The sequence below is a fragment of the Sebastes fasciatus genome, chromosome 18 (genome assembly GCF_043250625.1).
Source record: "Sebastes fasciatus isolate fSebFas1 chromosome 18, fSebFas1.pri, whole genome shotgun sequence".
NCBI classification, from domain to species: domain Eukaryota; kingdom Metazoa; phylum Chordata; class Actinopteri; order Perciformes; family Sebastidae; genus Sebastes; species Sebastes fasciatus.
The window spans coordinates 15,330,865-15,475,043 of NC_133812.1; the positions used below are offsets into that span (position 1 = coordinate 15,330,865).

The window sequence follows — 144,179 nt, forward strand, 5'->3', positions numbered from 1 at the left end:
CTATAGAGATGGACGACAGTGTTTGACCCTGACTAAAGCCATGCCATCAGCTTGTTTTGTAACTAAGCACAGTAATGTGAGAGGAGCAAGACAGCATTGTCCTGAACTGAGCCCTTGACCCAGAACAGCACACACAGACAGAAGCGGTGTTGACCATACTGTTTAGGAAATGTGTTGTATAACTGTCATCAATGGACAAGGGTATTAAGGAGGAATGTAGTTCATAAGTGCAAAAGGCTAACGCAGGAGGAGGGGACGGGAGTCCTTGGCTAGGACGAGAAATACATTTGTAAAAAAAGCTTCTTTTGAAACAGATTTCTTTGTGCAGATTGACAGCTACAAAGAAATATATCTCGGCAGTGAGAATGAAATCCTTCAAGGTTCAAGAGCGTTCACCCTCTGAATCAAACCTCTTTGTGCATTTTGATTAGACTAGTGCAGTGCCCGTTCAGAATGTGCCTGTTCAGATACCGATTGCTTGGCCTCTGGTATTGCTGCTTGCAGCTTTCTCAAGAACCGCTCATCCAAACAACCTCTCACTAAACACTGCACTTCCTTGGGTCTTCAGCAATACATCCGCCAAGAGTGAAGTCGAACGGATGAACGGTTGTCGAGAAAATCAAAGGACAGGCAGAAAGAGGCTCCTTCCATTTTAGTTAGACTAGTGCAGTGCCCGTTCATGGCGTGGCCGTTCAGAGAGCATGCCCAGCCCATTCAGAGCGGCCCCAGCTGCTGCACAGAGTGCTATCGCTTGTTTATTCAAAGTTTATTAATATTGAACGTGTTGCCTGTCCAAATTGTAACAACTTCGACAAAGCACTCCATGGGGTCCCCAGCGATACACCCGCCAAGTGTGAAGTAGATCGGATAAGCGGTTCTCGAGATATGCAGGAAGGACACACATACATACAGTACATGCCCAGAGACAGACAGACAGAAAGATTCCTTGCTTTATAGTTAGATATTCAATAGACCAACCATGACAAGGCTGACCTTTAAAGTTTCTGCCATTTTTGTTCACTTCTCGTAGCAGACCACCTGGCTTTGCAAGGATACAATATATCATCAGCTTCGGTGCTTCAACTTAATAATCACTTAAAACGTGTCCAATCTCTGAGGAAGGTTTTACAGCAGGACAAAGGGAGTTAACCTTGAGAGGAAGACTGACAGCAATTCAACAAGACTGTGTCATACTGTAGCAAACACTGCTTTTGTGTGTTGTTGAGCCACATATAAGAACAAAACAAATGTAAGAACTATATATAAGAACAAAACATGAATAAATTAATATCATAAACAATCATTTGTACTTCAAGTAGATGTAATGAATAGCTTCTTATACATGACAACAGTGAACCTTGCAATGGGTTCTCACTGCTGGCCTTGATAGTTGCAGCTTCCGATGCTAACTGCTTGCTTCACTGAAGCATTGACAGACAAATACACACTTGACGTGTTTGACGGATGAACAAGCTACACTGCTGCTACTCAAAGCATGACACAGGAACAAGATTGCATGTCTAAAGCCATGCTGGCAGCACATAGAAGCACAACAGCCAATACAATAGTCTTGGAGGGAACAATAAAACTGTCATTTTGAGCTTAAAGGTTTATTCTTGACCTTGACTACTACTCAACAAAAAGGCCCAACTTATTAGTGAAAAGATGCTTTTGTCAAACAACACTCATGATTTTGCTACTGTTGGAGCATCAACAGCGTTGCGGATACAATTTTTCCTGAGGGTGGCGCTACAGGTACTATAAGGCCATACAGTCACAGCTAAAATTCCCTGGGGAGCATGAATGTCTTATTTACAATCCTCTTACACTATGATACATCTTGTATGTACATGGGAATTTTGACCTGACAGCGGTGTTAAAGGTCAGGTGATGATTAGAGCTGCAACGATATACCGATTAGTCGTCAACTATTAAATTAATCAGAAACTATTTTGATAATCCATTAATCAGTTCAAGTCTAAATTCTCTGATTCCAGCTTCTTAACTGTGAATATTTTCTGGTTTCTTTACTCCTCTATGACAGTAAACTGAATATCTTCGAGTTGTGGACAAAACAAGACATTCGAGGACGTCTTCTTGGGCTTTGGGAAACACTGATTGGCGTTTTTCACCATTTTCTGATATTTTATAGACCAAACAACTAATCGAGAAAATAATCGACAGATTAATCAACACTGAATATAACCATTAGTTGCAGCCCTAGTGATGATTAGTAGAATCATCCTTCGGGGACTATGACTATCCCTACAAAAGGACTTTATGGCGATATAAAAATAAATTGAATTGAATTGAAAATGTCATGCCAACTTTCATGGCCAGTGTTGTTTCATTAGTTTACATTGTTGGTTGCAACAAAAACAAACAATAAATTCATAATGTTTAATACTTCCTAATATAACAGAACTATAACACTGCCATTCAAGGCAATTTTCCAAAATGAGAATGACACTAATATTTGTTGAAAAAACGCTTACTGACTACATTTGCATCAACATATTTTGTGTCCACCATGAGTTGTGATTGACTGTCCCGCTACAAACGTGATAAAATAACATTTCATTGTTGTGCTAATGGTGGAGTGCCTATTTACAATATGACTAAATAAAATGTACTGATGCGGAAAGGCGTGTACGGTTACTTTTAGCAGAGTCAAAACTATTACTGGCAGTGACGGTGTCTCATCATCCAGTAATGGGCTGTAGAGTGATAACTCAGCAGTTCAGGCAGTATAAACACACACAACACACACACACACACACACACACACAAAGAATTACTTGCATCATCAATAAAGTCTCTCTCGGTGTAGCTTATAAAACATATTTTAGTTGACAAACTAGGTGCCTGTCTGTCCTCTGTTTGCTCCTCTTGCCTCCTTTGCCTTTTGGGTTTGGAAGGCAACCACCTGATAAACAACTAAATCATCTCAGTGGGGTTTTCTCCCCAAACAAAGAGCAGGTGGAGGTGTCTGGAAACATCACCACCAGCCCATCTGCTCATGCATACAGCAACATTTAGGATTCTAGCCGTAAAGCTGCACTGGAATCCACAAGTAAGACATGAAAGATGCATGAGTGACACCGTCCATAATCATAAAACAATACGATACACATAAAAGGCTGCGTCGAGAAATTGCTCACGGATATTTGTTTAGACAATGCTTTATCAGCAGCAATATCTATGCTGATCCATTCCTGGGGATAGTTCCTTCCACCTTGAGAGATCAAGCATTTCATTAAAATGCAACAGTATGCAATCCATTTGTGTGATGCTTGCTTTAGACGGAGCTTTGTAGACAGGTAATGTCCATGTGTTAATGCGATCACTGAGCATATTCAGCTGTTGTCAAATTTCATGAAATATTGAGCCACTAATGACTGTGCGAGTGTGTGTATTTGCGCAAAGGTGAGAGAGCAGGAAACACAAAAGGAAATGAGGACCAAGAAGCCAAAACACCAGAAATTCCATACCCAGCATGCTTCTGGATAGCAGCACTAAAATTGTTCAACTACAACGTATTTACAGTAAGCTTAAAATCAGTGTTAATGTTTGAACCGTACTGAGAGTGTCCCAGTGTGTGGCAGCACCACCGTTTAATCCTCTGCTCGGTGCTTGGCTGCCCAGTGGAGCACACTATTATGTCCTGGGCATTACGTGTGCCACAGCCCTCTTTTTAAAGTCAATGTCACGTTGTAAATTAAATTTGGGACTCGAGCGCACCTTTTCAAGGTAATATTATTCAACCACATTAGCGCCCAGTGAGTTTGTATGTAATGTGTGGAAATCCCATTATTAAGGCAAACCTCAACTTGATTCCCTTGGAGCTATCTTGAGTGCATTTGGCACCGGTGTGATCTGAATGCCAATGGCAGGTATGCGGAGCAGTGTGCCCGTTTGAAAACCAACATCAAGAAAGGATATGTGAAGGGTTGAATTGAATGCTCTTTCCAATCAAATGTCACTTTTGAAGAGAAAAAAAACAATCCTGTGGTAGAGAATAAAGGTAAAAACTTCTTCCATAACTTCTTTCTGATGAAACTTGAAGTCGAATTTTTATTGAGCTATAGGGGGAAAAATAAAATAGATTCTTTCTATTCTTTGTCTTCATTCAGATGGATCAGCACCCAAAGACCCTCGGCACCCCTGGAATCCCAGTGTTCAATTTGGCACACTAGACTGCCCTGATATTTGTGACCCTGACCCTCACTATTTCTCAATGTGCCTCTTTTGGCTGCCTGGTATTGATTAGGAGTCCCTGCTTGGATGAGGACACAGCTGGGGTCTTGATTCTCACTTTTCTCTTCCTGACCTCCCTCCATTACCAACCAGAGAGGCATAGAGCGATAGAGGATGCAGTGGATACAAGTGAGACTCACCTCAGCTGAATTGCTAACACTATTTCCTGCTTTCCTTCTTGTTGTGGTTTTAGAAATGCCCACCTCACGTAGATTACAAACTACTATTTTCTTCCAACGTAAATCAATTGGTTTAAAATATGAAATAAACTTGAATTTTTCTTCAACACAGCAGCAAACAATCTTATTCATTCTCATTTCAAGACACTAATATATAGAAAATTCTTGAAACCAGTCTGTTGGAAACTGCTTGAAAGTCTCACTGTTTTAAAGAGGATCTATTATGCTTATTTTCAGGTGCATATTTGTATTTTGGGTCTCTACTAGAACATGTTGACATGCTTTAATGTTCAAAGAATGCTTTATTTTTCTCATAACGGCTGCAAAACTAGCCGCTAGGCAGGTATTATGCAAATGTGTAACTTGGTGACATCACCACGTTACGGAAGAAAAGGAGGGACTTCAAGCAAGGCGTTTCAGGTAGTTCAGGAGCAGTGTTTCTGGGGAGAGTAACTCCCTTTGGTGTTGACTTTGGGCATTGTAACTTTGCAGACCTTTTACATGCACACAAAACTCTATAACACACTAAAGGGAAAAAGCAAAAAAGCATAATAGGTTCCCTTTAAGGAAATTAAGTTTTTACAATTGAATTAGAGACAGAAATTACTTGATAAAATGGAGTTGTTTTTTTATAGAAATGATGAAAGAAAACACAAAATTATGTAAATCTATCTTTTTCTTGTGAAATACTAAATACTCTCACCTCTTCAGGCCTCTAAAATACTTAAAATAAAACAATCTGAGAGGGAAAACTGCTCAAAACATTTCATGATGCATACCTGCACATTTGTAATAAAAAGTTGAGTTTTCCTAGATGCAGTCAAACACGTCCATGCCCCAATCTCTGATACAGTACGGGTTCTCAAATTCTATTCACGTACAGTAGATGTATGGAAAAGATCAAACGTATCATAATCGTAAAAAAAGATCAACCTTAATCAAGCAACCTCAGCAAGCGAATCTCCAACTGTGACTTACATGGTATAACAGACTTAGTTCTTTACTTGCTATATTGAGTAAATTGTTGCCTAAAGGTCCCTTATCGCTTTTCTAACAATATTCTTAACTTCATGGGTATTTGCAGGGAAAGGGGGGAGACAGGGGGGAAAAAAGATGATAAAAAAGGACCAAAAATAGGGATTAGCGTGCAGGAGATTGCAGGAGACTTAAAAAAGCAAGAAAGAAGAAAAAAAAAAGCACTGGAGAAGCAAAAAAAAAAACTTTAAGGCATGTTCCCTGCTGAAGAGTTTTACTTTGCTATTTGAGAATCGTTCGGCTTGACCGTGGCGAATGAACACCAAGTGTTTTCTTTAGAGTTATTTCCTATCCTGCTGTGATTTCTCCTATTTACTTCAAGGACTACAGCAAGCTAAGTGACCAGAGGCCTGTATTATTGACATTATCACATCAAACAAACAACGTGAATGGGTCAGACTGCAGGACTGTGCAGTAAACCTCTGCCAGTGGGTGGGATGGAGGGCGTGCACTATAAAGAGAAACATGCTTTTCAGTAAAAAAGCTCATCTTTCACTGTTAAACTGGTGGAAGCCAGTAAAACCAGACCAAAACATCTAACAGTAGCAGAGCACAATTAATTGAGTTCAGCTGAGATGTAGCATGCATAGGGTTGGGTACTGAAACCTGGTGCAAATATGGCAGCGGTTTCTATACGGCACGTACATACCAGACCGAATGGTAATGCAGATTTCGGTGTGGTGCCACTAAATGCCTGAGCCCGCTCTGGTGCTCGATTTTGTTGCTTTTGCTGTCATTTTGGCATCTTATTGTCTTATGTTTTGTATTTCTTAACCTGTCACTTCATTGGTTTTTGAGCATTTTGCCAAAAGACTGCAGTTAAAAATTAGCAGGCTGGCCAACACTGGCACAGTTACAGAAATGTAGATTAATGTGCATTGTCCTTATAAATAAAGACATTTAATATTGTAAGTGGCATTACTTCACAATGAGAAGATGATATGGATGACCTCTATACAAATTAAGTTATAGGTATGTGAATGAATCACATATACTACTGGGTACCAACACCATCAGGTGCCAGCTTTCAATACTTTCATTTCCAGACAAATAAATATTCCATCAGAGAAAGCTCTTTTATCACCACTCCTCTAATCATTGCTGTCACAGCTACTTTAAATTGGCAAAACATGCAAGGTATGCATTTCATGAACAGTTACTGGCTAAATCAACGACAGGAAGTCCAACTAAAAACACCAGCAAAGGCCACATAAAGTCAGCACACACTGTAGATGAGGTGGACACAGCATGAACATCTGTATAATCAGAGGAAATCCAATACAATGGGTCCTTTGTGATGATTCAGTTTTGCTGGAATTGTGTTGGAGTGCTGTTCAAACAACTACTGTATATGGTAAATGTCCAGGCCATATGCCCACACTGCATTATGCTATTTTCCATCTTGCTTCAAGCAACAGTGCTTGTAATACTGAACATCAAAAAATGTATATTATTAGCTAACTGGACCTCCCTCACCTGCATTTCTTCCCGGCAGTACAGTATGATGATGGACATAATCAAAATTCAAGCTGAAAAAAAAATCCTTCTAACCTTCTCCACTTTCTCTTGGGTGATTCAATCTTGAAAGGGTAACTAATAGTCAATGTTCTTTGTGTAAACAAAACACGTCACAGCTATACACCATAGACTGCATATAAGAAGTGGACGTAGTCACCGTGACATCACCCATTGGTTTGTGGACTGCCGTTTTGAAGCCTCAAATTCGCTTTTTGGCCATAACCATCTTCTTTTTGGCCTTCACCATCTTGATTGAATGGTTGGTTGAATAAGATATTTTTATGCGACCAAAAAGGTTATAATTAACTTTCATGAACTGAAAACCCACTGTGAAAGGGTTGAAGTTAAAGTTGTAAAATGAAAATGCAGACAACTCCCAGACCGGACAAAGCCGTGGTAGCGACCTGTTAATCACAAGGTAGCCACGCCCTAAGCATACCATATATGGTCTATCTGACTCTAAATGGGACCATAATTCACTAAATGAACATCATGCTGTATTGAAGACGTTTTGAAACTAGCGATTAAGACCATAAACTCATGTTTACAATGTTTACTGAGGTAATAAATCAAGTGAGAGGTAGGGTCATTTTCTCATAGACTTCTATACAATCAGACTTCTTTTTGCAACCAGAGGAGTCGCCCCCTGCTGGCTATTAGAAACAATGCAAGTTTAAGGCACTTCCGCATTGGTTTCACTTGTCTAACCCGGAGGTTGCCGACTGATTTGGTCAAAAAAATGGCAGAAAAAAGTTAGAAAAAAATGCTTATCACAATTCCTTCAGCTCAAGTTGACGTCTCCGAATTGCTTGTTTTGTACGACCAACTATCCAAAACTAAAAGGTCTTCAATTTATGGTCAGAAAAACAGCACATCTTCACAATTTAGAAGCTGTTTGGCATATTTGCCTGTAAAATGAATTAAGCGAGTGAGAAGTAGGGTCATTTTCTCATAGACTTCTATACAATCAGACTACTTTTTGCAACCAGAGGAGTCGTCCCCTGCTGGCTATTAGAAATAATGCAAGTTTAAGGCCTTGTGCATTTGCTTCAATTTTCAGACCCCAAGGTATCCCACTGCTATACATGCATATCTTACTTACAGGAAATGTATATTTGTTTAGAATGTGAATACAATATTTCTGTGTTTAACAAATTACGCAGATAATAATTAATGAAGGAACCTAAGATGGAATATACCGTTCTGCAGGTCTGTTTCTATTTAAAATACTTTAATAAGGCAGAAATCTGATGAACTAATCTCTAATTTATGGTCATTTTAAAAATAGGTGTCCAACCATTTCTATGTCACTAGATTCTTTCTGGTCCAAGACTGTGCCACCTTAGTCTGAGAACAAGTGAGTAAAACTGCAAGCAAGACCGAGACTGAGATCCCAATAATGTGGACTAGACACTAAACCACACTATATACTCAGTAATAGACACACTTAAGATTTACCAGCATGAAAAACTACTGCTTTTGAAATTAGTAATCTGTAACATCCGACACCCCATTTACTTTACACCTCTCGGTCTCGCGGAGGCGATCAAAGCTTCTTCTGGCTTCTCTCCAGCAGTGTATTCCCCTCCTGCTGGAACAACATGTCTCTCCGAAGCCACATAAATCAATGAAAGAACCACAGCAAAATAGTGAGCAAGGAGTCAACAGTGCGTTATTTCACCTTGAATTCAATGATCAGTGAACGCCAGTGGGGAAGAGGTCCAAGCTTTTAATGATATTGCAGTTAAATAGTCAACAGAACTTCAAAAATGTGCAAAGTTGTCTGGATTAAGAGTATAATTTCACAGTTTGAAGTGTTAGTTCCAGATATAAGTCTATGTTATAGTATATGGAAACAGACACATCAGGCATTTAATAATGAAGAAATTCCTTCTATATGCTAACATCTTACAAGCTTAATATCCTCCAGTGACATTGTGCTTCATAATACAATATTCATATTGAATTTTCATGTAATATTGTTTTGTAGCCTTTAGGATAAGTGGTGACATAACGGTAAGATGACGCAGTCAAGCAATGACTTCCATTATGTAGTCATCTATCCTGTCCTCATGGTCTCCAGGAAGCATACAAACTGGCTAATTATGTTTGCCTGATTAAATTTGGACCTGCCTTCTAGCCATTTATCTTGTATTTATCCAGGAATATTTAATTACATTAAGAGAACAGGGATGAAAAAGAACACTGCCTTTGATATGTGCGGACACTTTGTATTTCCATTGGTCCAAATCAGTGTCAGTCTGATTGATCAGTGTTCACAATATCCTCAGGCTGTCTCATTTCCTGCTGCTTGACGTATATAATGAGTCTGGATGGAGGTCTGCGTTTTTCTTTTTTCGAGGGTGGCATCTGTTGTGAAACACTTAACAAAGCCCAGACAGCTTGTGCAGAACAAAGTGCCCTTTGGCTGCACAAGGGATGCAACTTATAGCTTTGCAGTTTCCACTTTGACGCCATTGAGGGTTTAGGCTCCTATTTTTGCCGAACAAGATGTGCAGCATTAAGTGCGGTCAAGTGTGCAGTTTGCAGAGGGCGGGATGGCCCCTTTTGGTATCTTTGTGACCTGTGGCCCTCTTGGTAATGGGGTGGGATTAGAAGGGGACCAATATCACACAGTAGCAGTGGGTGTGCTAGAGGCTTACATCAATCATAGCCAATCACAGCTCATCTTGTGCCTTTGAAAGCACTGCTCTTGCTACCATAACATACTGACAATTTGCTAATGCAGCATCAGCAGAGTCCTGGCCAACTTTTCTCAAGAGCAGACTCGTATTTTTGGTCAGGATGTGCAATGTAATCATACAGCAGTTCAAATAAATCAATATAAATATATATTTAAAAAACACACCACATGTCAAATTCTCTTTTTCTAAGCTCAGTCACACGTGCGTAATATGCATAATGATGCACGATTTTATTTTAGATCACAACAAGCCATGATATAGCCAATCTTGAGTATATCACCATCTCCAACGGTTGCACTGCAGAAACTGAGAAGCTGTGTGAAATACAATAGCACAAATGTTTGTTTGGTTGTTCTACAACATCCTGATGCTGGCTGCACAAGATTTAATCAAGAGTCAATCTACTGAAGGTCTTCATAGAGCCTACAAGCTGCTGTAGACAGATGCCAGTAAGAATTACAAAACAATCTACAGTGTAATCTCATTTACTGGCGTAATTCAGAGTAAAATTGTATTTTGCTAGCTGGCTATCTTGTAATGTCCCACTGGTTGAATAATGTATGATTTTTTAAAAGGAACTAGAATTGGTAGTTAAATACAATTTCAATTTTTTCCTTTTTTTTGGTCTACTCTACAGTACTTTACTGACCTGAAGCATGGTCCAAACCACACTGAGCACTGAAACCATTTTCATGTTAAAAAATCGTCAGCCGTTTAGCTGACTGTAAATGCCCTTGATTTGATTTTCTTGCGATTAATTTGCACGTCAATATATTTTTTCAAACTGTTGTTTTTGTCTTGAATACTTTCACACAGAATGCAAATACTATGCCATCCATTGTTACTTTTCACAATAAAAGCCCTAGACTAGGGCTGTCAATCGATAATCGTGATTAATCGCATCATTGTCCGTAGTTAATTGTGATTTATCGCAAATTAATCACACATTTTTATCTATTCAAAATGTACCTTAAAGGGAGATTTGTCAAGTATTTAATACTCTTATCAGCATGGGAGTGGGCAAATATGCTTGCTTTATGCAAATGTTTGTATATATTTATTATTGGAAATCAATTAACACAAAACAATGACAAAGATTGTCCAGAAACCTTCACTGGTACTGCACTTAGTTTGGAGTGTGACAAGATAGTATGACATGGTTGGTACCAATGGAATACTCCGAAAGATCGAAAAGCGGCCGGGCAAAATTGCGTTAATGCATTAAAGAAATTAGTGGCGTTAAAATTAATTTGCGTTAGCGGGCTATTATCGTGTTAACTTTGACAGCCCTACCCTAGACATATAATATTCGCAGGCCAGTATTTCCAATTTTCGTTCCATTTATTTGTCACGCTCCTGGTGTTTAAAGCCCTTAACACTACCAGCTGCAACTTTTCATCAGATATATTCTCAGTTCATATTGTGAACATACAAAAATACCCTGTATTGTTGTAGGACAGATTGTTTTGTTTCCTTTTGATTTTCAGATTAAACTTTTGCTTTTAGTTGCATACTGTATTTCCTCTCATGCAGAGTGTGCATGGCATGGCAGAATGTGTATGTATGTTAGCTGGCCGTCGGCTGCTTTGTTGTGCGTTCGACTTTATTAGTGGGTCTTTGTTGGTGCTTGTTATTGAGGTCAGTCTGGTGTGTCAGGGCCCTAAGAAAGATAATTTGTCACTGTTACAGAATATCCACTGGCAACAGCCCTTCATTTCACAGAACATTTCCAGTGACAGATTTATTAATTGCTGCACACAATGTGACATGTTATAGATTTAACTCGCAGTTGTATGCCTCTGCCAACAAGTCAAGTTGCAGTTTACATCCATGTCTGTCCAAAATGTCATCACTACATCATTTTATCCTGTTTGACATGTTTGTGAAATTGTCATAATTAGCATATGAATTCTTGAGTTAAGGCCAAAAACGTGTTTTGTGAGGTCACAGTGACCTTGACCTATAACCACTAAAATGTAATCAGTTCATCCTTGAGTCCAGGTGGACGTTTGTGCCAAATTTGAAGAATTCCCCTCAAGGTGTTCATGAGATTTCGCGTTCACGAGAACGGGACGGACGTACGGATGGCTGTCGCCGGCGTGGAGGCATAAAAAGTGAACGTTATCACAAATCCCTGCCTGTTACTCCCAACGCTCCCCAATCTGAGCTGTAAAAGGGAACATGGAGTTCACTGGTTCTGAGCACTAAGAGAAGTCTGAGCTGTGTTTGGCTCCCAGAGTGGATTAGCAGAGTTTATCAACACCAGCACACTGTGGCACTCATTGCTTGTGCACTGCCGTGGATAAGTGGCTGCAGAGAGCACTGAGTCCTTGGCCTTGGTCAGTAACAGCCCTCGGGGTACACAAGGTGCTCGTCAATTAGAAAATGCTGAAACAGTTTCTTGGTCAATATATTCATGGTCACAGTCTAATCTACTATGTATTTTGTCAACACTCCAGTAGAACGCCGTGTGAATTCATATTTTGCTGTCATTTGAAATTAAAGACAGTATAGTAAACAGTGTTTTTACAAATATAAGTAATATTTTGAAAAGTTAATTTATTATGTCTTGCATACTGAAATGTTTTAAAAGGTTTCATTATTAAGCTTTAATCATCAGGACGTGTCACATGAGATAAATCCTCTATGTCTCCAAACAGCAAAGCACTCTAAAACATTTTTTCCTACAGACGCAATGGAAGCTGCTACATTTCATGTGACATTCATTGCAGAAGACAAGGATTTTGCAGTGAGTTATGTGACACTGTTTACATTGAGAATGAAAAACAGCTCCCATATGGTGCCTTCCTTCCTGGGTAAAATGGAGCATCTTGCACATGCTACATGCATGTCTAAACACAGCTGAGGGCTTTGAACACTGATGTTTGACAAGACCATCTGGTCTGCTGCAATATGAGGGGAACATGTGTGACTTAAAAGTGCTGTTGTCGAGTCTTTTTCCAGATTCTTTGAAATGTTAGAGTAAGAAATATGCAAATAATATAATACAAATAGGAAATTAGCTGTAAATGTTGTGGAGGCTGGATTGCTTTTCAATGAAAAATATACAAAATATTCTGTTTATGTTATGAGAGGGCTTATAAAAACACTAGTTGTGGTTTAGTAAACTAAACGTGAACCACTACAATAGAATGTATGAATCATTATGTTGATTTAGATGACTAAGGAGGCTTTCTCACCTAACGTGTTTGTTTTGTTTCAACCAAATTATGGTGCATTTGCCTGATTAGTGCGTTAGTTCATCTAGTCTGGTGTGAAAACTCTGGTGCGGACCAAAAAAAAGAAACAGACTAAGACCACCTAGAAAAATTGAGGCACACTTTGCTCTCAGTTGGACCCCGGTGCAGTTTGTTTATGGTGTGAAAGCAAAATAAATAAGTGATTTCAGCATGAATTTACAACATAAACTATTGAATACATTTTCTGGCTGTGAACTGGCAACGAAAAAATCTATAAGTGATCTCTACAAGGGGCAAATATATTTATGCAAATAATTTGGCAACCATGGTAACACGTGTGTGTCAGCATGGGTGCAGGGATTTTCCCAAATCAATCGTATATATATATATATATATATATATATAGATCTCTAAATAGATAGATCTCTAGATAGATAGATAGCAGTCAAGTGCTGCCGTCAGTCATCTGAGTTTCTAACTGTTTGCTAGAACTTAAAAGCAACAATGCCACATTTTTATCAGGACCAAATGAACCGAACTACAGATGTGAAAGTGAAATAAAATACAACGTGAGGTGAGGATAAAATGATCATGTTTAATATTCTAATTCAAAGTTGCATTAAAGGGTGATTAATGTGGTTATTAAAGCATCCTAAAAGGGCAAACTAAATATGTCCTTTCAACACAACAGCCAGACACTGTGACGACACATGCTTACTGTATAACAGCTTATCCATGATTTGAAATGTGTTTAATCCTCTTCTTAGATAAGTTAAATATGCCAGAGACCTGTCAGTGTTGTTATGTCTTGGTTGTCGATTAGAGCTCGATAAAAATCAGAGATCTCTTCCATGCCCTTTTAAAATTCAGCCTCTGGTGAAACATTGTTCTGCAGTAGGTATCATGAATCATTGAACTCATTGCTGATCTGGATTTCTGGTTGCCATCAGCAGCTGTCATTGATTTGTACCTTTAAGATTAAGAACTGAATTTCTTTTTTTCTTGTCAGTGAACCCACCTGCCTGTGGCACTACTCCAGAAACATGTGCATTATCTTTTCTAGCATTTTTTTTTTTTTGCTGCCTATTATTCTGCATTGAGGAGACAAAAAACATCTGTGCAGGGAGGGAGAGAGGAAATGAAAAAAGATCCCATTTATACCTGGTGTTAAAAAGCACTCTGTGGATGTGGCATTGTCAACAAAACAAACAAGGCTCGGTCATTAGATGAGAAGCTGTTCCGTCTCGGTTTTATTCTAAATGGTAAGCCTCGAAGCATCGTCTTTTATGGCTCTTCTGAAATCATGTTCATTTTATCCAATTGTGTGGTGCAGCTGCTGTGAACTGTGACTTATTCACTGGAAGCAGACCTCATTGATTAAGCTAGTAAAAGACAGACTTGATCCACAGACTTGATTTACAAACAAAAGATCAGCAACCAGAAGAAGGTTGTGGCTGGCGATTTTGCAGTATTTGTTTTTATGTCCAATACCAAAGTTATTTACTTCTTGCAAATTATAACAATGGTTACAGACAGGGAGAGATCACAGTTATGGTAACTAAACTATGGTAAGATTAACGTTAGGCAACTACTGTGAAACCCTTGGTTAAGGTTAATAAAAGAAACTGAATTGCAGGTCTGTTATCAAGACACAAACTCCGGTCTCTTGCATGAAAGTCAGACATGTTACAACCTTACTTTTCACCTCACTACATAAAGGGCTCGCTACTTCTTACTTCAGATGTAAATCGTGCGCTACAGAATCGTCCTATGGGGGCATAATTCATGAGAATACTGGGCTTAGACAAGATAAGTTGCTTTTTAAGGAAATAATTTCATTAATTCCAACTCTATTCTTGCTTTCCTAGTTTTTGTACACTGATTAATATTGTTTAAAATTAAAAAATTTACAGTTTTTCACTGTAAAGCTCTATATGTAATTTGTAATTTGTAAATTGTAATTTGTAAATTGTACATTTTTATTATTTTATTCTAACGTTTTTATCTATTCTTTTATCTATTCTTTTGTTTTTATCCATTCTTTTGTTATTATATTATACTGTTTGTCTCGCACCAAAAATGCCAAAGAAAATTCCTAGTGTATACCTCTTACACCTGGCAATAAACACCATTCTGATTCTGATTCTGATTCTTCTGATTCTGATTCTGATTCTGATATACCTCCAAGTCAGCAGGAAGCACTGCATTCCAATACAGTCTAATAGGGTAAAAGATTATCCCGAAAGCACCCAAAGTATACCTTCAACAAAATAACACTCACACTATACGGAGACCTGCTGTATTCAATTTTGCAGTTACCCTGAAGCCTGAAGCTTTAGTGTTTTGCAGTTTTGGAAGAATCATTCTTGAAGCTCATCAGCTATCGGTCTGACAACAATTTAGCCTCCGGGGGCACCAGCCAATATTTCGGCGGTTTTGGTGTAGTACAGCGGATATCCGGATAATGGATATCTGGGCCAAGACTTCCTCTTCCCTGCACTGGTCATCGTTTAGAGTCCGATTAGCAACTTGAAACGCAAAAACAGAATTGGAGTTGAGCGAGACGGCTAATCTCTATAAACAGATATCTGCATATGAATGCAGATTAATAAATTAGAAAAAGGTAAATCATCGTCAGTGGATAGCCGGTGGGTTCCGAGATTGTGTTTCGGCTGATGCATTCCGCCTCTTTCGCTCTCCACCGGGACTGTTTACCTGCATGCAACCAAAGCCTGCTCGAACGTGATTGGTTAATACTTGGACTACAAACGGAAACCACATACCGATACCAAAATCATTCATAAGTAGATATCTGTTTACAGGGATTATAGAAGAATAAACTTAACTGTAAAGTAAACTACAGATAGAAAGGCAAACATTTCCAGACAAAATTGCCCTTTAATACCAGGTGTAAATGTGATAAAAGCTCCTTGGCCGTACTTCAACCCTGAAACACTGATGACATGTGGTGTAACTTCAAATAAGCCATCTGGATACCTTGGCATATGGTCATTCATAATACACAGATTGGTTTAGGAATTCACATGCAAAACTAAGAAGTTTAAAGAATCAGTTTTTAGCATCAGTTTTTAGTATTTTGCTGCAAATAGAAAAGATATGTTCTAAATTAAGTTTCACTAGTCAGAGCTGGATATGAGGTGAGAAGTACACCCCCTTTCTAGTACTCAGTGTTTTTAAGGATACATTTCATAAAAGCAAATGCAATTAAACCACATTATCGGAGCTTTATAAACCCTGCCAACCTTACTTTACAATGTATTATTAATCTGTCACTACTGTACACTGTCTTGGTTTGGAATAATATCTGCTGGGAAAAAGAGCTTGGTGTTTTCTTTTCACATTTCACATTACCTAAGTGCACACTTCAGACACATTTTAAGGGGACCATTCCTAAAATAAATAGGAAATGTATATGTATTTCCCCTATACTAAAGGAACCCTCCTGCTTCCTCTGTCCCCCACCAGAGCCCACAGATGTGAAGTAGATTACTCCCCCTCTTTAACCCTCTTTTTGCCAGCCTCTCTTTCCACTGCAAAGAAAGAAATCATTGAGTTTCAGCCTTTTTCTACACGCACCCCCCTCCCCTACCTTCCCCTCCCAACAGCAGACAGGGGCACACAGACGACCACACTCTCCAGCCAAACCCTAATTGTGTGTGCGTGTGTCTGCATTTTTTTCCCTGACATGAAGAAGGAAACCAAGTGAGTATTTTGTTCACTGTGCCTGTGAATGCTAGTCCTGAGCCTTTTCAGTCGTTTTGCTTGACTGAAGCAGTGGAGGTGGCAGAATTTAGCTGTGAGAAATTACTGGAGTTTGGTAAGTTTGGTTTTTGGATTTATGAAATTTTAGTTAGTTTAGAGTTTAATGGGATGCTGGGGTTTTCTCACCTGGCACTCAACTCAAACAGCCTACTGTTACCTTTTTATGGCATTTATACGTATTATATACCGATAATTAAATTAGTGTGTGGTTGTAGAATACTGTTACTGATGGTTGCTTTAGAGAAGAATAGACATGTATGTACAGTACATGTTAATATGTAATTCAATGTAATTGTCTTTAGACTGTTCTAATGTAATGTGTCTGTTTTTACTGGCTTTTACTGTTTTTGTTGTTATCATGTTAAGTGCCTTTTAGTACTTTTTAAAGTGCGTTATAAAGTAAATGTATTATTATTACTATTATAATTATTATTATTATGGATATGTGTGTGTATATGTTTAGGTGTGCGTGTGTGCAAACATGTACTTATCTCTGAGATTATTATGCTGCCAAGAATGTCTCCAATTTACATGATTACCTATCATTGAACTGTATATCAACACTGTGAGGCCTCTCTGTGCTGTACTGGCTTATTGGCAAAGACCTTGTTGCCATAACAACACTGAATTGAGTTGAGTGTTGCGACACCTGTGAAACACACCTGTTCAGGCTTTGACAAGAGGGGCCAGAGGGGCCAGAGGGTCGAGCTGCAGCTACAACACAAACACTCAGATTAGCTCTGACCCACGGCTAAAGATGTTGCCAGGGACGAGTATCAAATTCAAGATGCACTTTGACAACTAAAAGACTGGACAAACAAAGATTTCATTGGTAAATATGTCACGACCAAGTGACATAATTTATCAATTCATCCTATTCATTTTTAGGATGAAACAATTAGTGAGTGACAAGTATAATTTGGTAACTATTTCGATAATCGATGAATCACATTAGTCACTTTTCAGGTAAATATGCCAAACATCTCCTTGTTCCAGCTTCTAAATTGTGAAGATTTGCTGCTTTTCTGATCATAAATTGAAGACCTTTTAGTTTTGGATAGACGGTCGTACAAAACAAGCAATTTGGAGACTTCAACTTGATCTTATGGAAATTGTGAAAAGCATTTTTTGTACTTTTTTCTGACATTTTATGGACCAAACCAGTGGGCAACCTCTTGGTCTGAAAAGTGAAGCCAATGCGGAAGTGGCTTATACTTGCATTCTTTCTAACAGCCAGCAGGGGGCGACTCCTCTGGTTGCAAAAAGAAGTCTGATCGTATAGAAGTCTATGAGAAAATGAGCCTACTTCTCACTTGATTTATTACCTCAGTAAACATTGTAAACATGAGTTTATGGTCTCAATCGCTAGTTTCAAGTCTTCTTCAATACAGCATGATGTTCATTTAGTAAATTATGGTCCCATTTAGAGTCAAATAGACCATCAAATGATTAATCGATCATTTGAGAAAGTAATCATTAGCTGTAGTACTGATTGATTTATTCAATCAAGGTGGGAAAATTGATCCGGATTTCTTCAATATTACAATTCTTGCATATTTTAATGTCTTTGTGCAGCCTATACTACTGCATCAGTGTGCATACTGGCTATAGTCAAAGTAGTTGTAAGAAGTTGTTCTGGATAATTAACAGCAAAAGTGGAAGAATTTATTTGAATTACTATAGTAAATCAATCAATCAATCAATAATCACTGCACTGCTGTGACAAGAACCACTAAACAAGGTGTTTCTTTTAAGATTAAACACAAGAACTGAAATATCCTAATGGTGTTCGGAGCTCTTGGCGGTGGACTTCTTTCTCTCTGCAGGCGAGCTCCTGCTATTTTAAGCCAAAAGAAAAGTCAGCCTATAAAAACCACTTCACAATGACAGATCCTTCACAGCGAAGCCAAAAAAATGTCACTACAGGCCACGGAGAGTCTAACACAAACACTGTTTCATCTAAACCATAAGACGCCAGCGTGGAAATTGTGCAGACATTTTCCAAAGACAAAGGCCAGTGCTCCTGCCAATCTGTGACACAGACAGGAGCATGTGTGCTTCTAGTTAGCAGGGAGACTGAATTAATGTCACTAAATGTCCTTTGACTTGCGCCTTTTACTGCTGCGATGGTAAATGAACTCAGACACAATAAAGTTATATTTTTGGATGAATTATATTTCCACTGGCTGCATTGTGTCATTAGGCTGAGAGCGTTGTCACTCTATGCCATAAGGTTTTGGTTTACATCCAAACAAGTCCAGTAAACGTTCAGAGTAATAAAAAGTTTTGGACATGTTGTTCTGCAGCTCTCCAGTTAGACGCCACTCAGCATTCAGTGTTTTCTGCTCTCAAGTTTCACAGTAAACTCACCAACAAGTGTGCTTTCTGAATCTGTCTAACCCATGTCAAATGTTTTTTAAGATTTGCACACTTGAGGGTACACACTATACGAGTGGTGGGTTTAAGGACAAAGAATGACTAGTCACAGTGAAGCAGCAGATATATATTATAGTCCAATAATGTTTGTAAATGCTCATGGCGTAAATAATATCTGAAATATTCAAACTGTCCAAATAACAAATCTCAATCATCTTGACATGCGTCACCGCTGGAAATAACTCATTAAATCTGTTTTATCCCAGCCTGTCACTTACAATGCACATGTCAATCAAAAGAAATGAGCAAATGTATTACTCTCTCTTCCTGCAGTCTTGATAGGTCTGAACTGGTTTCTGTTTACAACTCTTCTTATAGCTGCTGTAACATATGTGTGAGGTCACCACTTACTGTAAAGTAATCAGAAACAGAGAGAGTGAGAGAGAAAGCCGCCAACAGTTGGTTGTTTTATTAAAACTTAAAATAAATACACAATTTTACGGTGTCCGTTGAAGCAAGCGTGACAGGCCATTCATTCTGCGTTTCTCGACAAAACATGGCAAGAGGTGCAAGTGAACAAACTCCAATTTTCACTCCAGCAATGAGAAGTTTGAAATAGTTTCAAGACTGCTGTGAAAGTAAACTGCTGCTGAAACCAAATGTGCGCCAACAGCATAAAGAGCTCTGCTTTGCCTCTACCTCACAGGCCTGGTTCGGGTTTTTCAAATATATTTCCAGAGAGAAATGAGTCTGCAAAATGATAAAGTGACACTGTTGCTGTTTGACTGTACCACATGTAGAGAGCAAGGGCAAACACTTTGAGAAAATAAATCTGATGTTAGACATTTTTGCAAAAACAGCTCCCGCACTGCTCTCTGATGAGTTGTAAGGATTTACGAGGTGAAAAGATGTTGTGAAAGATTCCCAGACAGCTGCCAGTTACCAAAAACAACACAAACACTGCTGCAATGGGCTATGTCGGCTCTTACAGCCCTAGCGTAACACAACTCATGCATCTGCTAAGCCATGGCCCGACGACAGAGAGTGAGGCCTTCTCCAGTATATAAACACAACACAAACAGCACAACTTAACGTAACATTTTTACAGCATCGATGTTAGAAATAGTGGAAAAAGCATGAATTTCTCCAGGAAAGCCTTGTATGAAAATATAACAAAGCTATACTATCATTCGGTGGGTCTTGCTTTTTTGACTAAATATAATATATTGGATTTTATACTATTATATAAAGGTGTCAGTGACATATTAAAAAAGGAAATGTTAGCTGATAAACTATACATTGGTATGAAATGATCACTGCTAAAATATGCAGTGTGACATTCAGAGTGTCACATTTTTGAGCCTCTACAATATTAAAGATTAAATAGAAGACATTTCTATGTTACTGAAAGGTACAGTGTGACAGAAGGAATGACAACTGGGAAATGCGTAAGATAAATGTCTAAAGGTCATGAGAGGTCAGAGTTAAGTCCCCTTAATGCGGTTTAGCCTTTGAAACCACCAGAGCACATTTCCCTTGGCAGAATATCTATCATCAAATCATGATTTCAATAAAGCTGTCTAAAACATGGAGATGCAGAAAACACAACGGGAAACCTTTAGATTAGACTTTTAGCTGTGCTAATGTAATGAACAGCATGTGGTCTTTTTGGATTCACACTTCAATCCTGTATAAATTGTTTATCCCTGATGACTGAAGGAGCAGAGAGGAGAAACTTTGATTTAAAAAGGTGATGGTGGACAAATGAGGGTTCACACTTAATATTCCCTCAGTGCTTCAAAGTTCTGCAGAGGTATTGACTTCTTTAAAAGATGAATTTAAACATGAATTTACATTTATTTATCTTAGCGTCGTGACTTATTTGGTAAGTACCACTGGAGACACGGATAAAAACAAAAATAAAAAAAGTTTAAGGACTGCCGTTTGAACAGAAATCACACTAAACGTGTAACTTGTATCGTCTGGGCTAAACCAGCACCTTAAAATGTGCATTTCACTTAAATAATTGTAGATTTTGGAGAACACGCTCAATTGCTTTGAGTGTTAAATGAGAAGATTGATATCACCCTCATATCTGTTAAATATGAAGCTACAGCAAGCAGCCAGTTAAACTTAGCTTGGTATAAAGACGGGAAACAGCTAGTCTGGACCTGTCCGAAGATAACAGAATCTGCCAACCAGCACCTCTCAAGCTCACTATTTAACACATTATATGATGTTTGTTTAATCTGTAGAAAAACCAAAGTGTCAGACAACTCCCTTAAGGTGCCTCTTCACCTGTTGGTCAAGTTATTCACAGTCACTCACCTCCTCTTCTTCTTTTCAGGTCACCATGTGGCGTTGTTGGATGCCCTTCATCTTGGCCTGGGTATCCATGGCAACCCCAACGCTCTGCCAAAGTGGAGACTGGGGTTCAGGCTTTGATATCGACTCTGCGATAATGGCCACCAATGACACATCTCAGGCAGTCGGTGATGAGCCTGTGAGGATAAGAAACGATCAAGACTGGATCACATCAGCAGCTTTCTCACCATCATCACCATCATCAGCCTCACCTACGCTGCAGTACGAGCCTCAACTGGACAAGTGCTCAGTCCACTTCAGCACTAACCCCGCTGTGGCTCGACGTCTGAAGGCCCAGAAAGAGGAGCTGGCATATCTGCAGGCCATCCAGCATGGAAACAAGGCAGTGATGGAGAACTTGGTGCAGTTTGTGGGGGCAGAGCTGGGAGATCAGAGCTACGAGGACGTGATTAAGGAAAATGTCATTGGCACCCAAGAGGACCACAAGAGTTGCCACGAGGTGGTAGAGAAAGCTGAAGAAGATATGGAAAAGCAGCTGGAAGGGGAAGTGTTGAGCGCTGGGATGCAGAAGTAAGTAATCCATTTTTTCAAGAAGTTCAGAGGAATGTGTTTGAGCTGAGCTTCATAATGGTAAAGGCTGAAATGTAAAAAGTGCAGCAAACAAAAGATCTTTCTTGTTTCAGTTCTTGTTTGTTGGTGTACTGACGAAGTAAACAAATGAAAGCTGGTAACAGAAATTGTGAGCGAAAATCTGCGTTTAAATGACGGCAGAGACAAGCAATCTTTTGCCTTTTTATATCAGAGCATAGGCGACTGCGTTGTCTTTCATAATGCACATGTCAATCAAAAGAAATGAGCAAAATTATTAATATCATGATGCGGGGCTCCTGCATTGTGTCTCTGCTTGCAGTCTAGATTGCTATCAAGGTTTCTGTTTACTACATGAATACTAAAGAGCATTCATGTCTACACTTACAGATATTATTATACGTGGTTTGGAGCACCTCTAAACAACCCTCGGTCATGCTTTGCATTATATATATGTTCCCCTTTACACAATCTTTCCCATTACATAACCAGCTTTAACCGCAACCATATGTATTACTCCTAATTATACTGTATTTAACGTGCTCTCCGCTCCTCTCACACTTACTCTGTCTGTCTCCACATCTGTCGTTGTTTCTTCCATCCCGTCACTCCACCTGGTGACCTGGATTGTTCGTCTTTCCGGAGCAGAATCAGAGAGGAGTCCTTGGCCTTTGAAGACATGCTCCGTGCCGCAGCGGACATCGCCAACAGGCTGGAGATCTCATCGCAGGCCCTGCACGCTTCATTCACCAAGCAGCTGAAAGACATTGCCAAGATTCATCGCTAAGGAAGTGTTGAAAAGAGTCGCTGCTCTCATGTCATCCTACAACTTGGTGAGGATGTTTGGTATCCTGTGTGAGACCCAAAAGAAGGGAAATAAACCTTCCTGCAATTCAATATTTTTAATTAATTTAACTTTGTTTGTCAAGGTCAGCGATCACATCAACATGGATAAAAGATGACAGGAATGCTGAGAGAACACAGCAAAAAAGAATTGTTGGATAAAAAAAAACGTGTTACCCTTTCAGCTGAAGTTATAACCCACATCACCCATAAAATATTATTTTCCATCCAGGCATTATTCATGGAATTGGTTGAGGTCAAATGTGGTAACAGTATGCGGTGCAGTTGTAAGCCAAGTTGAGTGTGTATGGTTCAAACTTGATTGGCCGTCAGAGACCAAACATAATGGCTCTGTAAGTCTTGGATCGGCCATCTGGTTCCAGGGTGAGGATGGAGGCCAGGATATGCTTAGGATGATTAGTGTGTTCCAGTTGGACAATTTGTTTTTGCAACAAAAAAAGGAGAAGACTGCAACTGGTTATCAAGCATTGTTATCTGTTGTTTTGGAGAAAACTCTGCAATAAACCTGTTGATGAGGATTAAGATATTGTATAAAGAATTAGACGATTCCTGTGATCGGGAAGAAATAAGCAGGAAACACACCATAAGAAAACTTGATAAAGCTGATAAAACACAACACCTCTGAATCTGCACAACATTAAAAGCAGTGGTTCTCAACCAGCGGTCCGGGGACCCCCAGAGGACCTTGAGGGAATTCCAGGGGGTCCCCAGAAAAATAGGGAATAGTTTATTTTCACTATTTAATTCACTATAGAAGTGAGCGGTGAGCCCGATGTGAATAAGAGTCATAAGAGTTCCGATTCTGATATAATTATAGTCTTATCTAACCACGAAAATGTTTTCAGATGGAGGTCACTGAAGCGAAAACTTATCAAATGGAGGTCTGTGACTTCATGTGTATGAATTTAGGGGTCCTAGACACGAAAAAGATTGAAAACCACTGTTTTAAAATGAACGCTTGTGAGATTTCACACCGAATGTGAACCTTAGGATCAGAAAAGAAAAACAATTTGTGCGTCTCAGCTGGATTTACCCGTTCAAATATGTGAAGCGCTTTCGTCGTGCATCCAGCTCCATTGTGCTATTCTCTCTTTAACCCCGTCAGGACTTGTGTGAGAGATTGCTTTCATGTTTGAAATCATGAAGTGTAATAATGTACAATGTATGACCAATAAGAGATAATGAAGGAGCTTGTATCATTAAATATTTTCAAAAATCTCAAATGAAGGCTTTAGAAGCAGACTCTATGGCATGCCAATGTTTTTAGCCCCCTTGTTGTACAGCTGACTCCAAGAAAAGTTCCTTTTAGTCCCCCCATCTGTCTTTAGATAGTTCTCTTTTAATGCAAATTTTAGTGCTTTTAGTGTTTGTGAATTGTATTTTATCTCTATTTGTGTCTGCAACTTTGTGTTCTTGCTGCTGACCGTCTTGGCCAGGTCTCCCTTGGAAAAGAGGTTCTTAATCTCAATGGGACTAACCTGGTTAAAGGGACTGTTTGTAACTTTTTAAGCGTATAAATGTAAGGGGTCGGGACACATGCGCGCTCGCATATGTGCGCTCGCGTGTGGCTGGAGTCTCTGCTCCTCTGCCTGCTCGCCTTCACACACACCGCGCTCACTCCACACTGCAGAAGAGTTAGTTTAGCTCTGAGAATATCTAGTGAATGTACAGTGGACGTTTGTGAAGAAATAAATGCTGCAGCTCCTCCAGATCAACAGAGGTTTTCCGTGTCTTCTGAAGTGACGGGGCTCCGCAGAGAGAAACGTTATCAGCGGGGCTGAAGCAGGAAGAGTAACGTTACCGTCTCCGACCGGGTGCCGGGTGCTAAGCAGGTGAAATATAGAATGATATTGTGGTTTTAGCTGACGTGTGACACCTCACTGCTTTAACAAGCATTTCTGAAAGTTACAAATAGTCCCTTTAAATAAAGGTTGAAAAAAAAAATTATATTAAATATGCTTTATCCAGTAAACAGCAATAAACAATGAATCAACTTTTTGTTTATTTTTTTTGTTTTTTTCTGCATTGTGTTGCCAATGCTTTCACATCTTCTATACTCATATCAATATGTTACTCAAACTTCACAAGGCATATTCACTCCCCTAGTGTGCCCTCTAGCTGTCTCCCACAGAAATATCCCATTTCACATGCATGTGTCACTCACTCATTTACACATCCTTTTAATGTTTTACAAATCAAATAAACGACCAGTATTTACTCTTTTGGAGCAAACGGGTAGTAATTGGAGTTGTTGGTCCATCATTTCCTATATGGGCTTTTCAAGTTACCACTTTTACTGTGAATCCTGTGTGTGTGTGTGTGTGTGTGTGTGTGTGTGTGTGTGTGTGAAAGAGCAAGAGAGAGAAAAGGAGGAGGGACTGTTATAGGTATACCAGATGAGAAGACGCAGAAGAAGTACTCAGATGTGTCCTGTCTTTTCACAGTGGATGATGTGGGTTTTTGCGGACCTAATAGACCAGGGTGACCACTAATAATGGCTTTTTAATCATGGAAAAGCTGCTAATTTCTTAGATTTAGGTCACCAAGGACGCGTAAATTCTTGGCACCGTGCGTAAAAAAAGGTGGAATTGTTTTGGATAAAATGTCCACAGCAAGAAACCGGACTATTTTTCCGTAGATTTCATTTCTCGAGACCGGATTTAAAGCATGAACTTGTGCTTTTAAATCTGTAAACACACCAAAGGTAAGCTGTTACGGTGTCGCTTCCTGATTCAGCACCGGATGGCTCGGTTGCTCGGAGACAAGAATAGGTACATCACCCTGGTTACGCACGGCTAAAAGTGTAAAGAGTGACACATATGCAGAGCTTTTACGGTGAAGAAAGTAAAGATATTCAGTAAATATACCGTCATACTCACTCCCAACCCACAGATACTAACAGTAGTGGTAAAGTTGTCCTGATATGCCTCCCAGCTGGCTGCGAAGATGACACATTTTGCGCACAAATCCCGGTTTCAAGGTAACAGTTTGACAGCGGACGGAAACAGCTCCAGTGAAGTTGGACTTCTTCTTCTCAGCAGAGTACAAAATGGGACACAACCACCTGTTCTCTGTGGTGAGGACGGCTGTTTTATGCTCGCTGCTCTTGTATCAGTCAGGTAAGTTAAAAACAGTTTATACATATGTTTTATTGTGGACTTACCACGTGTAAACTGGAGCAGTTGGCTAAACACGCCACCCAAAAAATTTGATGTTTTGACATTTTAAGACAACACTATGATAACTCTTCAACAGTCAGAGTGCTATTAAACATTTTAGCACGATATTAAGTTATAAACTTAGAGTTAATAAAACGCTACGACGCTTAAAAAGTAGTTAAATGTTACGCTTTACCTTTCAATCTCGACACCTGTTTTTTTCACCCCAAAACTCCCTCAATGCATTTCTCATATAAGTGTAGTTGGCTAGTTAACGTTAGTTTTGTGCTAAAAGTCTTATTTTTATGCTATATTTCACCTACTTTTGTTTTAAAAATGTGACAGAAATAAATTAATCCTGGAAGAGGACAGTTTAACCGCTGCATCTAGATGTAGGTAGCCTATCCCTCCATCTTTCACTTACAAAGCACTCAAGGCACACAAAGACCATCTGAGAGTTTGGTATCCTTAACCATGCAAAGTAAGAAGTTGCAGTCACAACATTTTTTACAAATCCTCAAAACAGTGTGAGAAAATATTAAAGGTCCCATATCATGCTCATTTTCAAGTTCATACTTTTATCTTGTGTTTCTACTAGAACATGTTTACACTATGTAATGTTAAAAAAAAACTTTATTTTCCTCATACTGTCTGCCTGAATATACCTGTATTTACATTCTGCCTGAAACGCTCCGTTTTAGCGCATTTCGACGAAATTGCAACGGAATTGCGTTGCTAGGCAACAGTTTGGGTCCATGTTTACTTCCTATCAGCTGATGTCATTCACATACACTGTAACAGGAAATAAACTGGGACACATTTAGAATGTTTACGTTTAAAACTGTGTAATGGGTCTAAATATTGTATATTTGTGACATCACAAATGGACAGAAATTCTTACAGCTTGTTTCAAACGCACAGTTTCTGAATACGGGCTGTGTGTATTTCTCCGTATATTGAGCGTTTTGATAGTTTAACAGGATTTATATGGCACTCAAACCTGCTTTATAATATAAAAAACATGAAAATCTCACTTTTTACAATATGGGACCTTTAAGGCTGCACAATTTGAGGAAAATATGCGATAGTTGTTTGCATATCGCCATAACGATATTACTTATACATAAACAGTTAGCGTTATTAAAGTGTACTCAGTTCTGCCTTTCTACTGCTGTCAGTATTCTGCTAAAATACAACAAACTGCTTGTTGAATTTAATAAAAAATGAAAGGGAATTATTTCCAATATTCTTTATCTAACAAATTGAAAACAAAAGGCACCAGCACAAAAAAAGAATGATAGTTACATTTCAAAGTGTAGTTTTCAACAGATACTCAATTTACTAAAAAAAACAATCAGATTGCAATATCGCATTTTTTTTGCGATGTGTTTATTACGCAAGTTGACATTGCGATGATGATTAAAAAAAAATACAGGCTATATTGTGCAGTCCTAGAAGATATTCCACACAATATGCTACAGCAACTTATGCATAGTAGTTATATTTTGCTAATAATACCTTTTAATAATAACTTTATTTGTATAGCACCTTTAATACATAGAAATGGAGCTCAAAGTGCTTTACAGGCATCAAACAACAAATCAGAAATAAAATACAGAGAATAAATAACTTCATGAAAATAGAATAATGGTCAGACACATATTTATTTCTCAAAAACAACAATGGATGAGAAAGAAGATGCATATTCAGTGGAGCATATATCAAGCTTTAACCCCAAAGTCAAGCTGAAATTTGAATTCTCCTCATTATTAATAAACTGCATCCATTGTGCACATTTTTCAAGAGGATAAGACCTTTTTTTAGACATATTTCTGGAGACTGACTGAGATGATAATAGTTAGTTTCAGTTTGGTTAGTGTGGAACTCAGGGCAGCTCTATTTATCATTCTACATTTCTTTTATTTGTATGCACATACCAGTGCTCTCTAAGAGGTCTAAGATAACATATGTCTTCTTGTGGCACACATGAGATGTCCCCTCCCTCCATCTTGACATGCTCCAGCAATCAGATGTGCAGGTGCTTGATCTCGTGCCAATAATAACATCTCATTATTAGCTTTCTGACTCGAGTCCTGCAATTTTAGTCAACTCAAGGAAAAATTGTTGCATGTTGTTTTTTTTAGTGAACTTTTTTACTCTTAAATATTTGACAGCCCAATTTCACGAGAGCGCCTCTGGCTTGAGAAGCTGCTGACTCGATCATCTGAACTGGTCAGTGTTTCGTACACCTCGCCAAAGGGGGCTTGGCCACGGTCCAACATGCACGGCCCAGCGTGCTGGATGTTGGAGGTGTCATCTCATTTCAAGTCTCCGCTGGCAGCAGCCTTTGATCTATGGCACCCAGGAGCCTTTTCTATTTCTTTTCTTTTTTTAAGCCCCACATCTGGTCCTTCCCAGATGCACGGACAGATGAACATCTCACGCCCTAACTGTCAAGAGAGCAGATAAGAAGTCTCTGGTGCATGCTTGTTTGCCAGAATGAATTTAGTCCATGATAGCAGGAGATGAGCCCAAGTGCACCATGGGCAAATTAACTCTGAAATCATCTATTGCCTCCTTTTTATAAACTATCGCTAAAATAATTATGTCTTGCCTAAATTGTCACTTTACATGATATCCACACTGTTGCATTACATAGAGACTTCATCTGCATATGTGTCCAGGCTTCCTCTGTTAAAGACCCTCAGGCCAATGAATTAGCATGGACAATAAATCATTTAAACAGATTTGCATGTGTCCCTCAGGTTGACTGCATGCAACATTTAAAGCCCCTCATCTGGTTATCCTCCACTGGACTATAAGGGATTGTAAATACCTGTCAATGTGGTCAGGTATTGACGTGGCCTTGGCTAAGCAACCATGACTGCTGCCAGATGCAGGCGGTCCAAGGTCTCGTTTTAGGATCTTTGACGGAAGCACACTTCATCGGGTTGCATTACATCCTCACACTGTCAGTCAGAGATCCAGAGGGAGTGGGACCAGTGGGTGTTAAAGGCATGTAAACAAAATGTGTTTTGATATATTGATTTGATGTGATGCTTTAATTCGACATTTCCTTATATAAATCTATAGAATGCTGCCATGAGATATTTATTTATAAGTTCTCTTTCTATGCATTAAACAATGAATACATGTCATGCATTTGTAAAAACATGACAGGAGAATGAATTACTAATGCAGGTCAACACATACTCTATACACTATAGGACCGATAAATTGGCAGATATTGGCTTATTGCAGTTATCAGTGGTATCGTAAATCAGTCGGTAGATATTACAAGAAATTCCAATACAGTAAAGCCAATGATATGTTTGGGGTAGTTAATAATATGGCCGGGCGATAATTCAATATGATATCATCGTTCAGTGGAATCGTATCGTGATTAAATCATATATCAAGATACACAATTACGTTGTCAAAATTGATAACAAGTTTTGCGGTTTTGTCATTACATACAACATTACAACAAAGTTAAGTTAAATGTGTCCCACTCAGTACGTATCTTGGTCGCAATTCTGTAGAAAAACAAATTAAAGGGATCCTTTTATTTGTTGATTTTGGTCTTAGTTTTGTATTTATGTTAAAACAACAAATATTGGCGTTATAGGATCATCAGATTTTTTTTAAAAACTCTTAAATATCAAATATGGGTTTCAAAAATCCAGTATCAATCAGGATATAGTATACACAAATGTAAACACTAGGGGTGGGAATCACCAGAGGCCCCACAATACGATATTATCACGATACAAACTTATTGCAATTTTAAACATTCTGCGATATGCTGAGTATTGCAATAAGATATATTGCGATATATTGTGATTTATTTCCTTTATTTCCAACTGCAAAGTATGCAGTTTGTCAACATCTGTTTTTATCTCATAAGATAGTTTCACTCCGTTTATCTCACTTCAGTAAAATGTCATAAAAACATAAATGTTGCATCAAGCACCTGAAAAACTGATCTAATAAAAGATACTTCACATCTGTGTATTGATACAATATTGCCACGCAAAATATTGCGCTACTATGCTGTATTGATCCCCCCACACCCCCACACCCCTAGTAAACACACTATCGTCACCCTCTGCTTCAAGCGAAAACTGAGTTAATTGTTTCATGCATCAGCTGTAACACAGAGTGACAGACAGCTCGACAATAAACACCCTTCACTAGTGAGAAATTAGCTCACCTCCACTTAACACAAGCAAGCAACGATGTGTGTAATTGACTCTGACTACATTGATGAGGGTGGAAGCCGTAATCCCCAAGGGGGCGGGATTTACTGTCTATTTCCATGCTTTTCACTCTGCAGAAAAATAATACAGTGACTCAGTCTGAGCTTGTACGCAAATCTGTCTAGACGGCATATTCAAAATCAATTTGATTAAGCCACCTCTCATTGTGAAGCAACACGTCCATGATCATAATATTTGAGAGATAAAGAGAGGTTGCCGAGGGAAACGCTCCCACAGTCTCCACCTGCTCACCTCGAGAGGTTTCAGCAGACGACCCACACGGAGAGAGCTCAGATCAAGAGATCAAAAGATTTGCTAAGATGTGGAAAAGTCGATAAGACTTTACCAAGAAAGGTTTTAGGTGTTTAGAGGAGGCTTCTGGGCTGAAACATGAGATGTTCACAACACTCACCTTCACTTCCAAAAGCCACAATATCATGCCAGTCAGATTTACCGCTGTTTGTTAAGTGAGGATTAGAGGAGACACGGATGAGAGAACATGGATATGATCTCTATATATTGTGCATCTTACTCCTGTCCTCTTCCCACATAACTCGCTTTACATGTATTTGTTGTTATCATACCATCAAATATTAACTGCTGAATGCCACAAAGCAAAGTTAAAACTGTCCAAATGACCTTGATGTCAAAATGTCAAAAGGAAATTCACACTATCATTAATTACTTTTGTTTTAACACTTTCATATTAGCTTATTTAAATGTTGAAAAACTTCAAGAGGAGTTTCAAGAAATATTAAATGCAATGAGTTTAATTGGCAAAGTGTTGAATAAATGTGACCAATTTATAAATCCCATCACTCTCATATTGTATCCGTCCTCATGTTATCTACAGTTCTTTGTCATGAGAAGACCCACTCTCACGCTGAGGATGAGCTCTTCAAGACGCTGTTCGCTGGTTACAGCAAGTGGTCGAGGCCCGTGCCGAACATCTCTGACGTGGTCATCGTCAAGTTTGGACTGTCCATAGCACAGCTCATTGATGTGGTGAGTCATCATGCACGTTTGTCCAATTCATAGATATATTCAAGACATTAATAGAAGTGAAATGTTTGTTTTATTAAAGATGTGGATTTTTATGTACTCGTGCAGTGCCTGGTCAAAACATGCCTGTTCAGAACAGACCGATTGCTTGGGGGTGTGGTGTTGCTGCTTGCAGCTTTCTCAAGAACCGTTCATCCAAACAGCTTCCCACTCGACACTGCACTTCTTTGGGTCCTCAGCAACACACCTGCCAAGTGTGACGTCAATCGGATGAACAGTTTTTGAGAAAATCGAAAGACATGCATCCATACACACAGACTGAGTAGAACACTGGTTCCCAACCTGGGGGGCCCGACCCCTACTGCGGGTCGCCACAGCTTCTCGGGGGGTCGCAAGGAATTCTAGATCTTTTAAAAATATATATATATATACAGTTGGCCTTTATCTCAGCTTTTCATTCATTTCTGTAAAGAAAACTAAATGACATTGTTATTTTTAAAGTTTGGATTACTATTTAAGATATAAACTTAAAAATTAGAAAAAGTAAGCAGTTAAAACAACCAAAGAGCTAATGGAACAATGGCCAAACATCAGGGAGAAGAAATCCCTGAATTTGTCGAAAAAGAAGCCTATTAAGCATCCAAATTGCTAATTTTACACAAACTTTCTACAGTTAATGTGTTCACTATTTGGGTTAATTGTACAGTTTATCAGTTGTTCTGTACTGTTATTGTTATGCATTAAATATAATATGAAATATGAATAAAATGTCACTTGACAAATGACACCAGGGGTCATCATTTTACTCGATGATAGAAAACGGGTCCCTTAAGGAGTAGAAGGCATTTTAGTTTATTTTTAAATGCAATAACGTATCCCTAGCGCTTTAATTAGTATGATTAATACTCCCTATACTAACTAAAAGCTAAGGCACTGCAACTTTAACCCTCTTTACTCTGCTATGTGTGTTTTTTCAACAGTATGTTTTGGTATTTTTTTTATACAGTAGCAAAAACAAACTTAGGAAGACTACATTATGCTCCCTCTGCCCCGTCACAGAAAAAAAAACTGTGACAGAACACTTCACATCCATCAAGTTATTGAAGTAAAGTTGCTGCGAGCTATATTTGGGTCTGCTTTGACAAACCTCCAAGAACCTCTCTCATATATTCCTCTGGCCTGAGTTGACAGCCTTAACTCAGTCTCTCTCTCTCCGTCTGTCTGTCTGTCTGCTAGGATGAGAAGAACCAAATGATGACAACCAACGTGTGGCTTAAACAGGTCAGAAAAATGTGTGTCACTGTTGATTTATTATTAAGGTTGTTTTTTTTTCTCAGAGGGGATCTTGTGATAGAAAATGTTAAGTATATGAAAACATGCCGCTCCGGAGCTCGTTTGATAAAGTTTATGAGGACTTGAACATGTTATTTGTATCTCTCAGGAGTGGAATGACTACAAACTTCGCTGGAAACCTTCCGACTATGACAACGTGACGTCCATAAGAGTGCCGTCAGAGCTCATATGGGTACCGGACATCGTTCTCTACAACAAGTAAGTGTGATAAGAGACTAATATAACAGTAAAAAACATTAGGCCTGATATTAACTCAAAGGACCAGTGTGTAACACTTAGGATTTAGGGGATCTATTGGCAGAATTGGAATATAATATTATATTTCCTTTAGTGTATAATCACCTGAAAATAAGAACCGTTGTGTTTTCGTTAGCCTAGAATGACCCCTTCATATCTACATATAGGACATATTACGGAGAACGCTATGTTGCTCTGCCATGTTTCTACAGTAGCACAGAACAGACAAACCAAACACTGATAACTTTTCCTGCTTAGGCCGCAGTCGATAATGTTACTCCCTCCCGTCGCCGCCGCTCTCTCTCTCTTGCTTCACCACTCACCTCCCACGTACACACACACTCATTCTACTCTGACAACAACCTCACCGCTAGATACCATCAGATCCTACACACTGTTCCTTTGAATTATTTTCATTATTGTTTAATCTGTTGATTATTCTCTTGATTAAATGTCAGGAAATAGGGAACAATGGCAATCACAATCTCCAAGAGTTGAAGATTACTTTTGTTCCAACCAACAGTCCAAAACCCAAAGTTTACAGCTATAAAGGATAAAGAAACCTTAAAATATTCACATCTGAGAAGCTTGAATTTTTTTTTTTTTTTGCATTTCCATTGCTTAAATGACAAATTGATTATTCAAATAGTTGCAGATTATTTTTCTGTCAATCAGCTAACTGATTAATTGGAAAATCTATTCAGATCAACTCAACATAAGCATGTTATTTAATCTGTTTTATAGTCAGGTTAAGCCAAATATTTCTGTCTACTGCACTGATATGTTCATACCAAAACTTTTCTTTTCATAACATGCCACAGTGGATGCTTGTAACAGCAGACAAACTGAAGAGAAGAGTAACAGCTACACTCCTACAATGATAAATTGGTTCAAATTGATGCCTTTTTACTGGATGATGTATGATATGAAAATGGCGCCATCTAGTGATAATAAAACATTCTACAACTTCATTGGAAAAAACAGCTTTAAGTTAAATTATGATATAACTATAACAAATCTTCCTGTCTCAAATTGTAAGCTCAAACATTTCTATTAACTGCATTTGTATTGTGCATCTCTGTAAATATATTTTGAAGCAGTTTATTTATTTGAAAATGAAGACAACCTTCATACCTGTGTTGCTTCAGTATGAATCTATTTTGAGAAACCTATCCCTTCACCGTAAATCCACCTCATGGACATTAAAGCGAGAGAGTTGATGATGGAGTTCTGCTCCATCGAGCCGGTGTGATCACAATCTGTAAGTGAAATTAAAAAAAGGTGTGAAACTGATTAAATGATAACGACACATCATTACGTTTTCAGCTCAAGCTATTATCCCCATTAAAGCGATGAAAGGAGGGGAGATTAATGGAGAAGATTATTATTGGGAAATCATAATACTTTTTTCCACTGCATGGTTTCTAAGTAGGAAAAGATAATTTTCTCAGCACAAAAGGTCGTAGAGGCAGGATGTGATTATTTATCTGCTTTTTTACTGTATGTTACCATCACTCATGTGACAACTTCTGCTCTTCCAGCGCTGATGGAGAGTTCGCTGTGACCCACATGACGAAGGCTCACCTGTTCCACAACGGTAAAGTCCGCTGGGTCCCTCCCGCCATTTACAAGAGCTCCTGCAGCATCGACGTCACCTTCTTCCCCTTCGATCAGCAGAACTGTAAAATGAAATTTGGCTCCTGGACGTACGACAAGGCCAAGATCGACCTGGAGACAACTGAAAAAGCAGTAGACCTGAACAACTACTGGGAGAGCGGCGAATGGGCCATCATCAACGCCGTGGGGACGTACAATACAAAGAAATACGACTGCTGCCATGAGATCTACCCAGACATCACGTACTTCTTCATCATCCGAAGGCTCCCCTTGTTTTACACCATCAACCTCATCATCCCCTGTTTGCTGATCTCCTGCCTCACCGTTCTGGTTTTCTATCTCCCCTCAGACTGCGGTGAGAAGATCACCCTGTGCATCTCTGTGCTGCTGTCCCTCACTGTGTTCCTCCTCCTCATCACCGAGATCATACCGTCCACGTCCCTCGTCATCCCGCTCATCGGCGAGTACCTCCTCTTCACTATGATTTTCGTCACCCTCTCCATCGTCATCACCGTCTTCGTGCTCAACGTGCACCATCGCTCTCCCAGCACTCACAAGATGCCCCGCTGGGTCCACTCTGTGTTCCTGGACATGATCCCGCGCTGGCTGTTCATGCGGCGGCCCACGCCAGATGGCCGGCGTCGCAGGCTGCTGCTGCTGCAGCAGGAGGCAGCATTGGAGCGGCGGCAGGGCCGAATATTCGGGTACAAATCTGGTAACTGCCTCAGCACCTCGGCGAGCTGGTTAAGAGACGGGACCACGTTAGAAGACCCCGAGAGAAGCTCTTATGAGGATTTAGAGCTGGGAACGCTGACGTCATATTTCTCCTTCCGCCCCCCTTCGCCCAGACCTCCGGGGTCGACTCCCCCGCCACAACAGAAGAACCCACAGAACAGCCTGAGCCAACACGAGGGGCCTGTAGTGACAAACAGACATTTAACAGGGGCCAAAGCCAATCCCACTCAGAGGCCAGCTAAAGCTGACAATACAGTATCAGACTCAACAACCCTGCTTTCACCAAGTGTTATACGCGCTCTGGAAGGGGTGCACTACATCGCAGACCATCTGAGGGCTGAGGATGCTGACTTCAGCGTGAGTATCAATGAAATACCAAATCTACTTTTATCAGAATGACACTTAAAGTCATTTGCATCACTGTTGGCCTGCAAAAACTTCCTCTAAATATATGGATTATGTGCCCATGTGAATGTACTATATGCCCAAAGTGCACTTTGTTATAGCACTAATATAAAATGTGAAGTCATAGTATTCCCTCCAGCCCCGTGAATGTGAGGTCCCAAGATTTCTTTTGATCCTAAAGTGTAGTACATACTCCCGAGCTTACCAACATCCCTGGGACAAACACTTGTACTGTTGTTGTACACTAACAACAGGAGGGAACACTTTGTGTGTAAATGAATAACTGTCTCCTAACAAACACACTATGGACTTTATTAACTTTTTTTTAATTTCTTGTTTTCTCTCCGTCCCTTTCTGTTGCTCTTAACTCTACACAGGTGAAAGAGGATTGGAAGTATGTCGCCATGGTGATTGACCGCATCTTCCTGTGGATGTTCATTATTGTGTGCCTGCTCGGGACCATCGGCCTCTTCCTACCCCCTTGGCTAGCTGGCATGATCTAGCTTGTGTGCGAAGGTGTGAAAAAAAAAAATCCATAACCACCACTAGTTAGTGATGTTTGACATTCAAAATGTAGCTGAACTCTACTTCAACACTGAATGTGACAAGTTTATGTCGTACGCTGTTACAAGAGCTACAACGCTCTTTACACACCACCAAACCAAAATTTCGCTAAATTTAGACCATTTAACTTAAAAAGAAAGGGTTTATCCTCTGTACATCTCGTCACTTGGCTCAACATTCTTCCGTTTAAGCTGCACTTAGTCTGCCTCAGGTGTACTTCCTCAGCCTCACCTGTATTGTTACTTAGGTTGAGTTTGACCTGAATGCTAACATTAGCATGTTAATAAGCCCAGAGTTGGCATTTGTTAACATGTTAATGTTAAACATGACAATTTTGGCATGTTAGAATACTAATGTTAGTATGTTAATATATGTTTGATGAGAATAGTAAGGGGGTAACCAAAGTCATTAGGATTCATCTCCTTGGGAATATTAATGAACCAAATTTCAGGGCAACCCATCCAAGTTATCATTCAGATGTTGGACTGACACAGTGACGGACTGATTCAGCCACACTTTCAACATGGATTCAAATAAATATAGAAAACATTTGTAATGAGATGCTGGGTTTGTGTCCAATTAAAAAAGTCAGGAACTTCATTCCACCTAAGATAGGATGGCTTTTACGTTTCTAAGTTTCTCAACTTTCTTTGGTTTTGACCATCAGTGGCATGCTGTACTGGGAGTCTATAATATACTGGACACACTAACTGGGGTCATTTGTGCTGGTTTGGAAAGATTTTCTTTTTTACAGGTTTTTCTTTTAGGCCACGCCACCATGATTACAATTATTTTTGAATGATCATACTATGTAATAAATACCCTCATGAAACCTTTAAAAACCCGTCTATATAGCATTTATTGAGTGGTGTGAAAATGACCTAAGAGCAGCAACAAACAGGTTGTGTCATTCCTACAAGAGATGTGTTTCAATGAACAGGCGAGTACAGCAGCATACGTTATGATATTTATTTTTATACCGCTTGATTTACATGCTAGAATTTCATATTTTATAATAATGATAATGGACATTATACAAAAACCTTTCTTCTTTCAAGAGTACCTGACACATATCTGACTATCCATTATCCACACTGCTCTAGTCTTCATCTCGTCATTTTATCATAATGCGTCATAGTCAAACTTGAGATATGTACTGTATATCTATCTAACATGATTTTGAATGGCTGACTAACCGTTTAGTTTTGTCATCTTTACATTTCACTCAGGTTACTGTTGACAGGTATGAAAGGGTTAACCATTTACTTGTATTTTAATTTGCACTATTTTTTTCTTTTTCTTTGCTGTAAAAACTTTTCACAAGACACATTTTATATTTACAAGGATAATTCAATTTCTGAGCAGATAATTAAGTCAATGACTCACCAATTACAAATCGAGTTCGTCTGAAATGACGGCATCGTAACTATGATGCCAATAGACCATCATCACTTTCAGTGTACATACTACCTTGTAAGCACACAACCGCGTCCATATCCACTGCGTTGTAGCATCATATTTAAACTTAAAGCTGAAGTGCGGGACTTTTACATATAAATGAATGTCCATAACATTCATTTGAGAACCTTAACTTAAGCAGTGTGATGACAACGGAAATGCTCAACTGTGTGCAAATATTGTATCTGACTGACAGATGTGAATCATTAGCTTGATGTGTGAACTGAGTAAGAGAGCTTACAGTCCACTAGGGGGCCACAGGCTTGGCTAAGTTGGCCCTGACTCTGGCCTGGTCCACAGCGTCCAACATGTTCTTGCTGTCCATCGCCAGAGTGTGCGCTGCAGCCAGCATCTGTTTCTTACATTCCTCCTTCAAGGAGGTGATGGCGTTCTGCTGGGCCAGCCGCATTTTGCTGATCAGCTCCGCCATGTCGTTGTTCAGCAGCTTCTGGGTGCCCTCGATCTGTGGGGGACGGTAAGCAAACATAATGGATGGGAACTGTCAACCTTTTTACTTTGTACTTAAGTATTTTTTGGGAGTATCTGTACGTAACTTGAGTTTTTATATTTCAGTCAACTTTCACTTGTACTCCACTTCATTTCCTAAATAAAATGTATACTTTTACTCTGTTACATTTCCCCTAAGCATCTTCGTTACTCATTACTATTGGAAGCAAGCAGGTTTGGCGAATCAGTGGTCTTAGCTTGCAAATTGCATCATTCATGTGATGGGCAAGTGCCAACAAAGTGCTCTCAAAGCCGTAGTTAAGTTTTGATTTCCGCTGAAGTCCAGGCTGCATGTCAGATCATGCTACATGCTACTTGCAACTACTAGGGAAGGAAAAACTGGATTGTGTTCTTTAAATCCTTTAAGTTGTGAAGACCTTGTTTTTTTCCAAGTGTAATGTAGCCTCCATTTTTAAGGTGGTGTACTTGTTAAGAGGAATAAATTCTGACTTGCTTGCTGTCTTATTAACAGCATTTACTTGTACTTCTACTTTCAATACTTAAGTACACTTAATATCAGACAATTACTTTTGATACTTAAGTACAGAAAATATCAAACAACTTAAGACTTTTACTGAAGTAATATTCTAATAGGTGACTTTAACTTCTACTAAAGTCATTTTCTGGTTAGATATTTGTACTTTTTACTCAAGTGTGGCTTTCAAGTACTCCATCCATCACGGGTATTAACACCAGTGCTTTTCTTCTAATGACAAGTCAAAATGTCTGCTGTGTAAAAGGCTTATAAACACACCTGTACAATAGTGTGTAATCCAAATAAAAAGACACGGGCACTATCTTTGTGAAGCTTATAAACGTTTTGGTTGAAATTGCTGAAGGGATGTGTTGCACCATTACATAGTCAATTGTTCATGTTATTTTGTTCATACATTTTGCACATACAGTATATGGTTCTTCACGTATATTGTTGACCCCCAGTGTGCATATCAGCTGGCGTTTCAAGTAAGCAAGAAATGCATCAAATTCTATGTGATAAATTGATAAATGTATTTGTAGAAACCGCTCTAATATGCAAGCTATGGATTTTGGGTGTCAGAATAGTAAACAAGAAATGGTCATTTCCTCCTTTGAAGAAGAGTTCTGTCACTTTTTGTTCCAGGCACAAACAGCAGGGAGAAAGAAAAACAAAATCAATAAAGAGAGGGAGCAAGGAGATGAGAAAAGATGGCAAACAGGCTGCAGATAATATACTGTACCTCAGTCGTGACAGTCTCGTGTAAGGTGGGCAGGATGTCATCCACACTGTGAATCAGATCTCGTAAAGCCATCCCGACAGACTGTGGGCAGAGAATTAATCAGCACTATGACTGGAGAGGTTTGTTTTCCATTACAATTCCTTCAATTTGCGTGAAAAACAGAAATTTGTCTCGGCGTACCTTGACAAGGGTGATATATTTTTCCGGAGGCACCTCTGTGATGTCGTTCTTGAGTTGGACAACAACTTTGACGAGGTTCATGACATTGCTGTACACTTTGTCGTCAGAGCGGTCCAGCTCGGCTGTGGGCGCAGGCTGAGTAAGAGGGAATCATGTGTTATAATAATTAAAATACTCATCCTCATTACTTTACACAACAAGGATCACTGGGCGCTAATTTTAATGCATGGTGGCATCAATTCCCTTTCACTTGAAGGGTAATTTGACTTCTTCTTGAGACGACTGAGTTCATTATAAATTATCTTTATCTAAAAGTCAAAGCTCAAAAAATTAAATTAGTCTTTTGCTAAAAAAAGATGTTGCAATTCCCCAAAAATTAATCAATATAATTACATGTGCTGTGAGCCTTGGGGGCTTCTCTGGAGGTGCTGCAGGACAGAGAGATGAACAATATGAGAGACACAGAAAGAAGTTGAGTTTAGAGAGAGATGAAAGCGATCAGAAGGACTCTGAATGAAAATGTGAATTTCTTTGGAGCACTTACCGTGGTCTGCATCAGCTTCAGGGGACTAAAAAGAATAGAAAAAGATCAATCTCATGAGGACTAGACAATAAAACAGTGCTGTCTATATGTATGAAACCCATGACCAACATAATCATAGTTGATGCCTGTGGTTGTAGCTGTTTTAGTCATCAATGCAGCTGCACTTAATACATTATGCTGACTACACAAACTACTACATGTCGTGCGGCATCATGCTGACCACATTTGCTCACTTGTCCAATGGGAATAACAAGAATATGTTGCCAAAGAAAACAAACTGGGCTCAGAAATGTGAGATACAAAAAACATTCATTAACAGTATGTTTTTTTCCTTTTAATCTGAGTCTGAAATCACAGCGTTGTGTAGGCGGACACCTACCGCTGGGCCGGCAGTGTCCTCTGGTCCCATGGGGTCCTGCAAAAGAACAGGCAGGTTCATTTTATAAAGTATGGACATGGACCCTCTCTTTGGGACTGTTTTCAGGGAAACATTCAATTTAAGGCTAGCGGGGAGTCGAGAGTGACCGAGCGGGTTGGTATTGTTTAACGATGTCTCGTTCCACGTAGCCTCCAGGGCCACGTTGAACTGAGTGGGGGGACACAGAGACACAGAGAGGGGGTTGACAGAAGTAAATGACGCTGTGTTTCCCACCAGGAGTCTCGTCTCCGTCTCCAGCCACTTCTCATCCTCCATCATCTGCTGTTTCTGCCGGCGGAGAGTGCTCTGCATGTTCTGCCTCTCCCTCTGCCACAGGCGCGCCGCTTCCTCCCTGCTGTTCGATTCCGCTCGGAAAAACTCGCCCTCCTAGAAGTGCAAAGGAAGAATGATGGGAAACGCCTTTTTTTGGTCTCATTTTTAACTCCAGCTTTATCAACATTTGAACACTTGACCTCAAATGTGAGAAAATTGTCAGACAAGATTAGACGTTCAGACAAAGTGCTGAGTGTTTCTTACCCCCACGCTGCGGCGCCGAGGGGACCTGCTGTCCGGCAACGCCAGAGAGCTCATGGAGTCGACGGGGGACTGGTATTCACACGGGCTCGCCAGGTCAGGTGAGCTGGCACACAAAGCATCGTGCCTCAGCTGCACAGATACACACACACATACACACATCACTTACAAAATCTAGATTTGAAGTCATCCTCACCTGAGGAAACAGGTGAAAGGCTACTGGGTACGCTACTGTACCTGAAATTGTAGACCAATACGGAGCGTGCTCGCGAACCGCCCTGGTTTCTGCCTTGTGGGCTGGAGTAAATATTCAAAATATGTATTAAAACACGCACTACATCAATGTTCTGCAACCTATAACAGTGGCTGAATTGGACAGGGATCCGTACCTTGGGAGGAGGCTCGTTGAAGTTGAACTTGGGGTCGAAATATTTTGTGGAGCGCGCTCTGTCCCGCTCTCTCTCCACTTCCTGCTCCTTCTCCATCTTGTGGACATCACTGACAGATTTTAGACAATACGTTACGGTACATTATGTCTTAAGAGAGGTACAAAAAACACATCTACTACTGCATAAAACACTTGACATATATTTATATGAACTGTAGTAGTGTATTTTCATCATACATCAATACTGAGAAGAACTCATTACAGAAAGTTCATCACCGTATATCCAACCTTAATTAGAGGGTCTCATTAGAGCTCTTTCTATATTGAATAAAGGAGTACCTGATCTTGAACACCAGCTCAGTGAAGTTGGGTCTCTCTCTGGGATCGTAGGACCAGCAGCGGGTCATGAGTGAGTAGAGGGCAGGAGGGCAGTTGTCTGGCTTGGGAAGCCTGATTCCCTGCTCCAGCTGGTTGATCACGTCTCTGTTCTCCAGCCAGAAGAACGGCTGGTTTCCACAACTCATTATCTCCCACATGCATACAGCTATTGATCAGTGCAGACAAAGAGAAACAAAAAATGCTTAGACATGAGGTTAAAACATCTATGCTCCTCTTTATTTGCCCTTTGCCATAATATTGGATTGTTTCATTTCTCCTTTAAATTTTCGTGAGGGGAAATGAAAAAACAGCCTTAACCAGAACATGTTGTGGTCATGAGGGCATACACACAGCATTTTGCGGAATCAAAGCCCAGCAAAGAAGAGAATCCACCCAACAAATCCATCTCAAGACTCAGGTGTATTACACTTAATCAAATGTATAGACTTCAAATAAACTTAAGAAACATAAGAAAATACTTGTATACTAGATGATTTCCACCTTGTTAATGGTGGCCAATTTTATCTATGCCTTGAACATAACATATAGTTTGGTTATGTTCAAGAAAATGCTTTGCTCTAGGGGAGGACATAAGCCTGTATTATTGCAACAGGCATAATAATAATGAGGAGCGTTAAGGTTCTTATGCCTTGTTTGCTTTTCTCTCCTCTCTCTCTTGAGCAAAAAGATGAGGGTGTATCGTTCGTTTGGGCTGGTTTGAAAGCTGTCAATTAAACCCTGGTGCGGACCAAACAATTTCACCGAAACTGCCTGAAAAGGAACTCCTCTAAATCGTTTGTAAAAAGGCAGTGTGAGCAGAATCAGAACTAAAATGCGAAAAATGTATAATTTTTTCCCTTGGTCCGGACTGAATGAACCGAACTACACTAAGATGTGTATTGTGCACTATTTGATTGTGATACGTCTATTGGTATGAAATGCACCAGAGAAGACCATCACAGTGTGGTTAGGAAGTGGACCACAGGATGGTGCTGATTTGGTTAGAGTGAAGACAGGTACAGTAGAGAGAGGTGATAACAGATGATACTGTAACCTGATAATTGAATCATGTAATTAGGAGATCCTGTACACGCTCTATACAAGTGTATAAAGTGGTTTCTAACCCATCATCCATGTTTGCACCTAAGGAGGAGATAATTCTGTGTCTAAAGTTCCTCGGAAACTCCATGTAGTTCTGATCATTTTCAAATCACTTTTTACCATCTCATAAAATCATGCAGTGCTTGTTTGGGTTGAAGATTAACCAGCCACCTGCCTTTTGCCATGTGCTAAACCCGCTTAATGTCTTTTCCCTGAGCTGTTGTACTGTATGTTAGCGTATCACAAGCTCACCAAACATCCAGACATCACTGGCTGAGGTGAAACGTCTGAAGTTGATGGATTCTGGGGCCATCCACTTGATTGGCAACCGAGTAACAGACGCTGTGAAGAAATGGGAAATGGGAGATTTTGTGGTCATTGTTGAACAGGGACATAAAGAGGCCTCTGTAGTATTTCATGTTCCCTCTTTACTAGTCTGTCTATTCTGTCAAGGATATACAGTATGTATTCTATATATATGCATTACAATGTAGACAATTAGGGGCCGAGAGGAAAAAGTGCAACAGTGAAATCAGCTTCCTAAGTGCCTCTCTTACCTTTATAGTATTCTTCATCCTCAATGTATCTCGACAGACCGAAGTCTCCGAGCTTCACACAGTCTGGACTGGCGACTAGCACGTTCCGAACCGCAATATCTCTGTGACAAAACCCGAATAAGACGGAAAGAAAGGTCAGATGGGGATGATAAAAAATGCAGATTAAACAAGCAGAGTCTCTTAAACGGCCCTAAGCCCTCTCTGATTGACCTGAATTTGCCTCTCGACCACTGCAGCGCTGCCACGATCGCAGCAGAAAATAAAACAGAAGGAATCTTTGCATTTTCCACACAGGCAGAAAGTAATTTCCTTCGTCTGTGTTTTTTTCCTTCACAGGAGATTGAATCCAGAGTGGCTGCTTCGCTGCCTGAAACTTGTCGATAACATTCTGCAGAAACAACTGAGCGCTGACATGTTCTTCTGTCATCTCACATCGGCTTTCTGTAATGTTGTGTCTTAGTATAAATATTTCAAGTTTAAATGAAAAAAAAAAGTTTTCTACTGTCACGACCTGATATGACTCCACTTTACATCCAGATGCTGTTTTTGTTTTTTCTAACTATATGTATCGATAACACTGTCAACTTTCCTTTTTCGTCACCATCCCTGTGAATCAACACTGTGCAGAAAATCACACTCAAATTTGTCTTATTATTTCAAGAACGTACTGTAACCCAGAACATTACAGGTTGTGCCTCTTTTCGTATGACAGTAACAAAAGAGCTAATTTATTATACACTCCTGCCTGAGGAAATAAGCAGAGTTTCAGCACAGACATTATCACTTCATACAAAATCAGTACAGGTTAGCTGGTCATGGTGACTCTGCCTCTGATTGGCTAGTACTCGCTGCCTTCGTTGGTTGGATTGATTAGGTTTAGTCATGAGGAGTGAGATTGGTTAGGATTAGGGTGAGAATAACATGGTAACCAATCAGAGGCAGAGTAGGGTGGGTCATGCCTTCACTATGGTAGGATTCGGAATATCACAGCCTTGGTGACGCAGCAGAACAAACAGCTAGTGACCTGGTACGGCACCCACCTGTCACTCAAAGCGGCCACGCCCTCAATTATTCCGAAATTTAAGCCTTTAATATAATTCAGGTGAGTTATATAAAAATCCACCCCCATACATGGACGGGGAAATCAGCTATCAAAACCAAACCGTCTTTGTACCAGGTTGTAAACACGTGTATTTCTACTGTAAAGTTGGGCATTTTAACATGGGGGTCTATGGTGATTGACTTGCTTTTGGAGCAAAGAACTGCAGTTTTTGGTACTCGTTTTGGCACCGGACATTGCCACTTGGTTACAATCATAAACTGTATACAAGTCATCATGACGTAATTTATTAGTTTTTTGGACTGCCGTTTTGAAGCCTTGAGTGACACGAAAGGGTGGAGATAAGTACAACTGAACGCTGCATAAGACAATTTTAAGCAACCAAAAAGGTTATAATTAACTTTCCTGAACTGAAAACACGTTGTGAAAGGGTTAAAGTTGTAAGACGAAAACATGGACAACTCCCAGACCGGACAACGCCGTGGTAGCGACCTGTCAATCACAAGGTAGCCACGCCCTAAAGCATACCCTGCTTAATGGTCTATTTGACTCTAAATGGGACCATAATTTACTAAATGAACATCATGCTGTATTGAAGAAGACTTGAAACTAGCGATTGAGATCATAAACTCATGTTTACAATGTTTACTGAGGTAATAAATCAGGTGAGAAGTAGGCTCATTTTTCTCATAGACTTCTATACAATCAGACTTCTTGTTGTAACCAGAGGAGTCGCCCCCTGCTGGCTATTAGAAACAATGCAAGTTTGAGGCACTTCTGCATTAGCTTCACTTCTCAGCACCAGAGGTTGCCGCTTGGTTACAACATGGCTCCATATGGAGAAATTGATCCTGATTCATGATTATTATTTGATTCTTTTTTTTCAGCCAGGATAATAACACTTCCTGGATAACAGCACCAAAAATAAAAGGAGCCTCTCACCTGTGCACCATGTTGACCCCATCGAGGTAGACGAGAGCTTTGCAGATCTGCAGGCTGAAGAGCACCAGAGTTGTTCTTGTCAACGTCTTCACGTTCTCAGTCAGGTAATTCCCGAGCTGCAATGTCAACATTTAAGTAAAGACAGGAATTGACTTATTCCACATCTACATCATTTATCCAGTATGGTTGCTTTAACACCAAAATCACGACATTAAGATTGGCACTGACCTCTCCGAACTCATAAAGCTCCATGACGATCCACACAGGGTCTTCCTCTATGATTCCAATCAGTTTGACGATGTGCTGATGATCGAGGTTCTTCATAATCACTGGCAAACACACAAAGTTCACAAAGTTATCTTCATAGTTAATAATGTTATCACATTTATTTCATGATCTTCTGCACATTTTTCTAATTACCTGCTTCACTCGTGAACTTCTCCATCACATCAGGTGTGCAGTCTTTGCAGGTCTTCACTGCCACATTAACCCTCTCGCCATTCTGTTGAATCAACAACCGAAAAAGACACAGTGATGCTGTGGACATTTGAATGGAGACTAGTAAGAGCGTTTACGCAAACAGACTGTAGCGGACAGAAAAATTATTCTGCAACGATTCTGATAATTGATCCATAATTTAAAAGGGATAGTTTGAGTGTTTTAAAGTGGGGTTGTATGAGGTACTTATCTTTAGTCAGTGTATTACCTACAGTAGATGACGGTCGGCAACGCCCCCAGCTTGGAGAAGCAGACAGGAGTACCGACATGGGAGCAAAGCAATGTAGTGCTGTTGACGGGACCGGCAGCAAAACATATTTAAGCCACCTAAAAAAAATCAATATAAGGTGTAAGCTATATTTAGAATATTTTTGCTGGTTTACCTTGCAATGAGACAGCTATACAGTCTATGTTTCCGAAGGGGATCTAAAGCCGCTAGCTATGCTCACGCCAAAGCAACCAGACTCCATTGAAAAAAACTGTAATTTTACCTCGCAGGGCACAGGGGGTTGCTGGTCTACCGCTGCCTTGATCGGTTAGTTTGTTTGTGCTATAGTGTGACCTTCAGATTCAACCAAAGTCAACAAAATAGCACAAACAAATGAACTGATTAAGGCAGCAGTAGACCAGCAACTCCCCGTGTTCTGCAAGGTCAAAAATTACAAGTTTTTTTCAATGGAGTCTGGTGGCTTTAGCGAGAGCATAGATGGATACAACGGCTTCAGTTCCCCGTCAGGAAGGGCTGTTTCACAGCAAGGTAAAGTGGTGAAAATATTCTAAATAGTGTACACTTAAAGTGATATTGATTTTTTTTGTTGGGCCTCTCTTTTAGGTGGCTAAAATACGTTTTGGCCCCGTCCACAGAAATACATTGCTTTGCTCCTGTGCAGTAACTCCTGTCTGCTTCTCCAAACTGGGGGACCGTCATCTACTGTAGGATAAACACTGACTATGGATAAGTACCTCATACAACCCCACTTCAAAACTGCTATCCCTTTGAGTCAAGCAAAAACACAGAATATTTTTTCTGGTTCCAATTGTGACAATTTGCTGCTTTCCTCTGTCTTATGTGACAGTAAACTGATATTTTGGGGGGTTTGGACTGTTGGACAGACATAACTTGTAATCTGAAGATCTTAATTTAGGCTTTAGATAAATGCGATAGGCAGTTTTAGCAGCAGCAGAGTAATCGACAATGAAAATAATTGTTAGTTGCAGCCCTAATGCACATGTAATGCAAGTTAAGATGCCGTTAATAAGATTTCATATTCTATAACTACAGCAATTGTGACTCCTGGTAACATAAATATTGTATAAATTTATATTTCTCCAACCAGTTTCCCACCATTATAGTCTATATATGGTTTTATAGTTTTTTTTAAAAATCTGTTTTTGCTGTTAGTATTGATATACTTCAACTAGGGAGATACACTTACGTTTTTTTTGTAAACTCCATCGTAGACTTCCCCGAAAAAACCCTCACCAAGGATTCGGCCGAGAACAATGTCACTTCGGTCGATCCCGTACTTAATAACTACAGAAAAAGATTTACATGAATGAAGGTTGGAAAGTGAGTTCACACCGTTATTATTCTGCAAAAGACATGAATACAAACGTTAAACAAACCTGATTTCGGCCTTTCATCTATCTCACAATAGATATCTGACCCTAAAAGACACAAAAGAAAGATCAACACGCTTTTACTTGTTGTTCTTGTAAGGTAATGACAAAAAAAAGTTTGGATTTGAAGATGCTCTGTGTTGTATTATACATGGAGGAGGTCATGAAATGGTTAGCTCACCCATACTGTGTCTGAGCGAGGTGGTGTCTCTACTGCGCCAGAAAAAAGACAAAATGAGAAGAAAACCCTGCTCATAAATTTCTAACTTATGGCTCCCTCAGAGCGCCGACAGAATGATTCAATAAAACAGCCTCTCTCATCAATAACTATAACTTTTCATTTCATATTACAACCAAACCACAGCTTGGACTCTGAGAGCGGGCACAAATCATTCAACGTCGTAAAACAGCCAACATCCACTCACTCTGTAGGAATCTCAGGCAGGGCGCACCGTGTACTGGCATCTAGGAGAGAAATCAGTCCAGTTTAGTTTAAATTATACATTTGTAATGTCTTTCATACAGATTTTAAGTGGAGACTCTACAGGGTACAAATTAACTAATAGATATCACCATGAAACTTCCCCAGTTGATTTACTTACATTAACACAATTATTTTTTGTATTATAAGTTTTCTGAAAAGGTATGTTTAAATATGCAAATAACGCATTATCTTGTCAGATATGTGTTAAAACAGAAATCTGAACGTTGGATAAAGCCAGGTTCAAAATTCTTGTTTCATTTTGTCGACGTATTGGCTTCAAAGGTTTTTACAGAGGGAATTATAGATATCTCTTTGTATCTTAGAAAATACTGTGGACAGCCATAAAAAAAAAAAATCAATTTTCGCCATGTTTTTAGGGATAAAGTGTTCTATAAATCAGACTATGAATGATATATAAACAAACCCCTCAAAAAAAAACTTCAGAATATAGATAGGAATGAAACTGGAAAGTTTGGTGTATGTCATTGCTACTGAAGTGGCGATTTCTGGCTCAGACTATGAGAAAAACCTCATTTTGAGAAAACAGTCTTTAAAGATATGGATTTTAAAATTCTATATATTTTGAAGACACTACAGGTGAATAGGGTAAACATCTTTAACTAATAGATATCACCATGAAACTTCCCCAATTGATTACTTACATTAAGACAAATATATTTTTGTATTACAAGTTTTCTGAAATTGTATGTTTAAATATGTAAATGAGGCGTTATCTAATAGTAAATTGGGGTAAATTTAGGAGAAATCTGCAGACACAAAAAGACAAAGTAGTAAAATAAACACCTAAATGTGTTTTCTTTCCACTAGTCTGAAAGAAGACATGTTATGGAAGCAGAATAGCCCAAAATCTCAAAATTGACCAGTGCATGAAAAACAATGTTTTCGCCTGTAGTGTCTCACATTAAGGCATCCAACTATGCTCCATCTTTAAAAACAACATATATTGTACGCTTTTAACCACGGTGATGTTGCAACAGGGGGGAAGAGGCTGAGTCGTACACACCTTTATCTGCTCGGTAGATAACAGTGTCATCTGAGTCATTTTCCAAGCGACAGTAGCCATCAATAAGGTCCATCATGTTCTCTGCCATCGGGACCGTGGCCACATTGATCGATAGACACTATCAGAAAGAAGAAAAAAAGGGCAATTTAAGCACATGTATCGGGTCACATTTACTTTGCAGACGCTCTCTATAGTAAATGTATTTACTTATTGTTGCTATTCTGATTCTTAACACTGTACAAAGTACTATTGTATAAAAGGTAGATAGTGTTGTTGTACTCACTTGTCTGGCCCCCTCTATGTTGAGGTCTAGGAGAGCCTTGCCGTCGCTCTGAGCTAAGCATTGTATTTTCTTGATCTGCTTGAAGTCGGCCATAAAAACAGGCTGAGGCACAAAAAGGAGGAATGCAATAAGTTGAATTATGATCATGGGACTGATTACATTTGACAAGCTGTGTTTTATATATATATATTATAATACAATAATGATGTAGCATCTGTGGAGGACAGAACCTGCCAAAATAAAAAATAAATTAACAAATAAATAAATGACTCAATAATACATAGATAAATATGTCATAAATTGAACAAATGAATGTATCAAAAATAAATGTAGCCATTTATTAATTGATACAATATAATAAAAACTGATATTTCTGTTTTAATTTGCTTCTTTATTTATTTATCTTTGTATTAATTCCCTTATTTATTTATTTACTCTTCTGTTTAATTTTCCATTTTATTTATTTATGTATTTATTTTTATTAATTTTAAATTGTATTTATTTATTTTAGCATTTATTTTTTTATTTTATATTTATTTTTTAAATGTATGTATTTATTTACGTATTTATTTATTAATGTAGAATTTTTCCTTTGCATATCACTCATATCATGTCCAACTATTCATTAAACAAAATCCTGGAAGTAGATAGATTTTCACAACACAATGTGATATATGATGAAAGGTCAAAGCCCTCTCAAGTATATCTTCTCCATGCTTACCGCTGAATCCTTCTGTGTGCGTTGGCGAATCCCCCTCCCTCCGATGACCAGCTCCACCGCTAGACTCCAACCTTGCTGTTGACAAGTGACGGTGGTTAAATGTTTTTAATATCACTGTAAAAAAGAGCAGATTATTGTTTGGAGCTCCTGATGTTTATAACTACGGTAGCACTTAGGATGCTACTCACCACTAGTTCACATGGGAAAACCTCTTCATCATAACTGGCAAAGTCTTTGAGGGTCTCAAAAAACTTGATCATGCAGTCGTCCTCCTTGAGTGTTGCGTACTGTTGAAACGTTTGCTGGATCAACTTCCGTAGATGCCTTGACTGGATCACAAGCAGGGACATTTTAAATATTATTTCATGTACACGCTGAGGAAGGTCTGATCGACCAGCCAGTAGTAAATATGGAAAATACATGTAACATAGTTTACCTTCATGCTGTTAATCAGCTGTTGAGGAAAGAAGAGGTCCAGGCCAACTTCTTTTCTTCATTTGTAAAGCAACATTCAGAAAAAAAGTAGGGATTTAAATGAAAAATTGCTACCAGATTAAAACATCATGTTCTATATGTCGACTTTTAATGATCTACAAAAAATGTAATCAAGCTGCTACAAGGTGCGTTATCCAGTGGAGCTTTTAAAAGGGTTGACTATCAATCCATACAGAATAATGAGTGAATTTATGTCGCCAAAGTTACAAGATTAATGGAAAATATAAACTTACTCTAGCAGCTCAAAGTTGGACTTCTTCTCGAGACCTTTTGCATTCATGTCTTTATAGAATCTCCTGTAAAAAAAAAAATGTGTTTCATTGTTGATTAATCGGCCAATTATTTTCTAGATTAATCATTTGATCTATAAAATGTCAAATAGAAATGAAAGATATTCAGTTTAATATGATATAAAACAAGAGAAAAGCAGAAAATCGTCATAATTGAGAGGCTGAAAACAGCATTTAAACATTACTTTAACAATTAATTGATTATCAAAAGAGTTGGCGGTTATTTCTCTGTTGATTGAATAATCAATTAGTCGACTAATCCTTGTCGCTCTATCCCAAAATAACCCAAATCACTAACGTGAAACTTACCACAGTACATTCTGTATAACACTTGTCAGAATAACTCTAACGACTCCGTCAAGTCACCATCATCACTGCATTCAATAAAATAAATGCAATTAAGAGTTTGAGAGCCAAAGAATGATGAGGAGTGCGGTGACTCACCTGATCTCCAAACAACCGAGCTGCAGCGCCATCCCATCACTGACCTTGCTGGCATGATACTGCATGTAATCACTACGCACCTGTCATAAAATCAAACACAGAAATCAGATATACCTAATACATATACACACCAATACTCTACTGAGTGGACTTTTCTAGTCATATGTAGATTTGTTCGAAACAAAAGGAGTGCCAACTGCAGAAAATGAAACTTTATCACCACAAAACCAGTGGACATATTGACAGCTGCTGAAAACAACACCTCTTATTGCCAAATATCCATCGGCACAATGAATTCCATACCAGCCAAAAAGGAAAAAATAAAATACACTTACCTGTTGGTAAAAATACACTAACGTAGATCTGTCATCTTTGAATCTTTCCAAGAAATTGCAAGGAACATATCTGATCCGAAGGTCATACCTGCATTTGAAAAAGAAAACAGATACACCATGCAAGTTTATTAAACGCCATACTTTAATATCAAAACAGTGTAGATGCCTTAGGGCTGCACTTAATCAAAATGTTATCGAAACAGAATATGGCCTGCTGCAATTTTCAAATCGCAGGAGGCACAATATTTTTTTATATTTAAAAAGGCAAAATGTGTTTCAAAATACGATTAAAATTAAATACTGTGGTGCTGCAGAGATGTCCTGGCCTACACACCACATACTACAGACTTAAGAAAACATCTTTGTTTGGTACAGATCCCTGCAAAAATCACACAATAATCAGTTTAATTTGTTTCTCAATGAAAATGAGAATAATGATTTAATAAATTATCATTCCCTCTAATGATATCGCAATATCAGTCAAAATAATCACAGTTAAATATTTTTTCAAAATAATGCAGCCCTAAGATGTCTCTAAACAGATGACCTTCAAACGCTCGCTCTACAAGATCAAATCAGACACAAACAATCCAGTAAGGAATCTGTACCTCCACTCAGCTTCCACATGATGGCTCTCGTAGCGTTGCTCCACCTCTCCGACGGTCAGATCCGGATGCAGCCAGTGAAGCTCTTCTGACTTGATGTGCTTCAACAGGAGACCGTAGCATCCTACATGTACGATGTCCGGGCCCAATCGACCAGAGATCAGAATCGAACGTATGATGGCCTGAAGGAGACAAAATTAAAAAAAATGTTTTTAAATATTGTGTATTTCTTGTCACCCTTCCAGTTATTGCACTTTGTGGTGGCTTCATCTTTACGTGTAAGGGCTAATAAATTATCTGTAAAAGAAATGTTGAAATTTTTTTAGATTGTTTGTGCAGTGATAAACGATGTATTAACTTTCCAGCATGTTAAGGAGGCCAAATAAAACAGATATCTGTCTTCTGACACATCACCTCCCTTCCCCATATCTTTGTAGAGTACTCTCACCCTTATTTGCCAGGAGCCGTCACATTTAACCAGCTTGAAGTTCTTGCCCAGGTTGTTGTTGGTGCAGAAGCACACTTTGAGGATCTTGACGGGCCCTCCGTCCCCAGTGAATTGCGATTCGGGGCTGGAGTCTGTGCTGTTTTGTCTTGGACTGGGTACCTTCCAGGACAGGGTGTCACCGGACATCACCTCATACATCTTCAAGGCTGGGTCGGCACCATCATATCCGTAACATCCTTTCGACAGACAAAGGGGGAAAAAGACTTTAATTAAGATTTAGAATGAGTAGTGAAACGCCAGGGGTCCTTAACTGGCTGATATCTTTAACCCTGAAGTAGACAAATTCGACACAAGGAAGAGGAAATCCTGTTTCATATAGTATCAAGATTTAAGTGTAGTGACGATGTGTCTTCAAAACAAGAGTACAAACTGTTCTGTGACTTGCTTCATCATAGTACTACAGTCATGCTACGCTTCACTTTCATGCTGTGATCTTGTGCCATGTGGCGTCTATGACTCACATCATTTGATTCAGAGATCCGCTGATTAAATTCCTTCCTAACAGTGATTTCAAGTGAGGGCCTGTGTGATTCATAAAGCAAAATGTTGACAGTGTGCAGACTTGTATTATCTTCTCCAACTTACATTTCATAACATTTGCCGTATTGAAGGAGAAACTAGCTATCTACTGGCTGACAGGGACAGAATCTGAGGTGGACAAACCTACAAATGTAGAGAAGCAGCTTCTTGTCCTTAAAGGAATAATTTGACATTTTGGGATGTAGTGTACATTGAGATTGACACCACGTAGATTGACACCACTCTCATATCTGTCCATTCAATATAAAAGTGTGTAGGATTTGGCAGCATCTAGCGGTGTGGTTGCAGATTGCAACCAACTGAGGACCCCTCCGTTCACTCCTCCCTTTCCAAAACTGCGGTAACTCAGAGGCCATCCTTACCATAATAATTGTTATAATAAATACTAAATTCAAAACGCCGGACAGCGCTTCCCCCAAAATGTTACACACTTTTCCTTTAAACTAGAGCCAGGAGATGGTTGGCTTAGCTTAGCATACAGACTGGAAACAGAGGGAAACAGCTAGCCTGGCTCTGTCTGAGGGTAATAATTTCTGCCTACCAGCACCTCCATAGTTCAATATTTAACACGCTATATCTTGTTGTACAAAAAACGGAAAGTAAAAACGACAATTTGTGTCGTATTAAAGGGGGCTATGTAAATTACCAGAGTATTTCCAGGCCAAGTGCAATGACTTCCTGCTTTACACCAAGGCCTATAGAAAGGAGGCTGGGTCACACGTCATATCTCCGGGGGTATAACACATGCGCAGTAAAATCTCGCCTGCACTCACCGAAATTGAGCCAATCGCAACGCACGACCGCAGCTTCAGTTACACTGTGCATGTGTTATACCCCATACCCCAAGACCCATGTCCGTCCGTGACCCAGCCTCCTTTCCATAGGCCTTGCTTTATACTTCAGCTCATTAGCCTTAGCGGTGCTAGTAGGTTGATTTTTTGTAACCTTTGGACAAAGCAGGCTAGCCGTTTCCCCCTGTTTCCAGTCTTTATGCTAAGCTATGCTAACCGGCTGCTACCTCCAGCTACATATTTACCGTACAGAAATACAGAGTGGTATCGATCTTCTAATCTAACTCTTGTGAGTAAGAGTTTTTCTCAAATGTCTATTCCTTTAAAGGCAGGGTGGGTGATCTTGAAAAACTAGTAAGAGAAAACTAGATTTTTAAACTAGCAAAAAACAAGCCCAGTGTTGCCAACTCTTTTCGAATGAAAGTAGCTTGCAGCACTATAGCTCCAAAAGTCGCTAAATCTAGAGAGAATGAAGTCCGTCACTTCAGGCCTCCCTCCAAAGACAATCCCAATGAACGTGAACGGCGCAGGTAGGCAGTTAGCCCATCCAATCATTACATTCAGGCCGAATTAAATAATTGGACGGGTTTATTACAGTCCTGAAACAGCCACAGATACCAGATGTTTTTCTTTTTTTTGCCAGAGCATTTGATTTATTGATTGCTGTCAATATGTAATGAGAATTTCAACAAATATAACAAAAAAAATTCTAAAATCTTTACCAATCCTGCCTTTAAAAGACATGAATACCTCATAAAAAAACACATCCCAGCTGCCTGAGATTCTGCTCCAACCACTTAGCCTTAAACAAACATGGTGACGGACGCTTACTAAACATCATAAAAACCTGAGCACGCAGCCAAAGTCACAGGCGCTGCTACACACCTGGAAACAGTCGACCGAAATCTTTTCACTGCAGTGCACCCATGGGTGAAAAAAGCTGAAAGCTTGCACACATTCTGATTGAACTTTCAGGTTACATCTAGCATAGAGACACGCAGCAACCAACTGATACATGAAATAAAAAAATCACGAAAATACTCTCAGCACCTTTAAGCCCCCAAACATAACTCTCCACTCCTCACATTAATCAATCTGTCAATCAAACATCTGAGGGCATGTTAACTCAGCAAACACAGCTAAATACTTTAAAACAACCTTGACAACGCAGCCAGCTGTGATATTTCTGTCGGGTTACCCACCTCACAACAGTGTCCGTCAGAAAAGTGTCATAACGTGTTTTCTCATAAACGAAGCTCCATGCTGGCAGTAGTGCTGCGAGGGAGCTGCTAAGCCGTGTTAGTTTCTCTCAGGGCTTTCCGCCGCTGTTGGACGAGGTTGTGTTTTGTTAGCCTGAGGCCATGAATTCCCCAGCAGGGCTGTGTGGGTGTGTTTGTGTGTGGTGAGAAAGGGAAAGAGAGAGAGAGGATGAGTGTGCAGCGTGGCCGGCATGTTGCACCACCATCACCTGGGTGTGGGAGGCCTGACATGAGGGGATTGAGGAGGCCGAGGGCGAAGTTTAAGATTACTTCTGAGAAAAAAAAAACATCCACGGGTTGAAGTATGTGGGGAGGCGGATATACAAATACATTCCTTAGCTCGAGTGGAATAAACAATGAGTTAACCTGGTGACATACAGTATATACATTACAGATTACTACAAATGCTCATACAGCATTGCATAATCTGCTGGACAAAAGCTAAGTTACAAAAACAAAACACAAAGAAGGAAATCTGGAAAGAAAAAGTCAAGACTGAATGGTGAAGATTTAGGCCTGTTTTCTGCGTCATTGTTGAATCCCCGTGACCTCCAGTCCACATCAGGCAACAAGTGTGTGAGACTTGATGTTTGTCTAGTTTTAATTCTTAACACTTAAACACTTAAACCCAGAACAATGAGGTATAGAGAAAGGACTGAGGAGATAAAGTTTCTTGAGCTGTTCTTGACAAAAGAAATTCTTAGTCGACTAACACACACGATTTTGTCGACTTATCTATTAGTTGATTTAATCGACAGATCAGTTTCTCAGCACCACTTTAAATCTTGTGCTTACAGAGATGTGCTCATACGTTTCGTAGAAATAAGTCATTCAGCATGAGAAAAACATAAAAAATATAAAAAAAATATTAAGACCAAAACGAGGGGGTAGCCCCAAATGTTTCCATTTAAGCCAATTTCCTGTTATTTCATCCTCATTTATACATTTTTATTTCATTAGATTATTGTTAATTTCACATGATAATTGCTGCTGCACATATTACAGATTTCAAGCGAATAAACTTGTTAAAAATAATCGTAGAAAAACATATCACTGAGTAAAATTAAAAGGACATTTTAGAAGATAAACAAGATTAAATGTAGCAAACGTCTGCTCTTAAAGGTTCCTCTTACGCTTTGCTGTAAGTCGGAGTAAGCTGCTTCATTAATGTGTCTTAAATAACAGGTTTATTCCTAAATTGGCTCTTTTATTAGGTGTAATTTTTAGAAGTTTGATAAATACGGGTAATGGTCTGGCAATTGAAAGTTGCCATCAACTCACAGCCTTGGTTACTTATTCTTTAATCAGACAATTATGGGTTTAAATCATAATATTGCCAATTGTATACTGTTTTTGTAAGTTTTCAGCATTTAACATTTGAGAAGTTTTACTTAATTTGCTGAATATAAAAAAGGAAGATATCCAAAAAGGCTTTTGGTATCGTGCCAAAACTCATATTGTATTAGCATTAGTCTTGAAAATGTTGAAATGATGCCAGACCATGTTGTAATTTTGTTGGGAAACAGTCTGGCGGTTACTTTAACAGCAGGAGAGTTTTGTCAACAACAAAAAGCCCCTTTTTAAAATCACCATGAAGTGTTTCGACGTGTTTCTAACAACTCTCTATTTTTTTTTTTTAAATGAACAAAAGCAACACTTTTCCAGGCACACGTACACAATGTTGTTGCCTCTCACACACACTGTCATGCTGGCACTTGAGTTGTTATGGTAACAACTGTTCCCGAGGGAGATTCTTATCCCGAACTGAAAGCAAGGTGGACTGAACAAACTCTTTCAACGCTCAGCCACAACAAACGCTGCAGAGGGAATATTCAGTACCCAAACATTTGTCAACATCAGGAGCTATTCCTGCACGTTACTGCTGCCGTTCTTACATTTCTGAACTCTTGTGTGTTTTGATAGGAACGTACTGTACAGTATATCTAGGAGGTGAATGACAGGGACTGACTTGGGGTGAGACATTGTGACAAATGAGAATGAAATTCCTGACGGAGCAGCTGCAAACTTCACCCAGGCTCCACTTGATAGAGAGAGGAGACCAATAAACTGTTCAAGCCGATATATCAACCGATATTAGCTTACTGCAGATCTGCATCGTGTTTGTCTAGAGCTGCAACGATCAGTCAGTCGATTAATAGTGGATCAAAAGAAAAATATTCTGCAACTACTTTCATAGTCAATTAATCATTCATCATCTTTATGTTGGACCTTCGGTCATACAAACAAGATATTACATAGATGTCACTTTGGATATTTGGGAGAGTGATGTACATTTTTCACTATTTTCTGACATTTTAAAGACTAAGCAATTCAACGAGACAATAATCAAACAAGGTTTGAGCATAGCCTCTTTATATAAGTGGACGTAGTCACCGTGACGTCTCCCATTGGTTTGTGGACTGCTGTTTTGAAGCCTCAAATTCTGCATTTTGGCCGTCGCCGTCTTGGTATTTTGCAACCAGAAGTGACACGAGAGGGTGGAGCTAAGTACAACCGAACGCTGTATAGGACATTTTTAGACGACCATAATGTTACAATTAACTTTCATGAACTGAAAACACACTGTGACAGGGTTAAAGTTTTAAGACCAAAACACGGACAACTCCCAGACCGGATAACGCCGTGGTAGCGACCTGTCAATCACAAGATAGCCACGTCCTAAAGGATATCCTGCTTTGTGGTCTATTTGACTCTAAATGGGACCATAATTTACTAAATGAACATCATGCTGTATTGAAGAAGTCGCCCCCTGCTGGCTATTAGGATGCAAGTTTAAGACACTTCCACATTGGCTTCACTTCAGATCCGGTGGTAGTCCAATGGCTTCGAGTTAAAGTTAGCAGATATATGAGCAAGAGGGTCAAAGTTCAAGGAACAATGTTATGACGAAGTATTACGTCCCAATTGTATGCTTACTGCATGCAACAGTACGTACTTTGTAAATGTAGTATGTACTAAGAGTAAAAAGAAAAAGTATGCGATTTGGAACACAACCCCAGTTCGTAATACTGCAAATACAAGGGCTTTCACAGTGAACATCAGTGGGCCATAAGCTCAATCACCACTGAGTTGCCTTATTCGGCCATAGATGGTGACTTAACAGACAATTATTTAAATGAAAATCTTAAAGATTATTACTTTAAATTAGAGATAGTCACCTTTACATCAGAGAACAATGCCAAGTTGCGATGTCTCGCTCAGTACGTATCTTGTTCAAAATCTAAAAAAATGTTTGTTTTTTTAAATCAAAGGATCCAAATCCAAAGATTGTTAGTTTATGTTATTTTTACTGTGGGCAGATACATATTGTTATTAGATTTTTAAAATATCTGAAAAATCCAGTATCAGTCGGGCGACAGTTTAGAGCTGCAACGATTAATCGATTAGTTGTCAACTATTAAATTAATCACCAACTATTTTGATAATTGATTAATCAGTTTGGGTAATTTTTTAAGAAAAAAAGTCTAAATTCTCTGATTCCAGCGTCTTAAATGTGAATATTTTCTGGTTTCTTTACTCCCTTATGACAGTAAACTGAATATCTTTGAGTTGTGGACAAAACAAGGCATTTGAGGACGTCATCTTGGGCTTTGGGAAACACCCATTGACATTTTCCACCATTTTATAGACCAAACAACTAATCAATTAATTGAGAAAATAATCGACAGATTAATCAACAAAGAAAATAATCAGTAGTTGCAGCCCTAATACTATGCATCTTATTATTATAAATTCTCCTGCATGGGATCAACAAAATTTACCTTGTGTCATATTATTTTTATCACTATGACAAGGCTTTATGTTTTACTGAAATTTTACTGATATTTAGACCCAAGATCAGTACTTTTCTGTGTTTTGTCTAATTTTGATGTAAAAAAACCAAAACAACTGACATACTTCAAGTTAGCATTTTGTTTGAGGACGTTATCTTGGGCTTTGGGAAACACTGATCGCCATTTTTCATCATTTTATGAGATTAATCAACAATAAAAACAATTGTTAGTTGCAGCTATACTCCAGTTCCTACACAGGTTCAACCCTTGACTGTGGTGCAATGGAAGACACTGCCTTTGCCAGAATGTGTCATGACATGCACAACTGACTGTAGTAACATCAATTCCTTCAAGAAGTGTCATCAGATAGTGTTTGTGGGCATTCTAGGAAAACTGTCAGCAACAAAACTGTCAGAAATCACATTACACCTATGCTACCTATCCTACAGAAGGGACTTTTTTTATCAGTAATTTGAGAAAGGAATGTTTTTGAGATAAAGATCTGACACCTGTATAACAAGTATATCGACAAATCACTGAATTAAACATTAAACAAAAACACAGAGTGAGTACAGTGGTTATAGTGAAGCCTCTTTTTCCTGCTCGGAGCTTGTCAACACAGGCAGGCATTCATCAGACAGGCCTGAGCTGTCTACACACAGTGTTGTGCTGCTGCTGCTGAGGGTCTGCACACTGCACTGTCATGACCCCAGGCACAGGAATGTGGCTGGCTGCTGCTTCACCTGCACAGACTTGCTTTGATAATGAACAAACTCCTCTTTCTCTCTATCTCTATCTCTCTCTCTTTGGGAGAAAATGGCAGCTAGTGCTTCACATTGTGAAGAATCAATCATTATTATAATCAATATCTTGACAAAAACATACAACTATTCAAGCTTCAAAGACAAGTTTGACATTTTGCATGGTCTTAACAAGAAGGGACATCTTTTAAAAGAGGAAAAAACATAACCAGTTCAACAAATAAACTGGATTCATTAAGCTCAGGTTTAAATGCAGTGTATAAATGTGGGCCTGTTGCATGCAAGCACTTGTATTAGTTGTAATGACTCACCTCAGCAGCAGTAAAGCTGTGATTCCCTCTGCTGAAATAAACATAAGCATGTATTAATCTTGTGTCTTACCTGATTCTGGTTTAATTCCCTCTAAAAGAATAAAAGCTTGACAGAAAGTGTAATTCCTCTCGGTGAGTCCAGGCCTGACAGATTGTGTGTCTCACACTGTTAGTTAGTTAGTTTGGTCGAGCAGAAGGTTGCAGGTGGCCACTCCCTCACCTACCTGCGGTCAGGTGGGCTCACTTCCTCATTTCAGGAAAACCTCATAAAGTGGGAATAATGGCCGATTCACTGCTGCTTATTTACCTACAAAGTTTCCAAAGTAAAACAAAATGTTTGTCTGTTGAGTCTCGCAATGACTCTTTCAGAAGCATTGAGTGATTTTGAAATGTTTTGGTCAATTTCAAAATCTTGCTTTAGTTGCAAAACGTCGTGTGACTAAAGTTTTAGCTCGAAATAACGACTTTAACATACACGATAGTTATTTTACAACCTAATTAAAGTCCTCATGCCTCGGAGGAATATGACACTTTGTGTGCATTTAATTTGGTGTTTAATTTATAGCTTACCTTACAACACAAGTGTCCCTCTATTTCCAGTCGTCTTCACTGAACTGTTCTGTTATTGGTGTTGTAGTGGTGTAATTACACTGCCTGAACAGCAGAGGGCGACACAAGCTAAACAAAGACCCGGGACTTAAAGGACCAGCCTTGTTTATACTTTATAACTAGATTAATAAATATTTGAAGGAATGGAATTAAAATATTTATTATTTTTGATTCCTTCCTTATTATTTTGACCCCAAAAAATATTATTGTTACCTTTTTTTTTTTTTACAACACAATAATACAATAATTTTGGATATTTGTAAAAAAACAAACAAACAAAACAACAGATACATAATTTATTTAAGATTTTGTTCCTAAAATTATTGTGACTATTTCATCCTTTTTTTTGTTTTGTTTAAAGAAAAGAGTAGATTTGAGCAAAAATAAAAAAATAAAAAGATTGAAGGGATGGAATTAAAATATTTATTATTATTATTTTTAATTCCTTCCTTATTATTACAACCTAGTTATTTAAAATGTTTTTCAAAAAAGATTTATTATTGTTATCCTTTTTTATTATATTATTTATTTATTTACAATACAATAATACAATACAATAAATCTTTATTGTCCACTAGGTTGGAAATTTGTCTTCGCCTCACCAAACACAGGAAACAACAACATTAAAAAACAGACATTAAAAAACAGATTTAATTGACTGATCATATTTATTTTTTTTAAATTAGAATCTGCATAGTAACAAGTAAAAAAGTGCAATATTTGCTCCTGAAATGTAGTAGAGTAGAAGTGGAAAGTAGCATAAAATGCATGGAAACACTGAAGTAAAGTACAAGTACTCGAGTAAAAGTGCTTTGTTACTTTCAACCGATGGTATAAACTGTCCCAAAAAAAAGTTACTTATAGCTGAAATACAACATATTTTTAATAAACGTGCAGCCTGTATGTTCTCAACAGCACATACAGAGTAATCTTAATGGAAAATGGAAAATGCATTGACTTTTAGACTCGTCAGTGGCATCTTTCATTCCCTCGTTGTATCATCCAGTACTGCTCTCTATGCCAGAGGAGTTTGGAATAGCTGTGGATCAGTGACAGCTGTGAGGGAGTTCAAGTCTGGGTCAGAACGAGACCAAACAACACCCAGCACCCAGCAGACCGGAGCGGTGTCAAGGGCAAGAATCCACAACAGGTGCCCGTCAAGCTCGGATTTGCATGCATTCAGACAGTAGCAGGCACGGGCTCTGCGATGGTGAGCTTCAGCAGTTACAATGGTTTCACTGTTCACTGGGCTCTATGTGATCATTAACACTGACGTTCTGAGACCCCTCCTGCCCTGAAACTCCTAAATGCTCACCATCACACCCTCCTCCTCCTCCAACGGTGTCCTCGCTGGGTGCCACCTCCCCACGTTGAGCTGTGCCGGTATTTAGAAACATAAACTCAGGGGCACACAGGTGGCGTTGTGGCATTCAGAGTGTCTCTTCTCCAGGGAGACTGAGGTGTTGAGGGAGAAGTATCAGATATGTTATGGCAGCAAAGGAGCTAATAATATGATTCACTGTTATTCTGGCCGTCCTGTCATCGTGGGTGTATAACGTGACGATAGAATGAAAAACATTCAAGCTGACTGCACAGTTATGTTGTGTCTGATGCTTTGTTGATTTTATACCCAGGTCTTGAGAGATTTTATAGCTGGAATGACAAGTAAACAAAAACTTGAACTGAACATGGATATGGGTGTAATATTTTAGCTAGTATTTCTTAAGTGCAGTGGTGAAGGCAAGAGCAAGTTCACAGGTAAATGTCCTAGCAATAAGTTAATCAAAAGTACATTAATTATCATTAACTTAAAGGCAGAATGAGTAGGATTTGTTGGTTACCGTTAGTTAACACAACATTCACAGTTGACCGGCTCAACGACAACAGAAGTGCACGCCCCCTGTCCTCGGTTATGGTACGTGTCCACATGGGCGTTTTTGGACGCGAAGGATCACCTCACTTCCCACAAATGCTTTCACTCGTGGGCTGCTGTTCCCAGCTTTCAAACTGGAACCAACATGGCAGCTCGTTTGGAAACTTTCATCTCTAATATTACGAAAATAGTTCACAAACAAATTCAAAATGTGTTTCTGAAAACATTTTATGCGAGAAATAAGCCCTGCAGTTGCTGAATCTGTTTTTATTTTTACATCGACAACGCTTATTTTAGAAAAATTTCGGGAGATTCCAGAGGTGGCGAGTTGCGCCGGACGCCCCTGATTTGTATAAAGTAGCCTGGAGCTCAACTTTAAACAAATGAGGAGCGTAGCCTCCGTCCTTTCCACGCATGTAAGCAGCCATTCAATGCATTCTGGTAGCTTGGCGGTGCAATTGGAGAGACAGACCGTCACGTCGCCCGGTCCTCATTTTCATAAAGATGAGCTCCAGGCTACTTTATGCAAATCTGGGGCGTCCGGCGCAACTCGCCGCCTCTGGAAACTCCCGAGAAACTTTTAAACTAAGCATTGTGAATCCAAAATAAAGACAGATTCAGCAACTGCATAGCTTATTTCTCGCATAAAATGTTTTCAGAAACACATTTCGGTGAGCTATTTTTGTGAAATAAGAGATGAAAGTTTCCAAACGAGCCGCCATGTTAGTTCCAGTTTGAAAGCTGGGAGCAGCAGCCGGCGAGGGAAAGATTTCGTCCAATCAGATGCCGAGTGCCCTCGTGTATTATTAGGGTTAGGGTGCTTACCAGTGGGTGAAAAGCTCTGTCTGCTTGGCGTTTTGCCTTGCTATATTTTTTGTGGCGCTGTTTCCGCCATGTGCCCTTATGATCTGACACCTGGTCACTATTTTTATAGAGGTTGACGCCCATTAAACATCCCAAACACAGCAAAATAAGAAAATCCAGGCAGAAGACTGCAGGGTGCAGAAACCGACACACACTTCTAGTGGGTCATAAATGATGATTGCTAGAGTGATAATATATTCTATACATTGTTTTTTAGATTTTTTAGGAAATCCAACTCATACTGCCTTTAACTGGCATTTTTATGTAGCAGCTGGTTGCAGTTCTGTCTCCGTCCACAAGAGGATTCATAACACAAATTATCTGATGATGCATAAAATATGGTTTGTCATGTTTAACAACCTTAATGAATGTCTGTATTCTACCAGTGTGACACAAAGAGCAAATATTGCTGTTAAACCTATCAGAGACATTTAGGTATTTTTAGAGACTGCCCTTTTATGAGGGATGAAGTGTTATAAAAGCTCTGATGACTCCCACCCTAATGACTGAAGTCCACACCCTGAAAGCTTGCTGTGAGGTGGTATGCTTTGATCTTATAGGTCCGCTCCCCTCCCCTCTCCAGCTCCTACTGACTCATTATAGAAATCTTTGCCCCACCTTCTGTCTGTTTAATGACGTCTGGAATATTTATCTTTCCCCTGATGGTCATTAAGTCCACATTCCTCCAACGGTGACCTCTGAGGTCAAAACTTTGTTGACATCGCTACTCTGAGTAATGGTTAGCTATGACTTCTCTATTTGCTAACCTTTTGACTCGTGGAACGGACACCTGCAGGACAAAGAGACGGGACAGCAGAGCGCTGGAGGAGTTATTTGGTTTGGGTAGCAGGTGTGTAGGTCTCTGGTGTGCCCTGTAAAGGGTTGGTCATTGAATCCCATCCAAACTCAGCGGGAGTCCACGGTGCTCACCGAGGTGTGAAGTGGCCCGGGCCAGGAGTGGATTATAAACCGGGCCTGCGTTACAATAGAGGTGAGAAACAGCAGGGGCCCAACATTACAGCTCAGCAAACAACACAAATATCCCATGCGTATCCTTAAAGAGGGAGTCTGAATAGAGAGCTGCTGTTTGAAATGGTATACAATTAAACCTCCTGGAGGAAAGAATAAAGGGCACAGTGGTGGTTAAATGGTACTAAAGGCATCAAAAAAACAGCAGGTCATTAAAGACAGGTTAGACTGGTAAACAACACAGATCAGACCAGGATGATAACATCACAAAAGCCTATTTGAATTTTCACACGGTCTCGCAAATGTTGTGGAAATGTGGCGTTAAATGATAAGCTTTTGTGGAGCTGATTCTGTTGTTAAATAGGCAAAACGCTCGTTTAAAGTGTCTCAGGTGTTGTTTTTTGGCCTCAAAATTACACAAGGAAACAGAAAAGTACTGATCTTAGGTCAACATTTCAGTAAAATTTCAGTAAAACATAAAACCTTATCATAGTGATAAAGATAATATGACATAAGATCAACTTTATTGATCCCATGCAGGGGAATTTAGAATAATAAGATGCATAGTATTAGGGCTGCAAATAACAGTTATTTTCATTGTCGATTGATCTGTTGATTATTTTCTCAATTAATCAGTCAGCTTTTTGGTCTATGAAATGGTGGAAAATGTTGATCAATGTTTCCAAAGCCCAAGATGATGTCCTCTAATGTCTCGTCTTGTGCGCAACTCAAAGATATTCAGTTTATTGTCATAAAGGAGTAAAGAAACAGAAAATATTCACATTTAAGAAGCTGGAATCTCAGAATTTTGACTTTTTTTTCTTAAATAACAGATTAATCGATTATAAAAATAGTTGCCGATTAATTTAATAGTTGACAACTAATTAATCGATTAATTGATTAATTGATTAATCGTCGCAGCTCTACATAGTATAGAGTAACTTTACATAAGTAACTTTAAAAACTAGAATACTATGTACGAGGGGTGTCACGACATACCGGTATGGACGATAACCGTGATATTTATTCATGTTAAAAATACACATATGATCATGTTGTGTAAATAATCCATTGATTCTTAAATCACGCTTTTATACTGTTATGGTTACAGACTCTGTAGTGAAAATCTGATATCATGACAGGCCTACTATATACACTATGAACATCTACAATACATAAAATTAAGCATGAAAAAACACTAAATACTTTATATCAGAGGAGCCCAAACTTTTTCCCTTGGAGGGCCAAAACTGAAACTTTATGGTGGGACACGGGCAAAAAGAAAACACCTATTGTATTGTATTGTATTGTTAAGATGCAAAATGGTACAAGGATCCCAAGTTCCCTTAATTGAAATGTCTTTTGTCCTTGTACCACTGTCTCTGCCTCGCCATTTTTTTCCTACCTCGCTTGCGCCAAACTGACTTCCTGCGCAAAGTGTCAGTCTGCCTGCCGTGCTCAGATTTTGAAATATAATTAATAATTAGGGATCCTAAAGAGCGGTTTTACCTCACAAAAATATTACAGCATAAACAGTGATTTATTTATTTTTCTCTAGAAAGGCCAAATCAAACCTTATGGCAGGCCAACTTTGGCCCGCTGGCCCCACTTTGGACAACTTGCTATATATGCAAACGTATTTTGATACAAAAATAGTCAAATAAAGTTAGGAGACAAGGAAGTTACCATGAAAAAATGAGCAGATTGTTTTCCTGTTTTACTACAACTTGGTCGATAGATCAAAAAGAGTCGAATGTCCCTGAGTTTTTGTGGCAGATATTGAAGTTAATAAGACAAAATACAATTATTATTATTATGTGAGAATGAACCAAAACAGTAAAGAAAAAAAGAGAGTATAATGAGCCAAAAGCTGTTAAAATGTTCCGCTGGGTGATAACTCTCTGTGCGTTTGTCACTACAAGCAACACCTTTTACATTACACGCAGTCATTTGATCCGTTGTTAATATAAAAATATTGACTTTAATTTAGGAACTGTACACCGAGCACTGCCTTCAGTAAGATGTCAAATACGGCTCGACTCCAAAGACATGACGTAAATGGGGCGTTGATTTTGTTGACCCATAACATTTTTGTGGGATGGCTCACATTCAAATGAGGTTTAAATTCCAGGTCACACACCTGCTATAAATGCCTGAATATGAAGTTATTTTTGGTGTGGTAACTTAAAGCGTTCTGCTTGTCACCGCCCTTTTCAGATCTTTATTTTACTTTCCAGTGACGCCACAAGGTCAGCAGGTTCTCTCAGGTTTGTAGAGTGATGCACAGACTGTAACAGAACTATACCGGGATAATTAGACTTGAGATGACACATTTACCTGTCACACCCTCCGTTCTCCTCTGACGCGATCTAAACGAGGCATCTGCGGGACGTCGTCCAGGGTGAGTATATTCGGGGAGTGTTGGGACACGTACAAAGGGCAGTGATGGCATGGCCGGCATGCTTCGGCGGATTTCATGAGCGTCAGCTGGCGATGGCATCAGATGGTGTAATAACATGACAGAGGTCAATCCTCGCAGTGGAGACACATGATGAAGATTAGAGCAGTGGCCTAATGGGGTGGGGTGAGTTTGTGAGGTGGTTTATGTGCATCTGTGCGCTGCCGTAAATTGTAAATAAGGTTTGTGAGACATTATTTATAAGGGACTTGTGTTATTGAGGCCCTTTAACATACCATGGAGGGAGAAAAGTACACTTCAGGGGGCCTATTTTGTCTTTATTAGATATAGCCAACAGTAGAGAGATGACAGGGAATGAGGGATGACATGCAACAAAGGTCCCCGGCCAGATGGGAACAGGTACGCAGCGGCTCATAGTCGGCACCCAAACAGCCGGAAAAGTAAATTTTTATATAAAAAAAAAAAAAAAGTTTATTGATTAGATGTTTATTTGTGATCCTGTCACTGAATGTTTTAAAGCAAATGTGACAACGCACTGTGTGGAGGACTCAGAAGAGACATTAAAGGGTCAGTTCACCCAAATTTGAAATTAGAATTTACTAGGGATTACTCTCTGACTAATCTAAATCTGTCCCTGGATTATCCAGAGTGACGGACCGGGTGACACACCACGTTCACATTCCAACTCGTCACATATTGCCAATTTGTCATGCTCCTTGAGGTCACTATATGTTCGTCATCAAAACCACTATAGTTAGGTTAGGAAAGGAATACATGGTTGGGCTTAAAACTACTACTGTGCAGTGAAAATGACACTGAACATTGTGAACATGGGACATGAACAGAGGTCTCCTGGATGAAAGTCTTGTGTTTGTTGGACCCATCCACCTCCCCTCACGGGAGCCCTATGTGTCTCCTTCGCGCTTTAAACTATGTCACAGGTTTACTGGTGCCGCGGAGGGGTTTACATTGTAGTTAATGGAAAACCTGGTGGTAAGGGATGCCTCGTGCAGCGGGATCGAGCGCAGATGGTCATGACAAAGCGTCGGTATTTGACGCCCTGGGCTGTAACTAAAGTTGATAAAGTCATATAGCTTCAGCAAATGTCACCAAAATGAGAAAAAAGGCCAGGCGTTGTCAGGCACTTTTCCGCTCTGAGTTGAAAAGGAAAAACGCTTCACTCTCATTGAAAACAAATACAAAAAGCTGCCCCAGGCTGTTGAAAGCGCTCTGTCTGATCGGGTCCTAATAATGACACTATATCTGGACTGAGATGTTTCTGCTGAATCTTTCAAATGTCATTTTTTCTCTAGTTTATGCACCAAAAACAAAATATCATTGACCTCTATTGTATCGTGGTGGAGGCAGAAATCTCAGAGACTGATTACTCAAAACCAAATGGCTAAATACCATTCAGATGCAGCAACATTGTCAATCAGCATTTTCTGTGAGAGCATCAAACCTTATTATATTATATTCTACCTATGTAATAAATGTAAATAAGGAACTACACTGCATGCAATATCTTTTAAAACAAAAACATTTAAGTTATGGTTAAAATCTACTCAGATGCACTCATGAATGATCTGGCGTTTTTACAGATTGATTGATTTAGTTATTAGCTGTTGAGCTAACCCTGGCATGTTTTTACATTGATGTTATTAAAATTTGAATGCGCGTTGTCTCCTGTCCTGTAAAGAAAGAGAAACAACAAACCAGAGGCAAGAGAGATGATGTGTTTTAACATTTGGTATCGTTTACATGGATTATATAGCCTACTTTAGATTCTAATATGTGCAAATCGACATGCAAAACAACATAGAAACCGAATCACATTTCTGTCAACATAAAAACACTGATTATAATCCTATCCACACTAACTGAGGCAAATTAATTGTCATTGAAGTAGGCTTTATTTTCTGTCGGTTTTAAAAAGGCATGAAAGACGGAGAGCGCAGACAAACATCCACTCATGCTTCCCTTGATTTCCTGCACTCACTCACACACACACGCCTGCATGCACATGCACAAAAACAAACACGCTCCCCTTCACCACATTCAACCTCGCCGAGAACAGAGGGGGGAGGGGCGAAGAGAGGATGATGTCACCTCTGTAGACAGCAGCTTAGCCGAGGCTTGAGATAATGGTGACATTTCAGGGAAGGTGATGTCATTCTTCCACTGCTACCTCCCCCCTCCTCCCTTTCTTTCCCCTATACTGTCCTTCCTCCCTCTCTCCTCATCCTCATCATCATCAGTGCAGGTGGCCGGCCAAAGCTCTTTTGAATCGCGGCGCAGAAGAATTAGCTTTTGAATAGGCACTGAGCACGCAGGCAATGTGAACCCAGCCCCCCGTGCTGTGCTCATATGTGAGACTCTTAATGTGTGTGGGTGTGATGTGGGTGTCATGTGTTTGGATGTGGGTGGTATGTGTTTTAATATGTGGGTGTATATGGCTGTGCTTTCTCTCGCCACTGTTTTAACTGGCGTTTTTATGTTGTTAAAGCATTTGTGCGCATCACTTTCAGCATGTGTACGGCCTGCATGTCTATGTACATTTCTGCCCTCCGTCCCAGTTGCCCACTGAGACCAATCAAGCAGAGAGCTGCCAGGCTGCAGGGCTGGTTGGCACCGAGTCCCTCGCTGAGCGCCTCACCCTGAGGATCTGCTCATTTAAGGTTTCCCTGACTTCACACAAACCCTATTTCTGTCCAGAAATGCAGTATATTATGTATTATAGTCAGGCTTAAGTGTTTCTATCCGCTCCTCAGCCTTATGCTGGCTGTGAAAATGTGCATGCTGTGGGGGGATTCAAAGAGGATTGAAGACACGTGTGAAAAACCATAATACACCTTCTATATGGTATATACAGTAAAGGCAACTTCCCAGAAAGTTTAATCCGAAGACCGTGCATTTGCATATTATGGAGATTTGGTTTAACCTACTTCAGCACACTGGGCTGATTGCCACAGATAGTGATGCTTCAAAGCCCAAAGGCTGTTGTACCTCTAGTCTCACCGCTGAGCTGGAGGCTGCTCACCGGTAGCAGTATTTTTATCCCTGAAAAACTCACTAGTGTGCTGCACTTTCACTCTGCCAAGTTCTGGTACGCCGTCTTTCTTCCCCTGTCGAGAGGACTCAAAAGCAGCGTGTGTGAGCTGTAAACAAGTTCCCACCCCCCACCCACACCGCCACACACACACACACACTCAGGCTGTATCTGGGCAAAAAGAGCTTTCTGAAACCATAAGCATCTGTCTTATCATATGATTGTTTTTTCATATGTCACACACTTGAATCACGAGGGCACAGAAGGCTTCCCTTCACACCTAGAGGAAGTCGACCAGAAACCAGAGCACATGTTGCAACCGTGGAAAGAACAACTGTCCACACGAATGTGTGCAGAATATGAACATGAGCAATAACAAGGCAGCATGGCAGCTAAACACAGCGGAAATGTAACACATGGCACGCTGTTATTCACTCCGAGCAACGCACAAACTGTCGCTGTGAAAAATCAGGATGTAGCAGTGTTTTTTTAATTCTGTAGCTGTTATTCCTTTTAGGTGTACCAATTTAAAGGAACAGTGTGTAACATTTCAGGGGATGTATTAGCAGAAATGGAATAAAATATTCATAACTATGTTTTCATTAGTGTATAATCACCTGAAACTAAGAATTGTTGTGTTTTCGTTACCTTAGAATGAGTCCTTCATATCTACATAGGGAGCGGGTCCTCTTCACGGAGTCTACCATGTTGCTCCACCATGTTTCTACAGTAGCCCAGACAAACACTGGTTCTAGAGAGAGCCTTTAATGTTTTAATGTTACCTGAAGGCCATCGTAGTTCTCCGACACATTTGAGAAACTGCGGTGACGTGAGCTGCAGAGTGCAAAACCATGGTACTGCCAGCCACCATCTGACTTCCATTGCTCCTAAGGTAGTGTTATTATAGTAAAGCCGTATACACAACATCAGCGGTAAAATCGCTAATGCCATTGTTTTCCTATGAGGACAACGGTGCTGCCTGGCTAGGCAGAAGCGCTACCCTTGGCGTGGCACACTGCTCAAAATCGCCACCGAGCGCTGAGCTCAAAGTTCCAATTATTTCAACTTTGACCTCGTTGTCTCTGACCTTCAAAGAGCAACCAATGAGAACAGCTGTTGTTGTTGCCCATAAACAGTGAATGGCGTTCCTTGCGCTCATTTTATATTAATATTTTACATATTAGACATTTTACCTGCTGCTTCTACAAAGCTCCACGCCCTACCTTGCGGTGAGTGGATAGCAAATAATAATGTGAAGACAGATTAAGGATGGCCTCTAAGCGAGGCTTACGACGTTACCACGGCAGTTCCCGCAGTCTTGGAAAGGGAGGAGTGAGCGGAGGGGTACTCAGTTGGTTGCAATCTACAACCACACCTCTAGATGCCAACAAATCCTACACACTGCACCTTTAAGACTGGATACGTTCAACATCAGCACGTTTTTAATTAAAGTTATAGTAAACATTTGACTTTAATACGGAATATCTCTGGGAATATTAACATGCTTTTAATGTATTTTAAAGAAAACATGTTGTAAAATAAAATATGTTACATAACATAGTGATATAATGATGAAGAAAACATGGAGTGCTGCACTGGGTCAGGAAACTCAGTGTTGGAAATGTTGAAGTAAAAAAGATGATATAGTGATATTAGGTTTTAGCCAATGACTAAATGTTAAACAACAAGGCTGCAGGATTTCTTTACAGCAGACTGTTATTTTCAGTTTTTAATGGATACATGCTTACGTGATGTGTCAAAAGGCTCAAGTGTGTTCAGTTAAATCATGTTTGGCAAATCAAACACACCCACTCTCACTCATGCGTTATTTTCTCATCTCATTTGACCTGGTTTTAAGATTTCTCACCACTATAGAGAGAGCTGCACCTGTACATAGCGAGAGATACAAGTCAATTACCGAATGATGACATGCCATGTGATGTTTACATGCTAGCTAGTCATGTCGACCGATGAAAAGGCTTTCCATCTTCAAGCTGATCGCTAAAAAAAGGTGAAAATATTTACTGTATCTGAGTGAAAGGAAGTTGATTTTACCAAGTGCTGACAGAATGTGAGGGTTAAAACCATTCAGCATGAAGAGCTAAGAGGTTGCTGATGTGCGTGCAACAGCTTTTTTTTTTATATTACGAGTACTTCCACCTCATTGTGTCTCCCCGGGGAGCCTTTTTCAATCCTGCGATGCAAAGTTAAGTTGATATACATCATTTTCACTTTGATTGCCTCACCTGATGTGTGAAAATTGTGTTGGGGACCAACGGGATGGAGCATCAATTATTGAAACTTTAATATACTGTGTGCGCTCTTGAGGTATGGACGATAAATCATTCATATCTCGGTGGCTTTTGACATATAGAGACTTACATTTTATGGGCCTTGAACCTCGTCTGTCACACACACACACGCACACTCACATTTGACCGAGGAAATGAAAGATATATGATGGGAAGTTGTTTTAATTTGCCAAAACAACAAACAGGTGCACTTGCACATGAATTACCAAGCGCCCCCTGTTTGGTAAACATACACTCAGATGTAATGACAGATGGCATTCTCAATCCAGGAACATTCATCTGTGATACACTAGTAATCATGAGCCAAGGGTCCCCCAGGACGCCGTGCTGTCAGGCTGATGGACTCATTAGACACGCATCAATGTCTGTACAGGAGTGGGCCTGTTTCTATCACCCCTGGGCTGTTTGTGACACAGTTTCTCCTCGCTGGATGGATAGTAGAAACACTAATTAAGATGTAGAGACATTCTCCGGCACCTGAAGTGTCACTGAGGTACCTACAGTAATACTAAATGCTCTCAGGGTTCCTGTGCTTAGGTCCTCATTAATAAGTTGCAGCGCAGGTATGGAGCTGCTGGGGAAACGTTCTCAGGAACAGAAACAAATTGGTACCGCTCTCTAATAACTATTGGCTTTATTAAATCATTTATTCATGTTTTTTAGATCAGCAATAAGACATTCAACAGATTCTCCTCCTCTTTTTCATTGGCCCTTTAATTCACCTTGAGTGAGGTGATCATTAACAAAGGGCCTTGAGTTTCTAGCCATATAATAAGTCATCAGGGCAGGCCTGCAGTTGTAAATGTTTTTACTGTCAATAAATAAATAAAAAGATTTTGGTTGAGTTGCTTAAGTGGTCAAACATTCAGTTCATTTCTAAAAATACAAAGCAAGTTATGCAAGAGGGGGATATACACAAGTCAAATGGATTTTTTTTTACAATCTGGCAACCCAAACACTTTTTTTACAGTAGTTTTTGGGGTATTTGTGCCTTTTTGGGGGATAGTGACATTGACAAGATGACAGCAAATGAGGGGAGAGAGAGGAGGGATAACATGCAACAACGGTCTTTTACATGCGCGACATTTTAATGTGCTATCTTGAGCTAATTGCGGGCTCCCGTTCATTCCTATGAGAGTTGCTCAGTGGCGCATGAAGCCAAAATGGCTCGCCTGCCCGAGTGATAAAGTACCCGGATCATCCGCCAATCTTCCGCAGTCATTGGGCCCTTAGAGCAGGCGCAGTAGCGTTTCCTTTAACCCCGCCTCCCAGCCCTCATTCACATGAACGGAGGAAGGGAAATAACTCTGGATTCAGCTATTAGTGCATTTTACAACTTTTAGGACCTAATGATTTAAATAAGGGCTATTCAAGTGTTCATACTGGGAAGTTGATTTACCTGAGTTACAGATGTCTGTTTCCTAATGTAAGTCTATGGGAAAAAGTACTTTTGGGCCCAAAGGCATCCCGTGATGGACATGGAAATTATAATTCCACCTTTAACTAAGCTAACTGGTTGCTGGCAGTAGCTTCATATTTATCGTACAGATGTGAGTGGTATCACTCTTCTCATTTAACTCTTGGCAAAAAAAGCGAAAAAGTATATTTCCCTAAATGTGAAACTATTCCTTTGACTCAAGATCCACTTATTTGAGGTGGATTTCCCACATCTTTCCAGTCATCAAAAGCTAGTTAGCAGACCTTGAGTTAAGATTATTTTGTCAAACTACTGTTCCCAAGTTCAAGAATGAACTACATTCAAAACTGTTTTGATTAAACATTTCTGGTATACTCTGATTGGTAAGACATTAGTGGCTTAGCTGTAGTAGTTAAAATTGAATTAGAGTCTGTTCTGATCTGATTTAATCAAAAATAGTGTCAAACTAACAAGGTTGCAGAGCCAGCATATTAGCAGGCTGTCGTCATACTCATTCCTGAGGTGGATTTCCCCTCATCAGGCTGACAACATGCAACAGGAATGTTGTGGTGCCTTGTTTTCGGCCCTTTGCATCTCTGACGCTCTTTGATGGCCATCTGGGGCCGTGGACTTTCCTGTGAACCCTCCCGACAGTGCACACGGGTGATGTTTATGAACTGCAGGTGGCTCCTGAGGGGTCACAGAGGCCCCAGAGGGAGACCACAGAAGAGCTGCTTATGGGATGACATCACTTAATCCTAACATGTCGACGCCTCGGTCACCACAGGAGCAGGAGCGGAGGCTGTGCACTGCAATGTGCGTGGGAGGTGATCCTGATGTCATTGTTTGCCTCCGCTGCCGCCCCAAAGACCTGTCCACCCACCTAAAAGAGGGGCGAAAGTTTTTGCAGCTATTTTTGTCCACCTGCGCGCCTCTCCCTCGACTTTCTACTGAGCAAACATTCACTTCCTCTGCTAAATCAGTGCGAGAGCTTCAAAGCAATTGCTCTAAAAAAAAAATCCCAGTCTGACAACATGTAGGGTTTTTCAGGGAAAAGAAGTCAGCTTGTGGATGTTGTGGTCGTCTTTTAAGTTCAGTCTGGTTAGATGAGGTTCACTTCTGGGAATGTAGCTGCCCTGAAAGAGCTGTAAGACTAAAAATATAAAACCAATGCTAAAAATAACCCCACAAGATCACTTTGAAACTATAGTCAAGAAATGAGAAGGATTATGAATGAACTATTTTTGGGGTTTGCTAATGAACGCTACAAGAAAAGCTGACTTGTTGGTTAAAGATGGCAGACATCATCTGTTTTAATGAGGTACTTATAGCAGGTACTGTAATTAGCCCCTGAAAGTGCAAGACATTTTCTCACTTCCTTACAAGAATGTGTGATGGAAATGAAAAGAACATTTATTGTCATTACCTCTGTTGTATGATGATGACTCGCTATAGATAGAAGTAATGACGGTGTACACTTGTGCTTACATCTGCTCAATATGAGGGATCAAAAGTTGTTTGGTCAACCCGTTCTCACTCCCAACTAGTCAAATACCACCGTTTGGTCAGTGCCCCTCAGCATTGGAAACCGACGCACGCAAGTACTCTTTAGCCACAGTATGTGACGAACTGTCCTTTTATCTAACTCCAATGTAAACCAACCTGCGGCGTTATTCAAAAGTCAGAGCAACTGACTTAGTATTAATAGCGTGAGAGTCCACTAAGGGCGGGCGTAAGGGTCAAACAAACACAGGACTTTCAACCAGGAGACCAGTGTTCGTGTCCCATGTGAAACTAAAAGTAACGTTGACTTATTCTGTCATGTCAGTCGTTAGTCACGTGACTCGCCTGTATCGTCAGTCCCGTGAGTCACGTGAGTCGCTAGTCAATGAAGTTAACGTCAACCACGACCGTTTCCTATCCCTACCTAAGTGGTTGTGTTGCCTAAACCTAACTTTTTTTTAATTTAATTTTATTAATTTGAAAGAACACTATGCATGTATTGGGTGTATATTGACACGCCGTTCCTGGTCTGTCGAAAAGTAACGCAAAAGGGGTACCCCGTGCGTCGGTCTCCGATGCCGAAGGGCACTGACCAAGTGGCGCTATTTGACGAGTTGGGAGTGAGACTGTGTTGGTTTGGTTGTCCATTTTTGCAGATTTGTGAGAAACTAGATGGGGCCCAGGGTTTCTGATCTCATCCTACGCCAGAGGGGACAGTCACACAAAGAAGGTCAAAGGTCATATGACGTGACCTCAGCGCTCCAAATCCTTCTTCATTAGTTAAACCATACTTGTGTACTTAAGTCGTGGACTTACACGCATCAAAGGAGGCTAAATGGACAGCAGGATCTTATATTCAGAAAGAGGTTTCGTGATAAACTACTTACTGCAACGGTGACCCATGTTTGTTTAATTCTCTATGAAACATTTTACTGGTTTTACTGCAGCTCAGTAACAGCAAGCATCATCTGGATGGCTGTACATCCCTCCATGGCAACAAGCGAACCTCAGCTTTGCGTAAAAGACACTGTAATTAAGTGATGGTGTCATCCGTAACATAACCCTTTTCATGGGTTTGTTTACACGACTTCTTTTGATCCCACACCAGTTGTGCTGCCAGACGTGGCGGCGGTGCTTGTAGGGAGGGGCAGGGCACATGCTTATTCAGAGACACTCAGGAGACAAACAACGAACAAAACCATTCACGGAACAGTATGCAAAATGAGCCATGAAGGTTGCAGTGTGAATGCTATACTGAAACCAAGCGAGTGTAATGCTGTTTTTTCGGTGTTAATGTGGCGTGTGGCATGAACCGGCTTGATGTGGATAAGAGACAAAATGGCTCTCGGGTGTTATTTATTTTATGACATGCATAGAATGTATTCATGACATCCAACTCATGATGTTATGTTCTGTAGGACACAGCTCTGACATACGCATAAATGCCATTTTGCAGCCACTTTTCCTTGGCAGCCACTTTGCATGAAAATGTGTATGAATAACATGCGCAAAGCATTTAGCGTGCAATACGAATGCCTTCTTGCTTTTAGCGTGTCATTTGTACACCATGTAATCTATTCTGACTGCAATGTAAACGCATCCGTGTAAACATGCCACGCTCAGAGGTAGTGACGTAGAATGAAGAGCGAGAAAGACTGCTTAAGTGGGGCGGGTGGGGAGGTGGATGGGTCCAACAAACACAGGATTTTTAACCAGAAAAAAAGGTTGCCATTGGACATTTCTGCAAACCACGGATACGTTGAATGGCGACGTTTCTGAACCAGTAGTGTTGATGCGTGCCGTACAAAATACACGTGATAAGCGGCATACAGATGACACGTGAATAGCCTAAAATGCGTCCTAATGACATGCTGAATGTCTGTGTAATGTGCTATTTATACGCCTGTCTGTTATACCAGGTTGTCTTATAGATACAGTAATGGGTAGGAAGATCAGTTCAACAGTTCACACTCTCTTACTGTATCTTCACTTTTGCCTAATTTCTGAGGATGTAAAAGCAACCATGCATTATGTTGTTTTTGTGAAATTTGAATCTTAATGATAACATTGAGGGACATAGAAAGTCCCCAAAACTCCTTTTTTTTCTAATGGCAACCACATAGGAAATGAGGTCATCTCCTCTGCCGAGTCACTATACCGGCTACTGAACACATGACATCATTGTGGGTTTGGTTACGCTTGGTTCCCCTTTGGTGTGTGTTTGAGATAATTAGGTCTTTGTGATGTCACTAAGGTCATGGACAAACTGAAATACAGGGACAAAAAACTCCTCAATATATGTTTAATGTATTCTAAATTATGATATGATGACTTATTGATGCTCCTGTGACTGTTTATTCACAGCTGTATCTCTGCGTTCAATGGCAAATGCCTGTTAAACAATCACAGGTAGCTATCTAGTTTTTCCGTATGTGACTCATATTGTTCTTGTAATCTTTTGTCTGCTGGAAAAAAAACTTTCTCCATCACAGTTTTTGCTTCAGAGACAGCTCTACCCATATCCCAGTCCTTGTAGCACACAAGACACAGTGAAATGTATTTCCAGAGCTGTTCGCTGTGTCCTTAATGCACCCAGATCTGTGCTTCCATTCCTTCACTGCTAAAAAGCGGAGGCAGTCATGCTGACAGTCGCCTCTCTTCAAAGCCTCTTTAATGGCACGTCAATTCCTGCTTCCCCTGGGATGCTGACTGAGGGAAGATGAGGAGGCTGACTGTGACTGCTGGCGATGGAGGACCAGCCAGCTGCAGCTCGTATCCACTATGCCAAAATCTACTCATCCTCTCTCAAGTAGGCAGAGACATATTCGCCTTTCTGAACTCCTGGATTTAAGGCATAGCTGTGAGCTGTCACAATGCTGTCTGAGTGTGTGTGAGCGCTCCTGGATGATCGTTTGATCCGCACAAAAATGCTCTGGGCACAAGACAATGTCTCCAGCCATTATACTGCTAGTTAGGTGTCTATCTGGTATATTCTATTATTAACTAGGCAGAGGGGAAATCTCTCACAATTAAAAAATATCTGCCATGGGAACATCTTCATAAATATTTAATGCCATTCCTTGAAAATCCAAAGACAGGTCCTGAACACAGCTCATCATCATCATATTTTATGCTCAAGCTTTGAACAAGTGGCGTCCTCTTTTGACTACATTGATCTTTAGCTTTTATTAATGTATGTCCCCCCACTCTGTGTCTCTCAGATATGGCATGGCCTGAGGTGAAGTAGCCAAACTAGCGGTGTTGACCACTTTGGTCCAGACTGAAACGTCTTCAAAACATTGTGAGGTTTGGTACATTCATTCAGGATGAATTGTAATGACTTTGGTGATCCCTTAAAGTCCAACTAAAATTAAATTGCATTTTTGTGTTATTCAGCATACATATCTGCATTGTAAATTGTATGTGTTGTGTTCTCCTTTAAGAAAAAAATCATAAACCAAAAGGGGAAATTAACCCAAAATCCGACTACAGTATAGCGGTACTATAGTGGTGAAAAATAACACATGTATAACTTAAATTTTTATAGTTCGGTGTTCATCGTTTCAATCGCAACTACTGCAGCTTCCTCACTTGCCATTTTCACAAGTTTGAAATAGGGTTGTGTCTAGAAGGTAACTCGTAAACTGCAGGAATCTGAAAATACTTTGGTTTTAAGCTGGGGACACACCAAGCCGACACCAAAGAACTAGCAGCGATGAAGGCCACAAGCTGGGTCGCCTCACATCACCTTTGTTTTGGCCAACAAGTTGCACTCGAACACAACGCAAAGACTACAGCCGACGGACAGTTAGCACGGACGTTCTGCGAGGAAATAACTCTCCACACCAGCAGGCGGCGGTAGCCTGTATTCGTCATTCAAAAATGGAAACCGGAAGACCGAGGACGGCGGATATATAAGCCATTGTTATGATACGTACATGAAACAAAGTGGCGTTTGCCGGCCATTTTCACACCACTCTCGCTCACTACTTAGCTTCATTCCAGATGACCATGTCGTTGTGAAAATATCCGTGTATTGGAATGATCAGATGAGATGAAGATGAAAAATGAGAAGAGTGTTTTTCCTCTTGACTTTAATTATTGGCTTGCTTTCCTCACTTCCGTTCATCGAAAGCCCCAAACTATCCGACGGCCGACCGTCGGCTTGGTGTGTCAGGGCCTTTAGACCAAAACAAAACAAGGGAGTATAAACAGGGAAGACTAATGGCAAAATCAGAGGCAGGTGAGTAATTGAGGGCATGTGAGGATATATCAAGGAGGTGGGAAAACACACAAAGACAGGAAGTAAAACCCAACATGACACATGAGGAGTTAACTTATCAAAATAAAAGGAAACGAAACAAGGAATTTAACAGAAAACCCCAAAACCTAGAAACCAAAATCCTCTAGACAAATTAGAACTATTATAAGCTGCTAAAACGTTGCAAAATAGATAGTCTAAAGTATTAACAAAAGGTCTAAGGGCCTCTGGGCACTGAGCCAAACTGTGACACTACTAAACATCAGCATGTTAGCATGCAGGCATTACCATTTAACTCAAAGCACTGCTGTGAGCCTTTACAGAGCCACTAACATGCTGTAGTTGACCCCTGGCCTTGTTAATGTATTAGGGAAGTGTGTGTCAAAGCAATATTTGTAGTGCGGTATAGCTGTTCCTCCCACACACACAGTGAATTCAGAACAACCTATTAATTCCACTGACTGCGAGCTGCAGGAATGTGCTGGTCGTCAAAAGCAGGTGGTCCTGGCCACAGGTGTGTTTGTCAACCTGAAATGGAGCCACATCTGTCGACGAGGGGACCAACACCATCCCGGCACACAGGCTTCTAACATCTGCTGCCCATGTGCTGTTCGCAGCAGTGACAGAAAGCTGTGTAAGGCTCAATCAGTCACCCAAAAATCAAAAGCCCCTGGGAAAAAAGGAAGGACACCAGAGACAGTAAAGACAGTAAAATTAATTTGCAGCTCAGTCATGCAGCCTCCTTCTTCCTTAAATTGACCAGAAAATAGAATTGTGAAGCATAAAATTCTTCAGTGGTAACTGGATCATTTCTTAACACAAATACCAGCAAAGCCGCTGCTGAGGGGTACAAAATTGCATTCAGCATATTCTCACATTTGAGGTGTGAAGCGTGGTGGGTGTTAGTTAAAATGCTTTGCACCACCACTCTAGTGTGCACTGACTGAGATATTGGATAATGGCTGTCTAATTAAGACAACCTCAAAATTATTCAGAACATGCCGGGGACTGGCTCGGTTACAGTGTCAGTATCTGCCTTCCTCTGCGAGATATTCTCCGGCTCTTTATTTTCAGAGAGACAGTGGAAATCAGGGCTCACGCTGCGTGCCTGCTTGGCTCGCTCAAGTGCCACCGCTTTAATGTGAGGAGCGCTTGCGACTGACGAAACGGGCAAAGCCTGTCCTCAGATCTTCAGAGGCGCCGGTAGATCAGAGGGCGGCTGTCACACCTCCAGGCAATCTTCAGCAGCAGCGCAGTGGAGATCCTTCAGAGCCGCTGACCCCCCTGAGATCCACCGGGGCTGCCCAGGATGCTGCACCAGTGCGAGAGGTTTCAAAGAAAGGAGCAGATGCTCAATTGATTTTGGTTGCTGTCTCTCTAAACCATGTCAGAGAGGTGATGTTGTGGAATCCTAACCGGTCTTTCATGTCTGCTAATCCAAGAGGGGATAATTGATTTGGTTGATAAATGATTTTTGGGAGAAGTTGCTATGTAGGTCAGACGAGAAGCAATTAAAGCTGCTAAATTCCCAACATTTGTTTCATTTAAAATTCTCTTTCCACGAGGAGTACATTCAGTTTTTAATTATACCACCACGACAACCATGCAGCTAGTGTGTCAAGATGATAAGGCTAAGCAGCATTTGGAGGATTCATAGCTAAACATTGTGGACTTCTTTTAATATGAATGAATATTGCATATGTTAATCCCTTCCTTGGCATTTCCTGCTAAAGTCATTATTTGCATGATAATACTTTATCCCAAACTAGGAGGAAGTGTGTGTCAGTGTTTAGAGGACGAGAGAAGATTTTGCTGTCTATTCACAGACCTGTCTACCGTCTTTCATTTTTCCTGCCAGTCCTTTCCGGCGACGGTGATGTGCTTAAAATGCTGAATGCACACTGTTTTCACGGAGACAAAAAACCTCTACGCTTTACTTCCTGGAATTATTCCTCCTGGCTGTGAAGCCTGGCTTGGTGCTCTGCTGTATCCAATTAGCTTCACACAGACCGCAGAGGCGATCCTCTACAGGCCAAACAAAACAAAAAAATAGTTGAATAGGTCATTTCACGGATGAGCACGGTATACGGCAGATCCCCCACCCCGAAACCAAAGGATATGTAAATCCCTATAGCTTGGAGGGATGACGTAATGCCAAACATAAAATCTCCAAAATCATGACACATATCGGCTTCTGAGAAGCTGCCAGGCTGGTGAAAGACGAAGCTGCGTATTGAAAGGGAGGATTTACGGGCCCCCTAAAACACAACTTTAAATTAGGTGAGTCATCTGTTGCTCCAGGCCATTTGGAGAGGCCCTCAAGGGTTGTTTGTCTTGAAGTCATCCCCTCTGACATTAATGAGGCCTTGGCAAAGATAGAAACTAAGATCGCCGACCTTTAACAAGATAGATAAAGGTCTCACTGCGCAGAAAATAAAAGAGTTCAGCGCTGACCCCAGCAAGGTCTGCAAAATTTCTTGGGGTTGCTGACGGTTTCAACTTTGAAGATCAAACCTTCTGATGTCTGATTTGTTTTATGATATAGAGCATCTGCTAGGGTTCCTTTAATCTCAACTGTACACACCATGTAGCTCCCATGAGCTAATATTCATCTTGACAATAAGTATATGGTAGAGACCAACATCTAAGATTTTACAAAAGTACATGTCCCTATGAGAGATCCTGCTGTGATTACTGCTAAATGCAGTGTGATCTTTATCTCATGATTCCTCAGGCTACCAAGGACCCAGGGGACGAATAGCAATTCATTTGGGGAACAAAGTCAGCTTCCATCATATACAACAGAGCATGCATACTGACTAGCTCAAATGCATTATGCACACCTGCACACACGCAAAATGCAGAAAGGAAGGGCTAACAACAAAGAGTAAAAGTCCCATTTTATCAGGGGACACACTTCACTGCGGTAGCATAAGAAATAGTTCAACCTTCTGGAAAATACACTTAGTCACTTTCATGCCGAGAGTTAGATGAGCAGATCGATACCACTCTCATGTCCGTTCAATATGAAGTTACAGCCAGCAGCTTTTTAGCTTAGCTTGGCACAAAGACTGGAATCAGGGGGAAACAGCTAGCCTAGCTCTGCCCAAAGGTAACAAAATACACCTACCTCTAAACCACACTAATTAACATGTCATATCTTGATTGTTTGATTTGTACAAAACACCAAAGTGTAAAAACAACACGTCGCGGTTATGTGCCAAACTATTCCTTGGCCAGGAGCAGTATCTTCCTGGAGTCTTGTTGTCAGGGACCCAGCAGAAACTCAATTAATAAACAAACTAGATATAACATGTATATTAGTGAGCTTGATTAGTGAGGTGCTTCATCTTTTTCATCCAAGAAAGCAAATAAGTGAAGGGCAGTGTGTGACCTCTGGGTCTGAAAAGTGAACCCAATGCGGAAGTGCCTTAAACTTGCATTCTCTCTAATAGCCAGCAGGGGGCGACTCCTCTGGTTGCAAAAAGATGTCTCATTGTATAGAAGTCTATGAGAAAATGAGCCTACTTCTCACTTGATTTATTACCTCAGTAAACATTGTAAACATGAGTTTATGGTCTCAATCACTAGTTTCAAGTCTTCTTCAATACAGCATGATGTTCACTTAGTAAATTATGGTCCCATTTAGAGTCAAATAGACCATAAAGCAGGGGATGCTTTAGGGCGTGGCTACCTTGTGATTGACAGGTCGCTACCGCGGCATTGTCGGGTCTGGGAGTTTTAAGTGTTTTCATCTTACAACTTTAACCTTTTGCAGTGTGTTTTCAGTTTATGAAAGTTAATTATAACATATTTGGTCACCTAGAAATGTCTTATTCAGTGTTTGGTTGTATTTAGCTCCACCCTCTCATGTAACTCCTGGTTGCCAAAAACCAAGATGGCGACGGCCAAAATGCCGATCTCGTGGCTTCAAAATGGCAGTCCACTTCTTATACAGTCTATGGTATTTTCCAAAATGTGGAACTAATCCTTTAAAAGTCTTGAATTACTCTTAGATGCCAGTCTATCAGGTAGCTAAAACTAATGCCGTGTAAAGTTGTGCTCAGACAGAAAGCAAGTTTTTGCATTGCGTCATTCTTGCAACATTGGCCGCTGGACTGTTTGTGTTTATTCGCCCCAAGCTGCCAATGTACCAACTGTACAGACGTCAGCTTTAAGCTAGCTAACAACAAACGCACCAAGGTTGTCTGTGTGTTTGTCTTCAGATCTCAGCAGGAACTCCAGTCCTTTCTGTTCTTTCGGTTATTTCCCTCCAGTCTCAAGGAAGGCGTTATTGCAGGGCTGTATCAGACTGCAGTTGTACCAAATAAAGGTGAGTGCATTAGAGGGCAATAAAATCTTTCACTTCACCTTTAACCAGTGTTGCCAGAATGGGCTGGTTTATGCTCAGTTGGGCTGCTTTTGATTAAGTTGGGCTGGGAAAATAGTGTTGGGCTGGTAGATTAAATTTGGCAAGGCTTGTTTGGTAAATATTGTGAAAACAATATTACCAAACAAGCATTCACACAAGTCATTTTATGATCAAAAACACAGATACAAAAATTCAGTAAACTTCGTTGTGTCCACTCACTCACCCACACACTTGACTCATTTAATTTGACAAATATTTGATTGACATGAGTTGCATTCAATCATCATTAGGGATAACGGAGGACCTACTTACATTTACGTCATCATCACTGACATGGGGGGTTGTATTTGGTTGTCTGACTGCACTCCTTGTGGGTTGAGATAGTTATCTAACATTTCATCATTGGTTATTTGATGCAGTTTCTGGTATACAGTACACTATTGTACTATTTGTAACAAGCTTGAAAACACTTATTAGCTCAAAATCATAATGTAAATGAAACATTCAGTGCAGAACAAATAACAACAGTGCAGCATTTATTGATGAAAGCGAAAAATAAATTCCCTAATATAGATTCAGTTTATCTTCCAACCCGAGTAAACTAATTTGTTAGGGAGCTGTGAGCAATTTCTGCGTTGGATGGTAATGTTGTTTTTACTAATCATAGCAGTATAATGTTCCTGCCTGAGCGAGTTTTTGCCTGCAGTTATGTTAAATTAGGCAGTATGCATGGCATGCTCCATTCGCAGAATTATTTGGGTCCTTCTCTCCCCCAACTCATTAACTATTCAATGTGAACTCCTGATCCTGCAGGGTATTGACATTAATTCCCCACACTACTGGAGGAAGCAGTTTGAAAGACTCTGCAAACCTCGCCCGGGCTGCTTTCAAAAAAGCTAAGTTTTCCAAAACAAACTAACCATTTTGCTAATTTGTGTCTTGCAACCTGCCCGAAGAACAGCCCTGTCAAATGCTGCATTATGAAGTGAAAAGCTAATTACGCCTTTCACTGGCCCGTGTCCATTACAAGCAACACAATAACAAGCTCATCAGCGACGGCAGCAACAGCGAGAGCCCTTGTGTTGTTTAACAAGTTGTTGATCACAAGCTTTAATCCTGCACTGACATGATGAGGTAGACTTGTTACTAGGATCTTGTTCTGCTCCTGCCTGTCTAAACCAATCCAATTTCAGCTGCGCAGTCTCTGCCTTGACCTTGGGCAGTGGATTTCCTTGAGGGCAGGGTGGCCACTGTGGAAGTTGAACGAACTGGCTGAGGGTGGAGGAAACAGAGCAGCTAGTGCTGAGGCAGGCAGAGAAATGTATGAATGACTGCAAAGAGAAAGAGCATCAAGCCAATCGGAACAAAGAGGAAATCCGTGAGCCAATCGCAGAAAGCCTTCCTTCTCCCCCTCCAGCGTCTCCCTGACTTCTTCTCCTGACTGTTACCAGGTCACAGCGCCTGCCCGCGCCTCTGAATAATCTGTTTCATTGGGTCAGTGTGCCTCTCACAACGCGCCTGACTGGCTGGTTGGGCATACGCGGTTGCTAGGGAGCTCCGCCAATCAGAGCAAGGCGGAAGTTTCCCCTCGGTTTCTAGGCAGGTTTCACGTGCTGTGGATGTTTTGGCGGGAGAGTGAGAGAGCGGGAGAGGGAGGGGCGGCTGCGGGGTGAAGTGGAGCATGTGATCGTGGTTGCGCGTGTGAGAGCGAACGGGTGTGTGTATGTGCGTGTGCAAGTTTGAGCGTGCATGTTCACAAGCGCGTGTTCATTTTGCCCTGCCTCTTGCTTTCTGATGCAACATCGAACTGTGTCTCCTGGGCTACTAGGGGACCTTGTTATGTTTTTTTTTTTTCTTCCTGTCCTCGCAGGAAACGAGAACCAATTGCTGTGCTGTTGCCATCGGAGCGGGGAGGTTTGTTTTCCCTCCACTTTCATCCCTGGTACCTCCCCGTCGACAGTTACCGTAGAAACAAGAGCAACTCCAACTCTATTTCCATCCATGTCTCCTTCCTTCAATGATTTAACGTTGCTTTTTTTTTTTAATCCACCGAACAGCACCTACCCACCAACACTTTAGCAGCCAATGAAGTATTTAGAAAATGATGTGACATCTCTGAAGAGGAAGTGTATATAAGCAGAGATGAAGAGCTGCAGAAGCACTTGCTGACTTGTACAGTGCCACCTGAACTCTTGAGCTCTGTCAGACGTGTTAAGACTACGAGGTAACAAGATTAACTGTGTTTCACAGAATCGCTTGGTCTCCCCCACCCTAAAAACAAACTCAGACATATCTTTCGCCAACACGTTATCTCCCCCGCCCCCCTTGAACTCTGTGTTAACAGAGGGAGGCAGTTCATCACATCTGACACGGGCTTCCCAAAATCCCATTATTGCCACTTGAGTGCACACGGAGTTACGAGAATTAAAGCGGAGAGCAAGTGAGCGGACAGACGACCACTGTGCATCCACTTCATTCTCCCTTAAAAAGCACAACAAGGAAGGGTTGAGCGACCTCAAAATGACATAGTCTCTTATATCTCAAAGTCACAAAAAAAAACTCCAGCACTAAATTTGAGAGCTAATTCTTCTATTCAAAAAAGATGTGTTTCTATATCTTCATGTTACAGGATAATTCTGGTTTATTTCAACTTGGTTCTTATTTTCATAGCTTTGGCCATCATTCTTATTGGTATGAATAATACTGCACTCACCAAATTAATTGTTGAGATCTGGAAAGACGGCAACTTTGCATTAAAAGTCAAATTCATACACGCCTATCCACCACCGTGACCTCCATGACCTCACTTTCAACCTTGCTACATAAAGAGCACGCTACTTCCTGCATTAGCACTGAACGTAAACACATTGGACATAAATCGTTTGGGTGTGGAATCATCCAATATGGACGTAATTCCTAAGATACAACGATGGGTTTTTAAAGACAGGAAAGAAAACCCCAAATTAAATTATAAACATCCATCACAGTTCACAAAACAACTTCCTGGTTCAACTTTACACACACCATTTTCCTGACCAAATCATGACCGACATTTCAAGTTTTCTAACTTCTCCAAAAGTGGTTTAGATAATCTGTTGGTTTGTTTACAACCTGTCTGGTTTCCGGGTTCCTCATCTCAGCATTTACACTGGTGAGTAAAGTGATTCCATAAGATTACAAGGTAACCATTAGCCTAAAATTCTGAAAATAATATCTTAAGTTTTCATAAATTATCCTTTAAATTCACATAGTTGCATTAGCTTGCATGGCAACTGGATTCTCGCGATGTCATAAGATCACACGAGAATCGTTGGATCACGTATCACACGAAAATCCATCTTGTCAGACCTCAAGTAATGCGTTTGCGTCCGGCAAGCCAGACCACGGACCAATCAGCACCCTTGGAGGAGCTACTGGCAGCTTTGGGCGTGGCGGTGGAGAACAAAACAGAGCTTTAAGGAGAGCAAATTAATAAACTTTTATTCATTAGGTGGACAGAAACACCTGATGTTGCTCCGTGTCTCCATTTAAACTTCATAAGGTGACGATAAGTTAGATGTTGTGTTATCAGCTTGTTCTGCCCAAGTGGCCATAAGAAAAGAAAAAATTAATGAATGCAGCTTTTATGTTGTCGGCAGTACACGGCTAGTAATACTAACCTAAAAATGTAGGGGTGGATAAAAGTTACCTTGGACGGCAGCTAGATTCCCACAATGTCACAAGTTCGCGCGAAAATCGCTGGATCACATATCACGAAAATCCATCTTGTCAGGATTCAAGTAATGTGTACAGCAAGCCAGTGCACGGACCGATCAGCGTCCTGTGAGGAGCTACTGGCAGCTACGGGCTTGGCTTAGGTGTGTGTGATGACACAGAGAGGCGACTGTTTGTGCTAAACAACAACAGCAGCTCCTGAAGAGGTTAGCGTAGATGCTACAATAGCATCAGTTATATCAGGAATAGATTCATTGAAAGAAGAGCAAAAAATGGTGCTGAAGGCTTTTCTCGATGGAAAAGATGTTTTCACTCTTCTCCCGACTGGCTTCTGCAAGAGTTTGATTGACAGATAGTTCATCCAATCACCTTCCAAGTATTTTTTTGAAAGTGCCTGCCCTTTTACAAATGGTTTTCCAATGACAGCTTCTCAGATGGTTCTGTGTAGCAAACCATCTGGCGGGTCAGGTTAATGGTTCTGCAGAGGTCATTGCACAGATGCGCCTCTATAGAGTCTGGTGGTAGTTCAAGAGCACTTTGTCACTGGTAATTCATAAAGCTGTCTGTTCTGGTGCTCTTTTTTTAACTGCAAGGCCAACCTAAATAATCTTAGTCATCTAATTCATAAGATTTCTAGTAGTGAGTCAATCAGTTCCGACTGATTAAGTGTTGCAGGCTGTTGGATGAGTGTTGAATTGTCTCTAACACCAAACAAGTGTGGTTGCCTTTGACTCACAGCTCCCAGATAAATGCTTTGGACAAAGTGTGTTATGTGTGTGTTGTTTTATGGCACAATCTATCTATTAAAAGATGAGTAAAATAACATAGGATTTCAAATAATAAAAGGTTTAGTACAGGGATGTCAAACTGTAACAATGCAACGACAACACCAGTGCAAGGACACCTGCAAATTGGATCTAGGGACTGTTTTGGCTGTTGCACAGGTGTCATCAGGCTGCCAGTCTGCCTGACAAATGGTTTGTTTACCACCTGAACTGAGGCTGCTGCTGCTCAGTAATCATTAAGCGTTCATTTACTTCGACTTGCCATCGCAGCTGGAAACACGTGAAGACAAACTGAAAGACACAATGAATGTATTTCCATACAACACTTCATCTGAAACATGCCCAGTATTACTGATGTTCCTGGCATTAAAGTGGTGTCAGAATACACATAATGGTAAGGACGGATTTCCCTCGGGTGGTTCTGGGCTTCAAATGTGTTACCTTTGGATGAACTCTGGGGGAGCCATGTTGATTGGCTGAGCCCCTGCTGTACCTGTGGTTAAAATCAAGAGGTGTTGACAGAATAGACAGGAGGAGGAGGAGGGGGTGGAGGCGGACAGAGGTTTCCAATAACCTGTGAAAACTTGGCATCTCTGTCACGTAATTTCACAATCAATTTATGTGAAAAACAGCCGCCTAAAACAAGGATGTAGGTAGATAATTAAATGGCAAGGGTGTCGAAAGCATGAAATTGTGATGAGGAAGTGCATCGAGTACAAGCACAAACACTGACGGAGTTGTTTGGGTGTGGAACGGATTGAAGATTGAAGACAAAGCGTCTGGACGTCAGGCACCATTAGGGAAAAAGCCACAAAGCAAATTGTATCATTATGCAGTGAACTTTGAAATATTTCAACATCCAGAGCCTTATCACCTCGGCTGGCAGCACGTAGTCAGAAATAACTCACTGAGGATAAATTTTGACTGTCTCGCTGGGGAAAATTGCTGGAATAAAAATGGGCTGGGACACATTGTCTGCCACCGCACCTGACACATTAGAGGTACTGGAAGTTTCAGTTTAGATGACAAGTTCTGAGTTCAGCGCCAACACAAAGGCTGTTTTCCCTCTTCAAAGGGGTTGGAGCGGCAGCGCTTGAAAGTAAAAGAATGCAAATGACTTTAAAACAGTGGATGAGATTGCACAATGCATGACGTTTGTGTTTCTGAATCTCTTGCATTGACAGCGCATCATGTTATGTTCTCTGCCAAAACGAAGGGAAAAAAAATCTGATTTGCAACACAAATGTGGTTAACAGCTCTGTGTTCAAAGAGACAACAAGACTTCACCAAACTGCAGTTTAACTGATGAAAAACTACTGTATACCCCAGGGTCCACTGACAATGGGACAACTGACTATGATTGAAATGCACTATTCTCGGAGCTATTGTTTTGGTACATTAATTAGTTATTGATAAAGGGAACTCGGGGGAGAAAAAAAAGCGATGAAATGCTTACGGGCGATTTGATTTTTTTTTTTTTTCTTTGTTTTTCAAATGCAGCACACAGAGGACTAATTAATTTTTGAAATGTTCTGCCTTTGAAAGGTAGTTTTTAAAATGCCTGAATACCACATCAAACTGTTGCAAAACTGATATTTTAAACTTTTTAATTTTCCATTCCAATTCCAATTTGTATTCCTCAAAAGGTGCTTTAATGACGAGGTATTTATTAGTAGTTATTCACATAACACAGCTGTGTCCTTCAAATCATAAATATCTGAGCAGATAAAATATTAATAACATAAAACTGGGTTCATTTAAATTACTTGGTACATATTTCCTTTTGACACCTCCATGTTGCCGCTATGAAATACAAATATGATCTCAGTTTGAGTCCAAAATACAGTCAAAGAAGCAGCAATATTCATAGACGCAATGAGTCAGTTGGTCTTCTTTTCTATTTTTACTCTATATTTTTAATGCAGCATGCGTGCAAATAGGATTTAACACTTGTTAGGAGTGTGCAGATTTAGCTAAATAGCTGAAACATTGTGTTATTTGTGTTCATTCCTATGCATGCAAAGCTTGAATGTTCAGCAAAAACAACCACCATCTGATCTCCTCTTCCAAATTTTGGGTGGGGTCCCTCTCTCGCGCTGCAGGATTGGAGTTGGAGGGGGGTTGGTGTGTATGGGGGGTTGGGAGCTGTTAAGCGGCAGCTTAAACAAGGCTGAGCAGGGGTTGTTTGCTGGTCTGCCAGCAAACTGTGCATGGGAATGTTGTCAAAAGTTGTGAAAATCACACTTCACACGTTACCAGCTGTACAATAAAGGACAGTGTGAAAACATAACATCCTGCACGGGCTGACCAACGCGCCATACAAACGCTACAGCATCTGCTTTCATCCAGAAATTGTCTCCTGGGAAAAATCTGACTCACACGGTGGATCAAATAGTCTCACTCTACTTGCCTGCCTGTTTTGCACTCAGTAACCCCTTTTTGCAGATAAGGCTTGATTTGACTGTACTTTTTTTCCTTCCTCTTTCGAGTGATGCCATGGGTAGGCGTGCCCGCACCCTGCAATGAGGGTCACCAGTCATGGCTGCTGTTTATTCCACTGTCACAGTGCATCCATCAGACACCATGTTCAACAATGGATGCCCTCAGGGGCTGAGCTGAAAATGGCTCTATATGCTTATATCAATACATGGTTGTCAAGCCATTATCAAGCCACGATGCATTTAATGACATTTGAATCCTACTATGTTATGTTATGTTATGTTATGCTCTGCTCTGCTCTGCTCTGCTGTGCTGTGCTGTGCTGTGATGTGCTGTGTTGTGTTGTGTTGTGCTGTGCTAGTTTTGTTATGTTTTATTATGTTATGTTATGTTATGTTATGTTATGGTATGCTAGGTTAGGCTATGTTATGTTATGCTATGCTATGCTATGCTATGCTATGCTATGCTATGTTGTTATGTTATGCTATGCTATCCCATATTATGCTAGGTTCTGTTCTGTTCTGTTCTGTTATGTTGTGTTATGCTATGCTATGCTATGCTATGCTATGTTTTGTTTTGTTTTGTTTTGTTTTGTTATGTTATGTTATGTTATGCTAGGTTAGGCTATGTTATGCTTTGTTTTGTTTTGTTATGTTATGTTATGTTATGCTAGGTTAGGCTATGCTATGCTATGCTATGCTATGCTATGCTATGCTATGATATGCTATCCATGTTATGTTATGCTATGCCATATCATGCTAGGTTCTGTACTGTTCTGTTCTGTTATGCTAAGCTATGCTATATAATGCTAGGTTGTGTTATTTTATGTTATGTTATGTTATGTTATGTTATGTTATGCTATGTTATATTATGTTATGCTATGCTATGCTATACTATGCTATGCTATGCTATGCTATGTTATATTATGTTATGCTATGCTATGCTATGCTATGTGCTATATATATATATGTTATGTTCAGTAGTGGAAGAAGTATTCAGATAGTATTCAGTAAAAATAGAAATACCACAATGTAAAAAATACTTTACTAGTAAAATCCCTTTATTTAAATTTGGCATAAATATAAGCAGAGCCGTACTATCTGCAAAATGTATTTAAAGTAGCCTATTAAAAGTAAAAGCACTCATTATGCAGAAGCCCCTGTCCAGTGTTATGTCATAGTGATACAATAGTAATACAGCAATTTCATTTCATTTTTCATAAGCTAATCATAGGTTTTGTATGTAAAATCATATTCTGCAAAGGTACTAGAAACTATAGCTGTACCATAAATATAGTGGAGTAAAAGATATAATATTAGTCTCTGAAATGAGGTGTAAGTATAAAGTTGAGTCAAGTAAAGTAAGTTTTTGAATTGGACTACCTTAAATGATTATACTTAGTTGTATTTAATTATAGGTTATGTTGTGTTATGTCACTTTAATAATGTTTGCATGACACATGTTTAAACATATCAAAATATCATGCTATATAAATGGGACACTGACATGCAATGTGTGACAATGAAATTTATGAATCTATTTGTTGCCTTGACAGTACACATCATCATCATCACACCGACAACCATCAGTAATTGGGTGGGTACAATCACTCTATCTAGCAGCAGCTCCCAATCAGCTGAGCAGAGCGCTGAGAGCAGTCACATGTCTTATCTGGGTTTGTGTTTTTCCCCCTCCACGTGTCAAGATACACGGAGCAGAAGGCGGGACCAAAACAAACCATCTGATTGGACTACTGCTTGTCACCAGCTTATGGTGGCGAGGAGGACTGTTCTCTTAAAGGGCCAGACACAATATTTTTTTTTTTCCACCTCTCAACAACAATACAGCATGAGCTCAACATGTTATGCAGGGACCAAATAATGTATGCAGCAGCTTTTAATATTTTTATTTTAAATATTATTCAGGCACCCAAATGGAGAATAGTGGATTAATTTGGCAAAAGATGGCATCAACGCATTTGCAGTGGTGGGGTCGTATAGCTTAGTAAGTACAAAATTGAGGTACTATGTGCTTTACTTGTGTACTTCCATTTGATACTTATTTATTTGACAGCTATAGTTAGGCTATTACACATTACAATTTTGCATATAAAACACAAGATGTGCTTATATGAGATATATAGATTAAAATACCCCTATATAAAATACTATATAATAATATAACAATATAGTGCCACATTGATCAACTATAAAAGTGAAATGCTACTTACACATTATAAGTAAAACAAATAATAGTATGAGTCTCACAGGGGTCATATTTCTGGATTGAGTAGCCTAACATATATGGAGGACTACATGAGTCACGTACATAGTGATTAATAACTAATTATACAAAAAAAACATTGATACATTTGTTTGTATTAATCTATGAATAAATTGACTAAATTACAATGTAATTAATTATTTGACATTTTAATGGGCAGTATATAGTATATATATACTAGTATATATATACTATAATCTTGCCTTAAAAAGGGATTTACAAAAACACCATAAAACAGTCAATAAGTGCATCATCGACTTCCTCCATAAACATAATATAACATTTTCAGTGCAATGAGTATTTTTACAGTCTGGTATTTATACTTGTACTCAAGCAAATGAACTGAATACTTCCTCCACCACTGACCATTTGCTTTAAAAATACTATTTTTAAAGCAATAAAATACTAAAGCAATAAAATACTATTTTTACTACTATACTATTTTTAAAGCAATAACTGCATTTAATATCCTTTCAGTGTGTTGTATTTGCATAACACTGAGTGTAGCTGACTCTGTTCCTTTCACATTATTATTATAAGAAGAAGGGGCGGTTCCCTTCTGTCATCTGGGGCGGACCTCTTTTTTACACAGGGAGAAAAAAAACAACCCCTCTCTCTCTAGTCAGCAATCATGTCTGAGTGAGTGAGTGTAATGCAAAGAAGAGGGGATACATACAAGCCATCATCAACACACAGTCCGTCCTGTAGCAACACGAGGTTAACGGAGAGTTGTCAAGATACCGCCGATCACAACGGATAGAACGTTTGCTGGCGGTGAGTGTAACGTCTGTTTATTCAAACATTTAAAAGCAAGAGAACGTTCTACTACAACCGTACCGTCGCGCGCTTCGCCTGTTGGTGGGAGTTTGTCAACAAATGTGCGGGCATGCCCGGGCAGAGACGGGTAGAGACGGGCAGAGACTTACCGGAGCGCTGGCAGGGAGAATTTAGCGTTATAGGTGTATTTCTGCCCCCGTTCTTCACACCAGCGAGGCTTATTCTTCTCTTGTTTGAACCTTTAACGGACGAAGTGAGTAACTGACGAAGCGTTCTATCCATCAACCGCTCTATCGCGCGTGGAATTCTCAACGTCCCGGCTGATGTTGCCAGGTCTGTGGGACACATTAACCGTTGGGATGTATTTTTTTTTTGTCATTAATTAACAATATTACAGCTAATAGGCGTTGTTTAAGTAAAATAGTACAGTAAAAATAACTTGTCCTCTTTTTATATTTCACCAATCGGCTCTTTAACATATCTGCTCCGTTATCTTGTTTGTTTTGGTGAAGAGTTGGAGTGGAGGAGAAAGTGTCAAAGTGGGATAATGCGAGTAACACTGTTATAACACGTTTTTTTTTTATTTTACCTTAGCTAGTTTGTTTAAATAGTGATAGCTAAACTTTTATCTTCTTTAAAAAAATAAGATTAAACAAGTTTTAATCCACAATTTGTGTTTTTGCACCACGTGTTAGCAGCATTCTGTTTCTTCACTAGATATACAGTAGTGGTTGCCAGTTATGTGGAATGTTATGTCTCTAAGTAATGAGCTGTTCAGGCTCCTCCGCGTGTTTCCGCGGTGAGCTCTCCCCGGGAATTGTGCTCCTAACGCGGATAAAGATGCAGCACATTCCCCGGTGGTCCTCCGGAGCCTCAAGATTTTAAAGGATGAAAATCTTAACTTTTTTTTTTTTTTTTTTAACAACTGTGTAGAGAATACTTTGGCATCTCAGTGGTAACTTACATCAACAACAACAACAAAAACATCAATCATACAAATACAACACTGCATTAGACTTATATACTATATACTTAGACTATAAACTGTGTTACCTTCATCACAATGATCAAATGTTTTGCGGCTCCAGATATATTTTTTTTAATTTTATTTGCCTAAAATGGCTCTTTTGATAGTGAAGGTTGCTGACCCCTGCCCTTAAATGTTACACACCGTTCCTTTAAAGAGCAGTAGCAGTTTAGGGACACTGCTTGATTACCATTCCTCTGCAGCACAGAATCTATTAGGTGCAACTTTTTAATCGCTGTAAACGGCTAAAGTTGATGACATGAGCATTTTAACTGGCTCTTTCCAGTTATAAGGAAAGTTAATGACTTTATCGGCGCCTTGTCACTAGCACACTGATAATCATCAGTATACAGTAGGATAAATAGCAGCAGAGCTCACCTTGAGTGCACCCCCACCCATCCATGGTTGTGCATGGAGGAGAGCCCGGTGCACAGATGGTGCAGCAGAGGGAGCCACTTTCTGCTGCAGCTTTGAGCCTCTGACCAGCACTGTGGTGGCTGCCAGGCCTCCCTGCTGCCCCCGGGCACTGTGTGTGTATATCAGTGTGTATGTGTGTGTGTGATGTCTTTCTGTCTGTCTCCCTGTCTATGTTTTTTTTTTTTATGTGTCTGACACTATGGTAATCTTGCCAGTCCTCTGTTGACTGCCAGTGGAAATTCAAGACAGGGCGCGTCTTGCCAATGACACACAAGTGCACGGTTGATCTAAGTGAAACTTGTGGTACAGCTGCAGAGAGAGGGCCTTAGGCTACTGCTTGCATAGCATTAATTAATGTACTACTTAACTGGCCTGGAGGAGAAGTTAATGCAGATGAGGGTTGTTTTGAGTTTCTGTAATGCAAAACTAATTAGTGTGCAGTTTCACTATTTAATGCCCTGGGAATAATGGAGGCCAGAGGATGTGTGGGTCAATTATTTTTTTTGTTTACCAAAAAGCTCCATATTCAGAGACTTGCGTTATAATAATGAGGCCTGGATAGTTAGACAGTGTTTTTCCAAGGTTGTTTATAATGTAGTTTCCTCATTTGGCTCCCTATGATATGACATCATGCACATGGACACTTTCACAAAGTGTCGCTCAGTAAACACAAATCCAGTTTCCAGTTTCCAGTTTCGACTTTTGCATTTGCCAGTCAAACCCAACCCATTTGTCTCTCACTCACACAACAAAAGGAAAAAGACACCCACCCTTGACAAAAAAGATGAAACACTAGTTCAGATCGTGGCATGTGGCCAAGGAGGAAGAAGAGTGTTTGCGTTCGGCAGGCAGAATGGAGTGAAACTCGTTATCTCCCTCATGAAACGGCTGCTGCATGCAGCACATGACAGTCTAGCCAGGACTTTGGTTTCACTGAGGTTTCACTCACACACCACCCGCTGCTGCATGTGTGTGTTGGTGTTTATAGACAGGCAGCTATCCAGTGATTGTGTGGTTGAGAGATAGAGAGGGAACAACGAGCATAGGTGTTAATGTTGAGCTGTAGAATAGTGCCGAAGGAAGCTAATCTCCCGACTCTGCTCTGTGGCAACACTGTTCCAGATTAAGGTGGAAAATAGCCTCTCCGTTGGATCTTTTGGCACTCAATTACAATTTGGCAGGAACAGTTCTGTTGTGGGAGGGTGGCAGATTTGGCGTAGCATTTTTAGCTGCCCACTGTTTACCCCCTACATAGGGTGTTTCCATACGTTTGGCTCCTGTTGCTACTCGTCACTTTATCATAAGATGATCGCCGTAGCTACATCTTGTATGTTTACATTGGCAGGTCCATCTGTGCCTTCGAGTCTATCCATCCGTGCTTGTTTGTTTTCAGTATTACCTCACACATTAGCCTCTTACTGGGCATTAATGACTAATGATTTATTTTCATTTAATGCAGACAGGGTGAGATGATTTTCTATCTGTCAGAGGGCAAAGTTTCCACTGATAACAGGATGATATTTGGCACGTTTTTTTAAACAAATCACACCCAAATTACCTGCCAGCTAAAGATCATAAACACAAGTCCCACAAATATGGTTTAACACACATACTTGTCGTGTCATTCTAAAGTTTTCCGTCTCGTGTCCCCCTTTCCTCTCTCCAGGGAGTTTACCGCTGAGGCGTCGGATGGACGATGAGGAGGAGGACATGTCACGGCCCATCTCGCACGTCTGGGGAACGCCTTTTAGGGACGTCAAATACGAAGACCGCGCCACACAGATCGCGGCCGGACAGGCCCTCGCTGCCGTCACCGCCGCAGTGCCCACGTCGCACAACAGCCACAACAACAACAGCATCTGCGTCAACACGCTGCCCTGCAGCTTGCACTGGCAGCCTCGCATACCCTTTCACGGTAAGGAGGAGGCGAGATCATGTGAGCCGGCTGAAAGTGATGTGGGATGATGCATCGAATGTTCTAGTGCAACCTTAAATTATTAGTCATTCCTTTTATCCTTTCATCCTGTCCTAATAGACCTGAGTGATTAAAACTGTCAATCTGATTTGAGGAGTGTCAGATAGGATGAGAACGGGAGGCGGCTGCTTTCTTTGTTCTTGGACTATCAGACAAACTGAATTAAATTTTGAATTACTACTGCAAAACAGACAAGCTTAGATATCAATTTTCCTTGTAGCTGGGAGAACCCCATGTCTTATTATACGCTTGCTGAGAACTTGAGAAACATTCTAAGAAACAGCTTGTTTACTGTGTAGATTTTTAATTATCTTTACGAATACTTATATAACCTAAATCTGATAAATTAAGACATTCCAGCCCGTTTCTTTTTTTGGATTTTAAATGAACATGTCATGAAAACAGACAACACTTATTTCATACATACATAAAGGCACATACCTACACTAATGGGTCCCTCACTTTTAATCCAATATTGCATTCCCATCTCTAATCAAATCAGTGTGACATCACCCTAATTGAATTGAACGAACGTTGACGTAGAATGTTGTTTTGTTTGTTGACTCGGTGTCAGTGTGTGAGAGGTGCGCATTGTTCCGGGTTTAAAGTCACCAATACATAAAAAACCACTGACTGTTATTACCTTGTCATTCATTGTAATCTACCCACTAATGGGTGTCATGCACTCGGCTCGCTGCCATGTCTTCTCCCAAACAAAGTCCAGGACGCTCAGTTTCTTTAGAGGTATTATGGTCCTCTGTGAGGCAGAATAGCAGGCTATTCTGCACACATGATGACATAAAAAAAATATGTTTTTTCAAGTGGCATGACTGCAGAAGCGCATGCTAGAGGCGATGAGTGAACTCGGTGACACGACAGAAAGGTAGCAGTTCACCGAGGCTGTTGTTGATTTAATAATGAGTTTTCCACCTACCAACACTCTCCCTCTTTGTTGTTTGTGGATTCTTCAGTTGTACTTTAAGTGCCTACCTTGTAATTTGCTCATCTGACACAATCTGATAAAACCTGTTTGTGTTTCAGAAAGCAATATAATGTAAAGTAGCTACTGTTTATTTGACTTAGCTAGTCAGACACAGCTGTGTTTGATACCATTAATAGTAATCAAGATACTAGGGCGTATCTTTAGACTGTCTGCAGAGTGTTTTCTGAGGTTTTTCACTGTCTAGCTTTAAGTCAAAAAGGAAAACATAAGTGGTTGCACTGAACTGATATCAGTAATGTCTCTCAGCCTTTTTATATTCATCTTGGCACAGACACTGACAACGGCCTCTGGTGTTTTAGAGATCCAACAACAACACAAGTTTTTAAGAAGCTTGATGTTTCCCTTTTAGGCAACGCTGGATTACGCTCACATTTTCCCGCTCAGTTTGAGCCCATGGAGGACCGGGGAGAGAGGCAGATTGAAGAGGAGGAGGAGGAAGAGGGCAGAGGGGAGGAAGATGACAGGATGGCAGAGAGGCCCGAGGAGCAGGCAGGGGTGAGCGTCGAGGTGCAAATCGGTCGGAAACTTCGGGAGATCGGAGACAAGTTCCATCAGGATCACGTTGAACTGGTAAGCCTCACTCCCAAGCAGCAAAGTGGATCCTTAAGTGAAGCCCCCCCCCCACACACTTCAAACGAGCAGCCGCTGAGTCTGTATGCACTTCTAAGCACGTGTCAAAGTGTAAACAATATGAACACAAGTGGACTAACATTGCCTCAAAGAAGAAATGGATATTACTTAAGTACTGTAAATGCTCTATTTGCCTGTTAAACATACAGTATGCCTGTGTCAGCAGCATGGGACTGAGACAAAAAGTTTTGCATGTCACATGTGAACTATTCATGCGTGTCAGCTTTTACTTGATTAGAGACACAAGTCAAGGCTACCTTGTGCCAATTTGTGGCTCACTCTCGGGAAGAAAGGGGGCAGAACATTTTGCCAGCTGGATTGGCCACAACCCACACTGGATAAAAATAGACTGTGCAGTGATTCAACCACTTTCTTGGCCACACTGAAGGAAAAAATCCTAAATCACTAATACAGCACGATTTTGTGACTTCATACAGGATATGAAAACTACAAAACTAATATGTATTCAGCCAGTGTCACCGTCAGTGTGTCATGAAACGGTCATACAAACACACTTTGTCCTGGTCAATATCTAAATATTGACTTTTAGTTTGGCCCTTTGGTCAAGGTCATGTTTGTCTTTTAAACTACTAAAACAGTACCTCAGCCTGAGCAGAGGGTTATAGACTACACTGATACCATGTCATTTAGAGTTTTTCCGATACCGATACCAGTATCGGAAATGCGTCCAATACTGCCCAAAATTCGGCATCGGGTATCGGCGAGTACGCCAGTCTATACACCGATCTGATACCATTATTTATTAACCCAGAAAAAAAACAATTTTACTTCGACGCTCCAAAACAGTAGCCTTCACTGTGCTGTCGCCCTGATGGCTGCCACTGGCAACTACTGTTTTAGAGCAGCGAAGAAGAACTAATTGCAGGTAGTTTGTCACGTGACGATAGAACAACAACAGTGTGGTGCTAGTGGAGAGTGTAACGGTAGTCGGAGCGAGGAAAATGTCAGACATTTGGCAATATTTCACAAGTAAAACTAAATAATAAAAGAAAGTTCTATAGCATTCATTCTCTGTATCTATTTGTTCATGTTTTACAAAGAGCTTAACCTGAGCCAGGCCATAAAACAAAGATAGAAATCACATCCATACCTGGTCAGTAGTAAACAGCTGTTAAATAATAATAATAATAATTATAACTACATGTTTTTTCCTCACGCTGGTATCAGATCGGTACTCAGTATCAGCCGATACCACAAGTTTAGGTATCGGAATCGGTATCAGGAAGGAAAAAGTGGTATCGGAACATATCTAATGGCATTGCCATCAATGGGATTATTAGAAATATGTTTCTTGGTCTACAAACACAGAAGGAAATAAAACAAACGAGTGAAATACATTCCGTCATCTGTTTTAAAAAGAGCAGATTAAATGACACCCACTTCTGACCCGTTATCCCTTTGCCAGCGCTCTATAGTTTAAAAGATAACGTCAACCATCAGATCGGTACATGCGTCTCAAGTAGACTTCTTTATGCTGAACATACCTCACGAAGCGTGAAACAATTTGGGACTTGATGATGAAGGTAATTGAGCGTGTAAAGGCTCACTGTTTGCAAAGCTCCCGTGGGAATAGCTCAGCACACGCACCTTGTGTAGCTCGTGATATGTAATTAATTGCGTGCATATCAAGAAATAAAATCCACACGGGAACATGGCAGGCATTGTGTCACAATCTTATAGATGACAACACCCCCAATCTGCTCTCGCATGTTTCTGTTGTCTCCTTTGGCGAGGTCACAGTGTGTTTGATAACAGGTCCAGGGGGTTACTTGTTTTTTTATCAGTGTTTGTAAAGCAACCACTGGTCTGACTGAGAGTCCACACGAGTCACATGACTCTGAACTTAGTTAATAAGTACAAATATACTGGGAGTGGCATTGTGTTTCTTATCTGCGGCTGTGACCGTTTAGCCATGGGGTCCGTGGGACAACAAGGTGTGGTTGATAAGTTTCATAAAGTACTTAACTGTGTGGTTAACCGAGAAGGAGAGAGTAGAGAAAGACAGAAATAGAGAGCGAGAGAAAGAATGGAAAGAAAGTGATATATGGCGTGAGAAATTTGGACTAAGATTGACAAAGAGCAGGTGAGATCGACGTGACTGTCACGAACAGGAGTGAGCAGCACGTCTGTGTCTGGGTAGACTTGGCCGGCTGTTTATACGCCGTCTAAAAATAGAGTCTGACTCACGGCTACCCACAATACCTCAGTTGTCCCGCTGACTGCCTCAGTGTGTGTGTCTTTGTGTGTGTTTTGGTTTGTAACTCTGTGACAGAGAGATAAGAGAGAAAATTGTCTTTTTTGTCTGCTGTCTGCACTGGAGTTGGTTTTTTTATTTTATCCTGCAGGATCTGATACTGTAGGAATATTCCAAAGGGAGAATAATCACAAATGATCCTTTTTGATATCACTCCTTCTGCATTGTGTCTGCTGCTATTGTTAGACTTTTTTTTCACTCGCCTATCCGAGCAGAAGTTGCCGGTGTGTGCTAATGTGTGTTTTTTTTGTTGTTGATGTGAAGCAGATTGTATTTGTGGTTTGAGTTACTTAAACGTTGAGTTTTTGGACAATAAAATGCTAATACTGTCAGGGAAATTTCAGGGAAAAAAGTTTTGAAACATTGAGTGCAAAAACATGCATGTTGTGTCAGTTTTCTTAAGGGGCGCATTAACCTAAAAAAGAGCAAAGAAAATACACGTCATTCTCTACTACTCATGCAAAATGACAGCAGAAAGAGGAGCCTCACGTGGAATAAACCAGGGTACTGTTTAAATAAGCTCAGCAGTGTAGAATTAAGGCAATTAAGGACAATTAGGGTTGCATTTAGCGGTGCTGGTTCAATTCAGTTCAGTCTGCCAGTTTTGCATCAAATAGCCTGTGGCGGACTATGATTGCTATGCTGGTAGGGACCTTGATGGAGAGAGAGAGAGAGAGAGAGAGATCGTAACAAGAATGCTTATGCAACAGGCTGCAATATCTGAGCGCGGCTGTTGAGAAAGCCGGTGGGGGCTGTGCAGGATCAGAGACGAGGAGGAGAGAGGAGATCGCAGGCTGCAGCAGGAACCCCTTCATCTGTCTGTAGTCCACAGCCCCCCGATAGAAAATGACAGAGCTGGGGAGAAGGCAGCTCCATAGGAGGGAGCGGATTCATTTTCCGTCGGCTTTTGTTTTGATAATTATTCGTATTACAAGAGAGCTGTGATGAAATAGGCGGCGCGTTCTCTGAAAGCATTTCACTTTTTGAGGGTTCTTGTTTAGAAGTCAACACATTTAATAACTCGAGGGAGGAGTGATGTTCCGACGACGAGTGGCAGCTCCCGGGGGTCGTTTTACAAGTTGTTAGTCCGGTCATTTTCATCCTATCATCAAACAAATTAAGTCTGGGAACAAGAGTCCCTAAGAGCACTTGATACTTTATGTTCTGCAGGATGTGCGTGTGACAGACATGTTTGCTAGACACACAGCTAATGTTGTGGAAACATCCAGTCTACTCGGTCACATGGTCTTGAGCTCACAGGGTTTACCACAGTTCACGAGGCTTCACCTCAAAAGCCTGATGAAATCTGCGGCGGTTACTGAAAATGATGAAAGTCTGATAGTGATTTAACACGCCCTCCCCGATGTGAATAATCTAATTTGTGTTTTATCTTTCTGTCTCCTCGCAGTTCCAGAGGCATCAGAGACAAAACCTGCCTGCCTGGATGCGCCTTACGATGGCCCTGTTTGGCTTTCTGTTTCCCAGAGAGCCTCTGTTCCCCCGCCTGAGAGGAGCAGAGCAGAGATGAAGAGGGCTTCCTGCTCGCCTTTCCCCTCAGCCCCTTGTTCCCCCCCGCCCCGACAGGGACAAGGGACCAGACTTTTTAAGAGATGGCACTGTAAGATGGAACACGGGTTTGGAATTTTTTGTTTTATAGTTGAAGATGAGATGAAGAAAAACACTGGTCACCGCTGGACGGAGACTCGATTACAATTTTTTCTTAATTTTTTTGGTTGTTTTTTTCTCCTCTCCGAGAAGAAGCCATTGCGTTTGAAGAGATATTTTCGAAATATTTGTAAGATTACCTATTTTGTACAGTACTCTTTTTATTTGGTATTTCAAGTCTTGAAGGACCTCCATCAGTCCAGGGAATGCCTTATTCTCTCCTGCCACAGTACTTTTGCATCAAGGAAATCATAAAAAAAAAGAGATTCATTTTTACGATTAGGCCGCTTTTTTTTGGCGACAAACTGTGGACGTGGACATTTCTGTGCTGAAGTTACTGAAAAACCTTGAGGACTCGAGGCACATTTCTAATTTATTCTCACACAAACAAGAAGCCCTGTACTTATCCTTTACTGTTCCACACTGGCTAATTTGAAAAATGGTTGTCCGTGACGTCGTTTTACGACGTTTCGTGACGTTTTACCAGCTTCCACTGTAGACGTAGGGACGTTATATCAACCTGTCTCATCCATCAGCCTCTCCATCTCCAGTACCACTCATGTTTAAGACCCACTGTAGATTCAGATCCTGTTGATTTAAAAGGAGAAATACTTGAATGTAGGTGTACTGAAGATATTTGACGTCAATACCTGACATAATTACTCTTTGAATTTGTGATCATGCGTATGTAGGAGTGTGTGCTTACTGTTTCCAAAATCTGCAGTCATTTTGAAACCAAATAAGCACAAACAAATCTCCTTTGTGGGATCGCGATCAGGGAACTGGAAAAACAATCACACAGCTGAAAGTCTTTGGATCAATTTCATCATGTTCTGAAGCTTTTCACTGTTTGCTTTCACTGGCTGGATTGACAATCGCAATTTTGCCCGTTGCTGCGTCGCGTGGGAGAGATGACATTTATCAGCGTTTTGATGGGTGAGCAATATTCGAGCCAGTGGAAGGAAGTAAAATCTTAGGGATCTGTTGCATTTGCAATCATCCATAGAAGGACGTTTCCCAAAAATATGTCCTCAATGATATACACCTCTTTGTTACAGAAACATTTTTGGGTTAAAAGTTACAGAGATGCATTTTTATTTTATTTCACTCCAGGTGTAAATGTCTCGAGCACTGATTTAAATCCCGACGTGCTGATACGTGTACGTATCAACCTATTCATTCAAGTGCTTTTTTCACCAAACTGCCAGTGGTATATTCAGCTTCTGTACAGTTCAAAAAACACATTTTTACTGACACACGGACACATTTGGGTACAGGAGAAGTTTTATACACCCTTTACGTGACACCTGCTACGTTAGCATTTTGCAACGACACAGCCACTGTTTTCTCAACGTAAGGTTTATCAAGGAAGAAGTCTTTAAGGACTTTAAATAAGATGTTAAAAATTCCTCATTTGATGTATTATTTCAGTCTGTTGTAGATTCATGATATGAACTTTTGAAGACACTGATGGGTTATTTTTTTTCCTACTTTATGTTTTCTTCAGGGAGTAGTTAAGAGCCGTGTTAATTACCTGACGCTTATTATATTTGAAAATGAATTTGCCTTTGCAGCGTAGACGACGCTGCACAAGCAAAGACGTTTTATTTTATGTTTTTCAAACTCAACATCAACAAGTGTGTTACAGATAGTTTTTTTTCTGTAACGACAAACGCTGAACCAAAAGTTTGTTTCCTGCAAACACTGAACGCTGAGCCATTTCAGATAGACGTGACGCACTCTCTGGTCTCCAGTCCAAAGCTTCGCCCTCCGTCACCGAAACCTTTAACTACTCCCTGTCCTTATCGAGAACAAGTTTCATTTTTGTTTTTTGCTTTCTTTCAGATAATTTATTCTAATTTATTTTGTGTATATTTGCTCAGTGCTACTGTATAGATGCTATCTCAGTGTGTACAGTCCTTTTTTCTTCTCGTTTGCCGATGCGCATTCAGTTGTGTGTTTGATGCCTGTGTGTGGGGAGGTTGGACTAAAGCCATGTGCCTCGTGTGCGTTCCTCACACAAACTGGTGTGAGTCTTTTACAAATCACGTGAACAACAGACAATCAAATGTACAAAATGTGCCTTGTGAGTAACAGACCTGCCACATCATCATCATCAACACTTGGCATGATTACCCAAAAGTCAGTGGTCACTGCTCTCGTTTCGCTCGGGCTCTGCGAGAGAACAACATGCTCTGATACGATAGAGTTTGGCACAAACAGTACGGCGTGTTCGTTGTGCCTTGATACGAAAAAAAAATAAATCTGTTTCACGAGGCACAGGCTCAACCTTTGATATCTCTCAACACGAACGGCGAGTTTCACCTTCTTAATATCAGAAACGACTGTTTGCAATCAATGTGCACTGTAAAAAAAACAAACTTTTTTTTACCTGTATACTGTATTTTGCGCCTCTCTTTCTATTCCTGTGCTGAACTTCCCCCTCTAGAAACTCTTTAAGATCTGTGATATACTGGATCGGCCCAGCTCGCCTGGGTTTTTTTGTGCTTTATTAACTACAATCTAGTAGGGCTGTGGGTTTACATTTGACGGAGGAATGAGCCACCATGGTGCCCAGTATTATTTGTACGTGAAACGGGTTGAACAGCCGGCCAGTCGGCGCGGCGTTGATCTGAGCCTGTCGTTACCAACCACTGTTGCAACTCAAGTGAAACATTTGTTATCCGTTCAACCTTCAGTGTCTTTAATATCAAATTTCTTCGATCAGTTTTTTTGAATATCCAAGAAAGAGTGCATCTTAACTGTCAAGTGCTGTGATTTGGTGTTTTTTTTATACATTTGACATGAATTTGACACAGCTATCGTTGCTATCTTTATAAAACATTTTTAGCAAGAAATTTTTCCACATCTTTTTGTAATAAGACGAAGAAAGATCTACAACAACACGACTTTTTTTGCTTTTCTATGATTGCGTTTATTTTCAATGTTGTGGCATTTTTTTTAAATTTTGGATATTTGCCAAGTCTGCTGTGTCACTCAGTTCAAGGGCTTTTTTCAATATATGTAAATGGAGTAAAAATGCATGTCCAACATTCCTGGAAAAAATCTGTATCTTAAGGGTTTGAATGTAATTTAATGGAGTGAAAACCACGATATCTCTTTTAATACATGAACTGAACAGTGGAACTTATTTCAGACTCCTGGCGCTGCGCGCGCGGGGAGTTTGTATTGTCTTCACATTTCTTTCTTTACGTTCAGAGTGGTCTCAAGGATTTCACATTCACGTGTCCTAATGAAGCGAGACCCAGTCCAGATGTAGCAGTTTTTGTTAAAGCACTGGCTGTGTTATCTTTGGGACTGCTCTGTGTCTACTGCACAGTTTTCAAACGGCGCAGGAAATGAAGCGATGGAGGGAACGGAGGAGGAGGACGGGGGATGTTGGTTCTTTTTCTAGTGCAATATGCTGTACATAAGAGCTTGGCTCTCGAAAATCTTACAATTTCTCTTAATTTCTTCTGTTGTTAAATGGGTACATTGCTGTTTTTTTTTTCATTAAAACTTTATGGACAATTGAAAATGGCTTGTGCTTCATTTCTTTTACTAAACACAAAACCGAAAAGATGGGTTTTTTTTAAGCACACACACAGTTTTACTATAAATAACAGCAAGAAAACCACATCGCTAATCCTCTTTTAATCTATTTATAGTCCACATAAACTGGTTGTTATTTGGAAGAACTGCAGCTCTTTATGCTGCTGGTTCCCATTACTGGTTTTGACTGGTCTTTGACTAGCCTACCCATTCATTTTAAAACCACAATAATAATGGGGAAATGTGGCTGGAGAAAAAGATCCTGGACTGGTGTTGTGTTTGCACACGTAAACATCACATCATAGTTTCTAGTACTCCGATAGAAACCGGGATACTATGCCTTGTGAATAGCTTATCCAGGTTTCTGACAACAATGTAATGATGGTCTAAATGCTGAAATTATAGTCCGATAGTGGAAATGCAAAAGGATTTTTTTTTTGTCGCTCTCATCTCTTCCATTACTAAATGATCAGATGGAGAAATGAATCCACCACTGTGGTAAGTTCAGTCCAGGCAGCCAGAAACTAAAGTGACTTCATACTCTATTCTTGACTCAGTCGATTCAGAAATGACAGATTTGTTGGGTGTGAAAGAGTCGAAGACACGCCTGCAGCAACACACACACTCAGAAACCTGGATGCTGTTATCATCATGTATTCAGGGAGCTGAATAATCAATCTTCCAATAAACGTCATATTCCAAATGATCAAAACCAGATGTAAACATAATCAATGAAGCAAGAGTAATTGTAAGTAATTTGAATAGTTAAATAGACATCCAGTATCAAGACTTTAGAGACTACAGCCATGCTAGAGGCTCTGTGATGCCGCACGTGCCTACGCTTTGAGCTAATTGCTAACATATCTTAGATTAGAAACACAAACAACAGCTGAGGGTGAAGGAAGTGTCATCACCAAATAATTGAAATTTCGACCTGATGATGGCGTTAGACAAAATGTCAAGAGTTCACAACTTATTCAAATTCATCCTGAGGGGGTAGCTATGAATGTCTGTGCCAGATTTTATGGTTATCATCTAATCGTTTAGACATTTCAGTCAAAACGACAAACGCCAACCCTATGGTGGCACTGGAGGAAAAGCCAGGGGATCACCAAAGTCAGTAAGATTCATCCTCTGGGAACCACGAATGTCTAGAAGATTTTGTGCAAATCCATGTGGTAGATGTTGAGATATTTTCATACTGTATATAAGAAGTGGACGTAGTCACCGTGAAATCACACCATGGTTTGTGGACTACCGTTTTGAAGCCTCGAGTTGGGCATTTTGGCTGTTGCCATTTAGTTTTTTTTTAACCAGAAGTGACACGAGAGGGTGGAGCTAAGTACAACCTAACACTGAATAAGACATTTCTAGGCTACCAAAAAAGTTATAATTAGCTTGCATGAACTGAAAACCCACTGTGAAAGGGTTAAAGTTGTAAGACGAAAACACGGACATCTTCCAGACCGGACAACGCCGTGGTAGCGACCTGTCAATCACAAGGTAGCCACGCCCTAAAGCATACCCTGTTTAACATCTATTTTACTCTAAATTGGACCATAATTTACTAAATGAACATCATGCTGTATTGAAGAAGACTTGAAACTAGTGATTGAGACCATAAACTCATGTTTACAACGTTTACTAAGGTAATAAATCAAGTGAGGAGTAGGCTCATTTTCTCATAGACTTCTAAACAATCAGACTTATTTATGCAACCAGAGGAGTCGCCCCCTGCTGGCTGTTAGAAAGAATGCAAAGTTTAAGGCACTTCAGCATTGGCTTCACTTTTCAGACCTGGAGGTTGCCGCCTGTATATTTCACAGAATAAGTGAAAACCTATAGGCCTGCTGGTGGCTCTGTAGGAAAAGTCAGAGGTTCATCAAAGTCGGGATTCACTCTCCGGGGACCATGAATGTCTGTATAAAGTTTCATATCAATCCGCCCAGCAGTTATATTTCAGTCTGAAACAAAGTGGTGGACATTGCCATCCATGGGATCATTTTAATTTACATACTGAGTCATGTCATGTTAATCACCTCACAATAGGCAACAATCCCAAAAAGTCACTGAATAAAAACCTGTTCTATGACTAAACACCAACTCACTGAAAGCCCCGAAAAAGCTCATTTAACATGAACAATAGAGGCATTTCATAAGCCCTGGAGGCAGTGTTGGGGCTCAGCACATCTTCTTTTTTTTCTACATGCTCTTTCCTCTGGGGTAAAGGTGCAAGCTTACATAAACTGTGATTCACGTTTCTGTCACCAGCTCTCTCTGAAGTGATCTCCCTCAGGCAGCTGCTTTGTGTGGACAGGGGCAGCGAGGAAGGTTAAAGGAGTGTATATGTGTACGTATGTGTGTCAGATAAGGGTGTGCAGAAACACATGGCCTCAGGAAAATAGAAAATTCATGTTTCCAAAGGCCTGACCTGAACCCCAAAACGATTAACACATTACAGTGTGTTGTGCTGCAGGGCAAGCTGATATCAGTTGATATTTTTTTATATAGTTGATAATTTCAAAAGCCCACCTTCGGGGCTTTTTTTTCAGTTTTTATTGCTCACACAGAAAAAGCATACTTAATTCGGCTTTTGCAAACAGTGTGTTAATGTAAATGAGAGTCACCGTATGTTTAAACAGACAGGCTGTCTGCTTTTTATTTGCACAGAACAAATTGTCTTAGGGACATCATGAGAAAAACGACTAAATTTGGAAGTTTGAAGAATAATGCCGCACTGTTTGTATTCCCAGAACTCCTCAGAGAACACCACATTATACATGGACCTAATGAGACGCTGACATGTTTTCATTCTCATTTCTAATTTCAGAATAATTTGATGTCCTATTTTAGGTGAAACAATTTTATTTTGCCCGAGCAGTAAATAAACTCACTCAAAAAGATGTCTGATGATTTTTTTTAATATTTTTGTGTGTGTGCTCTTGGCAAAAAATTCCCTGTGAAAATCCCAAGCAGACCAGTAAACACAGAGTTTGTTGTGCACAAAGTTATTTTAATCTTCATCATGGTTAACAGATAACAGACCAGACATTTTGCCAGGCAGGATGACATTCCTCTCAAAGTCGATTTAACTGCACTGTTAGAAAGGGCCAGGTTATGGTGAAGCTAAAATGTGCATATCCCAGAATGCAATGCTTAACATATCCAGGCTTTAACCACAAAACAGGCTCTGTACTCCCCTCCTTAACCTCCCACCAGCTGAAGCGAAAGCCGCCGTCCCCTGGGACTGCTGGTAAATACAGACAAGTGTGTGTATGAGCATGTGTGTGTGTGTGTCTTCAGGGAGAAAGAGAGAAAAAAAACATGGGGTGAGGGAGGGGAGGAGGGGTGAGGGAGGGTGAAGGACTGCTTGGCTCAGCACTTTTTCGCACACAGCCCTGACAAAGGCCTCTCTGTTCTCCTGGCCAGTCACTCTGAGGGAGACGCCCTCATGATAGCCCGGTGCCTATCTCGAGGGTCACGCCTCAACTTCAGCTACCAGAGAAGCTCTAGTCCCTGGCTCTTTTTGTTTACTTCTGCCTCTCTGCCTGGGATAGACAGATTAATCCTTCGTTGTCTGACTATAAGCATGCAATGATGCCAACAAGGAAAGACTCAAATGTATTTTTGGGGGCAATAATGCAACATATTCTCATACAACGGTTGATACGAAAAGTTATTCCTCATTTTTTGTGCGTTTTCCTATGAATGTCCAGCAACACATAGCGAATATGTTGATTTCTGCTCGTTACATGCATACAGTATTTTAAAAATAAACTTCCAGTCTTCACTGGAAAAACAAACCTAACATGGTTAGGTTTAGGCAACCAAACCAGCCTACTTAGTTAAGTTTAGGAAAAGATTGACTTGGTTAGGTTTAGGCAACAAAAATACCTGGTTAGGTTTAGGCAATAAATCTACTTATAGGTTTAGGAAAAGATTGTGATTTCTGTTAAAATAACACTGGAAGTGGCGTAAAATTAAGTAGGCCTACAGAAGTTATGTGACTAAAACTACTTAGTTAGGTTTAGGAAAATATAGACTTGGTTAGGTTTAGGCAATAAAAAATACTTAGTTAGGTTTAGGCAATAAAACTACTTATATAGGTTTAGGAAAAAAACATGGTTTCTGTTCAAATCACACCGGAAGTGGCGTAAATTAAGTACGGTAGTTGCATGACAAATCGGTCTCCTGGGCGAAACCCGACCTCGTAAAAATGTATACTTATGGTTCACGATTTCGTGAATTACATACAAATTGACGAATTGCAGGGCATCACTTTTCGAAGGTTTAACCACTTTGGAGCAGCCACACAGCAGCTTCTCTTGTGTCTCTGTTTCTGCAAATTTGCAGTTTTATCAGATTGTTATACAATCAGGTCCATAATCTCGTTCCTTTGTTCAGTTGTTTCACATCTGCTTTGTGCTGCTGATGAACTAAGAAAATGAGGACAAAAATGAGCTCACAATATTCGCCTGGTTTATGAATCCACAGAACAATCTCAGGAGATGTATCACAGAGTGATGACAGTTCAATTATCACCTTCTAAAAGCTTTGTGTGTCTTACAGTTGGCGTCAGGCAGAGAGGTCACGGGAGGTGCATCTTCCTGCACTGCGAATGTCAACAACATCCGTTTTTACTGTGAGAAATAATCACTCTCAATCAATCTTGTCAACACCTACAGAGCTGTACTCCTGAATTTTTATTGGTGCATATATGCCTTGAGATATAGGCTACTGAACTTTCAACTATAGTATACAGAAAAACATTTCTAAAGTTCAGTTAGTGTAAAAAGCTTATTTTTTAATGCTGCAAAGAAAAGTACAAAGAACAGAAATAGGCTTCATTTGAGGGGGAAATAATAATACGGCGTTAAAAAATTCAATAGGTGTGGCTCCATCCTCTGAGGAAATGAACTTCCCGTCCACAGAGAATAGGCCCTGCCGCTCTGAAAGGGCACACATGTCAGGTGTAGCACTTTAGTGGGGTGTTAGGTCAAAACACGTTGGTGCAGCTGCAGCTGACGGGCGGCTCAGGGGAATAGCATGACTTCCTTCACAGAGGAGTCTCTGCTCTGTGGACCATAACTGTCTCAGGTCATAACACCTAGGCGGCCTACCTGTGTTTTGGAAGTGACAATTTATTTGCATGTGTATAAAAACATCCTGCAGAATAGTGTCGCATAAGAAAATGGTATCAAACAATGGGATTAAAGACCATACAGTCAGAAAAAATCACATTAGTGTGTTGTGAATGCAGCCCTATAATGCCAGTAACTTCATATTTGGTCAAAATTGAGTGATTTTTTGGAATCTGTTTTACCATATTAAAAAATCATTATGCAATAGAAATTTGTACTTTTTTTTTTAGAAAACAGCATGTCAAATTTGCAGTAACTTTCATATGTGGGCTCTTTTAACAACAGAAGTCATACTTTGATGCACTTTGTCACAGAGAAACATTCAACTAGCCTTCTGCTAAAACAACAGAACTTGATCCAGATAAAGCTACTCAGTTTGTCAGTTTGTCAGAGTTTAGCAGAGTGTCAGCAACTGCTGTCGTAGCGTTTTGACGCAATTTGGTGTGTTTAAGTTACCTTTATGTTAAATTTATTAAATTGTAATAAAAACGGGTAGAATAGATTTATTTGTAAAGATTACCTAAAGACAGAGTGCAGTATTTAGCCCACATTTTCAACTTCACTGTTTCTGTAGGCCTAAGCTAACTGCTCTCTGCATTTGTAAGTTGAAATAATTATATAATTGAAATCAAAAGACTTTTGAAGACAAAAGAAAAATCTTTTGCAACTAAAGGTCAATAATAATAATTTCATCTCAACATAGATGCTTGCCAACAGATTTGGGTTAACCCCTTTTACCCTGCTGCTTTAGAGATGCACTTATCACCTTTTTCCAAAACTAAACCTGCAGGGCTACAAGTTACTGTATCATGACAAAATTAAACAATCTACCAAAAAAGAAAATAGTTTCTTTGAGAGCAACTTTTTAAAAATTGGTGGCAGGGCTCCTCAGTTACCTGGCTCCGCTCAGGCTGAGCCAGGCTGCCTTCACTTTACAACCACAGCCCCTCATATACACACACCGCACCACCAAATAAGGGTGGGGAGCCGCCAATCCATCTCCTTGGGTAATAAAAGCTAAATGCAGCCCCTGAGTCGAGACATGCCTCCAGGGGGACTTGGTGCAATGGGCGTCCGCTATTGTCTCTGTCATCTCAGGCCTGTATCAGGGGAGGATAACTACTGAGATGATAAGTGGGTATTTATATTGTGGTGACTGCTGTCTAATTCAAGACAGATGAGATGGTAAAGGGCTGCAGCAGATGGCCAAACAGTCTCTGGAGACTAAAGAACAACCTCTTTCTCTCTTGTTGTCTCTGTCTCTCTGGGATAAAAAAGAAGATATGATAATAGGTAATAAAATGATAATATATTTTGTGCTACAGAATACCATCAGACCATTCAAAATCACAAAGTATCTGTTCCAGACTTAGAGAAGATCAGGCAGAGGGCAAGCTACCTTATAATACTTAGAACCTACAACCTAATTGCAAGTATTTTATCCAACAACATTAGTGATACACAGACAGATAATGTGGTATGTAATGTTCATGACAGCACAGCGCACCCAGCTGCAGTCTCTAAGTAAAGTGATGTTGCGCACTGTCAAGCCACAATTACTCACCGATTACGCAGCAGATCCGCAACCAGCATCAGACTGTTGAACCACAGAACCCCCCCGTGCTTATGTGCACATCAAACGGGTCGTTTTGATTAATTATTCGACACAGTTTCTTCTGTGCATCAACAGGCAAGTAGGCAAAAACATTGTGAATCACATAGCCTGTGGCTGTAGCGAGCAGCATGTGATAGAGATTGTTCGGGTTCAAAACTAAAGTTGAAAAATAATTTTCCCGTAGTCCCAGACAACAATACGTTTCCTCTGTGGGAAACTCTGTACAAGATTCCCAAACTGTCAGTGCATCATGACTAATGACGTGGATAGCCCTGTGATTAAAAGAGGTGAAAGTAGTGAATGTGATAAGTCTCGCCACAGCCTCTAATGCACCCACCACCTATAATAATGCTTCTCTCGTATCCTAACCTGTGCTCAAAGGCGCCACAGGTGCGCCAAGTTAGCCATCCTGATGAAAACGCCTATGGTGCGGGCTTATTAGCATGTGCGCAGGTGCATGCATGTGCGGTACACTTAAGGGTCCCGGTTTGGGGGTTTGAAAATATGGTCACCCGAGTCAACATGCACGCTCACAATGACCTTACTTACATGCTCACAGTGGCCGTGCTAACAAGCTCACAGTGACCGTGCTAACGCGCTCACAGTGACCGTGCTGACGCGCTCACAGTGACCTTGCTAATGCGCTCACAGTGACCGTGCTAACACGCTCACAGTGACCTTTGCTAACGCGCTCACAGTGACCGTGTTGACGCGGTCACAGTGACAATGCTGATGCGCTCAAATTGACCGTGCTGACGTGCTAACACGCTTTCAGTGACCGTGCTAACACGCTTTCAGTGACCGTGCTAACACGCTCACAGTGACCGTGCTAACATGCCAATTTCATCGCAAGAATAATGTTTATTATGTTCAACATGCTTCTTTAGCTTATGAGCATGCTAACATTTTGCTAATTAGCATTATATGCCTACATTTCATCCTGTGGGGGAATTTAATATCAATATGTCAATGTACCAAATTGCATGGAAATCCATCCAATTATTTTAGGCCTTTATTATATTTTTATGTTCGCAAATTGTGAAATCTGACCTGAGATCTGCAAAACCTTGCAAAAACTCTCACGAGACTTGCTGCCAGACTACCTATCCTAACATTAACCATTCCGGGTCAATAACTTTAACAATCTTGCGAAAGTTTCCACAGTTTGTGGGTTCCCTTCTAGCCACTACTATATTTCAGTCTGGAACAAAGTGATGGACTGACCAACATGGTCAACATCACCAGAGCCACACTGCCAGCGTAAATAAAAGAACTGTTATTTTACACACCGGTACTTAAACTGATGTCCTCCCAACTGTGACATTTAGAAAGATTTGACTGTGAAAGAACAACAAATGAGGACTGTTTTAAATTTTAAATATTGTTAACTGGTATCACCCACTACTGGCAGACGGGTCAACATCAAAACTATTGCTCTGTCGTATTCAAATACTCAATTTCCATGGTCACTACATCTCTATTGCTCTCGTTTCTAGTGTCTACATGTCTCTCTGTGTCTGATATAGAATTTGCATCGGTGGTTCCCACTCTGATGTTATCTGAAAGATGTTTATAGCGAATCTAGTGTGTCCCTTACCGGAAAGTTTTGTTTATGGCAGTCTGCCTGTTGGATGAGCGTCAAACTGTTATGATCGTGTTTGTTGACTCTGCAAACAGCCATGAATACTTCCAGAAACCTGAGTTGGTGGCGGTATCAGTTTACACAGTGACATAATGACTTGGTTACACGATGCCCTGCGTGTCAGCTACATGTGTGATATGTAACTAATTGTGTATGAACAGCGGAGTAACAATATCCAGCCTGCAGTGCATCGTTGGCGTGATGAATTAGCTTTGTGAAAGACGGAAAACAATTATGTGTGTTTTCACAGAGATGAATTATATGAAAGCACCACATAGGTTTTGCGGTACTTTCAAACAGATCATGTAGACAGACAAGATATTTATAGAAAGCATAGAAATGATGACTGATGATGAGTATGGGATGGGAACAAAGGCACTGACTAGTTGATTTATTGCAGGATAAACAAAAATCTCTTTGTTGAATTGATAGCGTTTTTTCCACTCCAAGTACACTTTACAGTATGTGCGGGAGATTATTAAAAGAATGCAGTACTTTTGTATGAAAGTCCCGTTTTTGTTATTATTTGGTGTTTATGAATGTGTGCCCTTACCAAAAAGAAGTTTATTCAAGTGTGCTATTAGTAAACTTCTTTTGAACTTAGAATAGGAGAGTATGCTTTCAGTTTACTTTTTATGTACTTATCAAAGATATACTTAACAAAAATATAGTATACTAGAAAAGTCTAAGTATACTTGGCTTATAGGCCTACTTGTACTTAATCTTTTGATCGAGATATACTTAAGAAGAGTATAATGAAGTATTCTTGTCTTATAGGCCTACAGATAGGTATACTTGGCTTGTAGTTGTGCTTACTTTTTGATAGAGTAGCCTATTAAAGTGTGTGAGCATGTAGGGTGTCCAATATAAAGACATAAGGGTTGAGCTTGTTTGTGTTTTGTTTTTATAGTATTTTTGTTTATTAAAAGCTGTTTCTCACCAGTGCACTTTTCCGCATGAGGACTATGCACAACGATTCCGGTGCGAATTATCCGCGATGCCGTGTTCCAGTTTCGTCAATGAGGCCAAATGATTTTCCTCCTAAATAGTGCCTGTGTCCACTCCACACAACAAAAAAGGACACTCTTCTCGACTGAAACAAAAGAACACACCTCCAAGCCGCAGAATAATGTAATGTGGTGTGAAGAATGCAGAATGACGGCGATCAGAATGGAAGAAAGGATTTCTTTGGTCGTACATATATTTCCAAAATTAAGGTCCGTCCGATTATTTTTTCGTGGCACAAATGTTCCGCAGGGGTGTGTAAGCATTCACAGCAACCCAAAATATCAGTTTTTATATATTTCCGTGCAAATGTTTTGGACAAAAATACTTTACATATGAAAATATGTTCACTTGATCGTCACGGTGAGTACTACTCAGCCAGTGAAAACAGTTCTATAAATACATTTAAAGTCTGAGTTACAAACTGGAAGTGTGGATTTTGCAAGGTCTGTTTACCGGAAGAAAGTTTACCTGAGTTTACATATTTTAGAATGTAAAACCTGATGATGACTTGGCCGAATTTAACCTCCTCAACCCTGAAGCGTGACTGAGACGTTCAGGGCTGAGGTTAAATGAGACAAAGTCATCAATGTGCAAGGTAAACTCCTTCTGATAGTCAGTTATCAGTTATAAATGAAGGTATGGAATAGATTCTACAAGCATTTTGGGATTGCTGCATTTACCATCATGAATATCTCAATGTTTGTTTTGTTTTTTAAATTGATTGACTACATGATTGTTATTTCTTACTGTACAACTCTCCTCCGCTGCCACCTGGAACAGAAGAGCTCTATTAATACTGTAATGTGATGTGAAGGGAAAACAACGTGAGCAGTCATTATGTCTTCCCTTAAAACACAGATCCTTTCCCTTCCAATGTTTTTGTTTCAATTACTCAGCCCGAGTATAATTTCCTCCGAGTGCCCTGAAAAATCTAAGGTCCCCGCATTAACTGTGGCCTCAAGAAGTCTACTGCAAACTTGAAAGAAAATTAATTGGACAGTCTTCTCATTTAGCGCTGTGAACGGATATGAAATGTGACTTCAGGTCTCGAGGGAATGTGTAGAAAAGAGAGCTAAAGAGTCTGGGAGGACTAACTGAGGAACTCTTCTCAAGCCAAGTTATTGTGTTTTATCAGTGTTTATATAGCAGGGTGGTTGAATGTAGTGGTGAGTGATGAATGAGCACATTAATAGTAAAACAATTTCATTCATTACATATATACACTGAGCAGAAATAGAAACACTTTCATTTTCACTCCCATTTTTTAGAAGTTGAGATAAAAGATCTAAGGCTTTTGCTATGCACACAAAGGGCTGATTTCTCTCAAATTTGTGTTGCACATTTGTTAAAAATACATGTTAGTGAGCACTTCTCCTTTTCCAAGATAATCCATCCAACTGACAGGTGTGGTATATCAAGATGCTGATTAAACGGCATGATTATTACACAGGTGTGCCTTGGGCTGGTCCCAATGAAAGGCCACACTAAAATGTGCAGTTTGATCTCACAACCCAATGCCACAGATAACTCCAATGTCATTACCAAGAATTTGGCAGCACATTCAATCGGCTTCACAACCACAGACCACATGCAACCACACCAGCCCTGCAGGGCCCATCAGGCTTCTTCACCTGCACGATCTGAGAGGTCTCAGACCAGCCACCTGGACAGCTGATGCAACAGTTGGTTTGCACAACCAACGTTTTTCAGATATTAACCTTTTGTGTGGGGGAAAAAAGCCTTAGGTTCATATTGTGAAAAATGGGAGCAAAAAGTGTTATTTGGGAGCAAAAAGTGTTTATATTTTTGTTCAGTATATGTATCCAACATCTTGGTGACGTATTTCAGTCACATTATAGAAAGCTCAATATCAACATCATGCTGTCAAATGTCACATGACATATATCCTGAAACTCACAAGCAAGTCTTTTGTTTAAAAAGAAACTTTCCCTGAGACTGAAAGAACTAAGTGAAAACCAGAGAGAGCATCAAAGAGGTTAAAAGGTCATAGATAATGTTATAACCACCAGCTCGCCCCCTGAACACAAGCAGCTAGCTCGGGTGTTTTGTGTGTTCGCGCTCTCCAGCAGTTGCTGCCCTGCGCCGCAGCTGGAGGACCGGGGGATAGAGGCATTGTTTTGTATGTTAACACAGTCTATCCCGCTGAGGTAAAAATAGTTCCCAGCTCTATTCTCTCACAGCGGAGCCAGCGATGGCTCAGCCAAAAACAATATTTGGACATGGCAGCAGATGTCCCCAAACAAGCCCGGTAGGACAGGCCTGCGAGGGGAACTTTTGGCATTGCATGACTCCAGGGAGACGGGAGAATAAGAGCTGGAAACAATGTGGTTTATGAGGACACTTGAGAGAGAGCATAAGTGCCTGCTTGTATCTCAACTCGAGACACTCAATGGGAGGCTCAGATTTATAGATGATGAAGAACCTGCCTCTTTAAGTGAAATGGTGGATAGTTCATAGAGTTCGCCAACTTATTCCTGGCTGTGTTGCTGCTCTCAGTCGGGGGACTTTATTTTGTTTTGGGAGCTGAGAAAAGAGGTCTCTCCCGTTTTGCTTTTGTGATTGCTTTGGTTTTATGTGGTTTGATATCTGCGCACTGAAACAGAAAATTACAGGAAATGAGCACTAATGTTTGCCTTTTAGACACAGATAGTCGGATCGCTGCCAGATTTCCCAGGCGATGGAAGTCCTTCACTGCCTCGTTTTGCTGCTCATTTGTCTGTCTTCTTAAGAGCTGCGTTTGCAATGGTGTTTACCAGAAGATCATAGAATAGTGTAGCTGTACATCATAGACTGTATATAAGAAATGGATGTAGTCACGTGATGTCACCCATTGGTTTGTGGACTGCCGTTTTGAAGGTTGTGTCTAGAAGGAAACACGCAAATTGCAAAATTTTCGCGAGATAGTTAAGGTTAGGTATTGACCTTGAATGGTTAAGTTTAGGATCGGTCATCGGGCAGCGAGTCTCGCGAGAGTTTTTGCAAGTTTTTGCAAGTTTTCGCAATTTGCAGGTTACCTTCCAGACACAACCGATATTAAAGCCTCGAGTTCGGTATTTGGCCACCGCCATCTTGGTTGAATAAGCCATTTTTAGGCGCCCAAAATGTTGTAATTAACTTTCATGAACTGAAAACACCAAGACGGAAACACGGACAACTCCCAGACCGGACAACGCTGTGGTAGTGTCCTGTCAATCACAAGGTAGACACGCCCTAAAACATACCCTGCTTTATGCTCTATTTGACTCCAAACGGGACCATAATTTACTAAATGAACATCATGCTGTATTCATTCAATCAGACTTCTTCTTGCAACCAGAGGAGTAGCCCCCTGCTGGCTATTATAAATAATGCAAGTTGAAGGCACTTCCGCATTGGCTTCACTTTTCAGAGGTAGCCCACTGGTTTACATTCAAAAAATGCTCCACAGATTTAATAGAAAAACAATGTTAAGCTAAGACAGCCCCCCCTAACCTTGTGGATCTGACAAGTAAATCACTTTTTTATACATAAATACACACTTTTGTCTCAGATATACTGACCACTGTTACAGATAATACAAGGTTTTAGCGAAGAGAAAGCCTCTCTGTGAAAGAAGTGAGCTGTCTCTGTGACCTTCTCATTTCATTTCATGCATGCAGCTTCAGTCACTGCTGATCTGCTGCAGCTCTTGAAGCCTGAAACTGCACAGTGCTGATGACTTAGTGCAAAGTCTGTTTATTACTAAGTTTAGGCAGATGTTGATGTGACAGAAGGAAACTGTCACTTGTTTAGGTCGAAACACAGTCGCTGTTGGATAGTTTTCAGTGGTAACGTTTCATTGAGTGAAGGAAGTGATACATTTTTGTAGCATATATGCAAGTCATAGCAGGACTCAGAGCGGGTCTCGCATCCTGAGTCTTGCTTGTGGTCAGGTTGAAGCAACAAAAGCACTTTCTTTGGTGGTGAAAGATCATGGCTTCAGTTAAATGCTAATAAAGTAAAAATGTTTGCCTTTTGCTTCAAGCCAAGACTTTGTATTAGTATTTAACAAGACCACGATCTTTCCCTAATCTTAACCAAGTGCTGTAAGTACCTAAATATAACCATAAATGCAAGCAAATATAGTTCTGCATGAACAGATATTGTAGAGAACCAAATTAAACGCAATTGTGACTTGGCAGATACGTTTATTAACGTTTCCTCATCATGTTTCTTTCAAAAGTATTTTCTGTTGAAAATTATATTGTACTAGTGCAGTTCCTGTTCAGAGTGTGTTTCCCAGCAATACACCCGCGACCCAGCAAATGCGTAACAGATCGGATGAACGGTTCTTGAGATATGCGAGGGACATACAGAAAGACAGACAGACAGATGGAGATTTAGATAGTTAGATAGTTAGTTAGATAAATGTTATTTCTGAGACACGAGGTTGGCATGTTTACATTTTTGGGTGTTGATCTTGGTCGGTTTTCCATTTTCCATTGCAGACACAATTGTGACCTTGGAGGATTTATAGTGTTGTTAGAAAAACAAACTGTATCTGATCTGATAATGACATTTTATTCATAGAGAGCTTTTCTAGATTATCGCTTATACTCTTTATATGAGAAAAACAAAAGTAGCAAAACCACTTAATCGGTACTAATTTAATAGAAAAATGTTAAAGGCCCTGCTTTGGGTCCACGAAACCACCTCAGTAGTAATTCAGTAATTAATGCCAACACATATAAACAGTTTTGGGCTGCACATCCAGCTACTGCAGATAAGAGAAAGTGCAGCGAAACTCCAGATGGATTCAAGTTATGCAGCCAGATCCTTCTTTTAGTATAACTCCATCCACCATTTGTCACGTCTCTTCTCGTGAATTCAGGAGACACTTCAACACCCCCAAAGAGCTGCAATGCTGATTTTCCATCTCAATCAGCAGAGAGAGAAACCTACACCACCTCCAGAGACCATCAGACAATGGCCCTCACATCAGTTTCTACTCCCCCCTCCTCAAGCCGGCTAACGAACTGTGACCTGGACCTGGCACTCTGACATGGCAGCGAATCAAATCGACAAGCTAAGAGACACGAGTGCTACATGATCCTGTTTTATTCTGGCGAGCTTATAATGCCTTCCGACACCGCTGCCAAAATGCAGACACGACTAGGCTTCTTATGTTAGAGCCATTAAAGACATATCATGCATGAGTGTTCAGGGCTTTTGTTATTCAAAGAATAAACACCTTAACAACATGTTAATGATGAACTATTCAACCAGTTTGTAAGCAAACAAATTAATTTTCCAGCCAGTCAAATGAGTGCTTGTTGTTACAGATGTAACAAAAACACCTTCTGAGCCAGTTTTGCAACATAACTTTGACATTAACAAGTTCACAGAGTTGTTTTGCAGTCATCAACGCATCTAACCAGCTGAACCAGATATACTGTATATATATATATGAGGGTATGCGGGAGGTTTAAAACATGTGGGCAATATTACACAACACTGCTCGATGATCTTGTTGAGCAAGATCGTGACAAGTGCAACAATGCAGGGCCAGCACTTCACAGCCAGTTACATTTAATTATACCGCTTAAAACAGACACCAGAAGTTGAGACACAATGTAGTCTTGTTCCACAGCTGTGTCCTATCAGGAGAAAGGCAGAGAGCTGGTGGGGGGGGAAAGGAAAAAGGCGACTCTCATTGTCACCGTGCCTGGTTATTGTTCACACTCCCTCACACATGCAAGCCTCTGCCTCGGGGCGTTTTATCATGCTGTGGCACGTGAGCTACAGCTGAGCGTTCCCTTTCTCTATCTAAAGGAAAAGGCCACTTGGCTGCCGCTGAGTGAAGGTGAGGAAGGAAACGGTGACAGAACGGTCATGCGTTGGGACTTCCTTAAAAAAAAAAAAGTTGGCTGTGTATTAAGACATTTAAGTAAATGTTCCGTTGTCTAAAAAAAAGTTGTATTGTTGTACAGAGACAGCTATATTGGGATGTCAAAGAGCATATTTAGCATTTGTTTAATGGTGGTATAATGTTGAAATAATTGTAGCTTTGCATGAATAATTGAATGATGAACTTATTATTGCATGAACTGCTGATGGGATCAAGTTAGTCAGTTGGTGTCGTCAGTTGTCTGATAAAATCATAAAATAAGGTTAATGGCTCTATAAATATCCCTTTTTCCCTCTTCCACAGGCCCCTTCATTGACATTTTCCGTCCATCCACCAGCTGTCCTCTTTCCCAATCACCTGCACACACCTGTTCCCTCAGTTTATATACCGGCCTAGTACCATTCATTACATGTCAGTTCAACAAAGCTGCTGTGCTGTTACTTGCAATTTGCTTTTGAGAGTCTGATCCTTGTACCCTGTTATGTTGTAATCCTGTTACCTGGAATCTGTACCTGCCTGACCCTCTGTCTGATTTTGGACAGCCTCCCCCAGTTTTTACCCCTCCCTGCCACATGATTCATGAACCTGCATACCTACCTGTACCTTTCACTAATATAAGCCTATACCTTTACTTTGAAACACTGAGTTTATCCTGTCTGCCTACTTTGTGTGCGTTTGGGTTTAATCCTGCAGAGTTGTGACACTGTGAGGCTAAATGCTAACGTCAGCATGCCAGCATGCACAGTCACAACATGCTTGTGTTTAGCAGGTACAGGCCTACTATAGTGTTTATCATGTTCCTAACCTAACCTAATTAGCCCTAAACAAAAGTACAAGTGAGGATGGTGGGAGCGTCACTAGTTTTGCAGGTGTTTGGTCTTAAAGGGATAGTTCAGGTGTTTTGAAGTGTGGGTTGTATGAGGTACTTATCAATAGTAGGTGTTTTACCTACAGTAGATGACGGTCTGTATGCCCTCAGTTTGGAGAAACAGACAGGAGTACCAGCACAGAAGCAAAGCAAGGTACTGCTGTGGACGGGGACGGACGCAACCTAAAAGAAGGGCTGGCTGACAGAAAGATAAAGCGGTGAAAATAATCTAAAATTTTGACCTGATGTTGGCACTAGATGAAAAGTCAGAGGATCATGAGCACGCCACTAGAGTTGCTAAATTGTGTGGTGTGCCGTGAGTGAGAATTATTGTATAGCCCAGTTCATCAGGTTTCCGTGCAGAGCCACAAATTACCCCCCTCTCCTTATGAAATCCATGCCATAATTATTAGCGATGCAAACTTTTAATGCCCGTGTCTTACAGTCACACGCAGAAATTGTGTTAACGCTGGATTTCGGGGTTGACTGGCAACGCAAGTGTAATCATAGTTCAGTGATTCCCAACCTTTTTGTCTTGTGTCCTTTAAAACAGCACAAATTCAACTCACAGCCCTTTATCACAGATTTCATATTTCTATGAGCAACCAGAGACAGATTTTTACCTTCTCAGATTGTTTAATTTTAAGAATTTAGAGACCTGAAGAGGTAAAACTATCCAGTAATTTACAAAAAAAAGCAGATAAATGTCCTAAGTACACCTAGTGTGGTGGTTCAATATGTGTTCATTTCTGACTGTTAAAATTGGTGTATGTTTGTATAAATAATTGTGATGTCTCAGCTTAAGTTTCCCTTTCTTTAAAGTTTTTTTTCCCTCCCTTTTTGTTCAATGTTTGATGTGACTTTTGGGAGCAACCCACCAAGTATTGCATGTATCTGATTGTATTGGAAGAATAGCAACACCATGGAATTATAACCAAGTCCACTTTTTGATGAGCGTGTTAATAATAGTGGTTGTCAAGACATGTTTGAGATTTAGACAGCTCAACTGCGGGGTTTAACGTCACATTAGGACTGGATTCATTCTGCTTCAGTAGGCTGCAACTGAAACGTCACTCCATGTGAGACGTTTCTGAAAGAGGCCACATTGCTGATAATATATCCTTGTTATGATCTCCACAAGTCAGAGCCATTTACTATGAGCCACCAGATGAATTGAAAACGGTCCAACCGCTGGCCCTGCTGTCACACAGCAGCACATCACAGACTCTGGTTTGTTTCAGAGGAGACACAGTAGTTTGGCCCTCCTCCAGAGGAAACAACATCTGGATTTATTGGTCTTAATGGGCTTTGCTTAATGGTAAAAGCACTGAGTGTGATGGACTGAGTCTCTCTCTGAAAACCTAAATCTCAGTCAAGTGGACATCAGCTGTGATGACAGTGAGATCTTTAGATAGGATGTGTGCAGTCATAAAATATTTTTGAAATTGTTTAACCCGCATTTTGGAAAATTCATTTGAAACACTTGGGGTTTTCTGTTTAACCACGTAGCTTCTCTAAGTGGTTAGTGTCTCTCAAGAGGTTTGAAAGGCCACAATTTGAAACGCATGTCTCATTATTCTCACTGCTGTTGTTACAGTCTCAGATTATACTGTATAGTTTAACAGCCAAGCTGAGCCAAAACCCACTACAACGCAGAAGAAAAGTGTAGTAAACCTAGTCATATCAAAAAGGCTAATGACAAAAAACTGCTTTTATGGTAAAATAAGTCAACAGTCCATCACTGGGCACCAATTCATTTTCTGTGTGATGATCTTTGAATAATGTGGTTTATTGCAAAGAATTTGCCCTATATAACATAATGCCTTGAGCTCTGTATAATGAACCATGCAAATGAATTTGTAGTTACACCAGTAGGGTATTTATTAGAAACAGGGCAGCTGTGGAGGAGGCCAAAGTTACTATATTATTGGTTTGAATTTCACTGATAACACTGAAGTTGCCCTAATCAATATTTTTACATTAACAATGGATCAAATTACTATGTGTAATGTTAAAGTGATGAACCCAAAGATAATTATCCCCCTGACTCTGCTGAGTGTTTTAGCATCTTTCAGCTCATTGTTTTGGTTTTGTGGTGTACAACTTTTCACTTTCACTTTACATCGCACTGTACTGTAGTACTGTACAATTGGCAGATAAAGCAACTAGTGGTCAAACGGTGGTAGTACAACTTCTGTGTCCAAAAAACCCAGGTACATGACAATTAGCCTAGTTCCAGACCTCCTAATCACGGCCATATTAAAAAAGATTTGCTCTAATAAATGACTGATTCCTTAGTTGGATAAACAGTTGGGCCCTTTTTCAGTCTTTGTGCTAAGTTAGGTTGAAACATGCCCTGATGACCAACATGACCAATTCATATCTCATTACTTAACACACCATAACAACCTTTCTAGTACAAATTATAAACTTTGACATGGGACTAAATGGTGCAGTTGTTGTGTGATCAACAACTCTAAAATTCAGATTACATACTCCTATTAAGTCTCATATCTATTGGCCTTTTCTTTACCACGACCTTTAAAACCTCAGCAGACACGCTGTAATGTCTCTCTCAAGCTGAGGATGTGTTGTCATATGTCATAATTAAAGTGTGACTTGCTGTTCCCATCACACACTTTCCCACAGCTTGACAGACATGAAAACCTCGTGTCAGACACTGGCTGCTGTTGATAATGTTGTGGTTTTAGATATTTGAAGGGATATACAGATATGGTTGAAATACAAATGCACTGCATGTGTTTCTGCACACGAGCTGATCTGTTTAGAGATAACAAACCTACTCACACAGGCATTGGTTTCACCACCGATTTAGATCCTCTCTTTACAGTAGGGTCTTTGTTTTGGGGCATATTCGAGGAATTGTTTTTCTGTTTGGTGAATGTTCACTGTTTGTTTCTGTATCGTTGCATTATCAAATCCAACGAGAGCCCCTTGTTGCTTATAAAGCAAATTATGTTAAATAGTGTGACGTAAAATTATGATGTGCTAAGAAGTATGAATGAAGCAGCATCAGAGTGTGAACTGACACAACCCATTTGACCAAATATCTTGTTTAAAGAGGACCTATGGTGTTTTTTCCCTTTCCTTTAGTGTGTTCTATGTTTTTTGTGGGTGTAAAAGGTCTGCAAAGTTACAAAGCCCAAAGTCCACGCCAAAGGGAGTTACTCTCCCCCACAGAAACACTGCTCCTGAACTGCCTGAAACGCCTTGATTGCAGTCCCGCCTTTTCTGCTGTACTGTGGTGATGTCACCAAGTAACACATTTGCATAATACCTGCCTAACGGCTAGTTTGGCACGCCCTCAAACAAAGCTAGTTAGAGCGGAGCTGGAGCGGAGTCCGAAGAGTTTGGTTCAGTTGAACAGAGTGGGCCAGCTGACCAATCAATTTCTCCCAACTCGTCAAATACCGCCGCTTGGTCAGTGCCCTTTGGCTTCAGAGACGACGCACGGGGTACCCCTCTTGCGTTACTTTTGGACGGACCGGGGATGGCGTGTCAATATATACACTCGTTACATGCATAGTGTCCTTTCAAAATAAACTTCTGTTTTCACAGGAAGTTAGGTTCAGGCAACACAACCACGTTAGGTTTACGAAACGGTTGTGGTTGGCGTTAACTTAACTGACTAACGACTCACGTGACTGATGACAAGTTACATGAGTCACAGGACTGACGATACAGATGAGTCATATGACAAAAGACTGATGTGAAAATAAGTCAACATTACTATCAGTTTCACACGGGACACGAACACCGTTCTCCTGGGTGAAAGTCTTGTTTGTTTGACCCATCTACCACCCCTCCCGACCGCCATGAGCGGACTCTCATGCTATTAATATGTCACTTGCTTCAACCGTCAAATAACACTGCAGGTGGGTGTTAGTTGAAAAGCCCAGTTCATCACAAACTGTTGCTAAAGGGTGCCTCCGTGCGTTGGTTTCCAATGCCAAGGGGTACTGACCAAACGGCGGTATTTGACGAGTTGGGAGTGAGAACGGGTTGGTTGAGTCGGGGGTAGGACCTCAACCAGAGCGTTTCAGACAGAGGGTGAAAACAGGTGCTGTATCACAGCCGGTTTGAGAAAAACAAGTTCTTGCAGAAACCCAAAATACACAAATGCATCTGAAAATGAGCATAATAGGTCCTCTTAAAGAACACGCGGTTGGTGGTGGTGCTGACCCACACCAACCCTTATCGCCCTCAGCCTGCCTCACTACTACAAGTGTGAAGTAGAGAAGCCGTTAAGAGTTTCCCAGGGTCATAAGCAGTGTTGTCAGAAACTGAACATCTTCCTTGTAACCTAAATCTTTAATAAGCCCTGTGTGACTTCTCTGACAGCTGACCAATGGAGCTCCTCATTTGAAGGATTTCATTTCAAATCGAAATTACGCCAAAGCCAACTTTTCCCAGTCTGAGTAGGCCTTTTTTTTAAAAATTGCACCGACTGTCACGAATTGAGCGATGGGGAGCTTGTCCATCTTGGCACTGCTTAATTTCGTGTGGAGAACATTAAACTTCTGGTTGCTCAGCAGTGCACAGGGAAACAGCCTTTGGCTCCACAGACACTTAGAAAAGGCCAAAAGGGGAGCCGAGCAGAGCACACGCAAACATGAGTAATGACATCCAGCTGCTGGTGCACACTCGCACGCACACACACACACACACACACACACACAAAGCAATTCAGTAGCCTGTAGATCCAAGAAACATCATGATAGCTTCAGGCAATTTCTGCGGTGTGATATTGCTTTTTTTTCAACTCTTATGTGTTGTGTGACAAGCGACTCTCACGTACCCAACCCACACCTTTTTTAACCTCTTTATTCCCACACTCACACACAGATTTCAGCGCATAAAAGGATATTTGCAAATGCAAATGCCGCCGCCTTCCTCGTCTGGTTTTGAGATGTGGGCGATGAGGTTTTCGCGTAGAACGCTGTGTTTGGCCCGTGTTGTGGTTGCAAATGATCTCACTCGTCTCAACATTAGAACACATACAGATATGAGAGACTTTGTGCCTCTTTGGTGACTCAGGTTTCAGTTCTGTTTACACACAGTGGTTTAGAAAGAGATGGGCCACTAAAAAAGTAATACATAAGCAAATTCCAATACTTTTGTTTGCATTAAAATGATGACCACAAACAGGAGCGTGGTGACTTTTCTTGATAAGTGACCTCACTTAACCAGCTCTTTAAATGAGCTCGGACAGTCAGGCACAGGGGACTTTCCAGGCTCTTATCTAACAACACTGGGAGAGGTGACATCACTGTCCATGGAGAATATCACAACACAGAGACGGTTACAGCATGGCATGACCTCTAAAGAGTTGCAGTCCTCGTTATAAACTCGCCACAGTCTTGAGGATTGTGTAATGAAAGCTTAATATATTAACCTGTTTAATGTTTTTAAAGGAAAGGGACATTCCGGTATTAGTCATTATGGGGGTTATTCTCATTATGACTGTGGGTCATGGTAACCTTTCACTCCGATTTGGTGAACAGTGACTCCAGCAACAATGAGATTTATTGGGTCAATCATTGTGAGCCTTCAACAGCTTTAAAAAAACAAGACACCTGTCTTTGAGTCTGAAAGTAAGCACAGAAATCTTGGAAGTCCTTCTAGCTGTTGTAGAAAACTGCATGACATATCTAATCCACATCCTGGTTAACTTGCAGGCTGACATACCTGGAGTATTTATGCATGCATCCTCACCTCCATCTGGCCAAATGCTGTGTGAAGATTTATGGATTGATAGTTTCATTAAGTCACAGAAGTTGTTGGACACAGACTGGAGGGGTTTCAGATACTTTTCTTCCATCTGACAAGCCCTTTGGTTGGAGCACACTGACACTTTAATGCTCTTCGGGCCCCAAAACAAAGAATCTTGAGAAAGTTCTTTATATATATTTGGCTTAAATAAACTGACAAGGTACACACTCTCCACCTTTCAACTAATACCACTGCACAATCAATGCATTGTTAGCATTGTGACCCGTACAGACCTCTGCCAGCAAACAAACTTTATCTGCCTCGGAGCTTTCCAACTAATCTTTATTGACAACAGCCAGAACGGTCCGCAGGAGCCGACTGGCCGAGTTTTTTTCTCTATTTTATACAGTGTGAGCACTCAGGTCATGAGTGATGATCGGACCCGTACAGTGTGAGCACATAAATCGTGAGCTTTGGTTTTACATTGCAAACGATCTACTCGTACAGTAACAGTAGGAATTACACAACATTTCTAAAATCGTACACTGTATACCCAGCTTTAGGTTTAGGCAGCAAAACCATTTAGTTAGGTTTAGGAAAAAAATAATGGTTGGGCTTAAAATAAGTATGTAAACTAAGTAAAATATGTACGGAAACAACGTAATATCAGTAACATCATCTTTCTCATTTTTTATTATAGAGTGTTGCATATTTACGCAGATGTGTTTACATGACAGTCAGTACAGACTACATGCTGTACAAATGACACAAGGCCAAAAGCAAGAAAGCCATTCTTATTGCAAGCTAAATGCCTTCCACATTATTGTGGCATTCATACGTGCGACCGGGCCGGCACAATCAAAGGAGACTTAATTCATAGCTAACTGCTCTAGAACTGCAATGTAGTTTGATACAACAGCTACAGGGACTATTTTCTCCTCAAAGACAGGAGTCCAAGATTATTTCTGTTAAACTTAAGTTTTTTGGAAAGCCTATAGGAGGCACATTGGACATTGTTCTTGCCAGGGTCTGCTTTTCTCAAATCTCTACAACAGAGCTGGTGAGAAAATTCTATCCTGAACTGAGTCGTAATGGACAAAAATTACACCCAGACTGCAAAATGACTGAATTTAGCTTTAAGTGTTGCAGGCAGGAAAGGCAAGAAGTATCCTTAGAGAGGCCAGCAGTTAATCACAGGACACATCATCTTCTTGGTTGTATATTAGCTTTAAGTGCCAGCAACCAGGCTAAAGCCATCATGTATCATTATTTGATTGTCCTTGTGCTCCTTGTGCTCCTTGAAGTATTTACAGTATAACCATATAAAACTACAGACATTAAGTATGTACAAGACTGCGTTTTGTTTAGATAACATGATCTACCTCTATCTATACAATGATAAAATATGGGGATCAGGTGGGAGCAGCTGTCAAATTCTGCAAAGCTATAGTGTTAAACGTATAAACAACGTACTTATAAGATCGTCACCAAACTGTGTTCATGATTCACATTAAAAAAGCACTTAAACTTTGACTCTGCAGCTCAAATAAAAAGTCTGTGGCGCGTTATAATCTCAATGTCAGCTGAGGAGAACAGGGGAAACACTTTGGGGTTTGGGGGGCACCAGCTGTGTCTCCCTGTCCAGGCCAAAGTCTCAGCTGGGAATTTGTTTTTTACAAAGCTGACAGGAAAACAGAGTCGCTGAAACCTGAGATCAGAGATGGAGGGAGCGACATGGAGGGAATGCAGAAAAACAAATCCTTTCAATGCTGCCAGTGTGTGTGTGTTAAAGAGAGAGAGGGATGGATTAGTGCGGGGCTCGTGGTGGAGCATCCCTCCCCCTACTTGACAGATAACTGAGAAAGACAAAGGAGAAGGTGCAACAAGAAGAGAAGAAATATGCCATGATGACAAAAACACATGATTGCACATTACAGAAACCTCAAAATGGGCTGAAACCAAATAACTGATGTGATTTCTGATAAGGTCAGGGAACATTGTTGGTCTGTCTGCATTATGAGAAAAGTATGTTGAGGACTTCAAGCTTGAAAAACTAGAAGCAAACTCATTTTGTTGTTTAACTCAACACTGTTTACTTTTAGGAGACACACGGGTGTTTAAATACAGGTAGGTAATAATGCATTATCATCATCAGCACCTGTACACGAAGCAACCGAAAACCAGCAAGCAATTCAGAAAAATATCTTTTCATTTTTAGGAAATGCACTTATTTGATTTCTTGCTGAGAGTTAGACGACTAGTCAACTCTCAAAAAGCACAAGTTGTTGATACGCTTACATTTTTGTATTAAACACATTACACACACATACCTTTTTGATTAAACAAATGAGACATGTACATTTTGATAATTGAGCTTTAGAGGTGTAGTTTGGCAGATTTTGAACTTTGGAAAGAGCCGGGCTAACGGTTTATGCTAAAATAAGCTGATCCACTAAAGCTCTATACTAAATGCACTCATTTTACTTGAATAAGTTGCAACCAACTGAATACGTCTCTGCAAAACTATGATAATGTTGTGGTATCTTTCAGGACATTCGCCTTGCCAACTTTAGGAACAACGGACGTCAGACGGTGGCTCACTTTACCGCAGTTTCACAAGCGTATCGGAGAACTATGGTGGCCTTCAGACAAAGTAAAAACGTTAAAGTCTCTCTCTACAGCCAGTATTTGGTTTGATGTAGAAACATGGCAGAGCAACATGGTGGACTCCTTGAAGAGGACCCGCTCCCTATGTAGATATGAAGGACTTATTCTAAGCTAACAAAAACACAACGATTCTTAGTTTCAGGTGTTTATACACTAGTGAAAACATAGTTAGGGATATTATATTCAATTTCTGCTAATAGATCCCCCAAAATGTTACACACTGGCCCTTTGATTGCCAACAAGGCTTTATATGATGTAACTGAGCACAAACGCAGATGTTTGTACCAGTGCTGGCAGTAGACAGGGCAACCAACCTCTTATAAACTGGCCAGGTTTGAGAAAAGATCATTCCCTTGAAAACTAACACTGGTATGTATATATTTGGAAATTAATTAACAACACAAAACAATGACAATTATTATCCAGAAACCCTCACAGGTACTGCATTTAGCATAAAAAAATATGCTCAAATCATAACATGGCGAACTGCAGCCCAACAGGCAACAACAGCTGTCAGTGTGTCAGTGTGCTGACTTGACTATGACTTGCCCCAAACTGCATGTGATTATCATAAAGTGGGCATGTCTGTAAAGGGGAGACTCGTGGGTACCCATAGAACCCATTTTCTTTCACATATCTTGAGGTCAGAGGTCAAGGGACCCCTTTGAAAAGGGCCATGACCGTTTTTCCTCGCCAAAATTTAGTGTAAATTTGGAGCGTTATTAAACCTCCTTGGTGACAAGCTAGTGTGACATGATGTCATATCATATCTGTATCTTCACTCTAGCTTTAAAACTGCTACAACCTAAAAATCACAAGTTGCGTTAATGCGTTAAAGAATTTAGTGGTGTTAAAATGAATTTGCGTTAACACATTATCATCACATTAATTTTGACAGCCATAATTAATGTACATGCTGTATACCCTTTTGATTCTTGTATTTCGTCTCTTTCTCTCTGTGATGCTTACCGTCAGTCTTTAAAGGTACTATACAAATAAAGATTTACTCATTAACCTATAACACTGTGGTTCCATAACTATTATGAGTTGTCAGGGTTTCTTAGTATCACTGTGGCGACATCGAGACCACCAGCTGTAACCCCATGCTTGACCCCTATAACCCTCTGACCCACATCCCAATCTGCAGACAAGACAGGGTAAAAAATGTGCGGTAAAAATGTCACTATCACTTAGAAAAGCTTGCACGCACACACAACAGCTAACACCAACCAAAACAAAGGGGGTATCCTGTTTTTCCAGAGCCCTCTCCTCCCAGAATAGCACGGCATGGCAGGGAGGTTGTTATCGCTCTTATCACAGCCCGCATTATAATGGCCTGTGTGGCAAGGAAGCATCCCTTATTGTTTTCTTTACAGGCTTCCTTTAGACTGAAGTGGCCGAGAGGGCCGCGTACCGCTGCTGTCGCTCACTGTCGTTCTCCCCCTGCGCTGCCCGCCTCATTAAGACACCGTATCTCCATCAGCGTCTTCGACTAATGTTACACAGATCCCGCCCCCCCCCCCCAACTCCCCAGCCTTATCTTGAGTTGCCGGAGCATGTGGAGGAGGGCGTATTGTACAAACATGTACAGACACACACTTATCCCACTTTTACTGGTACAGTGGCATGATGATATCTGCTAAGGTTATACTAACACAACCAGTGTACTTGAGTTGTGTCAGCAGCATCTCAGAAGACACAGTGATACACGAACTAACATGCCCCTTGTGCACATGCAGTGCATATCTCCCCAAAGAATCCCATGCATCTATATGCGCTGCACATTGCTATGGTTTGCGTATCATAAACACACAAACTTGCACACACACGAGACACATTCACACGTCAGTTACACCCATATCTGTGTCACTCACTGATAGTTCAGTATGTGAAAGTATCACAGGCTCATAACAAGCAGCTTTACACAGCAGCTGCCGCTCTCCTCCTCCTCCATGTGCGCGCTGCTGGCACGCCTTGCTCCATAAGTAAACCCACGCTCCAGGTATTCACGGCATGCGATCCGGCCCCCAGCCAGGGGGCATTGTGCACTTGTGCAGGGGTCAAGGCAAACTTGAGCAGAGGTCGAAAAGTCAGCAATTTGAACAGCGAGGTCAAAACTTTCAGTTGGAGGATGGGTCGGGGAGAGGGTTTGGGATGGGATGGTGCTGCAGCTTAATTCCTTCCCAGTGGAGGAGATTTGCTCTCCTCAACAGTGTGTGCACTGCCAAGGTGAAGATGTGTTTGAGAGTTTGTTCTGGTGGGACAATAGAGGCTCCGGTGTTTGCTCCATTTGGCTCATAGTGCATCTTTTATTTGTGGTGTTACAATATTTGCCCTCTGGTCTAGTAGACCTGCCGATGCCAGATTGGATTGTTTCCAATGTTCGTGTACACAATGTCCTCGAACCTTACGTGCAGACAGTTTCTAGCTATCATTTTAATTTCAAAAACATGGAAATTACATATTGACAAATTTTGTACCACTTCCTGTGTCCACTATGTGGCGCTAGAGAAACACACACTAAATATAGATCATGTTGCTGTATATAATGTGTGACCACACCATACAGTTTTGTTTGCATCCTAAACTCCTCAAAGCAGAAAAATAGTAATCTCTACTCAAACAATAGGTTTCCTCGCTCTCTCAGTGGTAGGGACCGCTGTGCCAGACAAAACACACAATGACAAAACACACAATGACAAAACACACAATGACAGTGAGTGAACGCCTCCACATGCAGATTCCGAAAATGTCCAAATAGTCTGGTGTAACTATAGGCTTACATTGATCCTGTAATTTGACAATGTACACATAAATTAATTTTAATGTCAACGCCTGCAATACAAACAGAGGGATCCTCCCTTCTCACGCATGAGCGAAGGTCATCAGAGGAGTAGTACCGACACCGAATGCGCAGCATAGTGAAAAGACGTGCACCTGTCTCGCTAACTGTCAGGGCCAACTGTCGAGGACGGGCGGTCGTGGGAAAACTCGGAGAGCGCTGCGCTGTGATGTTTTGTTAGTCCGTCTCAGCTGAGTGAAGAGATGATTTGCCAGCCGAGGGACACGAGCTAAATTTACAGTCCAGTGGAGCACTTGACTTTTGCCAAATGTGCCATAGCTCCGCGTGTCAAAGATCAGCCAGAGTTATATTCTAATCTACGGAGAGTATTTTTAGATGAACTCATTCAATCAATGAAGATTTACTGATAAGTACATACAGTATATTTAGAAAATTGCCAACAGAAGCTGTCAGATTATGTTTATAGGGATTATACAAATCTTGACCGAATGAAGAAAAAGGTTTGCCACCTTTTTTTAAGACAACAAAGGACAAAAATAGCATTGTATTAACACCACATGTCTGTGATGGGAGAGTGGCTGCCACCACAGAAACAACTGAATTAGACATGGGCTTCCTGCACTTTTTAATGTCAGTAAACAATTATTGTTTTACAAGGCCATTTCTGATGAGCATTTATCATAAATGGCACCAATTATTTAAACTTATGCTCTGCAGAAACTACCCATGGTGCAACTTGTGTTTCTTTGCTGTGGTTCATGGGAGGACAGCTAACACGGTTTGGCTCACCACGTCTCACACATCACCCACGCTGTCTGATCTTGGACTGTGGAGGAGAGATGTCTATCTCCAAACTGAGTTTAGCTGCACGTGGTCCCGCCACACGTTTCAAGTGGATTGTTTACATCTCAGCAGTGACATGTTCATTAAGCAACACTTGTAACCATGAGGATGCGCTGCTTTGTGCATGTTTTTAAAGGGAAGTAGCCCATTGTGGGCAGCGTTGTGTAGCCATGCATGGTCACTTTGACCTTCATCCTACTGACTGGTGTTCCTGCAGACCCATGGGGTCAACTTTTTGTCATATCTCACATGTATCATTACAATTTTTCATGACTTTTCCAATCAATTTGTTCCATTTTCACTAGGTCCAGTTCCACAAAAGTAACAGTGTGTTTATGTCTGCTTAATTATTAATTTCAGTCCAATGTTTCAGTTTATTTGATACAGTAAAGCTTCAGACAACCAGTTAAGGTCAAAGTTACACTCCTGCTTCTTTTCAATCCTGACACCTTTACAAGTCTTTTGTGGAGGTAAAATGTTTTTTCTCACTTTCTGTAATGTCAGGTCTACTCAAATGCAATCATGATGAAGTCAACAAGTCCATTTTGGCGGGAGAAAGGTGGGCAATTTTTGTAAAATCCAGTTTTACAATTAACTATCTAAATTGCTTCATTAACACCAGTTCTCTCCACAGAGTCCGGCTAAACCAAACGAAAGAATAAAAAAAAAAAAAGTTTAATTAAGGTTATCACCCTGAAGTGGCTTCATATTTTTTAGACAGTCTCTCCTAATTGGTCGTGTGCGGTGCCAAAGACTCTATGTGATTGTGAAGTAGTGAAGCGGTGCCAGCAGAATAGCCAGGCCACAGGAGGAAGGAGTATTGTTCTTGGCATGGATGGACCGTAGCGACCGAATCCAAGCACCCAGATGGACTCCAACAGGCTCCAGCAATAATACACACACTGAGGGAGAATAGAGGTCACCTCAGGATACACACAATAAATCCATTGTGACTGCTTGTCTCTTTTCAGAGATATTGCACTGCTCGCCGATCTTATCTATCTCTGCAAATCGAGGAGAACTTGGTGAACAATTAGTTGCAAATGTAAACAGAGACCATGCAGGCCTTCAAAAACAGCATAAAGTGCATCAATGTTGCAGAGCTTTGGCTGGTCTGCTTTCTTTTATATGTACAACACACAAGAACTTCTGCATTTAGGAAATCGACTGCCTTCTTTTACCGTGTAAGCATTATTGAGATTCGGTCATCGTTAGGCTCTTGTCCAAGCTACTTCAGTGCTAAAATTCATTACCTAAGTGCACCAGCATGCACTGGTTGAACTTGAAAGATGTCTATTAAACTGGTGCATTAGAGAGTCTGTAAAAAAAAAAAAGGACTAAAAATGCAGTAGCTCTTAGGGTAACACTCAAAATGTATCGTAAATTACTTTATTACAAACATTATATTATATTCTGCTATTTCCCATATAGCTGGTAATTTATTTAATACATTTCCAGGAAAAGAATACAAAGTTAACTGATATGCTTTATTTCCATGTCTGCTGATAAATAGATAATAATTAGCAAATAACATGATTAGCTACCAGGTTACATTTGTGTTGACAATAAGTCACACAATGGTGAGATTTGTGCCTGATCAGAAGTGTTTTCTATTAGTTTTGGTTTTCCACCTCCGATGAAGAGCAGCGCACAGCCGCTTCTCAACCCGTAGGGCCCTATTTTAACCGTTATACGCTAATTTAGCATATAATTGTTAAGAATACATCCATAGTTATTATACATCCATGGTGCAGACTCTTAACAGGTCGCTCTTTACTCAGATGGCGTGTATGTCAACACATTAGCAGACTGTTACAATTATTACGATTATCTTATCCCACAGCATTTACTTGTGGTAGCCAAATGTTTAATCAAGTGCAGACAGACAGACTTGTAGGCTACATGCAGATTAAAACAAATAGAACACAGAACCTGCTATAATTATGTATATCTAATATAATAGATTTAACTGTATCCTGCATGTGAGAATGTATTATAGTTAATTATTGCCTATGCAAGCTTTAGGCTACTGGATTTCTCTGAATGTTTTTCTCTCTCTCTCCCTCTCTCCATCTCTCTGTCACTCTCCTCTCCCTCTATCTCCAGGTTTTTCTCTCTCAGGAAAACAAAAAACCGCAGCAGCCATAGCGACAGAGAGCAAAGGAAGACCTGGCCCGGGCCTGTCACCTTTGGAGCGTCCTGATTGGTCGAGGCCCGGCTGTGTGAGCTTTGTTGCCGTGTGGACGGCGAGGCAGGCAGTTCTCTGAGCGTTGCCGTGGACGCAGAGCTATCTCAGCAGTTCTGTCAGGGTGGATTTACACCGCAGGCTCAAAGCTGATTTTTTCACTGCTGTGACACATTCGGTGGCTGGATAACAGGAAACCTCAGTATGAGAGTTCATGTTAACTTCAGTGACAGGGAGAAAAGATCTGCTGACTTATTGACTGCTCATTGACATAAGGAAATGTCAGGGAAAAATCAGACACCCTTCTGTTTTCTTTTCACATGAAAAGTGATGACCAGTTTGTTGCAACACGAGTGAATTGTGTCAGTCTTGAGTATGCAGTTTATGCACTTATGAATGGTGAGAAAGAGAGAGAGGCCTGAGAACACATTACATATACACAAGATGACAAGACAAGTCATCATGCACACATTAATTAAAACAATCAAAAATATTGTTAAGAATATTAGCAAGTAAAGTTTTAAAGTCCCTCTGCATAATGAAGTTGTGTTTCACTTGGTTCCAGTAGTAAGGTAACCTGGTTTGTTACACAGAACCATCTGAGAAGCCGTCATTGGAAACTGTTTGGTAAAAGGGCAGGCACTTTCAAAAAATACTTGGCAGGTGATTGGATGAACTATCTGTCAATCAAACTCTTGCCGAAGCCAGCCGGGAGAAGAGCGAAAAACATCGCTTTCAGTGCCGTTCTTTGCTCTTCTTTCAATGAAGAAATACTCTCCAGTTCTGATATAACTGATGCTATTGCAGCATCTACGCTAACCTCTTCAGGAGCCGCCGTTGTTGTTTAGAACGAACAGTCGCCTCTCCGTATCGTCACCTCACACACGCCTAAACCACACCCGTAGCTGCCAGTAGTTCCTCACAGGACGCTAATTGGCTCGCCGGACACAAACACATTACTTGAAGCTTGACAAAAGGGATTTTGGTCGTGTCTAGAAGGTAACCCACATACTGCGAAAACTTGCAAAAACTCTTGCGAGACTTGCTGCCTGACGCGGCGACCTATCCTAACTTTAACAATTCAAGGTCAACGCTTAACCTTAACCATCTCGCGAGAGTTTGATAATTTGCATGTTACCTTCTAGACACGACCTTGGATTTTTGTGTGACATGTGATCCCGCGATTCTCGCATGATCTTGTGACATCGCGAAAATCCAGCTGCCGTGCAAGGTTAGTAGTTTTCGCCTAAAATAAAGGCATCAACCAATCACATTGTGCAAAACGAGTCGAGTTGCGCCTATATTTATGAAACACAGAGGCTCCGTAGTCTGAACCAAGATGTCATTTTCCTTTCAACTTTCACAAAGGCAGCGCAGACCAGATCCACTCCTTCCGTTCTTACCTTTCACAATAAAAGCCATAGACATATCATATTCGCTGGCGAGTATTTCGCATTTTCGTGTCGTTTATCCGTCGCGCCCCAGGTGTGTAAAGACCTTAAGAATGGAGACCACCTTTCTGTGCCATATCCAGAAGAAAAAAGAAATGTCATAGAAATGATAACTGATTTTAAAAAAGTGGGAGACCACACACCTAACGGCAGATTTAACCGAGTCAGTCAAGACGCAGGACCACACACGTACTAAATAATGGTTTTAGTGGCAACAGCACTGGCAATAGTTTTTTGTTTCTGTTCCAGTACAAGAATCCAGTTTGAATAGTTCCCATCCATCCAGTTTTCACCTGCGTATCTTGTTCAGGGTCACAGAGGGCATTTGGTGCCAGTCCCAACATGCATTCTGTCATCAGTACATCTCAGTGCCGTCTTTTATTCTTCCTTTAAAGTTCAGGTGGGAAACGGTGCAGATGTGAATCTGCTCTCTCTGCCATTGTTAGTCATGCTGCCCCTTGTTATTGCCCCGTGGCACGTGTTGATAGATGAGGTTAAAATACAGTGAATAACTACTGACAGTTGTTTCCTCAGTGGGAAGGAGACGCACAATGAGTTCTCTGATTCTGTTGTTGCCAGACGGGGTCCAGATTGAGATGATGACTTCCTATGACTCCTCTGACTCACATTTGTCTGCATCGTGGATCCACAGTATGTTGATCGAGACCCCATATGTCTGTCACAAGTGTGGATGAAGTGAGAAGAAAAAGCATAACTCTCACCCTGTTTTCACAGACAATATGGCTGATGAAGTTTTTTTTATCTTGAATTAAACAAATGGATCAGTGTCAGGCTAGTCATTGTACAATTCACAAAAAAATGCACTGTTCTTCTGAAGTTGATGCCATTTTTGAAATAGATTGGAGACACAGGCGAGGAACAAAAACACAAAATGTGGTCAAGTGAGTAATCCAACGTTGGCAGACAAAGACACACATGATGAGAACTGAATGTGCAACTTGAAGGCAATATCAAACAACACTTCTCCTCTTACCTTTCTTAACAAAGACCACAAATTGTGTACCACTCGAGAATATCTCATTCAAACATGTTTGTGTATGTGTTTTTGACAGTACATTGTTGTATTTGTGGATCAGAAAAATGCTACTTCTACAGTGCAACAACCCTATTCATGGCCAGGATGATAAATGCACTTGCTATTGTGTGTTTGTGTCTACATGCACAGGCATGTTTCATACAGCTGCAGAGTATGTGCAGTCTGTAATTACCTGCTAATGTGTCACGAGCATTAGACAGAGCTGTGACCCCTGATGGCTGTAAAATTCCCCAGAGAACAGCCCGGGGCGTTCTCACACTGCATTCAAGCTGAACTTTCAACTCACATCAGTGACACAGAGGATAATGGACACATACACAAACCATACGCAGACACACATATATCCATACTCTGCATATGTACGAGTAGGACTAACATGTACAAGCACACAATTCTGACAAATGATAAAAACATCTTAAAACCTGCAATAACTCGTTTTTTTGGCCGCTTGGGGGGTAGTGGAAACAAGTTGTGACACCAACTGGGAAATAAATGGCTCTTTAGCTGCTAAATGCTCCATTATTGCTAACTGTGTCTGTGTCTGTGCTGAACAGGTAGTGTACGGTGGGTTTTTAGAGCCGCTATGAGAGCAGTGAGAGTGAAACAAAACAGTAAAGGTGTGGGCCGGGCAGCTAAACAATGAGCTGAAACTCGTTATAAAGCTCTGAGCTGCAGATTTGCGTGAAAATATCTGTAGGTTGATCACTACAGTATGAGCGACCTCTTTCACACTACACTGTTTTCACATTGCCATTTGAAACATTATTATAAAAGATGTCGATCATAGCCACTTTAAAGTGCATCTTCTTGACATATTTTTTTTTCACATTATGAGTTTCACAAATATCATGACAGCTGGCTGGGAGATTTCCAATTTTAAGACTCGTGGCCTCAACTATAAATGTTCATACTTTGACACCGAAACCAGTGAATAATATCACTTAGAGAGGACTTATTATGCTTATTTTCAGGTACATACTTGAATTTTGGGTTTCAACTAAACGCTTTACTTTTCTCATACCAGCTGTGCTGCAGAAACTCTTTTCACCCTTTGTCTGAAACGCTCTGTTTGAGCTCCTGAAAAACCTACTCTGCTCTGATTGGTCAGCTGACCCACTCTGTTGTGATTGGTCAACCGAACCAAACTCTTCGGATTATTATGCAAATGTGTTACTTGGTGACATCACCAAGTTATGGAAGAAAAGGCGGGACTTCAATCAAGGTGTTTCAGACAGTTCAGGAGCAGTGTTTCTGTTGGGGAGAGTAACTCCCTTTGGCGTTGACTTTGCAGACCTTTTACATGCACAAAAAACTATAATGCAAAGGAAAGGGAAAAAAAGCAAAAAAGCATAATAGGTCCTCTTTAAAGGGCCAGTGTGTAGGATTTGGCGGTATCTAGCAGTTGGGTTGCAGATTGCAACCAACTGAAACTTCTCTCGTGTGCCAAGCATGTATAGGAGAACTATTGTGGGTGACGCAAAAACGCGAATGGCACTCTCTAAATGTTATACACTGGCCCTTTAAGAAAAAGAAATTACTTCAAAAAAATATTACCTTTAATAGCCCTGATTTATGTACGGATTACTTGTGACAAGCTAATGAAGGAATTCCCCGCAGAAGTCCCTTAAAATTGATTAAACTGAAGAAAATTCCTGGACTGTCCCCGGGGAATTTCTTTCAGATCACTAGACCAGGACAAAGTGAATAAGGGTCAGATCGAGATGTCTCGAAGTGACCTTTGTAACAAGATTAGAGAAAATGTCAAAGAATAATTCTTTTGAAAATGTGTCACCAAAAATAGAAGGGACCCAGAGCAAAGAGCTGATATCATTTAAAGCCCTGACAGATTGTGTCTGTTCATTTGGCTGCATAAAAAAGAAAATTTCCTGTGAAACCGCAATTTCTGCTGTTCATAGTGATCATGTAATGTAATTTAATCATTTTAGAAATCCAACTAAACAGCAAGTTATTAAATCAACTCTCCCTATTTTTTCTATGTGACAATGTAACGTGCAGAAAAAGAAAACCTTCTTTGTCATCAGACTCTGTTCCTCATCATTTAGCACCCATAATCTCCCATGGCTTGTCTAACCCTCTGAGATAAGTCAGCGTTAGCCTCCCCTCTCCCAGCCGTCAGGTGTAGTGTGTCCGACAGCTTTATTCATGCAGTAACGCCAGCAGTGAAGTTCACGCAAAGGTAATTAATCTGGAAACCTAAGGCTGCCCCCCATTCACAGCGCACTGCGTAGATAATTATAGCTACAGGCCTTTGGGGGTACGAGGGCAATGAAAGTGCTGAAAGACAGCCTTAAATGAGAGACTGAAAAGTTATATCTAAAGTTTTTTTTTTTTAGTTTTACCCTCCAGAGTTTAATTTGCTCTTTTAACCAGCTGCTCTTTGTGCGATGGGGAGTTATACTGTGAGGATAGAATGTAACAAGAAAGCATTAAATCTATTTTAAAAAACATTACAAAGAAGTTAATCACCATGTTCCTACTCCTACTTTTACTAACAGAGAGGCATAGTAGGAGGTTAGTGGCAGTGCAGGTGTGGAGCTGTGTAAATGGTGGTGCTGATAGATGAGTTGAGAGGACAAGGTCAAAGGTCAAACCCGGAGGCCATGACCACAAAATTACCATTTTGAGAAACATGCTGTTTGGACAGTCCAGGACATCTGTGGGATTCCTGATCAGCTTAAATCCATCTGCCAGGCATTAGATGGTGGAAAGTCCGGACCTGTAATTACTTTTATGATAAAGATAATTGCTGTAATGACTGTCTTGTCATCCTCGTAGACACTGAGTTTTGTAATCAGTCAGCTTTACAGAGCACTCACACCCTTTCCTTTTTAAAATGGTCACTGTGACTAAGCAGTCTGACTTCATGGTAACATGGTAATAAAGCACATTGTTAAAGTATAATATAAAGGTTGTATTATTTTGGCATGTAGAGCGAGACATAAACCACGTAGAAATTCTTGCTGAGATTCTTGCTCAGTGGTTTTGGAAGTTTTAGGAAATGTCTCAGTGTATTCACACTGAGTCACTTACAGTGAGAAACTTCACACCCACAACCTGTCTAAATGAATATTTCCTGGTGCAGGGAAAAGTCCTTCATGTGGGCGTAATGCCACATTTCCACTCAGCTCAACTCGCTTTATTTTGGTTTCCCAAAAGCAAAAGTTGTGAACAGTACCAGATACTTTTTTTGGTACCACCTTTGTTGAGGTTCGAGCCGATACCAGAAGGTGGAGTTAAAACACTGCAGACCACTGATTGGTCAGAGAGAATCGGCACTAAAACTGTCACTTGCACGACACGGGACATCATGCCAAGACTGCAAATTTTTTTATTTACTCGACCAAGATTTTTTTTAAATGGGAGTCCACAAAACTACACTCTACACTACGTACACTGTGCTGTACACTATGCCGACAACTGACTAAGTGCAGACGTTCCTCTGTTTGGTTGCCAATGAAAGGATTCAATGAGTGTCACGTTGAAGACAGTGAGCTCCGGGTCTGAGAAGTGAAGCCAATGCAGAAGTGCCTTAAACTTGCATTCTTCCTAAAAGTTAGCAGGGGGCGACTCCTGTGGTTGCAAAAGGAAGTCAGATTGTATTAAAGTCTGTAACATTTTGGTTGCCTAAAAATCTCTTATTCAGTGTTCAGTTGTATTTAGCTCCACCCTCTCGTGTCACTCTCTTGGTTGCAAAAAAACAAGATGGTGAAGACCAAAATGCCAAATTCGAGGCTTCAAAACGGCAGTCCACAAACCAGTGGGTGACCTCACGTTGACTACGTTAACTTCTTATACACAGTCCATGTTTGCAGATGATGTCACGGCAGTTTCACATGGCGTCGCTATGGCGATCATCTGAGAATCCCGCCTACACTGAGGGGGTGCTATCTGCAGTGGAAAATCCAAAAGTGAGTCAAGTCGAGTCGAGCCAAACCATGCAGTGTTGCAGGTCTCAATGATGAAGATCAGCTGAAAATAAAACATGAATTACAGGAAATAGTAAACGTGTCAGAAGTTGCTGATCAAAAAACTGTAGTATTAATAATGAATCTTTTGCCAAAGCAGAAACAAGGATCATGTTGAACTTTGATGAAGACAAGCCAACAATCATTAGCCCCCATACCCTTAACCATGAACTGAGAAATAATCATCTATCTTGCAGCTTAATAATGTCTTCTAATATATTCAAAAGCAACATGTTAATTATTATAAGGTGTTCATTGAATATCATATCTCAACATTCACAGAGGAGATTAGTCTTATCAACACTAGTGATAAACTAGCTCTGCAGGGGATCTCATTGTGAAACTTCTCCCTCCTTTGGTCCTCTGATGAAAAGCACGGCTCGGCATCCTGCTAATACTCTAATTAAAGGCAAACAGCCGCACAGCGTGCTTCACCACATAATCACGCCACATCCACCACAATGGATCTCTCTCTTTATAAGAAGATTATTAGTTAAAATAGCCTGAACGTGATGTGCTTCGTAAAGCAGGAGGGGGAGAGAAAGACTTTGTTCAAGAAGGTCAAAGAAAACCTGTGGCTTCATGTTTACTGAATAAACAGTACACTTGATGATGTTATTGGAATATATCTTCTGAAGTGTTATTTGAGACTCTTATTTTGTTTGATTTTATGAAAATATAGGAGCCTCAGGACCAATGACTAATAAAAGTGTTATTGGAAGCTACAGTATAAAGAAAAATCAGAGGTTGAACCTCTTTGCAAACAAAGAGACTCCACATGTGTTGTCTATTCAAATGGGAAAATGCACTTGTTGAAGCCAACCAGCTGCAAATGCAATCAGCGGAGGTTGTTACACGACTCGTTGAGGCGTGCCAAGATGTGGAGTTTTTTAACA

General features: G+C 40.5%; 4 protein-coding genes and 1 long non-coding RNA gene across 9 annotated transcripts; 3 read left to right on the forward strand and 2 right to left on the reverse strand.

Annotated features, from left to right (window-relative positions):
• Positions 1-16,519: 16,519 nt before the first annotated feature.
• Positions 16,520-25,048, forward strand: LOC141756431 (uncharacterized). 2 transcript variants are annotated; one of them, XM_074616123.1, is made up of 3 exons: positions 16,520-16,617; positions 21,401-21,948; positions 22,615-25,048. In XM_074616123.1, the coding sequence occupies exons 2-3, from the start codon at positions 21,407-21,409 to the stop codon at positions 22,751-22,753; spliced, it is 681 nt and encodes a 226-aa protein (XP_074472224.1). In that variant the 5' UTR covers positions 16,520-16,617; positions 21,401-21,406; the 3' UTR covers positions 22,754-25,048. The 2 variants fall into 2 exon arrangements, with proteins under 2 accessions (XP_074472224.1, XP_074472223.1); XM_074616122.1 differs by having other exon boundaries at positions 16,601-16,732.
• Positions 25,049-25,736: 688 nt separating this feature from the next.
• Positions 25,737-34,945, forward strand: chrna2b (cholinergic receptor, nicotinic, alpha 2b (neuronal)). The gene is made up of 6 exons (XM_074614931.1): positions 25,737-25,949; positions 31,101-31,252; positions 32,486-32,530; positions 32,691-32,800; positions 34,381-34,698; positions 34,806-34,945. Exons 1-6 carry the CDS (start codon positions 25,880-25,882, stop codon positions 34,813-34,815), a joined length of 705 nt encoding a protein of 234 aa, XP_074471032.1. The 5' UTR covers positions 25,737-25,879; the 3' UTR covers positions 34,816-34,945.
• ptk2bb (protein tyrosine kinase 2 beta, b) lies at positions 33,425-60,890 on the reverse strand. 2 transcript variants are annotated; one of them, XM_074614929.1, is made up of 33 exons: positions 60,778-60,844; positions 60,432-60,514; positions 52,692-52,927; positions 52,247-52,425; positions 51,639-51,726; positions 51,304-51,383; positions 50,803-50,865; positions 50,511-50,565; positions 50,263-50,403; positions 50,075-50,149; positions 49,354-49,455; positions 49,071-49,188; positions 47,988-48,027; positions 47,744-47,775; positions 47,569-47,610; positions 47,379-47,476; positions 45,865-45,946; positions 45,673-45,773; positions 45,445-45,560; positions 43,443-43,543; positions 43,138-43,227; positions 41,746-41,950; positions 41,408-41,516; positions 41,256-41,315; positions 41,022-41,150; positions 40,719-40,871; positions 40,446-40,481; positions 40,067-40,091; positions 39,916-39,950; positions 39,523-39,657; positions 39,343-39,423; positions 37,982-38,081; positions 33,425-35,196 (listed from the first exon to the last, which is right to left on the reverse strand). In XM_074614929.1, the coding sequence occupies exons 3-33, from the start codon at positions 52,887-52,889 to the stop codon at positions 34,802-34,804; spliced, it is 3,264 nt and encodes a 1,087-aa protein (XP_074471030.1). In that variant the 5' UTR covers positions 52,890-52,927; positions 60,432-60,514; positions 60,778-60,844; the 3' UTR covers positions 33,425-34,801. The 2 variants fall into 2 exon arrangements, with proteins under 2 accessions (XP_074471030.1, XP_074471031.1); XM_074614930.1 differs by lacking the exons at positions 33,425-35,196; positions 60,432-60,514 and having other exon boundaries at positions 37,115-38,081; positions 60,778-60,890.
• Positions 60,891-61,331: 441 nt separating this feature from the next.
• LOC141755798 (uncharacterized) lies at positions 61,332-94,097 on the reverse strand. Of its 3 annotated transcripts, none has more exons than XR_012591339.1 (3): positions 94,003-94,097; positions 64,321-64,528; positions 61,332-62,469 (listed from the first exon to the last, which is right to left on the reverse strand). It is a non-coding gene; the product is annotated as an uncharacterized LOC141755798 (long non-coding RNA). The 3 variants fall into 3 exon arrangements; XR_012591338.1 differs by lacking the exon at positions 94,003-94,097 and adding an exon at positions 93,753-93,842; XR_012591337.1 differs by lacking the exon at positions 94,003-94,097 and adding an exon at positions 66,860-67,645.
• bmf2 (BCL2 modifying factor 2) lies at positions 93,672-106,383 on the forward strand. The gene is made up of 4 exons (XM_074615027.1): positions 93,672-93,850; positions 96,964-97,212; positions 98,625-98,845; positions 102,589-106,383. Exons 2-4 carry the CDS (start codon positions 96,987-96,989, stop codon positions 102,706-102,708), a joined length of 567 nt encoding a protein of 188 aa, XP_074471128.1. The 5' UTR covers positions 93,672-93,850; positions 96,964-96,986; the 3' UTR covers positions 102,709-106,383.
• The last annotated feature ends 37,796 nt before the right edge of the window (positions 106,384-144,179 follow it).

What these genes read in the sequence shown, in the direction of transcription:
- bmf2 (XM_074615027.1), top strand. Translation starts at nt 96,987, where the DNA reads ATGGACGATGAGGAGGAGGACATGTCACGGCCCATCTCGCACGTCTGG. An exon ending in GCCTCGCATACCCTTTCACG is followed by an intron (nt 97,213 to 98,624) that starts GTAAGGAGGAGG and finishes TTTCCCTTTTAG; the next exon opens with GCAACGCTGGATTACGCTCA. An exon ending in ATCAGGATCACGTTGAACTG is followed by an intron (nt 98,846 to 102,588) that starts GTAAGCCTCACT and finishes GTCTCCTCGCAG; the next exon opens with TTCCAGAGGCATCAGAGACA.
- ptk2bb (XM_074614929.1), bottom strand. Translation starts at nt 52,889, where the DNA reads ATGTATGAGGTGATGTCCGGTGACACCCTGTCCTGGAAGGTACCCAGT. An exon ending in GGGGTCAACATGGTGCACAG is followed by an intron (nt 43,544 to 45,444) that starts GTGAGAGGCTCC and finishes GTTTTGTCACAG; the next exon opens with AGATATTGCGGTTCGGAACG. An exon ending in GAGCTGGTGTTCAAGATCAG is followed by an intron (nt 41,517 to 41,745) that starts GTACTCCTTTAT and finishes AAAATCTGTCAG; the next exon opens with TGATGTCCACAAGATGGAGA.
- LOC141756431 (XM_074616123.1), top strand. Translation starts at nt 21,407, where the DNA reads ATGTGGCGTTGTTGGATGCCCTTCATCTTGGCCTGGGTATCCATGGCA. An exon ending in TTGAGCGCTGGGATGCAGAA is followed by an intron (nt 21,949 to 22,614) that starts GTAAGTAATCCA and finishes TTTCCGGAGCAG; the next exon opens with AATCAGAGAGGAGTCCTTGG.
- chrna2b (XM_074614931.1), top strand. Translation starts at nt 25,880, where the DNA reads ATGGGACACAACCACCTGTTCTCTGTGGTGAGGACGGCTGTTTTATGC. An exon ending in CCAACGTGTGGCTTAAACAG is followed by an intron (nt 32,531 to 32,690) that starts GTCAGAAAAATG and finishes TGTATCTCTCAG; the next exon opens with GAGTGGAATGACTACAAACT. An exon ending in GACATCGTTCTCTACAACAA is followed by an intron (nt 32,801 to 34,380) that starts GTAAGTGTGATA and finishes CTGCTCTTCCAG; the next exon opens with CGCTGATGGAGAGTTCGCTG.